We start from the raw sequence: 130,000 nt of genomic DNA on the forward strand, positions 1-130,000 counted from the left end.
AGGCGCTGCAGGAGTCCATCGCGGAGACGCTGTCGGACTACGAGGTGGCCGAGAAGATCTGGTCCAACCGCTCCAACAGGATGTGTGCTGACTGCAAGGCCCTGAACCCCGACTGGGCCTCCATCAACCTGTGTGTGGTCATCTGCAAGAACTGTGCAGGTACGAGGAACCGGACTTTAGTTCTGGTCCCAGTGAGAAACTGGACAAGCAAAAAAATTACATAACTGATTAATGAAGTATCAGACATGTTGATTTTCTGTCAGCTGATTGATCCATTCAGTGGACAATCAAAGTGTAACGAGGCTCAACAACTAATGAATCCAGCTCTGACTTCTACGAAGCTACTAATCAAACAGCTCTAATCAATCAGGGAAGGTTTGATATGGGTCTATATTTGCTTACTGGTGATAGGACCCAGCTGCAGCACAGAACACTAGTGAGCTGTTTTAAATGATGTTTATTACAGTCCTCAAGGTAACTGAACAGGTATAGACAGAATGTGTAGGGCAACAGGCAGAGCTCAGGGTTACTGAAGACAGAGTTGGCAGCAGGTAAGATCATGCCAGTAGCACTCATGGACATGAGGTTGACCAGGCTGGAAGTTCTGGGCTCTCCTGACAGGATCGAAGCCGGAGGACGCCACTCAGCCACGGGTCTAACCCTAACCCTCGGGGTCGGGGACAGAAGGCTGGTGTGTTGACCGGGGAAGACACGAAGAGAGGAGGTCAAAAGCAGGCAGGGTCGAAACCAGAGAATCAGTCCATGAATTAGTGCTGGAAGGTCTGCCATGAAGCAAATGCAAAAGACAATCTGGCAACGAGTGAGTGGACAACAAGAGTGTATATATACAGGCTTGATTACAGATGAGCTGCAGCTGAGAGTCCAGGTGATTACTGATGAAGTCCAGGTGAACAGAGTTAACTGATGAGGTGGGTGTGGCTGATCAGCAGGAGTAGAGCAGGGGTGTGGTGAATGGAAAGTTACCAGCAGAACAGACTGTGACAGGTGAAGTCTTGAGATTGTTCTTGTTTATTAAGAGTGGCTTGATGATGTCAGTGTTCAGCAGCTGTGAGAGAAGAGACGTTTAGACAAACTGAAGAAGATCTGAGGAGCAGTTAGAAACAGACTGTAGGTAGATCATGAAGGCAGCAGCACATGGTTTATATGTCCTCTGGGTTTTTATGGCTGATCGATTAAACTCTGTCATTCTGCTTGAATAGATTAGAGGTGAACAAAGGGAACACATGTCCTGTAGCTGCAGCTGCCTTTCATTTCTCACTTCTAAATGATAAATGTGACCTCAGTGGGTGCAATGGCCTCAATAAGCTCATGGACTGAGACCAAAGGGAGAAAGCTAGAATAAATATTTCACTGGTGTTTTCAGTGATGTGAAGTTTTGTGATTTGTTCTGTTTGAACATTAGAAACATGAAAGATCCACGAGGTGAAACACTGAGTAACTTTTACTGCTGTGTCTCTGTGAACACCTGCAGAGACATGAACCACGGTCACTGTACTGGTTCAGCTGCATTTTGGGAGTGTGTGTGTATGTGTGTGTCATTGTGTGTCATCAGCCAGGTGTGTGTGTGTGTGTGTGTGTGTCACCTGAAGCCTGCAGTCAGTCTGTCTGCATGGTTTTGTGTTGTGTTCAGAATTCGAAGAAAAGCTGCTGAGTGGAGGCGGGGCTAACTGTGTTGCTATGGATGACATCATACAGTTATAGGGTCTGCTGTGATTGGCTGAGAGGAGGCGGGGCTAACTGTGTTGCAATGGATGACATCATACAGTTAAAGGGTCTGCTGTGATTGGCTGAGAGTAGAAATACCACGAACAGTAAAAGTTCAGTTTAAAAGTTAGTCTGAACCTGTGAGGATAAAATAATGCTGTACAGTTAAAGTCCACTTACACACATATTCAGTCTGCTGTCAATAATTATATTGATCTCAGCAATAATCAATCAAAGTGATTCTATCTTCAGCACATATCATTCAGAGCAGTGAAACAAAACAAACTCATGGATCAATATAATACATGTAGATTTAAAGTGTGTGTGGTGTGTGTGTGTGTGTGTGTGTGTGTGTGTGTGTGTGTGTGTGTGTGTGTGTGCGCAGGGCAGCACAGAGGTCTGGGGACGATGGTTTCTAAAGTTCAGAGTCTGAAACTGGACACGAGCGTTTGGAGCAACGAGATCGTCCAGGTGAGACCAGAAACTTTCAATTTGTACAAATAAATCTGAGTGAGTCACTAGAAGTAGTACTTATACTATACTATACTATATTATACTATATATACTATACTATATATACTATATTATACTATTTATACTATACTATATATACTATATTATACTATATATACTATACTATATATACTATATTATACTATTTATACTATACTATATATACTATATTATACTATTTATACTATACTATATATACTATATTATACTATTTATACTATACTATATATACTATATTATACTATTTATACTATACTATATATACTTCTTTGAAACATATGAAGGACTTGTGATGCTAAGTTGTTTCACTTCTGTGTTTGAAACTGTAATCATCTCAGACTTCTTTATGTTTGTCTTTTTGTTTGTATGGGTGGTATGGATGGTTGGTTGGTTGGTTGGTTGGTTGGTTGGTTGGATGATTGGTGGTTTGGATGGTTGTATGGGTGGTTGGATGGTTGGTTGGTTGGATGATTGGTGGTTTGGATGGGTGGTTGGTTGGATGGTTGGTTGGATGATTGGTGGTTTGGATGGGTGGTTGGTTGGATGGTTGGATGATTGGTGGTTTGGATGGGTGGTTGGTTGGATGGTTGTATGGGTGGTTGGTTGGTTGGTTGGATGGTTGGTTGGATGGTTGTTTGGATGGATGGTTGGTTGGTTGTATGGGTGGTTGGTTGGTTGGTTGGTTGTTTGGATGGATGGGTGGTTGGATGGTTGTTTGGATGGTTGTATGTTTTGTTGGTTGGATGGTTGTTTGGATGGTTGGATGGTTGGATGGTTGGTTGGTTGGATGGTTGGTGGTTTGGATGGTTGGATGGTTGGATGGTTGGTTGGTTGGATGGTTGGTGGTTTGGATGGTTGGATGGTTGGTTGGTTGGATGGTTGGTTGGTTGGTTGGATGATTGGTGGTTTGGATGGGTGGTTGGTTGGATGGTTGGATGGTTGGTTGGATGATTGGTGGTTTGGATGGGTGGTTGGTTGGATGGTTGGCTGGATGGTTGGTTGGTTGTTTGGATGGTTGGTTGGTTGGTTGGTTGGTTGTATGGTTGTATGGGTGGTTGGTTGGTTGGTTGGTTGTTTGGATGGTTGGTTGGTTGGATGGTTGGTTGGATGGTTGGTTGGATGGTTGTTTGGATGGTTGGTTGGTTGGTTGGTTGGATGGTTGGTTGGATGGTTGGTTGGTTGGTTGGTTGTTTGGATGGTTGGTTGGTTGGTTGGTTGGTTGGTTGGTTGTTTGGATGGTTGGTTGGTTGGTTGGTTGGATGGTTGGTTGGATGGTTGTTTGGCTGGATGGTTGGTTGGTTGGATGGTTGTTTGGATGGATGGTTGGCTGGATGGTTGGTTGGATGGTTGGTTGTTTGGATGGTTGGTTGGTTGGTTGGTTGGATGGTTGGTTGGATGGTTGTTTGGCTGGATGGTTGGTTGGTTGGATGGTTGTTTGGATGGATGGTTGGCTGGATGGTTGGTTGGATGGTTGTTTGGCTGGATGGTTGGTTGGTTGGATGGTTGTTTGTGTGTGTGTGTGTGTGTGTGTGTGTGTGCTTGTTTGTTTGTTTGTTTGTGTGTCAGCTCTTCATCATGTTGGGGAACGACCGGGCCAACGACTTCTGGGCGGCTCGGATGTCAGTGTCAGAGGAGATGGATTGTGATGCGTCTGCTGAGCAGCGGCGAGAGTTCATCACTCAGAAATACAGAGAGGGGCGATATCGCCTCCCCCACCCTGCATTCAACCACCAGGAGGAGCTGCTCAAGGTGAGTCTACACACAGTACATACTAATATTATAAATAATACATAATATTACACAAGTAGTTGAACATATTTCAAAACAAATTCAAATAGAGACCAGTGGAAAGATCTAAATGCATTCATACATTTGGAATAGTAAAGATGTATTTTTGGCAGGTTCTTTTTATTGAACACTAAATTATGGGAAGTATTCTATGTTTATATTTAATTTTCATTCCTATCTAACAGAAACATTTCAGCTGCTAAAACATCAGAGCTAGTCCTGTTATAACAGAGCGACCCGGCCGTAGAGGAGGCTGTGGGCCCATGTGTTTGATGCTGACCAAACAAAGTGAGTCTGTAAACGCTTCAGTAGCTGCCAGCGTTTCAGGCCTCTCTGACCTCTGACCTCTGACCTCGGGTCAGCTTTCATGTGAACATCAGTCAGAGTGAATCAGATCTTTATTCTGCTGCTCTGCTGTTTATAATTCTCACAATGAGTTTAATAAGCTGCTGACTCAGCGTTTATCTCCTCATATCTCAGTTTCTCATCTCTGTTATTAAACCCAACACCAGATCAGATCTCTGTGTTTTCATTTTTTTGACTTTAGCTGAAAAGCTGCAGAGTTTCCCAGAATGCATCGGGGCATCAGCTGACGGCTCAAAGTGACCTGAATGTAGTTTGAGACAAAAACATCAGAAAGGAAACATAAAAGCAGCTGGAGGCTCAGAGACACTTTAACACTTTAACCCCCCAACCAAAAAACATACTGCATTACCCCCCCCCCCCCCCCCACACACACACACACACACACACATACACACACACACACACACACACACACATACACACATACACACACCACCTCCTTCTTTCTCTTTCTCAGCTTTAGGAAGGAAAAGAGGAAACAAAGTGACAGGAAGTTCAATTATGACAATAAAATAGAAATAAAAACTTTAGTAGAATCATTGTCAAATAAACTTAGTAATAATAATATAATAATAAAATAATAATAGAATAACCTGTGTCTTTGTCTGCAGGTTCTGTGCTCGGCCGTCTCTGAACAGACTCTTCTGAAAACCGTCACTCAGATTTTCTCGGAGGCAGAAACAGCTCGCCTCAACGACTCCAACGGCTGCCTACCGGATCACCCGCTGGATCACTGCACCGCATCAGGTCAGTGATCTACTGTCACCTACTATCACCTACTGTCACCTACTGTCACCTACTGTCATCTACTGTGATCTACTGTCACCTACTGTCACCTACTGTCACCTACTGTCACCTACTGTGATCTACTGTCATCTACTGTCACCTACTGTCATCTACTGTCATCTACTGTCATCTACTGTCATCTACTGTCATCTACCATCACCTACTGTCATCTACTGTCATCTACTGTGATCTACTGTCACCTACTGTCACCTACTGTCACCTACTGTCACCTACTGTCACCTACTGTCATCTACTGTCACCTACTGTCACCTACTGTCACCTACTGTCCTCTACTGTCATCTACTGTCACCTACTGTCACCTACTGTCATCTACTGTCATCTACTGTCACCTACTGTCATCTACTGTCATCTACTGTCATCTACTGTCATCTACTGTCACCTACTGTCACCTACTGTCATCTACTGTCACCTACTGTCACCTACTGTCACCTACTGTCATCTACTGTCATCTACATCTACAGCGACATCTACAGCAGAGTGAATGTTAGAGGGGTGTGTGTGTGTGTGTGTGTGTGTGTGTGTGTGTGTGTGTGTGTTTTATCAGCTGTGTTCCTGCAGGGAGGCTTTTATTTTGTTACAGTTTGCTTCAGTGAGCAGAAACATTCACAAACTGATCACTGTGTGTGTGTGTGTGTGTGTGTGTGTGTGTGTGTGTGTGTCATTCCTCAGATCCAGGTGTGTATGATGAGATCATGCAGTCCGTCCTGCACTCCGGTTATCTCTACAAGTCCAACTGTGTCAACAGAGGAACACTGTCGAGAAAAACACGAGACGGTAAGAGAGGAGGAGGAAAAGAGATTAGGAAAATGACAAAGATGACTCCTTTGAAGGTTTAAAGGTCATTTATAATCTATCATGTATAATCTGTGTGTCAGACTTCCAGAAGTTCTGGTGTTCTGTGGATCAGTCTCTGCTGTTCTACGAGTCGGACCGATCAGCTGATCCCTGCATGCAGATCAGCGTTAAAGACATCGTGTGTTTAGGAATCAGCCGACCGGATTCATCCAATAACAGCAACAACGGCTTCATCGACAGGTCAGCACCTTCCTCCTCCTCCTCCTCCTCCTCTTCTTCTTCTTCTTCTTCTTCTTCTTCTTCTTCTTCTTCTTCCTTTTCTGTCTGAAGATGAAACAGCTGCTGAACTTCTTCTTCTCCTCCTTCTCAGGTTTCGTTACACGTTTGAAATGTATCTGACGTCAGAGAAACTTTATCAGTTTGGTTTGGAGACGGCCGACGCTCTGCACAGCTGGACCAAAGCTATCGGGAAGGTCTGAACTCTGATCTACCAGTGTGATGTGTGATGTGTGTTGTGTGTTGTGTGTGTGTTGTGTGTGTTGTATGTGATGTGTACTGACTGTTGTCTCTGCCAGGCTGCGACGCCGCTCAGCTGTCACTGTCTGCTGACTCGGGAGTTTGAGCGTGTGGGTCTGCTGCGGTACCGAGCCATGCTGGACCCTCAGCAGTGGAAGGAGGCTTACTTCGTCCTGCAGAAGTCCAACCTCTTCATCTGTCCCCGACACGACGGCGCCGCCGAGGACATCATCAATCTGAACCGCCTGCAGGAGCTCAGTACGTGTCCCGGTCTGGTCCTGGTCCTGGTTCTGGTCTACAGAAACCTGCTGATGTCTGACTGATTGTCTGTTTGTGTTGAAGGTATTGTTGCCTCCGAGAGCGAGAACCACGAGAAGAAAGACATCCTGGTTTTAGTGGAGAAGGGACGGTGAGAGGTTTTCTGCTGAGTGTCTCTTGGTTTTGGTTTAGTTTAGAGAGTTGATCTTCCTCACGGTTCCTTGTGGTCTCCTCAGGACTCTGCACCTGCAGGGCGTCGGTCGGACAGACTTCTCTCTGTGGTACTCGGACATCCAGCGAGCGGCCGGCGGGAAAGGAAACACTCTGAGGGAACAGCAGCTGAGCAGGAACGACATCCCCATCATCGTGGACAGCTGCATCGCCTTCATCACACAATACGGTGAGGAAGAGGAGGAGCAGCTTCACATCTATATAAAACCAATCCATGTGCAGCTTTATTTGGATAAAACCCTTGAGATGCATCATGTGGTTTTCGAGGAGGTCCCGACATACAAGTATAGACTAGACAATACAACAACAAAGATAAATAAATAAATAAATAAAAATACAGAAACCAAAAAACAAACAGAAAGAAACGTGACATCATGACGACATCAGAACAAAACAACCATAAAAACACTGAAACTGAAACAACAGATGCAGCTTCAATGAAAACGAGCAGAAGACAGATCACGCTTAAAGATAACACATGAAGGATCTGATATTAATCCAATCTGCTGCTTTAAACATAAAAGATCTTCTGCCCAAAGATTGATTAACTTTGGGAACAGAAGGACAGAGACAGGCAGAATGTCTGATATGATAAAATGATGTTTATGGTAAAATAAACTATAGATAGATAGGTAGATAAGATGGATAATTAAAGTAAATAAGCTGCAACCAGTGCATATGTCTTATCTCATTCAGTGATGGCCGGTTGAGTCTGTTGTACATGGTGATGGTGTGATAAGGGTTCTGGTTCTGGTCCCTGCAGGTCTGGGCCACGAGGGGATCTACAGGAAGAACGGAGCCAAATCCAGAATCAAGCTGCTGATGGAAGAGTTTCGTAAAGACGCTCGAAACGTCAAACTGCGGATTGGAGACCACTTCATCGAAGACGTGACGGACGTCCTGAAGAGGTTCTTCAGAGAGATCGACGACCCGATCTTCATGGAAGACCTGCACCCGCTGTGGCAGGAGGCCGCCAGTGAGTCCACTTTCCTCTAGACCATGAATCATTTAACTTTCTTTCTTTAAGCTTTGAGGTTCTATGCCACTCTGTAGTTTCCCAGTCCTGCTCCGTCTCCTGAAGTACATGTTTTAGTGTTAAAGGTTATTTTCCTGACAGGTTTCTGCTTGATGATGTTGTTTCATATAAACTGATATAAAACCTAAAGTTAGACTCACTGAGCCCTCGCTGCTGTTTCTGCTTTAAAACAATGAAATCAGTGAATATAATGTGAATCAGTCTGAAGATGAAGCTTTAAATAAATAATATTAATCTAAATAACAGGAATGTACAGCGCCCCCCTGTGGTCACATGGTAGGAAGCCACCCGATGTGTAAACCTGTGAATCCAAGGGTTCAGTTTAGATAGTTTAGTTTGGTGTTGGTGACTTCTAGCTGGCAGTGAGCCGCCTCTCGATCCAGAACTCAGTAAATATAAAACCTGACCTGTGTGTCATGAAGAAGCTACAGACAGGTGTGTTTACCCATTTCCTGTTTCCTGTTTCCATCCTCAGAAATCCCTCAGAAGAGTCAGAGGTTCGACCGCTACAAGGAGATCATCCGGAGTCTTCCTCGAGTCAACAGGACGACTCTGGCGGCTCTGATCAGCCACCTGTACAGGTGAGCACAGTTACCTGTGTGGCAGAACAACATCAACCAGGAATCAAACTAAAATAATGAATAATAAAACTATAATGTCTGCTGTATAATAAAGATATAAAAGGTTTGTTTTATATCTTTATAATCAACCCACTGATCCTAATTTAAGTTTTCTTTGTGCAGCATAAATCTATCTGATGAAATCTTAATCTGTCTTTGATCTTCCTTTTAATCATTTTAGTTTTCTCTTATTTCTTTGATGAATGTAACTCTCATTAATCCTCCCTGAAGGTTTTACTCTTCATCACATCTTACGTTACTTATATTTATATAATCTGTATTATTTATGCATAAAATAATACTAACTGATGCTGAGTGCTGTACAGTTGAGCAGGAATCATCATGAAGTAACTTTAAATGAAACTCAGTGAAATATTGTGAGTTTAGTCTCTGAGCTGTGGAACAAAATGGCCACCAGTGAGACCAAAATGACTTGTTGAAAAAATGTATTGACAGTAGTAAAACTTTATAAATGATCGTCTACTGACACCTGGTGGCCGTCAGTGGTATTACACTTTAAGGTTCGGGTCAGAACAGCTGATCTGTGAAGTTAAATCTATTTTCTCTCTCAGTTGAATTAGTTGGTTTGATTCTTTACAGCCTTGGTTCAGTTTGTATGACATAGATTGAATCTGTCTGACTGTCTGGACTTCATGAACGTGCTGTTTGTCTCTCAGAGTGCAGAAGTGTGCCGGTCTGAACCAGATGTGCACCAAGAACCTTTCCCTGCTGTTCGCTCCCAGTCTGTTCCAGACCGACGGGAAAGGAGAGCACGAGGTGAAGATCGTGGAGGATCTGATAGACAACTACCTGTACGTCTTCGATGTGAGTAGAACTCAGACTGCAGACACACAGTTTCTTTGTGTTTGTGAAAGAGAAACCAAACAGCTGGTTTGTTGTTTCAGATCGATGAAGAGCATCAGACTCAGATCGAACTGGAAATCAGTCTCATCACCACCTGGAAGGACACGCAGGTACGAAGTGTGACGACCGACAGTAACTCTGATACTAAACACTCAGAGAGAATTACCAGTAATGATAAATGAATCTAACCCTTTTAAGAGAGGTGCACATTCCCAGACTGCTCCAGAGTCCCTGAACGCAGCATCACTGTAGACTTTATATAAAGTATATTTATATTTATATTTGTCATTTTCTGGAATTACTTCATTTAGTAAATAATATTATCATTTAATAATCATAATTAATGTTAATAATCTGTTAATAAATAATAGTAATCTGTTAATAAGTGTAAATCAGTTTATTTCTTGGTGTATTTGTGTGCAGCTGTCTCAGGCTGGTGATCTGATCATCGAGGTTTATCTGGAGATGAAGATACCAGACTGCTGCATGACTCTCAAAGTAAGTCTGAAACAGTACCTGAGTGTCTGATGTGACCTGTGAACGCTCAGGTGTGACCGTCTGTGACCTTTGACCCCTGCAGGTGTCTCCCACCATGTGTGCTGAGGAGCTGACCAATCAGGTTCTTTACATGAGGAACGTCCCGGCCGGAGAAAAAGACGTCTGGATGACGTTTGAGGCCATCGAGGACGGACAGCTGGGTGAGTACCATTACATCACCTGATCAGCTGTTTACCTGATCACCTGATCACCTGCTCACCTGATCACTTGTTCACTTGTTCACCTGATCATCTGTTCACCTGATCACCTGATCACCTGTTCACCTGATCACCTGTTCACCTGTTCACCTGTTCACCTGTTCACCTGTTCACCTGGTTTGTTGTTCAGAGCGTCCGTTACACCCTAAGGAGAAAGTCTTGGAGCAGGCGCTGCAGTGGTGCAAGATGGCCGACCCGAGCTCAGCTTACCTGGTGGTGAAGAGAGTTCCTAAAGGAGAGGGCATCAACATCCTCACCTGTAGGTCACACACACCTGAGTACACACACACACACACACACACACACACACACACACACACACACGCGTATAATAACTGACTGTGTGTCTCTCAGCCTATAAGAGTGAGATCATGAAGATCGGGCTGCTGAGGTGTCGTGAGGAACCTCCCAAACTGCTTCAGGGGAACAAGTTCCAGGAGAGAACGTTCCAGATCAAAGAGCACAAGCTGCTGCTGCTCAAAGACAAGAAGGTATGAAATGATCTGTCAGGGTTATAAAGCACAGAGACACGTCAGTTCTCTGTCAGTCTGAGCTACGTGAGCCTTTAACACACTAAACTACACATGAATCAGCTGTGAAGCTCGTTCTCATTCTGTTCGTCCTGCAGAGCATCAAACCAGAGAAGGAATGGGCTCTGAAGTCCATGAAGATCTACATCGGCATCCGCAGGAAACTGAAAGCTCCGACCAGGTGAAGCTCAGACTCACACACACAGAGACACACACACATCACAATACACACACACAGTAACACACACATCACAATACAGTCAGAAGGACATCAGATCCAGACAGGAAACAGCTATGTGATAGAGTCCAGTCTTTGTGTCACAGATAGATGACCACTAGATAGATTTGAGCCAATGTTTTAGTTGTCCTTTTTAAAAGAAGAGTATGTGGAGCATTCCCTTAGTGTGGAGGGAAGACTATTCCAGATGTCCCCCCCCAGCCCTCTCCTCCCTTAATTAGCCCTAACCCTAACCCCCCCCCCCCAACACACACACACACACACACACAACAGACAACACATTCCTCCCATACGTGGTGCGTCTGTGGGGGATCTCTCAGTCCCCTCTAACCCTGGAGCTCAAACCTCCCACAGTCCTTTTCCTCATGAATGGAGCAAGACGTGGACCATGGAGACGTTTATACACACAAGCTAATCTAAAAGTTTTTAAAATGATGAAAACTTAAAAAATGATGGATGGAAGGAGAAGGGTTTCAGTGAGCAGCTCGTTAGCAGACTGCAGGACGTTAAAGAGTCGTCCTTTCATTACTACAATAATTCATCATTTCTGGTTATTTTGAACTCAAACGTGAAGTAAAGCTGGAATGATTTCTACTTTCTGCTTCATGAACAGACAACAGGAAGCTTACTGAGAGTCAGACTGATAGGTACAGGAAGGGTTAGAGTTAGGGTCAGACTGATGGTTAGGGTTAGTGATGAAGGATCTGCTCTCAGAGATAATCAATCAAACAGTTTATGAACTTAAAGTTGCTTCATCAGCAGATTTATGACAGGAAACAATAAACCTGCTTCCTGTCAAAGGTCTGAACTATGACATCATTAAAGGAGGAGCTTCAGGTCAAAGGTCAGACAGAAGGAATGTGCTGATCAGCTGATCGATCACTTCCTGCCAGTTTGTTTTCTGTGATTATTACAAGAACTATGTTTATTTTCTGTTTTTGTTTTAACGTTGAAAGAATTTAAATAAAAATAAAAACCAAACGAAAATAATGTGAAGAAAAATCACGTTTTCACCTTTTTAGATGAAAATCAGAACAACTGAAGCTCAGAGCTCATGTTCCACGTTCCCTAACAATACTACTCATCTGGGAACAATTGGGAACATTTGGGAATGTTTGGCAGCACTTCACACTCACATGTCAGCAGGAGAAGATGAAGGAGTTAAATATTGCAGATTTATTGATTTGTGATCGATAGTGAGATGAGTGTTTTATGACCGTTGTGTTTCAGGTGGGGCTTCACTGTGATATCAGACAAACACCAGCTGTAAGTATCTTTAACCCTCCACCTGCTTTATGTTTCATGTTTCCATCGTTTCATGAAGAATCATTCAGACTTTAACTATAAATGTTATTTAAATGTTGTTTAAATGTTGTTTGGCTCTCTGAATCAGTCTCATCAGATCAGATATTCCTTTATTATGCCCACAGTAGGGAAGTTTACAATCCCTACAAGCAGCAATAAGAAAGAATAAAAAACAACTAGAAAATTCCAGGGAAATTTGAGTGCCACGGAGCTGCTGCCGAGTACACGATTTATTTTTTCTTTATGAATGTACTTTATTCTCAACTTAACATCCCTGAAAATATTAAGTTGCTAAGGGCAGCTAAGGCCCTACGGTTGCTAAGGGCAGCTAAGGCCCTGCGGTTGCTAAGGGCAGCTAAGGCCCTACGGTTGCTAAGGGCAGCTAAGGCCTTACGGTTGCTAAGGGCAGCTAAGGCCCTACGGTTGCTAAGGGCAGCTAAGGCCCTGCGGTTGCTAAGGGCAGCTAAGGCCCTGCGGTTGCTAAGGGCAGCTAAGGCCCTGCGGTTGCTACGGCGATTTGAGAATGTGCTTGGAAAAAATTCTCAAAATTCTGAAGAATTTGGCTTCTGACAAGGTCCCGCACAATTGCAAACTGTGAGAAAACCGTAACTCCTGTCCAAAAACCGAAAACACGGTGAGAGACACAGAAGCCGGCAGATTCTGACAGTGTTTATTTTATTCAGATATTCCTTAAAATGAGCGAGTAAGCTCAGTGTGAAGACAGAGTGAGATTCTTTTGAAAAAATAAGACGATTACATTAGAGTCAATGGGGAGTGAGACAGGTGTTGCCGCCGGTCTCGGCCCCCTCGTTTAAATTTTGTGCAGACCCTGCCTGTCAACTTCACATTTTATGAATCCCAACACCTATGTCTACATTTTGACAAAAAATTATTTGTCTCCTTTTTACGGTTTGGCCGTGAGCTCGAGTTAAAAAAAAAATTAAGGTTATTTTTTACTGCTTCTCACACTCTAGCTAACTGCTGCTTCCGCTATGAAGAGAAAGTGATTTCCACTCCTCGTTTGACTGCTCATAGTTTGAAATGTTTACATGTTATGTAAAAACAGTTTGGTGTTTTGGAGAGAGCACATGTTTTCCTCCGTTTTGAAGTTTGAATCATGTTTCTACGTGCACGTATGAGAGAGCTAGGTGACTCCGAAAAAAGGTGAAAAAAGGTTAAATTCGCCCTGAGGCACTCCTCTCCAGCTTTACTGCTGGAGAGGAGTGCCTCAGAGCTGAGCACCCGTGGCACTAATAAGAACAAGAATGATGATGATGATAATAAAATAAGTATGTATGTATATATATATATATATATATATATATATATATATAATATAATATAATATATATATATATATATATATATATATATATATATATATATATATAATATAATATAATATATATGGAGGTGCAGGATGATGTTAAACAGAAGAAGTAGTTCTCTGACGGCGGATGAATCTCTCTCTCAGCTTCCTGTGCTGCTCCTGTGAAGCCGAGCTTTGGGATTGGATCACCAGCTTCCTCAAAGCTCAGGTGAGTCACAGCGGCCGTCTCCATGGCAACAGACGTGTCACCTTTCTGCGATCACGTAGGTCCAGACTGTGCTGAGTCTCTGAGGTGTTTTGGTTTCAGAACGATGACCCCGGTGCTCCGGTGCTGCGGCGACACTCCTCCTCAGACTTCTCCAAGCAGAAGTTCGGCACGATGCCGCTCGTACCAATCAGAGGAGACGAGAGCAACAACAGCATGCTGTCGGCCAATCAGACGCTGGTTCGTTTCTGTTCATTCATTATTAAACAATAATAAAATAAACAATATTATAATAATATAATATTATAATAACAGTTATTTTGTCTCTGCAGAGAAAACTACACGACAGACGAACTCTCTCCATGTACTTTGTGAGTATTTCACTTCCTGTTGGATCACCTGTACTTCCTGTTGAGTTCATTTATTTAAACAAGAGTTTTTATTTATCTAACAAAGAAAACACTGAACATCAGTTTGTTCTGACTCACTGAACCAAAACTCCTTTTACAACATTTAAGAACATTTCAGGAGTTTATTAAAAGTGACACTTTCTCAGATTGTTGTGGTTAAATCTTTATTTCCTGGAGGAAGTGTGTGTTTCTCTAACTGTGTGTGTGTGTGTGTGTGTGTGTTCAGCCCATGAAGGTCCAGCAGGACTCGTTTGAGGAGCGTTCAGAGTCTCTGGACCTCCCTGAGCCGCTCTACGAGGAGGTCGGTGACTTCGGCCTGCAGGTCCTCAAATCTCTGGAGACCAGCTTCCTGTCCAGCAGCGCAGCAGAGACGCAGGAAGTCCCGCACCGCCTGCCGCTCAGACTCGTTCCTGTGGAAACCGCAGGGCCGGACCTCTCCGCGGTGCCCGACCCGGTGCGGAGCGTCGCCGGCTCCACGGACGCTCCGGAGCCGAGCGGAGCAGACGGAGCCGCGGACCCGGACACTGTGCAGCCGCCTGCAGCCACCAGGAGGCAGCAGAGAGTCTGCACTCCGTCACAGGAGCTGCTGCTGCTGGAGCTGTCCTCTGCTTTCAACAAGAAGACTGAGGAGGAAGAGGAGGAGGAGGAGGAAGAGGAGGAGAGGCCGTATGATGTCTGAGACGTTTTATCACAGCAGAGTAAAATCAGTTTGTTCTGGAGTCAGGAGGAAAGTCTGCATCTCATTTATTACACATTAGATTTAGATTCATGATTAAAAAGCTGATCAGCTGATCTCAGCTTATTCTTACATGGAGAATATTTCTAAATGATCAATAACAAATAATTACTATCAGGACCAAAGAGAGTAAAACACAACATTAATAAACAGGATGAGAAACTACTTTTAAATCTCTTTGGTTATTAAACCAGAAAACAAATTCATATCATTAAAATCTGACTTTTTGGGCCTGAACACAGCTGATGAAGAGCAGTAACGTAGACTTCATACCTCACATGTAGAAGATGTTTAATCAGTACAAACTATGAAATATAATCATTAAACTGTCTAAACAGGAGCATCTGTGATATTTATCATGTTATATTGAGTCTGAGAGTTTTATGGGTCCAATTATCAGCCTGAAACTGTGAGGACCAATCAGGAGAGAGACTCCTGACTCCTGCTGGATGAGAAGGACTAAAACCAGGATCCAGGATTCTCTGCTTGTCACAAACATTTGATAAAAACATCTGGAGGGACTCGAACCTCCGAGCCTCCGAGCCTCCGAGCCTGGAGCCTCGCTCAGAGCTGACGGACGTAAAGACGGAGCAGCAGCTCAGTCGGTCTTTGTGCCAACATGTGAAATATCTTTTTATTCTGTTAATGCCAAAAAAAAAAAGCTTCAGTGTTTCAGGAGGAAAATCTTCTGAACATATTGTTTCATAAAATGTTAAAATATGTTTATTTCTAACGTACTAACTGAATATATGACATCGTGTTTCACAATCACACATATCAGCTGCTTCTTTAACTCACATCCTGCCTACATTACCCACAATGCACCTGCACATACTGTCGCCTCGGCAAACGTCACCATAATAATGTGAATTATATCAACAACTGAATATAAATGTTGAGATTTAAAAAGCACTGAAATATTTGACTTTGTGAATCCAACACAACAGCTCTGCTAGAAACTCTACGTTTATAAAGTTTATAAAGTTTATAAAGTTTATACTCTGTTAACAATCAGCACCATAAACTGTAATCACACTGTTGTTATGAATGGGGGGGGGGGGGTAATTATTATTACAGCATTCAAATGTAACTGTAATTACTGTCATAATGGTTCAGCATCATAAAGTCATTTAACCATCAAATATTAGTTTTACAGTCATTTTGTGTTTAACGTGAACACATCATATAATTACAGCATCATTTTGTAATTTCACATTAAAATATCGTATTTTCAGTTATATTGTGCCTGGTTTGCTGTAGAAACACATTAATACATTAATACTGTAGATTTACTGCAATTATTAGCCAGAAATGTCTTTTATTGTGAAATTACATCATTTTGACAGAGTTTAGTTTCAGTTCTTGTTTCTATTACTGAGCTCATAGAGGTGATTATGGTGCTTTATATTGATGGTGTTCCTGATACTAACATGGACATAATATTAGGAACACCATCAGTATGAAGAACATGAACTCATCAGTCAGTAATAAACATAAAGCAGAATTATTCCTGACAAACACTGAAGACGTATAAAAGTAGAGTTTATATCAGAGTTGTTTTTATTGGGTTAAATTAAACAGGTGTTCCTAATGAAGAGGAGAGTGTGTGATACTTTACTCTCAGTGTTTATTTCAGGTTATTAAATTCAGATCAACTCTAAATATTCAAGTTAAAAACAGTCGAGCACGAAAGGAAACGATCCGACCAATCAGGTTACGGCACGCCAGTCATGTGATCAGCCAGGTGTGTTATAGGAACTCTTTTATTAAAAGGTCAGAGGTCAGATTGATGCTTTGCTTTTCCTTCAGATCTGAACCTGTAAAACTTTGAGTGTTTTTGTCAGATTGACTCAAACATGATCAGTTCTGATGATGTTTATTGATCAGATGTGTTTAATGAAAGTTAAAGATAGATTGGATTGATGTTGAACAGACACACTGAGATACATAATCACATCTAAACAAACATCATGTGATATTTGTAAAGGAGCTTTAGTAACACCTGAAAATATATTGGATTTTAAAGTCCATGTTAATATCATTTATTCACATGTTGTTCAGTGTTGTCAGTAATATTCAGTTATTTGGGTTAAATATGTGTAATTGAAGCGACCAGCAGGGGGCAGAGTGAAACGCTGTCTGACTGCCGGCTAAGTAACACAAGCTGCTTCTTTATGTTTCCTCAGCAATAAAAAGTGAACTTATTCCACCAAACTGTTGATGGAGTGATGTAATACTTTACAACATATCTGATATACTGTGTAATCTGTAAATGTTCATCACAGATAGATGATGTCATGCAGTCAAACTGCTGGTGTGAGAGTGGAAGCAGACGCTCATGTTTCTGTTTATCTGTTCATGTCTCTAATATCACATTTCATCATCTCCTCTCTCCTCCAGAGATTTCCATACATCTTTGGGAGGAACTATGAGTCAAATCTTGGAAATGTGGATGGAATTTGACCCTCGGGTGTTTCCTGAATTTTGTGTGCTTGTTGTGTCGCAGCTTCTTTTCTCCTTCTGAAGGTATTTATTATAACTTTATTCAGTTTGTATTGTGAAGGTATTTATTATAACTTTATTCAGTTTGTATTGTGAAGGTATTTATTATAACTTTATTCAGTTTGTATTGTGCCAGTTTTCACAGTTTGACTCTTGAATGACTCTTTGTTCATCTTGTTAGTTTAGTTCCAGTAGAAACAGCAGAAATCTGTAGTTCTGAACTCTACTAACAGTCAACAGATCAACAGGAAGTGTTCCTCCATTTTAAAGTGTCTGATAACAGCTGACAGTACTGAGTCAGTGTTCATCAATAACTTCACACATTTGTCTTGTAATCTGTTACACTGAGAAAATGTGTCATTAAATTACAGTTACTGATGTAAATGTTGATGATTACAAAGGAGGTAACATGAATATAGAGTAAACAGCTATCCATCAGCAAAGCTTCTTTGTCTTCAAAGCGTCTGAATCCTTCTCAGGTGTCTCGTACTCTGACCGTCACCTGGAAAACTCAAAGTATTAATCAGCACAAAGCCAAATACTTTGAATCAGTATTTTTACATGAATGATTAGATCACACTGTTGGTTGTATGAAGGTTGGACGATATTAGATACAGCTGTGTGTGTTTGTCATGTGACTGAGAGGAATGAAGAGAAATGATGTGTTGTTGTGTTTGTGTGAAGGTGTTTCTCTGCTATGGATCAGAGTGAGGACAGAGAGGAGGGAGTCCCTCCCTCTAAAAGCTCTCTGTGTGGGGAACATGACAGCCAGACCAAAGCTCAGAGGTGAGATGAGGATCTCTAACTGTCCATCACTGTTCTCCACTCACATCACTCCACCATCATTATTCACACTCAAACATCTGTGTGTGTTGTGTTGAAGAACAAAGAAGCAGCACAGACCTAGACCTAGACCTAGACCTGGACCTGGACCTGGACCCAGCTGTGTGTCCATGGAGAGCGATCGGTCCATGTTTGAACCAATATATTTTAAACATGGACAACCAGCTGATGGAAGGTAAGAATGTAAAGCTGCAAAGACTGAACAGACTTTTCATTTCTATCCAACATGCACATTTATCAGAGCTGTTGTTGTTTCAGGATCCATCAGAGACCAGAATCTCCTGGACCTGAACCCAGCTGTGTGTCCATGAAGAGCGACCGGTCATATGACTTTATCATTAATTTTAAAGGAGGACGTCCATCAGCTGATCAGATGTAAGCTGTAACTGACAGTAAACGTTATGCTAGACATGAACTGGTTTATATGACGTGTTGTCCGACCTCGTCAGTGAAAAGTCGGCCGTCATAGAGAGGGAGGAGACGTGATCATCATTTAAATATGGAGATAACACATCACATGCTCACACAGTCTCTCCTGGAACACATTCATGCTGTTTCACTCAGTTGTTCATATGAAAAGTTGTTGTACTTGTTCTACTCTGAGCTGTACTGGCAGCAGTCCTACACGTCTTCATTATAAAAGATTTTTAATGTATTTGTTCTTGACGTCTTTGTTCCAAACAGGATTGACTGGCTTTAACCCAAATGTATTGAAAGCTTGTTATCTATGAGTCACTCTCTGACACTTTCTGATTCTTTACTAAGAGTTGTGAATTTCACTGACATCATTCCCAGAGAGCAGAAATGCAGAATCATCACAGCAGCTGTCAGATCATTTATATACAAAAGAAATAAAATAGAAGCGTGCAGCACCTCACATGTAATATCCTGAGGTTCTGATAAAACCACTTCAACATCACACACTTTACTTCTTCCTGTAAGAAATAAACCATTTTACATCAGTGTGTCCAAACAGACATAATGTGAGCTCATTCTTCATGATTCCTCCACAGAGTGGACCAGGAGAGCTCAGAGGTTCCCAGTGGTCAGTCTGCCCAGCAGCATCAAACACACCTGGACTCCATATTTATGGTCTGTACATGTACAACAACTACTTTTACATCTATTGTGTTCACAATCATCTCCATGCTGCACTTTGTAGACCAGTGGATTGTCAGTGTGTCCAACATGGATCTGATGTTTGCTTCATGATGTTAGTTTGATTGTGTCATTCATATATTATTCTGTTCCAGCTGCTGGAGGAGAACATCGTCACTTTTGTGAAGAACGAGTTGAAGAAGATGCAGAAGCTTCTGAGTCCAGATTACCCAGAATGCTTAGAGAGTCAGAGGGAGGATGAGGAGGTGTTGGACGGTGAGGAGGAAGAGCAGAGGAGGAGCAGCAGAGAGGCATTTCTGAAGATCACACTGCACTTCCTGAGGAGAATGAAGCAGGAGGAGCTGGCTGACTGTCTGCAGAGCAGTAAGAGGATTTCTATAAAGATTTAACATGATGGAGAGGAAATGGAGGCAACATGGGAGAGGTTTATATTTCAAACTCTGCTGTTAATATGCTGCACACATCTGCATCAGATCAGAGGCTGTTTGTCCTCCACTGATGAGCTGAATAAAACTGATGGAGGAGGAAAAACTACACAGACACATTTACATGTTCAGATTTCTAGACTTTCTGTAGGATCCACTCACTGATTTCATTTGTTGTTTGTTCATTCTAGAAGCTTTATCACAAAGGAACGTTTGAAGCCTACTTTTAAACGTAGAGAGGGTTCTGCCCCCCGGAACCAATCTGGGAGATGGTTCTAGAGGAGAGGAACCTGAGAACTGAAGGTTCTGCCTCCTGTTCTACTTTTAGAGATACTAGGAACCACAAGTAGGCCTGCATGCTGGGAGCGCAGTGTTCTAGTAGGTTCATAAGGTTCTATGAGCTGGGAGCGCAGTGTTCTAGTAGGTTAATAAGGTTCTATGAGCTGGGAGCGCAGTGTTCTAGTAGGTTCATAAGGTTCTATGAGCTGGGAGCACAGTGTTCTAGTAGGTTCATAAGGTTCTATGAGCTGGGAGCGCAGTGTTCTAGTAGGTACATAAGGTTCTATGAGCTGGGAGCGCAGTGTTCTAGTAGGTTCATAAGGTTCTATGAGCTGGGAGCACAGTGTTCTAGTAGGTTCATAAGGTTCTATGAGCTGGGAGCGCAGCGTTCTAGTAGGTTCATAAGGTTCTATGAGCTGGCAGCACAGTGTTCTAGTAGGTTCATAAGGTTCTATGAGCTGGGAGCACAGTGTTCTAGTAGGTTCATAAGGTTCTATGAGCTGGGAGCACAGTGTTCTAGTAGGTTCATAAGGTTCTATGAGCTGGGAGCACAGTGTTCTAGTAGGTTCATAAGGTTCTATGAGCTGGGAGCGCAGCGTTCTAGTAGGTTCATAAGGTTCTATGAGCTGGGAGTGCAGTGTTCTAGTAGGTTCATAAGGTTCTATGAGCTGGGAGCGCAGTGTTCTCGTAGGTTCATAAGGTTCTATGAGCTGGGAGCACAGTGTTCTAGTACGTTCATAAGGTTCTATGAGCTGGGAGCGCAGTGTTCTAGTAGGTTCATATGGTTCTATGAGCTGGGAGCACAGTGTTCTAGTAGGTTCATAAGGTTCTATGAGCTGGGAGCACAGTGTTCTAGTAGGTTCTATAAGCTCTTTAAGATGGAGCCTGACCATTGAGAGCTTTGAAGGTGACTGTCTGCAGAGCAGTAAGAGGATTTCTATAAAGATTGAACATGATGGATAAATGAGACATTTACTGAGATATTTTACATAAATATCTTTATATTCTTTTTTGTGTTTGTTCATTCAGGAACTGGTGCTGAAAAGTGTCGACGTAAACTCAAGTCTAACCTGGAGAAGAAGTTCCAGTGTCTGTTTGAGGGGATCGCTAAAGCAGGAAACCCAACCCTTCTGAATCAGATCTACACACCGCTCTACATCACAGAGGGAGGGACTGCAGAGGTCAATGATGAACATGAGGTCAGACAGATTGAAACAGCATCCAGGAAACCAGACAGACCAGAAACAACAATCAGACAAGAAGACATCTTTAAAGCCTCACCTGGAAGAGATGAACCAATCAGAACAGTGATGACAAAGGGAGTGGCTGGCATTGGGAAAACAGTCTTAACACAGAAGTTCACTCTGGACTGGGCTGAAGACAAAGCCAACCAGGACATACACTTCACATTTCCATTCACTTTCAGAGAGTTGAATGTGGTGAAAGAGAAAAAGTACAGCTTGGTGGAACTTGTTCATCACTTCTTTACTGAAACCAAAGAAGCAGGAATCTGCAGGTTTGAAGAGTTCCAGGTTGTGTTCATCTTTGATGGTCTGGATGAGTGTCGACTTCCTCTGGACTTCCACAACACTGAGATCCTGACTGATGTTACAGAGTCCACCTCAGTGGATGTGCTGCTGACAAACCTCATCAGGGGGAAACTGCTTCCCTCTGCTCGCCTCTGGATAACCACACGACCTGCAGCAGCCAATCAGATCCCTCCTGAGTGTGTCGGCATGGTGACAGAGGTCAGAGGGTTCACTGACCCACAGAAGGAGGAGTACTTCAGGAAGAGATTCAGAGATGAGGAGCAGGCCAGCACCATCATCTCCCACATCAAGACATCACGAAGCCTCCACATCATGTGCCACATCCCAGTCTTCTGCTGGATCACTGCTACAGTTCTGGAGGATGTGTTGAAAAGCAGAGAGAGAGGAGAGCTGCCCAAAACCCTGACTGAGATGTACATCCACTTCCTGTTGGTTCAGTCCAAACTGAAGAACATCAAGTATGATGGAGGAGCTGAGACAGATCCACACTGGAGTCCAGAGAACAGGGAGATGATTGAGTCTCTGGGAAAACTGGCTTTTGAGCAGCTGCAGAAAGGCAACCTGATCTTCTATGAATCAGACCTGACAGAGTGTGGCATCGATATCAGAGCAGCCTCAGTGTGCTCAGGAGTGTTCACACAGGTCTTTAAAGAGGAGAGAGGGCTGTACCAGGACAAGGTGTTCTGCTTCGTCCATCTGAGTGTTCAGGAGTTTCTGGCTGCTCTTCATGTCCATCTGACATTCATCAAGTCTGGAGTCAATCTGCTGGCAGAACAAACAACATCCAGGTGGTCTAAAGTCTTTAAAGACAAACCTGAACCAACATGTTTCTACCAGAGTGCTGTGGACGAGGCCTTAAAGAGTCCAAATGGACACCTGGACTTGTTCCTCCGCTTCCTCCTGGGTCTTTCACTGCAGACCAATCAGATTCTCCTGCGAGGTCTGCTGACACGGACAGGAAGTAGCTCACAGACCAATCAGAAGATAGTTCAGTACATCAAGAAGAAGCTCAGTGAGAATGTGTCTGCAGAGAGAAGCATCAATCTGTTCCACTGTCTGAATGAACTGAATGATCGTTCTCTAGTGGAGGAGATCCAACAGTTCCTGAGATCAGGAAGTCTCTCCACACATTATCTGTCTCCTGCTCAGTGGTCAGCTCTGGTCTTCATCTTACTGTCATCAGAAAACGATCTGGATGTGTTTGACCTGAAGAAATACTCTGCTTCAGAGGAGGCTCTTCTGAGGCTGCTGCCAGTGGTCAAAGCCTCCAACAAAGCTCTGTAAGTACACAGATTGTTATTGATTTATTTATTTTAAAGATATTCAAAGACCCCACTCTGGAGTTGCCACTGGTGAGAGGCGCCGGGCAGGGGTGGCAATACTTATTGCCCCCCGGCTTGGTGCCTGTATGTTGGAGTTTACCCCGGTAGACGAGAGGGTGGCCTCCCTCCGCCTTCGGGTGGGGGGACGGATCCTGACTGTTGTTTGTGCCTATGGTCCAAACAGCACTTCAGAGTATCCAGCCTTTTTGGACTCCTTGGAGGGGGTGCTGGAAAACACTCCCCCTGGGGATTCCCTCGTTCTGCTGGGGGACTTCAACGCCCATGTTGGTAGCGACAGTGAGACCTGGAAGGGTGTGATTGGGAGGAACGGCCCTGATCTGAACCCGAGTGATGTTCTGTTATTGGACTTCTGTGCTCGTCACGGATTGTCCATAACGAACACCATGTTCAAGCATAAGGGTGTCCATATGTGCACTTGGCACCAGGACACCCTAGGCCGCAGTTCCATGATTGACTTTGTAGTCGTGTCGTCGGACTTGCGGCCGCATGTCTTGGACACTCGGGTGAAGAGAGGGGCGGAGCTGTCAACTGATCACCGCCTGGTGGTGAGTTGGCTCCGATGGTGGGGGAGGATGCCGGGCAGACCTGGCAGGCCCAAACGCATTGTGAGGGTCTGCTGGGAATGTCTGGCAGAGTCTCCTGTCAGAGAGAGTTTCAACTCCCACCTCCGGGAGAGCTTCGACCACGTACCGGGGGAGGCGGGGGACATTGAGTCCGAGTGGGCCATGTTCCGTGCCTCCATTGTCAAGGCGGCTGACCGGAGCTGTGGCCGCAAGGTGGTCGGTGCCTGTCGGAGCGGCAATCCCCGAACCCGCTGGTGGACACCGGCGGTGAGGGATGCCGTCAAGCTGAAGAAGGAGTCCTATAGGGCCTTTTTGGCCTGTAGGACTCCGGAGGCAGCAGACAGGTACCGGCAGACCAAGCGGAATGCAGCTAGGGCGGTCGCTGAGGCAAAAACCCGGACATGGGAGGAGTTCGGTGAGGCCATGGAAAAAGACTTCCAGACGGCTTCGAAGAGATTCTGGACCACCATCCAGCGTCTCAGGAGGGGGAAGCAGTGCACCATAAACACTGTGTACGGTGGGGACGGTGTGCTGCTGACCTCGACTCGGGACGTTGTGGATCGGTGGAAGGAATACTTCGAAGACCTCCTCAATCCCACCGACACGCCTTCTGGTAAGGAAGCAGGGCCTGGGGGCTTGGGTGTGGGCTCTCCTATCTCTGGGGTGGAGGTCGCCGAGGTGGTTAAAAAGCTCCTCGGTGGCAGGGCCCCGGGGGTGGATGAGATCCGCCCCGAGTTCCTCAAGGCCCTGGATGCTGTGGGGCTGTCATGGTTGACACGACTCTGCAGCATCGCGTGGACATCGGGGGCAGTGCCTCTGGATTGGCAGACTGGGGTGGTGGTCCCTCTTTTTAAGAAGGGGGACCGGAGGGTGTGTTCCAATTACAGGGGAATGACACTCCTCAGCCTCCCTGGTAAGATCTATTCGGGGGTGCTGGAGAGGAGGGTCCATCGGATAGTCGAACCTCGGATTCAGGAGGAGCGGTGTGGTTTTCGTCCGGGCCGTGGAACAGTGGACCAGCTCTACACCCTCTGCAGGATCTTTGAGGGTGCATGGGAGTTTGCCCAACCAGTCCACATGTGTTTTGTGGACTTGGAGAAGGCATTCGACCGTGTCCCTCGGGGGATCCTGTGGGGGGTTCTCCGGGAGTATGGGGTATCGGACTCCCTGATAAGGGCCGTCCGTTCCCTGTATGACCGGTGTCAGAGCTTGGTCCGCATTTCCGGCAATAAGTGGGACTTGTTTCCAGTGAGGGTTGGACTCCGCCAGGGCTGCCCTTTGTCACCGATCCTGTTCATAATTTTTATGGACAGGATTTCTAGGCGCAGCCAGGGTGTAGAGGGGGTCCGGTTTGGTGACCTCAGGATTGGGTCACTGCTTTTTGCAGATGATGTGGTCCTGTTGGCTTCATCAGACCGTGACCTCCAACTCTCACTGGATCGGTTCGCAGCCGAGTGTGAAGCGGCCGGGATGAGAATCAGCACCTCCAAATCCGAGGCCATGGTCCTCAACCGGAAAAGGGTGGAGTGCACTCTTCGGGTCGGGGATGAGATTCTGCCTCAAGTGGAGGAGTTCAAGTACCTCGGGGTCTTGTTCACGAGTGAGGGAAGGATGGAGCGTGAGATCGACAGGCGGATCGGTGCGGCGTCTGCAGTAATGCGGACTCTGCACAGATCCGTTGTGGTGAAGAGAGAGCTGAGCCGAAAGGTGAAGCTCTCGATTTACCAGTCGATCTTGATTCCTACCCTCACCTCTGGTCATGAGCTTTGGGTAGTGACCGAAAGAACAAGATCGCGGGTACAAGCGGCCGAAATGAGCTTCCTCCGTAGGCTGGCTGGGCTCTCCCTTAGAGATAGGGTGAGAAGCTCAGTTATCCGGAGGGAGCTCGGAGTAGACCCGCTGCTCCTCCACGTCGAGAGGAGCCAGATGAGGTGGTTCGGGCATCTAATCAGGATGCCTCCCGGACGCCTCCCTGGTGAGGTGTTCAGGGCACGTCCCACCGGTAGGAGACCCCGGGGAAGACCCAGGACACGCTGGAGAGACTATGTCTCTCGGCTGGCCTGGGAACGCCTCGGGGTCCCCCTGGAGGAGCTGGACGAAGTGGCTGGGGAGAGGGAAGTCTGGGCTTCCTGCTTAGGCTGCTGCCCCCGCGACCCGACCCCGGATAAGCGGCAAGAAGATGGATGGATGGATATTCAAAGAATGGAGAAAAATAAATAATTCATTTAATGTTTTTTCCAAATATATTCTCCAGGCTGACTGACTGTAACCTCTCAGAGAGAAGCTGTGCAGCTCTGTCCTCAGTTCTCAGCTCCCAGTCCTCTAGTCTGAGAGATCTGGACCTGAGTAACAACAACCTGCAGGATTCAGGAGTGAAGCAGCTTTCTGCTGGACTGGAGAGTCCACAATGTGGACTGGAAACTCTCAGGTCAGGATTCATCAACCTGTTCAACTGATCATCATTTAAACTGTGATTTGACACTTCACCTAAGCTGTTACCTTAAAACTAGATGATCACTGAAACTGAATGAAGGAGTCAGAAATGTTTGCTTTCTGTTATTTTTTACTGTTATTTCCACAGTGTTCAGTCCTTATTTGCAGATTAGTTGTGATTCCTGTTATGTATTCAACTGTGAGCATCTGAGACGGAGTCATTTAGCTCTGTGACGTGTTGGAGGTTTGATGTTCATACAAACTGTAGTCAGAGTCTGTCACCTGCAGCTCTTCATCTAATCAGCTGTGGCTGCTTTTTATTTAATTCACACCTATTTTTAGCAGTGAAGAGTTAGCAGTCGCTAACATCATGTTGACTAAGGTTACAGGAAGCTGGAAGTACTTCACAATAAAAGCTTTACAGTGGTTGGCCATTTGAAGTAGTGGCTGAAAGTATGAAGTTTAACTGTAAAGATGACAGAAACACATTGGTGATGACAGTAATAAACACAGGAGCTTCCAGTCCTGCAGTGATCTCAGATCATGTGACATGTGTGTTGTTTTGTGTGTGTTCAGTGTGTCAGGATGTCTGATCACAGAGGAAGGCTGTGCTTCTCTGGCCTCAGCTCTGAGCGCCAACCCCTCCCATCTGAGAGAGCTGGACCTGAGATACAATCATCCAGGAGACTCAGGAGAGAAGTTACTGTCTGCTGGACTGGAGGATCCACACTGGAGACTGGACACTCTCAGGTATGGACAGACAGGTGGACACTCTCAGGTATGGACAGACCGGTGGACACTCTCAGGTATGGACAGACAGGTGGACACTCTCAGATATGGACAGGTGGACACTCTCAGGTATGGACAGACAGGTGGACACTCTCAGGTACGGACAGACAGGTGGACACTCTCAGGTATGGACAGACAGATGGACACTCTCAGGTATGGACAAACAGGTAGACACTCTCATTGTCCATGTGATTTGTTGTGTCCCCTGTTTTTAATTGGCTGAATGGGTCCCTGTGCAGACGCTCATGGACCCCCCACACCATCTTGCCACACAAAAATCCACCTTAATTATTTTGAGCTGGTCAAAAGCTGAATAAGTAGTTGAGCTGAGCTGGGAGCAGGTCTGCCTACAGTTCAATAAATCAAGTGCTGAAATAGTGCTGCACTCACAAATCACAAGACAAGGATACAATGGATTAAATCATCACACTGCACAGCTGAATGCTGGTTTCAAAATAAGAGTCACTAAGTGAGTGAGAGAACTTCACACACTGCAAAAGCCAACTTATAATACACATAAAGAGGCCCATGACATCATCACACCAAATGCAAACAGCATATTAAATCAAATATATAATATTTTTTTCTGGTTGACCAATCACAACATATAATGACACTAAATATAAAGACAGAATAGTAGTTCTTACTATTGCAGGTTCTTCTTCTAACCACAGTGCATTGTGACCTGCTGACCAATCATCACTTGCCCAACATCATATTACATATGAAGAAACTAGGTTTTGCATGAAAGTGACAGTAATCAGTAGCTCCACACTCACGAGAGTGTGGAGCCCGACCAATAAAGATCAAAAACAAACAGAAAGATTATTTTTCCTCCCATCACGGAGGGCCCATATGCTAGATACGGGCCAGGGAGTGTAGCTCACCGGCACTCGGCTGATTGGAAAAGCTCCTCAGTGTGATCAGGATCAGAGCTGCAGGGGAAACATATGGCTGACTTTTTCTAGAGTGATGTCATGTCCATGTTAGCATGCTGAAAGAGAACGAGCTGCTCTGACCCCCCTCCTCCTTTCAGCCTGCAGCCTGCTGGAGTCCGATGGTTGACACCAGGTCTGAGGAAGTGTAAGTGTGTTTATCATTTCATTCATCAAACTGTGACATCACTCATTCACATCCTACTGAGGATGAGGATGATGTCATCATCAATAACTGCAGCTGTATTGTGTCTCGTTCTCTCCATCAGATTTCTGTGAACTGGAACTGGATCCAAACACAATGAACGGAAACCTCAAACTGTCTGATAACAACAGGAAGGTGACATGTGTGGAGGAGGATCAGTCATATCCTGATCATCCAGACAGATTTGACTCCTGGCCTCAGCTGCTGAGTAGAAATGATCTGACTGGTCGCCGTTACTGGGAGGTCGAGTGGAGAGGAGACGTTGATATATCAGTGAGTTACAGAAGAATCAGCAGGAGAGGAAACAGTGTTGACTGTTTGTTTGGATGGAATGATCAGTCCTGGAGTCTGAGGTGCTCTGCTGATGGTTACTCTATCTGGCACAATGAGAGAGTAACATTCATCTCCCCCCCACCCATCTCCTCCTCCTCCTCCTCCTCTGCCTCTAAGAGAGTAGCAGTGTATGTGGACTGTCCTGCTGGCACTCTGTCCTTCTACAGAGTCTCCTCTGACACACTGATCCACCTCCACACCTTCAACACCACATTCACTGGACCTCTGTGTGCTGGGTTTGGGTTCTGGTGTCACTGGTCTGGTTCCTCAGTGTCTCTGTGTCCTCTGTAGGAGAGAGTGTCTGGTTCCTCTGTAGGAGGGAGAGTCTCTCGGTGTCCTCTGTAGGAGGGAGAGTCTCTCTGGTTCCTCTTAGTGGAACAGATAACAGAGAAATTGTGCAAATTATGATGCAAGCATGAAATTTGGTTTGATTGTTCTCTAGGCCCTATTGAGGAAATCTTGAAAATCCAAGATAGCAGCCATTTTTCAAGATGGTTAAAATCCCCGTCCACACCAGAAACTGCAGGCTAGCCGCGGGCGGAAAAATATATATTTCTGTGAGTCGGAAGAAGAGAGACGGTGGAGCAATGGAGACCAGGTAGTCAGAGCAACAAAGATCTGTGCGCGAATCTGAGTGAGTTTGGTCAGCAGGGGGAGCCGTAAGCTGTTAGCTGTTAACGACGTGTTGCTCTGCAGACACTGAGACACACTTCCTGTTTCACAAGTCAGAACTTTGATTTGTGAAAGTCACCAGATTTACTCTCTTAATGCTTTATAGTGTATTTATATATTTATATATTTACACATTTTGTCACCAAGCTTTTATAAAACATGTTTAATAATGTTCTTACTGCTTACTTTACTAATGATGATTGTTTCTTTATATTAAACAGAAAGAGCTGCTGGAGTTAATGTAAAGAGTTTACTGCTCAGTGTGAAACAGGAAGTAACTTTACCTGCTCAGTGTTAAACAGGAAGTAACTTTACCTGCTCAGTGTTAAACAGGAAGTAACTTTACCTGCTCAGTGTTAAACAGGAAGTAACTTTACCATAAAAAACATCAACATGTGAGAATACTTCAGATGGCACTCTGTCCTTCTACAGAGTCTCCTCTGACACACTGATCCTAACCCACATTCACTGGGTTTGGGTCTGTGTGCTGGGTTTGGGTTCTGGTTCTGGTTCTGGTTCCTCAGTGTCTCTGTGGGAGGAGACAGGAGAACCACATCACTTCTTTTATTGCTCTTAAACAAATTTAATTTCTCCCAAACTGTATAAAGTTCATAAATCTTGAAAATGTATGAATAGCAGTCCAAAAATGAAAAACTAAAACAAACGTAGACGTCTGAATGTGATTGTCTTTAATGGAGGGTTGATGTCAGATGGATGAATTCAAAGTTTAAATAGATCATTAAACTCATCGTCACCATCATCTTTCATTCATGCTGCTATATTAATAATAATCTGTTGAGTTCATGTTGTAATGAAAGTTCAGCTTCACATTTATTAATAATAAAATCCTTCAAGGTTCTTAATTGTTGTCTTTTCTTTGAAGTGATGAATAAACCACAGATTCAGAAATGTGACTGATTAATAAAATGTATTGGTGTATTGATGTATTGAGATGAATGAGGTCATGTTTCCTGCTGAGTGAGGAGGAGGTTCCCTGATGAACCAGAGCTTCATTATTAAACCAGCAGCTTTGTAATCATGCAGCCGTCTTGATTTATTCTGTTAGATGAACGCTCACAAGCTGTCATGTGTGGTTACAGCCAGCAGGTGTCACTGTTTATTCCTTTGGTTAATACTGACAGAGATACCATGATAAATGCTGAGCGATATTAGCGCCCTCTGGTGGCCACAGTGACAAACTACAACAGCAGCCTGCACTGTTCAGGAGTTTGTGAAATGATGTTCAGAAATCATTGAAAGCCTGTGAGTCTTTGTACATCATGAAGATGTTTGTCAGTGTGTTTTTGTAAATGATGATGATGTCTGAATAAAATGTGTAAATGTCAGTAGATTCAAAGCTACAAACTATGACTAAGTCAGGGCTCAAGTTTCATGAAAAGTTTGGAGTGAGATTACATGTGTTAGAGCCGCAGCGTCCCTCAGCCGTCCTGTTCATAACTGATCAGCACAACAAGTTTATTATATATTAATGTGTGTGTGATGATGTCATGCAGTCAGACAGCTGATGTGAGAGTGGAAGAACAAACTGGTTTTAATGGTTTTAATGGTGACACAGTGTAAAGAGACAGTTTGGTTTGTGATGGTGAATTAAAACTCTTTGTTGTCATTGTGTTGTGAATATAAATGTGTTTAATAAGTGATCGACTCTTCACAGCAACACTGTCTCTGTATTTATTGATTGAAGCAAACAGCTGATCCACAGAGAGCTGCTGAGGCTCAGTGACTCCACTGGATCTGATTATTTATAACATCTTCATTTCTTTTTAAAGCCTAAATGTTCCTGTGTTCATGTTTGGAGAGTGTGAGTGAAGCAAACAGCTCCTCCTCTGACAGGATGTGATGCTGTGAGTGAAGCAAACAGCTCCTCCTCTGACAGGAAGTGATGCTGTGAGTGAAGCAAACAGCTCCTCCTCTGACAGGATGTGATGCTGTGAGTGAAGCAAACAGCTCCTCCTCTGACAGGAAGTGATGCTGTGAGTGAAGCAAACAGCTCCTCCTCTGACAGGAAGTGATGCTGTGAGTGAAGCAAACAGCTCCTCCTCTGACAGGAAGTGATGCTGTGAGTGAACAGCAGGTGGCAGCAGACGCTCATGTTTCTGTTTATCTGTTCATGTCTCTAAAACCATATTTCAACATCTCTCTCCTCCAGAGATTTCCATACATCTCTCCCACATCAACTGTGGGAGGAACAATGAGTCAAATCTGGGAAATGTGGATGGAATTTGACACTTGGGTGTTTCCTGAATTCCTCTTTGTGTGCTTGTTGTGTCGCAGCTTCTTTTCTCTTTCTGAAGGTATTTATTCTAACTTTATTCAGTTTGTATTGTGAAGGTATTTATTCTAACTTTATTCAGTTTGTATTGTGAAGGTATTTATTATAACTTTATTCAGTTTGTATTGTGACAGTTTTCACAGTTTGACTCTTGAATGACTCTTTGTAATCTGTCCATCAGCAAAGCTTCTTTGTCTTCAAAGCGTCTGAATCCTTCTCAGGTCTCTCGTACTCTGACCGTCACCTGGAAAACTCAAAGTATTAATCAGCACAAAGCCAAATACTTTGAATCAGTATTTTTACATGAATGATTAGATCACACTGGTGGTTGTATGAAGGTTGGACGATATTAGATACAGCTGTGTGTGTGTGTCATGGGACTGAGAGGAATGAAGAGAAATAATGTGTTGTTGTGTTTGTGTGAAGGTGTTTCTCTGCTATGGATCAGAGTGAGGACAGAGAGGAGGGAGTCCCTCCCTCTAAAAGCTCTCTGTGTGGGGAACATGACAGCCAGACCAAAGCTCAGAGGTGAGATGAGGATCTCTAATTGTCCATCACTGTTCTCCACTCACATCACTCCACCATCATTATTCACACTCAAACATCTGTGTGTGTTGTGTTGAAGAACAAAGAAGCAGCTCAGACCTAAACCTGAACCTGAACCTGTACCTGGACCTAGAACCAGCTGTGTGTCCATGGAGAGCGATCGGTCCATGTATGAACCAATATATTTTAAACATGGACAAGCAGCTGATGGAAGGTAAGAATGTAAAGCTGCAAAGACTGAACAGACTTTTCATTTCTATCCAACATGCACATTTATCAGAGCTGTTGTTGTTTCAGGATCCATCAGAGACCAGAATCTCCTGAACCCAGCTGTGTGTCCATGAAGAGCGACCGGTCATATGACTTTATGATTGAATTTAAAGGAGGACGTCCATCAGCTGATCAGATGTAAGCTGTAACTGACAGTAAACGTTATGCTAGACATGAACTGGTTTATATGACGTGTTGTCCGACCTCGTCAGTGAAAAGCCGGTCGTCATAGAGAGGAAGGAGACGTGATCATCATTTAAATATGGAGATAACACATCACATGTTCACACAGTCTCTGCTGGAACACATTCATGCTGTTTCACTCAGTTGTTCATATGAAAAGTGACATGATTTATTTATTTATACATTACAGACATAAAAACATGTTGAAGTGAAAACACTTATTTCCAACATGTTAAAAGACAAACAACATGAAACTGAATCAGCACAAATTAAATCAAATAATAAACACAAAGTAAAACTGTCATTATAAAGCTGTTCCATAAATAAGTCCTGACCTGACTTCTATAAGCTCCTCTCATGTTTAACAGCTGGATGTGTAACAGGAAGCTGTTCCACAACACAGCACCAGCTTAAAAAAGGAACTTGTGCCTCCATTATTCACTGGAGGGACTTTATATGAACACACTGGCCCTGGTGTTACAGCCATGCTGAGGATGTTTCATTATCTGTCAAGTATTGAGGATCAAAGCCGTTGATAATGTTGAACATATGATGCAGCTTCTGTTGTTCTACTCTGAGCTGTACTGGCAGCAGTCCTACACTTCTGAATCCATCACAACCAACATGAGTTAAAGAGGAAACATTTCATTAATACTGAATCATATTATTTTATATCAGCTGCAGTTTGATCCTGAATTTAGATGTTAAACCACTGAACCAATCAGAACATCAGAATCAAACTGATGCTGTACCAATGAGGACATGAGAAGTTTCTACAGAAAAGTCAAAAACCTTCGTCTGTGAAACAGGAACTGAAGTTTGATGGCAAACAACAGATTCACAGGACAGTGACTGGTCCAATATTATTCCTAAATATGAGACAAAATATCATCAAACTTCATTATAAAAGATTTTTAATGTATTAGTTCTTGACATCTTTGTTCCAAACAGGATTGACTGGCTTTAACCCAAATGTATTGAAAGCTTGTTATCTATGAGCCACTCTCTGACACTTTCTGATTCTTTACTAAGAGTTGTGAGTTTCACTGACATCATTCCCAGAGAGCAGAAATGCAGAATCATCACAGCAGCTGTCAGATCATTTATATACATAAGAAATAAAATAGAATCGTGCAGCACCTCACATGTAATATCCTGAGGTTCTGATAAAACCACTTCAACATCACACACTTTACTTCTTCCTGTAAGAAATAAACCATTTTACATCAGTGTGTCCAAACAGACATAATGTGAGCTCATTCTTTATGATTCCTCCACAGAGTGGACCAGGAGAGCTCAGAGCTTCCCAGTGGTCAGTCTGCCCAGCAGCATCAAACACACCTGGACTCCATATTTATGGTCTGTACATGTACAACAACTACTTTTACATCTATTGTGTTCACAATCATCTCCATGCTGCACTTTGTAGACCAGTGGATTGTCAGTGTGTCCAACATGGATCTGATGTTTGCTTCATGATGTTAGTTTGATTGTGTCATTCATATATTATTCTGTTCCAGCTGCTGGAGGACAACATCGTCACTTTTGTGAAGAACGAGCTGAAGAAGATGAGGAAGGTTCTGAGTCCAGATTACCCAGAATGCTTAGAGAGTCAGAGGGAGGATGAGGAGGTGTTGGACGGTGAGGAGGAAGAGCAGAGGAGGAGCAGCAGAGACGCATTTCTGAAGATCACAGTGCACTTCCTGAGGAGAATGAAGCAGGAGGAGCTGGCTGACTGTCTGCAGAGCAGTAAGAGGATTTCTATAAAGATTTAACATGATGGATAAATGAGACAAAAATATGTTTATATTGTTTTTTGTGTTTGTTCATTCAGGAGCTCGTGCTGGCAAGTGTCGACGTAAACTCAAGTCTAACCTGGAGAAGAAGTTCCAGTGTGTGTTTGAGGGGATCGCTAAAGCAGGAAACCCAACCCTTCTGAATCAGATCTACACACCGCTCTACATCACAGAGGGAGGGACTGCAGAGGTCAATGATGAACATGAGGTCAGACAGATTGAAACAGCATCCAGGAAACCAGACAGACCAGAAACAACAATCAGACATGAAGACATCTTTAAAGCCTCACCTGGAAGAGATGAACCAATCAGAACAGTGATGACAAAGGGAGTGGCTGGCATTGGGAAAACTGTCTTAACACAGAAGTTCACTCTGGACTGGGCTGAAGACAAAGCCAACCAGGACATACACTTCACATTTCCATTCACTTTCAGAGAGCTCAATGTGCTGAAAGGAAAAAAGTACAGCTTGGTGGAACTTGTTCATCACTTCTTTACTGAAACCAAAGAAGCAGGAATCTGCAGGTTTGAAGAGTTCCAGGTTGTGTTCATCTTTGACGGTCTGGATGAGTGTCGACTTCCTCTGGACTTCCACAACACTGAGATCCTGACTGATGTTACACAGTCCACCTCAGTGGATGTGCTGCTGACAAACCTCATCAGGGGGAAACTGCTTCCCTCTGCTCGCCTCTGGATAACCACACAACCTGCAGCAGCCAATCAGATCCCTCCTGAGTGTGTCGGCATGGTGACAGAGGTCAGAGGGTTCACTGACCCACAGAAGGAGGAGTACTTCAGGAAGAGATTCAGAGATGAGGAGCAGGCCAGCACCATCATCTCCCACATCAAGACATCACGAAGCCTCCACATCATGTGCCACATCCCAGTCTTCTGCTGGATCACTGCTACAGTTCTGGAGGATGTGTTGAAAAGCAGAAAGAGAAGAAAGCTGCCCAATACCCTGACTGAGACGTACATCCACTTCCTGGTGCTTCAGTCCAAACTGAAGAAGGTCAAGTATGAAGGAGGAGCTGAGACAGATCCACACTGGAGTCCAGAGAGCAGGAAGATGATTGAGTCTCTGGGAAAACTGGCTTTTGAGCAGCTGCAGAAAGGCAACCTGATCTTCTATGAATCAGACCTGACAGAGTGTGGCATCGATATCAGAGCAGCCTCAGTGTGCTCAGGAGTGTTCACACAGGTCTTTAAAGAGGAGAGAGGGCTGTACCAGGACAAGGTGTTCTGCTTCGTCCATCTGAGTGTTCAGGAGTTTCTGGCTGCTCTTCATGTCCATCTGACATTCATCAAGTCTGGAGTCAATCTGCTGGCAGGAAAACAAACATCCCAGACACGTCTCTACCAGAGAGCTGTGGACGAGGCCTTAAAGAGTCCAAATGGACATCTGGACTTGTTCCTCCGCTTCCTCCTGGGTCTTTCACTGCAGACCAATCAGACTCTCCTACGAGGTCTGCTGACACAGACAGGAAGTATCTCACAGACCAATCAGAAAACAGTCAAGTACATCAAGAAGAAGATCAGTGAGAATGTGTCTGCAGAGAGAAGCATCAATCTGTTCCACTGTCTGAATGAACTGAATGATCATTCTCTAGTGGAGGAGATCCAACAGTACCTGAGATCAGGAAGTCTCTCCACACATTATCTGTCTCCTGCTCAGTGGTCAGCTCTGGTCTTCATCTTACTGTCATCAGAAAACGATCTGGACGTGTTTGACCTGAAGAAATACTCTGCTTCAGAGGAGGCTCTTCTGAGGCTGCTCCCAGTGGTCAAAGCCTCCAACAAGGCTCTGTAAGTACACAGATAGAGTTATTGATTGATTTATTTTAAAGATATTCAAAGAATGGAGAAAAATAAATAATTCATTTAATGTTTTTTCCAAATATATTCTTCAGACTGACTGACTGTAACCTCTCAGAGAGAAGCTGTGCAGCTCTGTCCTCAGTTCTCAGCTCCCAGTCTTCTAGTCTGAGAGATCTGGACCTGAGTAACAACAACCTGCAGGATTCAGGAGTGAAGCAGCTTTCTGCTGGACTGGAGAGTCCACACTGCGGACTGGAAACTCTCAGGTCAGGATTCATCAACCTGTTCAACTGATCATCATTTAAACTGTGATTTATATGAGGAGACAAACACCTGGACATTTTCTCTACTCAGATTATGTTCAGCATGTGTTTAGACCCTGTGAATAACTTTCTATTAATATATATTTATTAGTTTTGTTGTGTCTCTGCTGTTGGAACCTGAAATACCAGAGAGGAGTTTAACTGTGTAACTGGCTCAAAGTAAAACACACAGACAGTTATTCAGTGAACAGTTTTTGGTAACAGTTGTAGTTTCTTTTAATCTCAGAGCAGTATCTGTGCTGGGATGATAGTGATTGTTACTCACCATGGTGATATGACACTTCACCTCAGCTGTTATCTGGTTAACCACCATTTAATTCTTCTTTAGTTTCAAACAACCTTAAAACTGGATGATCACTGAAACTGAATGAAGGAGTCAGAAATGTTTGCTTTCTGTTATCTTTTACTGTTATTTCCACAGTGTTCAGTCCTTATTAGCACATTAGTGGTGATTCCTGTTCTGTATTCAACTGTGAGCATCTGAGACGGAGTCATTTAGCTCTGTGACGTGTTGGAGGTTTGATGTTCATACAAACTGTAGTCAGACTCTTCATCTAATCAGCTCACTGTGGCTGCTTTTTATTTTATTTACATCTATTTTTAGCAGTGAAGAGTTAGCAGTCGCTAACATCATGTTGACTAAGGTTACAGGAAGCTGGATGTACTTCACAATAAAAGCTTTACAGTGGTTGGTCATTTGAAGTAGTGGCTGAAAGTATGAAGTTGAACTGTAAAGATGACAGAAACACATTGGTGATGACAGTAATAAACACAGGAGCTTCCAGTCCTGCAGTGATCTCAGATCATGTGACGTGTGTTGTTTTGTGTGTTCAGTGTGTCAGGATGTCTGATCACAGAGGAAGGCTGTGCTTCTCTGGCCTCAGCTCTGAGGTCCAACCCCTCCCATCTGAGAGAGCTGGACCTGAGATACAATCATCCAGGAGACTCAGGAGAGAAGATCCTGTCTGCTGGACTGGAGGATCCACACTGGAGACTGGACACTCTCAGGTATGGACAGACAGGTGGACACTCTCAGGTATGGGCAGGTGGACACTCTCATTGTTCACATGATTTGACGTTGAGACGCCTGTTTTTGATTGGCTGATTGTAGCTGCTGTTGATAGTTGTAATGTGTGATTGACAGTCGTGTTGCCTAGCAACAGCAAAACTCCTCAGTGTGATCAGGATCAGAGCTGCAGGGGAAACATATGGCTGACTTTTTCTAGAGTGATGTCATGTCCATGTTAGCATGCTGAAAGAGAACGTGCTGCTCTGACCCCCCTCCTCCTTTCAGCCTGCAGCCTGCTGGAGTCCGATGGTTGACACCAGGTCTGAGGAAGTGTAAGTGTGTTTATCATTTCATTCATCAAACTGTGACATCACTCATTCACATCCTACTGAGGATGAAGATGATGTCATCATCAATAACTGCAGCTGTATTGTGTCTCGTTCTCTCCATCAGATTTCTGTGAACTGGAACTGGATCCAAACACAGCAAACAGAAAACTCAAACTGTCTGATAACAACAGGAAGGTGACACATGTGGAGGAGGATCAGTCATATCCTGATCATCCAGACAGATTTGACTCCTGGCCTCAGCTGCTGTGTAGAAATGATCTGACTGGTCGCTGTTACTGGGAGGTCGAGTACAGAGGAAATGTTTCTATATCAGTGAGTTACAGAAGAATCAGCAGGAAAGGATACAGTTATGACTGTAGGTTTGGAGGGAACGATCAGTCCTGGTGTCTGCAGTGCTCTGATGGTGATTACTCTGTCTGTCACAATAAGAGAAAAACATCCATCTCCTCCTCCTCCTCGTCCTCGTCCTCGTCCTCCTCCTCCTCCTCCTCCTCCTCCTCCTCCTCCTCTGTCTCTAACAGAGTAGCAGTGTATGTGGACTGTCCTGCTGGCACTCTGTCCTTCTACAGAGTCTCCTCTGACACACTGATCCACCTCCACACCTTCAACACCACATTCACTGAACCTCTGTGTGCTGGGTTTGGAGTCTGGTCTGGGTCTGGTTCCTCAGTGTCTCTGGTTCCTCTGTAGGAGGGAGAGTCTCTGGTTCCTCTGTAGGAGGGAGAGTCTCTCTGGTTCCTCTTAGTGGAGAAGATAACAGAGAAATAGTGCAAATTATGATGCAAGCATGAAATTTGGTTTGATTGTTCTCTCTGCCCTATTGAGAAAATCTGTCCGATTGGACATTTGAAAATCCAAGATAGCGGCTTTTTTCAAGATAGTTAAAACCCCCGTCCACACCAGAAACTGCAGGCTAGCCGTGGGGGAAAAAATATATATTTCTGTGAGTCGGAAGGAGAGAGACGGTGGAGCAATGGAGACCAGGTAGTCAGAGCAACAAAGATCTGTGTGCGAATCTGAGTGAGTTTGGTCAGCAGGGGGAGCTGTTAGCTGTTAGCTGTTAGCTGTTAACCACGTGTTGCTCTGCAGACACTGAGACACACTTCCTGTTTCACAAGTCAGAACTTTGATTTGTGAAAGTCACCAGATTTACTCTCTTGATGCTTCATGGTGTATTTACATATTTACATTTTGTCACCAAGCTTTTATAAAACATGTTTAATAATGTTCTTACTGCTTGCTTTACTAATGATGATTGTTTCTTTATATTAAACAGAAAGAGCTGCTGGAGTTAATGTTAGTAAAGAGTTTACTGCTCAATGTGTAGCATCCCCGGCTGAATGATGGTCATACTCTTTAACTGATGGTTCATTGTGTTTATTTTCACGAACCTTGTACACTTTGAACACACCGTAAGAGCTATGAAAGAAGACAAAAATAAAATAATTATCTTTCTTTATAACGATTAATTTATCATATCATAGCCTTACAAGATTCACTCAAATGAAATTATGTATTTTTAATTGTTACAATTACCTTTTAACCCATTTTAACCTAAAGACAACCTCTAATAGAGCGCTGTATGTACAATCATATTTTAACTATTTAACTCATTTTGTGTCAAATATGCAGTTTTAACTATATATATTTTAAAGCTAATATAAAAACACAAAATACATATTTGCATCAATAAACAAATCAATGAAATAACTGGTTTTATCTCCTTTAATCTAAACCAATAAGATGCTAATTGGCATAAAACTGCATCAAACTATGACAGACACAGTTTGAGCTAGACAAGAAGGAAGGGTGGAAGGAAAGGAGGGAGGGAGTGAGGAAGGGAGGAGGATAGAGGAAGTACAGATGGAAGGGTTAGGGTTAGAACGACACAAAGGTTAAACAAACTTAATTTCTCTCAAACTGTATAAAGTTCATAAATCTTGAAAATGTTTGAATAGCTCCAAAAATGAAAAACTAAAACAAACGTAGACGTCTGAATGTGATTGTCTTTAATGGAGGGTTGATGTCAGATGGATGAATGAAAAGTTTAAATAGATCATTAAACTCATCATCACCATCATCTTTCATTCATGCTGCTATATTAATAATAATCTGTTGAGTTCATGTTGTAATGAAAGTTCAGCTTCACATTTATTAATAATAAAATCCTTCAAGGTTCTTAATTGTTGTCTTTTCTTTGAAGTGATGAATAAACCACAGATTCAGAAATGTGACTGATTAATAAAATGTATTGGTGTATTGATGTATTGAGATGAATGAGGTCATGTTTCCTGCTGAGTGAGGAGGAGGTTCCCTGATGAACCAGAGCTTCATTATTAAACCAGCAGCTTTGTAATCATGCAGCCGTCTTGATTTATTCTGTTAGATGAACGCTCACAAGCTGTCATGTGTGGTTACAGCCAGCAGGTGTCACTGTTTATTCCTTTGGTTAATACTGACAGAGATACCATGATAAATGCTGAGCGATATTAGCGCCCTCTGGTGGCCACAGTGACAAACTACAACAGCAGCCTGCACTGTTCAGGAGTTTGTGAAATGATGTTCAGAAATCATTGAAAGCCTGTGAGTCTTTGTACATCATGAAGATGTTTGTCAGTGTGTTTTTGTAAATGATGATGATGTCTGAATAAAATGTGTAAATGTCAGTAGATTCAAAGCTACAAACTATGACTAAGTCAGGGCTCAAGTTTCATGAAAAGTTTGGAGTGAGATTACATGTGTTAGAGCCGCAGCGTCCCTCAGCCGTCCTGTTCATAACTGATCAGCACAACAAGTTTATTATATATTAATGTGTGTGTGATGATGTCATGCAGTCAAACAGCTGATGTGAGAGTGGAAGAACAAACTGGTTTTAATGGTTTTAATGGTGACACAGTGTAAAGAGACAGTTTGGTTTGTGATGGTGAATTAAAACTCTTTGTTGTCATTGTGTTGTGAATATAAATGTGTTTAATAAGTGATCGACTCTTCACAGCAACACTGTCTCTGTATTTATTGATTGAAGCAAACAGCTGATCCACAGAGAGCTGCTGAGGCTCAGTGACTCCACTGGATCTGATTATTTATAACATCTTCATTTCTTTTTAAAGCCTAAATGTTCCTGTGTTCATGTTTGGAGAGTGTGAGTGAAGCAAACAGCTCCTCCTCTGACAGGAAGTGATGCTGTGAGTGAAGCAAACAGCTCCTCCTCTGACAGGATGTGATGCTGTGAGTGAACAGCAGGTGGCAGCAGACGCTCATGTTTCTGTTTATCTGTTCAGAGGAAATTACCCTTCACAATAAAAGTCTGTTGGAGGAGGCAGGGGTGGATTGGCCATAGGGAGTACCGGGACTTTTCCCGGTGGGCCGGTCAATAATGGGCCGGTGGCTGCTGTTTTTTTAATTTTTTTAATTTGTTTATTTAGTTTTTGCTGCGCCTTGCCATGGTAACTCTCCCGGCCCAGGGGCAGAGACATGCACCGGCCCACAGAGCTCCGCTGCAGCCTGCAGACACAGCAGAGGCCCATTGGCTTGTCTGTCTAAAGAATACCTGGCCCAGTGGCCCTGTGATAGGCTACAGGAGGTTGAGGAAGACTCTCCACCATGTGGAAGTGATGATAGAGTTTTAAGCAGGTGTGATCCTGCCAGCATGGTGTGGATAAACACTCATTAAATGTTCAGAACGGTTACTAACTGTCTATGAACTTTACTTAACATAATAAATAACTCTGCATAGTGTGGTGTGTTACAACTAGGCCTAAATCTAGTTATCTAAAGTATTGGAAAACAATAACCATATTCATATACTATCCTGATTCATTGATAGTTGCTTTTATTAACCACTATTTTCATCAAAGGATGCCACACTATTACAAATCTACAAGTTTACAACTCACATGTTGTAATGTGATGTGGTTTGAGCATATTGCTATTTTCACAATTTTTGATAATTTCTACCTATAATGACATCCGCCAAATCAGGTCACCAGAGTTAAAGTGTTGTAAGTGTCAACATGTACCTTTCTTTGTGCCCACAGTCCAATGTGTTCATGAAGGACATTGATCTAACAACATAACTCATGTATAGTCTGTGATGCTTTACATATTTTTGTCAGCCAGTGTTTATGGTTTATTGTCCGTTCAACAGTTTCACTTTATACAGTTAAAACTAATTCAAGCCTGTTCAAGTCTCCAGCATATAAGGGATATTGTTCAGTATACTACTGTTATTAAGGGCTTGTGTGTTTAAATGTACATCAACGCCAGTTGGCACAATATCTGCGAGCGGATTGTAGTGGGCCGGTCTGGACCAAAAAGTCCAGGACTGAATTTTTGTCCCAGTCCAGGCCTGCTTCACTGTGAAGGTCTGGGCAGGAAGCTGAGTGTGATACCTTTACTGTGAAGGTCCGGACTTGAAGCTGAATGTGATACCTTTACTGTGAAGGTCCGGACAAGAAGCAGCGTGTGATATCTTTACTGTGAAGGTCCGGACTTGAAGCTGAATGTGATACCTTTACTGTGAAGGTCCGGACAGGAACTAGTGTGTGATTGTTACCTTTATTGTGAATGTCTTGACAGGAAGCAGCGTGTGATTGTTACCTGTATTGTGAAGGTCCAGACAGGAAGCAGTGTGTGATTGTTACCTTTATTGTGAAGGTCCAGACAGGAAGCAGTGTGTGATTGTTACCTTTATTGTGAAGGTCCGGACAGGAAGCAGTGTGTGATTGTTACCTTTATTGTGAAGGTCCAGACAGGAAGCAGTGTGTGATTGTTACCTTTATTGTGAAGGTCCGGACAGGAAGCAGCGTGTGATTGTTACCTGTTGACTCCGGTGTGTTTTAGGCTCGCGGACGCGTCTCGCGGCTGCAGATGCTGAAGAGAAGCGGATCAGAACGGAAACTCACCGACTCACCGAACCCGGTAAGTAAGCTCCGGTCTCTGCCCGCCCGGTTAACGGGAGGTTAACGGGAGGTTAACGTGTTTAACGTGTTTAACGTGTTTTTTGTCCCGGTCTGCGGAGTTTAACCGGTGAGTTTGTTCTAACTGGTTTAAAGTGATTCCCAGTTAAACCAGCAGCGGTGAGTGTGGAGTTTAGTCTGGAGTCTGTTTATCACTTCTTCTTCTTTTCTTCTGACGTTTCCTTAAAATCTCAAAGTGACGCAAAAGTTTCCTAAAAAGCTTCAAAGAGACAAAGAAAAGAAGAGAAGAAGAAAAGAAGAAAAAAAAGAAAAGAAGAAAAAAAAGGAAAAAGCTTGTAAAGTTGGCAGGAGTGGGTCAGGGGGGGTTGGGAGGGGGGGGGGGTTTGGGGGGTTTTAGGGTAAATGTGAGCAGAGCTGAACTCATTATTATTATATTTTAACTTTATTGAGTTTCTGTTATAATATTTAATGAGCTGCAGTTCATGAATCCGCCGCTGGAGGCGCTGCAGCTGCTCCCTGATCAGGCTGATTGATTAGATCAGATTAAATATGATTACATCTTGGGGGGGGGGGGTGGTGGTGGTATGGGGGGGTTGTGGGGGGGGGGGGTTATGGGTGGGGGGGGGGGGCAGGGTTAGATAACTGACTTATTTCAGATGTTTTAACACGTTCTGATTTATTTCTTCTTTTATTGTTTTAAATGTTTTTATAGTGAAGTTCATCAGATTCTGACAGAAGTGTGTGTGTGTGTGTGTGTGTGTGTGTGTGTGTGTGTGTGTTGGTATAAATCAGTGTGTGTGTGTGTGTGTGTTAGTATAAATCAGTGTGTGTGTGTGTGTGTTAGTATAAATCAGTGTGTGTGTGTGTGTGTGTGTTAGTATAAATCAGTGTGTGTGTGTGTGTGTGTGTGTGTTAGTATAAATCAGTGTGTGTGTGTGTGTGTGTGTGTGTGTGTGTTAGTATAAATCAGTGTGTGTGTGTTAGTATAAATCAGTGTGTGTGTGTGTTAGTATAAATCAGTGTGTGTGTGTGTGTGTGTGTGTTAGTATAAATCAGTGTGTGTGTGTTAGTATAAATCAGTGTGTGTGTGTGTGTGTGTGTGTGTGTTTGTATAAATCAGTGTGTGTGTGTGTGTGTGTGTGTGTGTGTGTTAGTATAAATCAGTGTGTGTGTGTGTGTTAGTATAAATCAGTGTGTGTGTGTGTGTGTGTGTGTGTGTGTGTGTGTGTGTGTGTGTGTGTAGCTGTGACCTGATCAATCAACAGATGATTGATCAGTGACAGTTGGACTCTTACTGATCAGCTGATCTCATCTTCATCATCAGCTTCATCGTCTGTCTGTGTCTGTGTTTGTGTGTATATGTGTGTGTGTGTTACTCTCTCTGTGTGTGTGTGTGTGTGTGTGTGTCTGTGTGTGTCTGTGTGTGTGTGTGTGTGTGTGTGTGTGTGTGTGTCTTACTCTCTGTGTGTGTGTGTGTGTGTGTGTGTGTGTGTGTGTGTCTGTGTCTTACTCTCTGTGTGTGTGTGTGTGTGCGTGTTACTCTGTGTGTGTGTGTGTGTGTGTTACTCTGTGTGTTACTCTGTGTGTGTGTGTAGTGAGTGTGTGTGTGTGTGTGTGTAGTGTGTTTGTGTGTGTGTGTGTTAATGTCTCTCCTGCATTATTCAGTGCTTCCTGTACTGTGAGGATTTGCAGCTCTGTGATCAAAGTCTGAGTGATTGGGGGGACATGGGGGGGGGGGGGACGAGGACGAGGGGGGGGGGGGGTGAGGAGGGGGAGACGAGGACGAGGGGGGGGGTTGAGTGCATTAGCAAGTGTGCACAACCCCCCCACCCCCCACTAGCCCCAAACACACTGGACTGCTGATGAACTTCTGAAGATTTTGAGGATTTACACACATACACACTGATTTATACTAACACACACACAGACACACAGGGAGACACACACAGACACACACACACACACACAGGGAAACACACACACACACACACACTGATTTATACTAACACACACACACACACACACACAGGGAAACACACAAACACACAGAAGGTGATGATGTAAAGGTGTGAATGAGCCGTCAGTGCTCTGGGGGGAGGAGCTTCATCATCTTCATCAAAACATTCACACACACAGTCTGTAGGTGTGTGTGTGTGTGTGTGTGTGTGTGTGTGTGTGTGTGTGTGTGTGTGTGTGTGTGTGTGTGTGTGTGTGTGTGTGTGTGTCTTACTCTGTGTGTGTGTGTTTCCCTGTGTGTGTATATGTGTGTGTGTGTGTGTGTGATCAGCAGCTGCAGTGTGTGTATATGTGTGTGTATCCGTGTATGTGTCTGTGTGTGTGTGTGTGTGTGTGTGTGTGTGTGTGTGTGTGTGTGTGTGTGTGTGTATATGTATATGTGTGTGTGTGTGTGTATGTGTGTGTGAGAGCTGACCTTTGACCCTCTCCTCTCTGTGTGTAGGAGCTGTGCTGACGCAGAGCGGCCGGAGAAATGTCAGTTACTACTCAGCTGGGACTGTTACTGTGGAAGAACTACACATACCGCCGCAGACAGACGGTAACACACAGACACACACACACAGACACACACACACACACACACACACACATACACACAGAGTAACACACACACACACTCACACACACATATACATATACACACACACACACACACACACACACACACACACACACACACACAGACATATTATAAAGTGTGTTTTATCAGGAAGCAAAAACTGATCCATAATTATTAATTACTGTTTGTGTGTGTGTGTGATTAGGATACTCTCCCCTCCCATCACCCTCTCCACATCCCCTCCCATCACCCTCTCCACATCACCTCCCATCACCTCCCATCACCCTCTCCACATCACCTCCCATCACCCTCTCCACATCACCTCCCATCACCCTCTCCACATCACCTCCCATCACCCTCTCCACATCACCTCCCATCACCCTCTCCACATCCCCTCCCATCACCCTCTCCACATCCCCTCCCATCACCCTCTCCACATCACCTCCCATCACCCTCTCCACATCACCTCCCATCACCCTCTCCACATCACCTCCCATCACCCTCTCCACATCACCTCCCATCACCCTCTCCACATCACCTCCCATCACCCTCTCCACATCACCTCCCATCACCCTCTCCACATCACCTCCCATCACCCTCTCCACATCACCTCCCATCACCCTGTCCACATCACCTCCCATCACCCTCTCCACATCACCTCCCATCACCCTCTCCACATCACCTCCCATCACCCTCTCCACATCACCTCCCATCACCTCCCATCACCTCCCATCACCCTCTCCACATCACCTCCCATCACCTCCCATCACCTCCCATCACCTCCCATCACCCTCTCCACATCACCTCCCATCACCCTCTCCACATCACCTCCCATCACCCTCTCCACATCACCTCCCATCACCCTCTCCACATCCCCTCCCATCACCCTCTCCACATCCCCTCCCATCACCCTCTCCACATCACCTCCCATCACCCTCTCCACATCACCTCCCATCACCCTCTCCACATCACCTCCCATCACCCTCTCCACATCACCTCCCATCACCCTCTCCACATCACCTCCCATCACCCTCTCCACATCCCCTCCCATCACCCTCTCCACATCACCTCCCATCACCCTCTCCACATCACCTCCCATCACCCTCTCCACATCACCTCCCATCACCCTGTCCACATCACCTCCCATCACCCTCTCCACATCACCTCCCATCACCCTCTCCACATCACCTCCCATCACCCTGTCCACATCACCTCCCATCACCCTCTCCACATCACCTCCCATCACCCTGTCCACATCACCTCCCATCACCCTCTCCACATCACCTCCTATCACCTCCCATCACCTCCCATCACCCTCTCCACATCACCTCCCATCACCTCCCATTACCCTCTCCACATCACCTCCCATCACCTCCCATCACCCACTCCACATCACCTCCCATCACCCTCTCCACATCCCCTCCCATCACCTTCTCCACATCCCCTCCCATCACCCTCTCCACATCACCTCCCATCACCCTCTCCACATCACCTCCCATCACCCTCTCCACATCCCCTCCCATCACCCTCTCCACATCCCCTCCCATCACCCTCTCCACATCACCTCCCATCACCCTCTCCACATCACCTCCCATCACCCTCTCCACATCACCTCCCATCGCCCTCTCCACATCACCTCCCATCACCCTCTCCACATCACCATGGCAACCTACCAAAACATTCATTCCATCATGAATATAGGTTCAGTCACACATCCCAGCGCTCCATCACAGACACTCATAGATCCATTCACTCACATACACACCCGAGTGTGTGTGTGTGTGTGTGTGTGTGTGTGTATTACTGTGTGTGTATTAATGACTTCCTGTCTCCGTCTCTCAGCTCCAGCTCTTCGTGGAGATCATCTGGCCGCTCCTCATCTTCTTCATCCTCATCGCTGTGCGGCTCAACTATCCTCCATACGAGCAGCATGAGTGTGAGTCTAACTTCATTTAAACTATCCTCCGTATGAGCAGCATGAGTGTGAGTCTAACTTCATTTAAACTATCCTCCATATGAGCAGCATGAGTGTGAGTCTAACTTCATTTAAACTATCCTCCCTACGAGCAGCATGAGTGTGAGTCTAACTTCATTTAAACTATCCTCCGTACGAGCAGCATGAGTGTGAGTCTAACTTCATTTAAACTATCCTCCATACGAGCAGCATGAGTGTGAGTCTAACTTCATTTAAACTATCCTCCATACGAGCAGCATGAGTGTGAGTCTAACTTCATTTAAACTACTTTTTATCCCACTTTAGTTTTAGTGAGTTTAACGAGTGATGTCGTAGTCTTAGTTTAGTCTTAGTTTTCTTGTTTCAGGTTTTAGGAGGAAAGTCTTGATTAGTAGAAGCTGTGAACACTGAACACTATACAGTTACCATGGAGACGATGAACACCATGGAGACGATGAACACTATACAGTCTCCATGGAGACGATGAACACTATACAGTCACCATGGAGACGATGGTGTGAGTGATGGTGTTTGGCCTGATGGTGTGAGTGTTGGTGTTTGGGCTGATGGTGTGAGTGTTGGTGGTGTTTGGGCTGATGGTGTGAGTGATGGTGTTTGGGCTGATGGTGTGAGTGTTGGTGTTTGGGCTGATGCTGTTTGGACTGATGGTGTGAGTGTTGGTGTTTGGGCTGATGGTGTGAGTGTTGGTGTTTGGGCTGATGGTGTGAGTGATGGTGTTTGGGCTGATGGTGTGAGTGTTGGTGTTTGGGCTGATGGTGTGAGTGTTGGTGGTGTTTGGGCTGATGGTGTGAGTGTTGGTGGTGTTTGGGCTGATGGTGTGAGTGGTGGTGTTTGGGCTGATGGTGTTTGGGCTGATGGTGTTTGGCCTGATGGTGTGAGTGATGGTGTTTGGGCTGATGGTGTTTGGCCTGATGGTGTGAGTGTTGGTGTTTGGGCTGATGGTGTGAGTGTTGGTGTTTGGGCTGATGGTGTTTGGGCTGATGATGTGAGTGATGGTGTTTGGGCTGATGGTGTTTGGGCTGATGGTGTGAGTGATGGTGTTGGGACTGATGGTGTGAGTGTTGGTGTTTGGGTTGATGGTGTGAGTGGTGGTGTTTGGGGTGATGGTGTTTGGGCTGATGGTGTGAGTGTTGGTGTTTGGGCTGATGGTGTTTGGGCTGATGATGTGAGTGATGGTGTTTGGGCTGATGGTGTGAGTGATGGTGTTGGGACTGATGGTGTGAGTGTTGGTGTTTGGGTTGATGGTGTGAGTGGTGGTGTTTGGGGTGATGGTGTTTGGGCTGATGGTGTGAGTGTTGGTGGTGTTTGGGCTGATGGTGTTTGGGCTGATGGTGTGAGTGATGGTGTTTGGGCTGATGGTGTGAGTGATGGTGTTTGGGCTGATGGTGTGAGTGGTGGTGTTTGGGCTGATGGTGTTTGGGCTGATGGTGTGAGTGTTGATGGTGTTTGGGGTGATGGTGTGAGTGATGGTGGTGTTTGGGCTGATGGTGTGAGTGTTGGTGTTTGGGTTGATGGTGTTTGGGCTGATGGTGTGAGTGATGGTGGGAGTGTTGATGGTGTGAGTGTTGATGGTGTTTGGGCTGATGGTGTTTGGACTGATGGTGTTTGGGCTGATGGTGTTTGGGCTGATGGTGTTTGGGCTGATGGTGTGAGTGGTGATGTTTGGGCTGATGGTGTTTGGGCTGATGGTGTGAGTGGTGGTGTTTGGGCTGATGGTGTTTGGGAGGATGGTGTGAGTGATGGTGTTTGGGTTGATGGTGTGAGTGATGGTGTTTGGGCTGATGGTGTGAGTGGTGGTGTTTGGGCTGATGGTGTGAGTGATGGTGTTTGGGCTGATGCTGTTTGGACTGATGGTGTGAGTGTTGATGGTGTTTGGGCTGATGGTGTGAGTGATGGTGTTTGGGCTGATGGTGTGAGTGTTGGTGTTTGGGCTGATGCTGTTTGGACTGATGGTGTGAGTGTTGATGGTGTTTGGGCTGATGGTGTGAGTGATGGTGTTTGGGCTGATGGTGTGAGTGTTGGTGTTTGGACTGATGGTGTGAGTGTTGATGATGTTTGGGCTGATGGTGTGAGTGATGGTGTTTGGGCTGATGGTGTGAGTGGTGGTGTTTGGGCTGATGGTGTTTGGACTGATGGTGTTTGGGCTGATGGTGTGAGTGATGGTGTTTGGGCTGATGGTGTGAGTGGTGGTGTTTGGGCTGATGGTGTGAGTGGTGGTGTTTGGGCTGATGGTGTGAGTGGTGGTGTTTGGGCTGATGGTGTGAGTGATGGTGTTTGGGCTGATGGTGTGAGTGATGGTGTTTGGGCTGATGGTGTGAGTGATGGTGTTTGGGCTGATGGTGTGAGTGTTGGTGTTTGGGCTGATGGTGTTTGGGCTGATGGTGTGAGTGATGGTGTTTGGGCTGATGGTGTGAGTGATGGTGTTTGGGCTGATGGTGTGAGTGATGGTGTTTGGGCTGATGGTGTGAGTGTTGGTGTTTGGGCTGATGGTGTTTGGGCTGATGGTGTGAGTGATGGTGTTTGGGCTGATGGTGTGAGTGATGGTGTTTGGGCTGATGGTGTGAGTGTTGGTGTTGGTGTGAGTGATGGTGTTGGTGATGGTGTTGGTGGTGTTGTTGTGGTGCTCCAGCTGCTCTCTGCTCTGTGTGCTGATGGTGGTGGTGGTGGTGTTGATGGTGTTGATGGTTGGTGTTGGTGTTGATGGTGTTGATGGTGTTGTTGTGAGTGATGGTGTTGGTGATGTTGGTGGTGTTGATGGTGGTGATGGTGATGGTGTTGATGGTGTTGTTGTGGTGCTCCAGCTGCTCTCTGCTGACTGCTGACTCAGCACGTGGACAGCAGTCTGAGTATCTGAGCTGTTATCAGGTTTTAGACTCTGGCACCTTCAGGTCTCCTCCACCTATCAGCAGCAGGTTGGCAGCATCCATCCTCATTATCTGAGTTATTGATTGATAGTCTGTGTTTACTCTGCTGCTCACCGCTAACACCGCTAACACCGCTAACCCTGCTAACCCTGCTAACCCTCATATCATATCATTACTCTATCAGAGCTTTATGATGCTATCAGCTGCTGAAGGTCACTGATAGCTGTATGAGCACATGTTAAAGCAGCAGCCATATGAACCTCACTGGAATCATTTATTTAATACATGAACCTATATTTATACATTTATACATTTATATATTTATATATTTATATATTTATATTTCACAGCTGGATCCTGCAGCTGTTTAACTTCATGTTAAAGTTCACAGTTCTTCTGATGTGTGTTAAACAGACTCCTCCTGTTCATCCTGAATATTAAAATAAACATGATCAGCAGTTACATCAAGTCATATCTGACACACTTACTGAAACTACATGTAGTAGTAGTAGTACTTTATGTAGTAGTACTTATGTAGTAGTAGTAGTAGTAGTACTTTATGTAGTAGTACTTATGTAGTAGTAGTAGTAGTAGTAGTAGTAGTACTTTATGTAGTAGTAACAGTAGTAGTAGTAGTACTTATGTAGTAGTAGTACTTTATGTAGTAGTAACAGTAGTAGTAGTAGTACTTATGTAGTAGTAGTACTTTATGTTGTAGTAGTACTAGTAGTAGTATTTTAGCAGAGTTGGGTTAGACCTGGTCTCTGAGAGTAAAGAGCCTTCAGATGACTTGTTGTGATTTGGTGCTTAATAAATAAAGATTAATTGATTGATAGTAATAAAAGTAGTACAAGTAGTACTTTCTGTAGTAGGTTGGCATGTTTATGATCATATAACAACATAAAGATCAATCAGCTGATTCCTGCAGAGTCTCACTGATTCCATCATTAAATATTACAAACAACCAACCAAACAAACTAAGTTTAGAAACTATTTAATATTTAAAGTTTGACTGTAATGAACCACATGTAATACCAGTAGTGATGATTATACATGTGAAGGTTAGATGATATGAATCCATGTTTCTGATCTAATCAAAGTTTAGACGTGAGGACGACAGGAAGTAAAGAGAAGAGTGAGTGTTAGAAGAGATCATCAGTCATCACGTATTTAAACCTAAAGGTCAATAAAGAGTATAAAGAGCTGCACCCTCGTGTTCACTCTCATTAGTGACTCAGCTTCTTTCTAACAACATGAATGAAGACATGAAGCTCAGAGTTAAATGTCAAGCATGAAGCTGCAGAGCAGAGACAGGCTGAGATTCTCTGAGGTCTGATTAAAGCATTAAACACAGCTGGAGGCCATGATGGTCCTGCTCATGATGGTCCTGCTCATGATGGTCCTGCTCATGATGGTCCTGCTCATGATGGTCCTGCTCATGATGGTCCCGCTCATGATGGTCCCGCTCATGGTCCCGCTCATGATGGTCCTACTCATGATGGTCCTACTCATGATGGTCCCGCTCATGATGGTCCTGCTCATGATGGTCCTACTCATGATGGTCCCGCTCATGATGGTCCTACTCATGATGGTCCTACTCATGATGGTCCCGCTCATGATGGTCCTGCTCATGATGGTCCTACTCATGATGGTCCTGCTCATGATGGTCCCGCTCATGATGGTCCCGCTCACGATGGTCCTATTAGTTCCCAGAGTGAGGAACCCAGTGAGGATATGAAGTGTAGTGTGAAAGCAGAAGCGGGGGGGGCGGGGGGAGCGGGGGGGGGGTAAGTGGGGTTAGTGGTGGAGCTTTCGGTTCTGCTGCAGGATGTTTCTGCAGTGATTCACGCTGCATGTGAGCAGACGTGTCGAAACTCGTCCACAGAGGAGCCGCTCATCCTTTTCTCTTTTTTTAAACTTCTGCTTTTCTTTCTTTCTTTTTTTTTTCTTTTTTTTAACCCGGTGTCATCGTTTGTTTTCTCTCAGCGTGCAAAGACAAAAAAGTTTCAAACAGTTCCTGACAAGTGGAGCCGAGTGAGGAGGAGGAGATTTAATCCTCGTCTGTACTGATGGAGAGATTATTACACCAGCAGCTGCTTCACTCTTAACCCTAACCCTACCATCACCATCACCCCCACCCTCACAACTACACAACTACACAACTACACAACTACACAACTACACAACAACACAACAACACAACTACACAACTACACAACAACAACACAACAACACAACAACACAACTACACAACTACACACCAACACACCAACACAACAACACAACTACACAACTACACACCAACACACCACCACACCAACACACCAACACAACAACACACCAACACACCAACACACCAACACAACTACACACCAACACAACAACACAACAACACAACTACACAACTACACACCAACACACCAACACAACAACACAACAACACAACTACACAACTACACACCAACACACCAACACAACAACACAACTACACAACTACACACCAACACACCAACACACCACCACACCAACACACCAACACAACTACACACCAACACACCAACACACCAACACAACTACACACCAACACACCAACACAACAACACAACTACACACCAACACACCAACACACCAACACAACAACACAACAACACAACTACACACCAACACACCAACACACCAACACAACAACACAACTACACAACTACACAACTACACAACTACACAACAACACAACTACACAACTACACACCAACACACCAACACACCAACACAACACCACAGCAGTAAACAAGCCCAGTTTATTATCATTCATGGAGGAGCGTTGATACTTGGGTCCAGCAGTGTAGGAAATAAAAAACTAAAACACATGAAGAAATCGACCCTAATATAAAATATCCTAAAAACTAGAGCAGGTCAATACTCTGATATTATATCGACATGTCTCATATGGTGATCATTGATTTAGTCCACATCGTCCAGCTCCACTAAAAACCTGATCAGGTTAGGTAGGTTAGGGTTAGGGTTGGGGTTGGGGGGGACCTCTCCTCTTAAAGTCAGCAACCATGTCCTCAGTCCTCCTCACAGTGATGCAGAGATTCACAGACTGGTGGTTGTTGTTCAGTCCAAACACAGCCAGTACTTCCTGATTGTGCCACCTAGTGGTAGAAAAAGCTCATTACAGTGTATTTATAACGTTTGTAGTTTGATACTTTAACTCATTTTAGCAACAAGTTCGGACATTTCTAATCACCAAGTTCTCGTTTGAGCACGTTGGAGAATTTATTATCGTTAAACAGTTTTATACACTAGTGAATTAATGAGTAAATACAGTAAAATAAACCATCGTCCCCATTAAACTACTTCCTGTTGAAAGACGATGCTTTGCTTTTGCAGCTCAGGAGGTTAAATACATTTATTTATGTTCATAGAGTCAGTTTACTGAGCCAGTGATAATAAAACATTAATATAAAATATATAGTTTTAAAATATTATTATGATACACTAAAGTAAAATAGAATGACTCAAAATGCATTTCTTTATTTATTAAGTCGTGAAATCTTAATGTTGAAACCGCTTCAGTCATCATTTCATTTATAAATATCTGAAAGAGCTCGCTTCTCTTTTTTTAAGCCTGTTACTCATCTCCTGTCTGGCTTTCATTTAACAGCTCTACAAACACCAAATGACTTTTATTCTGAAATCTGATGACTTGTCCTTAAATGTTATATTTAGTATAGAAGTATGAGAGGAGAGGATATGAACAGTATGAGAGAATATGAACAGTATGAAAGGATATGAACAGTATGAGAGAATATGAACAGTATGAACAGTATGAGAGGATATGAACAGTATGAGAGGATATGAACAGTATGAGAGGATATGAACAGTATGAGGGAATATGAACAGTATGAGAGGATATGAACAGTATGAGAGAATATGAACAGTATGAGAGGATATGAAGTATTTGAAGGTTATTGATGAGTTGATTGATGGTCTGTTGGACTCTGTGTTGAACTCATTATTTGTCAGAGCGTCCTCACTCTCTCTGTCTTATCTAATCTGTGTTGATTAGAAAAGAGGCCAGTTGGCAGTCTTAAGGTTCTCTGATAGGAGAGGTATGTGTGTGTGTGGGTGGGTGGGGGGTGGAGGTGGGGGTAGCCGGGTGCTGGTGGGGGTCAAAGGTCGAGCTCGCTGCCTCCCTCCTCGCTCAGCTCGCTCCTGCAGCAGCTGATGATGATGATGATGCTCCTCTCATAAACCAATCACAGGTTATCTAGCTGCAGCTTGTTCCAACGTAGCAGATAAAGAGACGATGTAATCAGTGATGTAATCAGTGATGCAGGCGCTCGGCTCGGCACACGTGGCGCTCGCTCTCACAGCCACACGTGCTGCTCACCTCCATCACTCAGACCTGCAGGAGGCTCAGCACCACACCGAGCCATTCATTGGTTGGTTGGTTGGTTTGTGCTCATCTGACCAAACGTATTCAGACCTTGGATCATGTGACACAGATAAACGGCAGTTATTAAACAGGTGATGAATGAATGAGTCCATCTGTAGTCAGCAGTCTGCAGACTACACCTCCCATGAGCCTCAGCTGCAATCAGCAGTCTGCAGACTACATCTCCCATGAGCCTCAGCTGCAGTCAGCAGTCTGCAGACTACACCTCCCATGAGCCTCAGCTGCAGAGTCAGCAGTCTGCAGACTACACCTCCCATGAGCCTCAGCTGCAATCAGCAGTCTGCAGACTACATCTCCCATGAGCCTCAGCTGCAGTCAGCAGTCTGCAGACTACATCTCCCATGAGCCTCAGCTGCAGGGTCTGAATCAGCAGAAAAACTGGAATAACTTTTCTGTAGTTTTCACTCTCTGCATCTCATCCATCGGGCCGGATCGCAGCCCTTAGTGGGCCGCTTCTGGGCCGCGGACCGCATGTTTGACCCCCTGCTCTAGAATAAAGTGGGTGAGACCAGAAATGTGAGGAGTAAACAGGTTGATGAACTCTCTCTCTCTCTCTCTCTCTCTCTCTCTCTCTCTCTCTCTCTCTCTCTCTCTCTCTCTCTCTCTGTCTCTGTCTCTGTCTCTGTCTGCAGGTCACTTCCCCAACAAGGCGATGCCGTCGGCTGGCACGTTGCCATGGTTACAGGGAATCCTCTGCAACGCCAACAACCCGTGTTTCCGCAGTCACACGCCGGGCGAGTCGCCGGGTGTCGTCGGAAACTTCAACGACTCCATGTGAGTCCGATCAATAACCGATAATCAATGATCAGAGTTTTAATAGATGATTCATTTAAACTGCTTTCTTCTTCTTCTTCTTCTTCTTCTCTTTAAATGACTCCTGGTTTTATGATTGTTTGATGTTTCCTGTTCAGCACTGTGAGGGTTAATATTTAATATATATTATTATATGTGATGTGAGTTTATTAGGACAGTAAATCCATATAACATAGATCTGGTCTTAGATGCTGAACATGTGATATAGAATAAATGTCTTTATATCCACATTACTGATGGTTACTGATGGTTACTGATGATGGAGGTGAATGTTGTGATTGGTTGTTTCTGCAGAATCTCTCGTCTGTTTTCGGACGCTAAGAAGATTCTTCTCTACAGTCAGAACGATAAAAACCTGGAAGGCTTCAAAGAGCTGGCCCAGGCCCTGCAGGCGCTCCAGAGCAGCCAATCAGGTAACAGCAATGCCTCTGCGGGACAGTTAGTGGGACAGTTAATGGGACAGTTAATGGGACAGTTAGTGGGACAGTTAATGGGACAGTGGGACAGTTAATGGGACAGTCAGTGGGACAGTTAATGGGACAGTTAATGGGACAGTTAATGGGACAGTGGGACAGTCAGTGGGACAGTTAATGGGACAGTTAGTGGGACAGTTAGTGGGACAGTTAGTGGGACAGTTAATGGGACAGTTAATGGGACAGCGGGACAGTTAATGGGACAGTGGGACTAGGCATGGGCCGGTATGAGATTCTGACGGTATGATAACCTTAGGTAAAAACATCACGGTTTCACGGTTTTATGATTACAGCTATAAAATGTGATATTTTGAAATGTCTGTATTTAAAAATTAAAAAAAGATTTTTCCCCATTGAACAGTTTTTTTAATTTTTAGTAAATATGTATTTAAAATAAATAATAATAAAAAATAACTGAAATAAGTGCAGTCCTTTTAACTGAGGCTAAACCTGCAACTCAAGTCACGACATAAATGAATTATTTTTTGTGAAAAAAAACAAGAAATGCAAATAAATGCAATCACTGAACCTGTGGCTCAAGATCAGAACATAAATAATTGAAAAAAGTAAAACCACTTCTAAGATAAATATAAATAAATAAATAAATAAATGCAGCAGGAGCTTAAAACTGAATCAACAGTTTTTGGAGACTTGCTCATCATCATATTGGATGTGTTTCCTCCTCGCGCTGCTACTGTCCGTTACCTTCTTCCTCCAAGCCGCGGCCGTCTCTTTTTACAGTAGCCCAAGTATAAATACAGCCGACTTGGCGCTTTTTAGACGGGGGGGAAAGTTCGGGGGGCTCGCCTCCTTCAGCCATCATACAGCCTGCAGAGCTACCTGCTTGTAACAGCAACCGAGTACGGGAGGGGTTGTACTTCACGCTGCAGCTGCACACGACCAGGGACCTCCACTTCCTCTCTGAAGAGATGTCACATTAAAAAAAAAACCTGCTCATACCCACAGACTGTATCATACCACAGACTGTATCATACCCACAGACTGTATCATACCACAGACTGTATCATACCCACAGACTGTATCATACCCACAGACTGTATCATACCCACAGACTGTATCATACCCACAGACTGTATCATACCCACAGACTGTATCATACCACAGACTGTATCATACCCACAGACTGTATCATACCCACAGACTGTATCATACCACAGACTGTATCATACCACAGGTCTTTCAGGTCTTCAGGTCTTCAGGTCTTCAGGGTTTCAGGTCTTCAGGTCTTCAGGGTTTCAGGTCTTCAGGGTTTCAGGGTTTCAGGTCGTCAGGTTTTCGTGGGTCAGTGTGAAGCTCAGCGACACTCTGCTCCTTCGTCCCTCTGCAGGATTTTCAACCTCATTGAACAAAAAGAATTTGGTTCTTTGTGTGTTAATTATCACTTAGTGTTTTCTGCTACCTGCTCCGACCTGCCGGCCCCCTCCCACACACACACACACACACACACACACACACCACACACACACCCCCCACCACTCCTTTGATGGAGCTGCAGCACATTTTTGCCCTTTATTCGCTCTAATCACATCTGATGGGACAAACAGAGGCGTATTATTCCATGAGAACGAGCCGCGGGGGGGAGGAGGGGGGGGGCGGAGGGGGGGGGGGCGGGTGAGCGGGGGCGGGAGGCGAGCTGCAGCAGGTTTACCTGTTCAGCTGCTCAGGTGATATTTACCTGATGGAGGAGAGAGAGGAGGAGCAGGAGGAGGTGCAGGAGGAGGTGCAGACTGACGGGGGTCCCAGAGGTCGGGGTCGGGGGCTGATGTTGTGATGTCAGCGTGTGATGTCAGCGTGTGATGTCAGCGGGGGCTTGGTCATGCTGAGCGTCAGAGAGTTCACGGCGCTTCGTGTCGCTGCTCAGCTGAACAAACAGTGCAGAGTCACACATGAGGGTCTGACCTTTGACCTCTCTGCTCCTCTCAGCCAATCACTGCAGGGCGCCACATAACATCCACTCTGTTAGATATGAAACGTTAAAAGCTCCTCATCACACCTGACTGACTGTTTATTACACTGACTGTTTATTAGACTGACTGACTGTTTATTACAGAGACTGACTGTTTCGACCGTGTCCCTCGAGGAGTACCGGACCCCCTGATACGGGCCGTCCGTTCCCTGTATGACCGGTGTCAGAGCTTGGTCCACATTGCCGGCAATAAGTCAGACTTGTTTCCAGTGAGGGTTGGACTCCGCCAGGGCTGCCCTTTGTCACCGATCCTGTTCATAATCTTTATGGACAGGATTTCTGGGTGCAGCCAGGGTGGTGTGGGGGTCCGGTTTGGTGGTTAGGGTTAGGGTTAGGGTTAGTGGCTTTTTGCAGATGATGTGGTCCTGTTGGCTTCATCAGACCGTGACCTCCAACTCTCACTGGATCGGTTCGCAGCCGAGTGTGAAGCGGCCGGGATGAGAATCAGCACCTCCAAATCCGAGTCCATGGTCCTCAACCGGAAAAGGGTGGAGTGCACTCTCCGGGTCGGGGATGAGATCCTGCCCCAAGTGGAGGAGTTCATGTACCTCGGGGTCTTGTTCACGAGTGAGGGAAGGATGGAGCGGATAAGCGGAAGAGGATGGATGACTGTTTATTATAGGGTTTTTATTGCTGCTGTTCTTGTATCTGAGCAGGAAGTAGCTCTCTGCTGTTCTTATATCTGAGCAGGAAGTAGCTCTCTGCTGTTCTTATATCTGAACAGGAAGTAGCTCTCTGCTGTTCTTATATCTGAACAGGAAGTAGCTCTCTGCTGTTCTTATATCTGAACAGGAAGTAGCTCTCTGTTGAAGCTGAGACTCTGTAAGCTCTGATTGGAGCCGACGTGTTGCTCTGCAGGAAGCCGCTCCTCATTTGACCAATCATATCAGTCACAGCCGCTGATGTCAGACAGCTCAACATGTGAGCTGACCCGTCGCTAACGCGCTTAGCTCACCTCGGCCTTTCTGTCTGCAGGAGGCCTCCGTAGCTCCGCCGCAGGAGTCGACTTACATCCAACAATTAATCTGAGAATCGATTTGAAGGTTTCAGCTTCAGTTTGTTTTTAAATCTGAAAGTTAATTAAATATATCGAGTTTAACCCTTTAAATCCTGTTCAGGTTCAATTTAACAGCTTTAAAACCCCAAATGACTTTTATTCTTAAATGTTATATTTAGTATGAGAGGAGAAAATATAAACAGTATGAGAGGATATGAACAGTATGAGAGGATATGAACAGTATGAGAGGATATGAACAGTATGATATGAACAGTATGAGAGGATATGAACAGTATGAGAGAATATGAACAGTATGAGAGGATATGAACAGTATGAGAGGATATGAACAGTATGAGAGGATATGAACAGTATGAGAGAATATGAACAGTATGAGAGGATATGAACAGTATGAGAGGATATGAACAGTATGAGAGAATAGGAAAGTATTTCAGAGATGAAAGAGTTAAAGACGCTGTTTTTGTCCTCAGATGAAGTTTCTGATCTCAGCTGCTTGTTAAAACCTGCAGAAGAAGAAAGGGTGTGTTGGGGGGGGCGAGGGGGAGGGGGAGGGGGGGGGTCTTTTGTCCAAGCACAATGTAAACAAGCCTTGTGATGCAGGTTGAAACTCTTCACGTGACGACATGTGACAACAAGCTCACCTGTCCTCACACACCACAGCTCCAAATATGGGCGACGCTTCCTCTGAGCTTCCTCTCAGCTTCCTCTCAGCTTCCTCTCAGCTTCCTCTCAGCTTCCTGCAGCACTAATGTTTATTCATGACCTGAAATCAAGGTTGGAAGGGAGGAAGAAAGGAAGTATGGAAGGGAGGAAGAAAGGAAGGAAGAAGGAAAGGATGAAGGGAGGATGGAGGGAGGAAGAAAGAAGAAAGGAGGAAGGAAAGGGGGAAGGAAGAATGGAAGGGAGGAAGGAAGGCAGGAAAGGAGGGAGGAAGAATGGAAGGGAGGAAGAAAGAAGGAAAGGAAGGATGGAAGGGAGGAAGAAAGGAAGGAAGAAGGAAAGGATGAAGGGAGGATGGAGGGAGGAAGAAAGAAGAAAGGAGGAAGGAAAGGAGGGAGGAAGAATGGAAGGGAGGAAGAAAGAAGGAAAGGAAGGATGGAAGGGAGGAAGAAATGAAGGAAGAAGGAAAGGATGAAGGGAGGATGGAGGGAGGAAGAAAGAAGAAAGGAGGAAGGAAAGGGGGAAGGAAGAATGGAAGGGAGGAAGGAAGGCAGGAAAGGAGGGAGGAAGAATGGAAGGGAGGAAGAAAGAAGGAAAGGAAGGATGGAAGGGAGGAAGATGGAAGGAAAGGAGGGATGAAAGAAAAGAAGGAAGAGAGGATGGTAGAAAAGGAGGAAGAAAGGAAGGTAGGAGGGAGGAAGTCAATTTGACCCGGGAGGACGACACAAGAAAAAAAATCTAAACTAAACCCGTTGAGATCAGATCAGATGTTTTAATGTCAGTGTTAATAAATGTTCCTGCAGTCATTGATTCTAAATTCCTCCGATAATCAATAACTGTGTGTTTGTGTGTTTTGTGTCTTCAGGCTTCAAGCTGAAACACTTCCTGCGTGATAACGAGACTCTGAGCAGCTTCCTGTTGAAGAACGCTACGCTGCGTGAACACAGCGTGCAGCAGATCATCAACGCCGACGTTCATCTGGAGAAGGTGAGTCTGCACGCGCTCAGTACGCCGTCTGACCCAGGCAGGGAGCTCTAGTCCAACCAGGAAGTAACTTAGAGCTGCATTCTATCAAAAGGCCACCAGGGGGCGACCGTCTCTATACAAGTCAATGGAGAATTCACCAACTTCTCACTTGATTTCTAACCTCAGTAAACGTTTTCAAAATGTGTTTATGGTCTCAATCGCTAGTTTAAAGCCTTCTTCAATGCAGTATGATGTTCATTTGGGACATTTTGGCCTCCCTGATTTTATATGTGACGATAAAGCAGGGTATGCATTAGGGCGTGGCTACGTCCTGATTGACAGGTTGATTGACCAATGTCCTCCAGATCCAGCCCTCGTAACCATAGCAACCTCCCCGCTCCGCCCATGCCTATATAAGTAGAATCCGTGTTTTTATTTTTCCCAGCATGCACCTGAAATTTTCAAGATGGCGCTGCCTAGATTAGAAACTATTGGCTTCCGAGCAGCAGTCCACAAACCAATGGGTGACGTCACGGTCTGCACGCGCTCAGTTCTCTGCTTTGGGATAAAAACTGTTCATAAAGCGTCTGATGGAGCTGCAGCGTTTCCAGCTCACTAAACCAAGCTAATAATGCCCCCCCCCCCCCCACAGGTCTTGCTCAAAGGGTATGGGGCCCACCTGAGGGACATGTGTCCCAGGAAGGGGGGCCAGCGCAGCGTGGACGACTTCGTGACGATCTCGGACCCTCAGGTGTTGATGCTGGTACAGGAAGTCCTTTGTCGGGCGCCGCCCATCTGGCTCGACCACGCGGAGGAGCACTTCCTGTCCAACCTGGACTTCCTCAAACCGATCCGGGTAAGAACCGCATCCTGAACCAGCAGAGACCAGTGGGGGGGGGGGGGGGCTTTAATGTTATTAGTACTGTTTTGTTTTTAATGAAACTCTGGAAACTTTATCGTGACGTCAGAAACAGAAACGTGAGAATCATAAAGTATAAATATGGAGGAACGATGATTCAGAGTCAGATGAACTTTATCTGGAGAATAAAAGAGAAACCAGAGCAGGGAGTGTTCACCTGGCTCACTGCCGCCCAGGTGTGTGTGTGTGTGTGTGTGTGTGTGTGTATATGTGTCTGCGTGTCTCTGTGTGTGTATGTGTGTGTATGTGTGTTAGTGTGTGTGTATGCGTTGCGTGTCTCTGTGTGTTAGTGTGTGTGTAAGCGTTGCGTGTCTCTGTGTGTGTGTGTTTAGTGTGTGTTTAGTGTGTGTGTGTGTGTGTTAGTGTGTGTGTGTGTCTCTGTGTGTGTGTGCGTGTCCCAGCCTGCCTCTCTACAGTCTGTTTCTGTAGCCTGGAGACGTGTTTGGAAGCGAGCTGTGCGTCAGCTGCTTTGTGAGCAGGAATCTACGAGCTGCTGACGGACTGTGAGAACCTGAAACTAACTGCTGCCGCCGGCTCCGACTCTCGGCTCCGGCTCCAAACGTTTCCACGGCAGCAGAGCCAGGAAGACTCAAATCCTCCAGAAACACTGAAACAGTGAAGCTGAAGCTGTGAAATGTTCTCCAGTATCAAATGTTCTCTTTTGTCTCTTCTCAGAGATTCATTACTGATCTGAGCTTAAAGGAACATTCCCCCTGTTAGAGGCTCACTGAACACAAGCTTCACCAGGACACACAAGTACTAGGAGTCATCTAGTGAAAGTACTGCAGTATTACAGTAAAAGTACTGCAGTATTACAGTAAAAGTACTGCAGTATTACAGTAAAAGTACTGCAGTATTACATGCAGTAATGATCAGATAACTTAGGGAAAGCTTCCTTATTTGTGATCTTCAGGTGAATTGAGGACAAATGAAAGCTGCCAGCAGACATGAAGCTACAGAGCAAAGTATTCCCACATGTTCATTAATGAGCTTTGATTCAGAGTCAGGAGACGAACTGAGAGACATGAAACCAGATTCATGATTTAATGAAGTTTATAAATGAAGTCAGTTCAGTGTTTGGAGCTCAAAGGTGTTAATGTGAGGAAATAAAGAAATGAAAAGAAAAACTAACTGAATCTGTCTGTCTGTCTCTACCTGTCTGTCTGTCTCTACCTGTCTGACTGTCTCTACCTGTCTGACTGTCTGTCTCTACCTGTCTGACTGTCTGTCTCTACCTGTCTGACTGTCTCTACCTGTCTGACTGTCTCTACCTGTCTGACTGTCTGTCTCTACCTGTCTGACTGTCTGTCTCTACCTGTCTGACTGTCTCTACCTGTCTGACTGTCTCTACCTGTCTGACTGTCTGTCTCTACCTGTCTGACTGTCTGTCTCTACCTGTCTGACTGTCTGTCTCTACCTGTCTGACTGTCTCTACCTGTCTGACTGTCTGTCTCTACCTGTCTGACTGTCTGTCTCTACCTGTCTGTCTCTCAGAGGGACGTGAAGGCTGACCCTGAGGCCGTCAAACAGGTCGCCCTGGCAACCAACAGCCTCCTGGACAGTCTGGGCTCGCTGGCCGTCGAGGTAAGAAACAAGAGGCAGGACAGACACATGTCCTCTACACACACACACACACACACACACACACACACACACACACACACACACACACACACACACACACACACACACGTCCTCTACACACACACACACACACACACGCATGTCCTCTACACACATGAAAGCAGCAGACAGACAGACGAGCTCCCAGCTGAACAAAGTCTGAGAGTTTTAACTTCAGGCGTCTCAGGAGGAGACGAGTCTGAAGAAACAACAAACACTCAGCGTCTGTCTGCGTCCTGCTGCGTCGTCCTGCTGCGTCGTCCCGCTGCGTCGTCCCGCTGCGTCGTCCCGCTGCGTCGTCCCGCTGCGTCGTCCTGCTGCGTCGTCCTGCGTCGTCCTGCTGCATCGTCCTGCATCGTCCTGCTGCGTCGTCCCGCTGCGTCGTCCTGCTGCGTCGTCCTGCTGCGTCGTCCTGCTGCGTCGTCCTGCTGCGTCGTCCTGCTGCGTCCTGCGTCGTCCTGCTGCATCGTTCTGCATCGTCCTGCTGCGTCGTCCTGCTGCATCGTCCTGCATCGTCCTGCAGCGTCGTCCTGCTGCATCGTCCTGAATCGTCCTGCTGCGTCGTCCTGCTGCATCGTCCTGCTGCATCGTCCTGCATCGTCCTGCAGCGTCGTCCTGCTGCATCGTCCTGCTGCATCGTCCTGAATCGTCCTGCAGCGTCGTCCTGCTACATCGTCCCGCTGCGTCGTCCCGCTGCATCGTCCCGCTGCGTCGTCCCGCTGCGTCGTCCCGCTGCGTCGTCCCGCTGCGTCGTCCCGCTGCGTCGTCCCGCATCGTCCTGCTGCGTCGTCCTGCTGCATCATCCCGCATCGTCCTGCTGCGTCGTCCTGCTGCATCATCCTGCGTCGTCCTGCTACGTCGTCCCGCTGCGTCGTCCCGCTGCATCGTCCTGCTGCGTCGTCCCGCTGCATCGTCCTGCTGCGTCGTCCTGCTGCATCATCCTGCGTCGTCCTGCTGCGTCGTCCTGAATCGTCCTGCTGCATCGTCCTGCGTCGTCCTGCTGCATCGTCCTGCTGCGTCCTGCTGCGTCGTCCTGCATCGTCCTGAATCGTCCTGCTGCGTCCTGCATCATCCTGCGTCGTCCCGCTGCGTCGTCCTGCTGCGTCCTGCGTGCTGCAAGCTGCCTTTTACATAAGTTGGACTGTTACAGTCATTACAGCAGCTCAATGAAATCTGAATGAGAGCCTTTAGTCTACCGTAATTACTGTAGTAGCAGCACAGATTTGGTGGTAGACTGGGAGTAAAGTGGGAGCAGACTGGGAGTAAAGTGGGAGCAGACTGGGAGTAAAGTGGGAGCAGACTGGGAGTAAAGTGGGAGCAGACTGGGAGTAATCTGGGAGCAGACTGGGAGTAAAGTGGGAGCAGACTGGGAGTAAAGTGGGAGCAGACTGGGAGTAAAGTGGGAGCAGACTGGGAGTAAAGTGGGAGCAGACTGGGAGTAAAGTGGGAGTAGACTGGGAGCAGACTGGGAGTAAAGTGGGAGCAGACTGGGAGTAAAGTGGGAGCAGACTGGGAGTAAAGTGGGAGCAGACTGGGAGTAAACTGGGAGCAGACTGGGAGTAAACTGGGAGCAGACTGGGAGTAAAGTGGGAGCTGTTATGTGAAAGTTTACTGTTGAAGCTGTTTGAAGTGAACAGAATGAATCAGAGGAAAGTTCAGTCACACTAACCCAGTTTGTTGTTTTTCACCCCGAGGTTAAAACACACACACACACACACACACACATACACACAGAGACACACACACACAGACACACACATACACACACACACACATACACACAAACACACATTTGGGGCTAAATTGAAAACATGTGACTGCTGGGGATGTTTGGTTTATGTGGGCGCTGAGTCAGGATGTGTGTGTATCTGTGTGTGTGTGTGTGTGTATGTGTGTGTGTGTGTGTATCTCTGTGTGTGTGTGTATGTGTGTGTGTGTGTGTATCTCTGTGTGTGTGTGTGTGTGTGTGTGTGTTATATAAAGTGAATATTTCCCTAATTTAAACATGTTGTTATTCTCTTTACGAGCTCTCTCTCTCTCTCTGTCTCTCTCTCTGTCTCTCTCTCTCCCTCTCTCTCTCTCTGTCTCTCTCTCTGTCTCTCTCTCTCCCTCTCTCTCTCTCTCTGTCTCTCTCTCTCTCTCTCTCTCTCTCTCTCTCTCTCTCCCTCTCTCTCCCTCTCTGTCTCTCTCTCTCTCTCTCTCTCTCTCTCTCTCTCTCTCTCTCTCTCTCTCTCTCTCTCTCTCTCTCTCTCTCTCTCTCTCTCTCTCTCTCTCTCTCTCTCTCTCTCTCTCTCCTGTTGTGTCTCTATAGTCGTCCTATAGTAACCTCTGACCTACTTTAACTGTCAGAGGTCAGAGGTCGGCTCAGACAGTGAATAAATGCTCATTAATGTCTCCTATGAAGAGTTATGTTATATTATTCCAGCTGTCTGACTCTCTGTGTCTCTCAGTGTTTGTCCAGCTGTGAAACATTAATAAACATCTGCTCAACCATTATTATAACTATTTATTCATGATAAACTCATTTACTACATTATTGAGTATGATAGTAAATACATGTCTGTGATGTCTGCTGTCCAAACTTCAAACGATGACATCATCATAGCTTCATTCAGCTTCAGGATGAATGAGATATTAAAACTAGACATCAGTTTTTAATGTTACGGACTCATCTGATGCTCTCAGAAAATAACACCTAAAACATTCAGACCTCCTGCGCCTCCTCCTCCTGCGCCTCCTGCTGCTGCTCTTCCTCTTCCTCCTCTTCCTCCTTCTGCTCCTCCTCTTCCTCCTCTTCCTTCTTTTCCTCTTCCTCCTGCTCCTCTTCCTCCTCCTCCTCCTCCTCCTCCTCCTCCTCCTCCTCCTGCTCCGCCTCTTCCTTCTCCTCCTACTGCTCCCCCTGTTCCTCCTCTTCCTCCTCCTGCTGCTCCCCCTGCTCCTCCTCTTCCTCTTTCTCCTCCTCCTCCTCCTCCTGCTCCGCCTCTTTCTCCTCCTGCTGCTCCCCCTGCTCCTCCTCTTCCTGAACTCTGATTTTCGTTTTACTGCATCTGTGTAACAGCTGGAGCTGCTGGTTGCCGTGGAGACGCAGGTTTTACACCCACCCCCCCCCCCCCCCCAAACATGTGACCACAGATTTTTAACGTGTGACCAAGTTTATCAGTCAAACTTTAAATCAATAATGAATAAAAGAGATTTATTTAATAAGAAAACCGTAAATTAGTAAAATATGACCTGAAGCTTCGTAGAGCGGAGCTGCAGTCGTTTCCATTATTACAACACTTAACTGTAAACTGAGTCTGAGGAAGTGATGACAGACGCTCTACTTCCTGTCTGCTGTTATTCATTCAGAGCAGAAGTCACTTGACCTCTGACCTGTTTTACACTGTGAACAGGTGAGAGGTCATGTGACTGAGAGGAAGAGCAGGTGGAGTTTAGAGCAGACGACAGAGTCCTGAAATCACCTCACATACCTTTGTCTCCATGTGGTTTAGTTTAAATTCATACCAGTAGAGCAACAGTGAGTATTCAAGCTGTTGTCTTTCCTTCTCATGTCTTAATCATCTACAGTCAGTGAGAGAAATGGCTTCTACTTTGTATTGAGAGGAATGAAAGTAGCTTACTTTCACAACCTTGTCAAATTGCCCCAAGTATTGCATGACTGTTTACAAGATGTCATAGGTATCATGAAAACGGAGTAGAAACCACAGCAGGTTTCGATGGTGAGTGCATGCAGCAGAGAGAGGCAGAGTTTGACTGAGTGTGTCCTCGGTCCTTGGTCACCTTTTGGTTTTACTCAACAATATCTCTCCCACTGAAACCCCACAATGCCTGCACTTTATTTCCTGTGCTTTTTCTTGTAATTGGGTTCATTTAGCCATTTGTCACACCATTTGACATTTTGTGGTTACACCATTTGACATTTTGTGGTTACACCATTTGACATGTTCAGGAGCATTCAGTCTGACTTTTGGTAAAACTGGTTTAAATGTGATTTAAATGATATAAAACCAACAGAAATACTAAATGTAATCTTGTATTAATATATTAATGATGTTGAGCTGTAACCTCCATGATGTCTTGCTGCATTGAGCTGTAACCTCCATGATGTCTTGCTGCGGAGGTCTGAATTTATCCTGATGCTGCTTTTAGAACCAGTTTAACTCATTTATGGATTCATCATCTTACCAACTCTTATTATCTGATACTTCATCAGATATTTATGACTTTACAGCTGCTGCTTGTTAATTAGAGTAACACATTAGAATCTTCTTCCTGCTTACAGTATTTCATCATTTAAATCTATGAAGAGTAAAGTTATATAGAAAGTGAAACAATAAGAGCAGATAGTTGTTAGTGATAATAGAGAATACTGACAGTAGAGCTGCTGAATGTCTCTGATCCTCATGTTATCAAATCTCTCTTATTGATCTAGTATTAATATATTAATGATATTGAGGTGTAACCTCCATGCTGTCTTGCTGCTGCTGAGTTCGGGGTTCGGGTTAGCAGTAACGGGTCTGATCCGTGTTCTCTGTCTGTTCCAGCTGGCCGGTATGAAGAGCTGGATCGACCTGAGGAACGAGATCCTGTTCCTGACGCAGAACGCCACGTCGTCCCCCAGCACCATGTACCAGGCCGTGTCTCGCATCGTGTGCGGTCACCCTGAAGGCGGCGGCCTGCAGATCAAATCCCTCAACTGGTACGAAGACAGCAACTACAAGGCTCTGTTCGGGAACCACAACAGCAGCGAGGACGAACCCATGTCCCTCTACGACAACTCGTCCAGTGAGTCCCACGGAACACACGGAACATTAGGGGAACATTAGGGGAACACATCTAACACACGGAACATTAGGGGAACATTAGGGGAACATTAGGGGAACACATCTAACATTAGGGGAACATTAGGAGAACATTAGGGGAACATTAGGGGAACACACGGAACACACAGAACACATCTAACACACGGAACATTAGGAGAACATTAGGGGAACATTAGGGGAACACACGGAACACACAGAACACATCTAACACATGGAACATTAGGGGAACATTCAGAGAAACATTTAGACCTGATGATGAGGAACATTTAGACCTGATGCTGAGGAACATTTAGGGGAACATTCAGAGGAACATTTAGACCTGATGTTGAGGAACATTTAGACCTGATGTTGAGGAACATTTAGACCTGATGCTGAGGAACATTTAGACCTGATGCTGAGGATCATTTAGACCTGATGTTGAGGAACATTTAGACCTGATGCTGAGGAACATTTAGGGGAACATTCAGAGGAACATTTAGACCTGATGTTGAGGAACGTGTAGACCTGATGTCGAGGAACATTTAGACCTGATGCTGAAGAACATTTAGACCCGATGCTGAGGAACATTTAGAGGAACATTTAGACCTGATGCTGAGGAACATTTAGACCTGATGCTGAGGAACATTTAGACCTGATGATGAGGAACATTTAGACCTGATGTTGAGGAACATTTAGACCTGATGCTGAGGAACATTCAGAGGAACATTTAGACCTGATGCTGAGGAACATTTAGACCTGATGCTGAGGAACATTTAGACCCGATGCTGAGGAACATTTAGACCTGATGCTGAGGAACATTTAGAGGAACATTTAGACCTGATGCTGAGGAACATTTAGACCTGATGCTGATGTTGAGGAACCTTCAGAGGAACCTCTAGGGGAACATTCAGAGGAACATTTAGACCTGATGCTGAGGAACATTTAGACCTGATGCTGAGGAACATTTAGACCTGATGCTGAGGAACATTTAGAGGAACATCTAGGGGAATATTTAGAGGAACATTTAGACCTGATGTTGAGGAACATTTAGACCCGATGCTGAGGAACATTTAGACCTGATGCTGAGGAACATTTAGGGGAACATTCAGAGGAACATTTAGACCTGATGTTGAGGAACGTGTAGACCTGATGTCGAGGAACATTTAGACCTGATGCTGAAGAACATTTAGACCCGATGCTGAGGAACATTTAGACCTGATGCTGAGGAACATTTAGACCCGATGCTGAGGAACATTTAGACCTGATGCTGAGGAACATTTAGACCTGATGCTGAGGAACATTTAGACCTGATGTTGAGGAACATTTAGACCTGATGTTGAGGAACCTTCAGAGGAACCTCTAGGGGAACATTTAGAGGAACATTTAGACCTGATGTTGAGGATCATTTAGACCTGATGTTGAGGAACATTTAGACCTGATGATGAGGAACATTTAGGGGAACATTCAGAGGAACATTTAGACCTGATGCTGAGGAACCTTCAGAGGAACATCTAGGGGAACATTCAGAGGAACATTTAGACCTGATGCTGAGGAACCTTCAGAGGAACATTCAGAGGAACATTTAGACCTGATGATGAGGAACATTTAGACCTGATGTTGAGGAACCTTCAGAGGAACATCTAGGGGAACATTCAGAGGAACCTCCAGGAACATTGATGTGTTCTTGTCCCTGCAGCTCCGTACTGTAACAGTCTGGTGAAGAACATGGACTCGAACCCGATGTCCCGGATGATCTGGCAAGCTCTGAAACCGCTGCTGATGGGAAAGATCCTGTACACTCCTCACACCCCCGCTACTCAGAGGGTCATCCACGAGGTACTGCACCTGTCTCACCTGCACCTGTCTCACCTGTCTCACCTGTACCTGTCTCACCTGCACCTGTCTCACCTGTCTCTGTCTCACCTGTGTCTGTCTCTGTGGTGCGTTCAGGTGAACCGGACGTTCCAGGAGCTCGGTGTGTTCAGGGACCTGGGAGGAATGTGGGAAGAAATGAGACCCAAAGTGTGGAACTTCATGGAGAACAGCGAGCAGATGGACCTGATCAGGGTAACCTTCTTCCTCCTCCTCCTCCTCCTCTTCCTCCTCCTCCACCTCCTCCTCCTCCCTCGCCCCCCGCCCCCCCTCCAACACACACACACACCTCAGGATCAGTGGGTTGATTGCAAAGATAATCCTTGAGGATAGAAACTTTTACAGCTTTCTGTGGATGAGACCAAACTGTGACTGAGATGTTGGACAGATCGGAGGCCTGAGGTTAAAGTAGGAATTCAGTTCATGATAGAAAGAAGGAAGAGTCTCATTCACACAGCTGAATAAAGCAATCTGTAGCGAGGACGAACAAAGGCTGAGATGAGTTAGATGGACACAGTAGATGAAGTTTAGTGTGAGCTGCAGTAATCAGCAGGTTAAAGAGAGATGATGTCATACATCAGCTGGTCCTGACTTCCTGTGTGTCCTGCAGACGCTGCTGAGGAACAACGTCACCGCCAAAGTCTTCCACGCTCAGCTGTCTGAAACCGACTGGACCGTAACCGACGTCTCCAAGTTCCTGTCCAAGCAGGCGGAGGACCATCGGCCGGCAGGAAGCGCTCTCACCTGGAGGGACGTGTTCAACGAGACGGACCAGGCCATCATGAGCATCTCCCGCTTCATGGAGGTCAGTGGCACCCGGAGTCTGAACTCACTGTTTCACTCAAATCTGTCTTTTCAGAAGCAGCTTAAGTTCACCGACACAATCAAATGTAACCTCAGCAGCCGAGCTCTGAGCAGCTGAGTCTCTTTACCCTTCTTAACCTTAACCTTAACCCAGACATTAAAACACTAACCCACCACAAAGCATCATTCATTACATCATTTCAAACGTTTTAGTGATGCTTGCCTCGTCCTTAAGGCTCTCTCCAGCAGCAGAGAGCGCTGGGATAGTTACTGCTCTGATTAAAGGAGACTAACAACTATCCAACTTCTAAATCTAAACTCTAAACACGACTTAAAGCAAACCAAACATTGTGTGTGTTCACCTCCTGATTCCTTCTCAAGCTGTTCATGTGTTTACTTTTCACTGTGAATGAAATCAACCCTAACCCCCCAAACCCCAACCCTAACCCTAACCCTTACTCATTTAATTCATCATTTAGTTTTTTGGTGAATGGTTGTTGTTCTGTGTGTAACGTGTGTAACGTGTGTAATGTGTGTGTAATGTGTAACCACAGCTGTATGCATGGAGCCGGTCTGATCAGTGGACATGAACCCAGTCATGTGTGTTTTTACTCATTTTATTATTATTATTACATATTATTATTATTATTATTATAATAAAGTTATAATAGTATTATAATATATTCCAGGTTTCCTTCTTTAACAGCTGGTTAGAGACACACAGCTAACTGACTCATTTACAGTCAGTTAGCTGTGTGTCTAGTCTGTTAACTAACGAGCATCGTATCAAATAAACTAATAAAATAAAACTACACCTTCGGCCCCATAAACAATAAACACTGTAAATGATCAGCTGATCAGAGTCACATGATCACAACCAGCTGTGTTTGTTTTTATTTTTATTTTATTAGTTTATTAGTCAGAGACAGATTAATACACATACCTGTAACTATGACAGGAAGCCAGCTGTGAGTCGGCCGCATGAAGAAAACAGATTTAAAACATACAAGACGAGAGAGTTCAAATAACCCTAAAACACAGAGAGACAAACAGCCGAGAGATAAAGCAAACTACGACTGAACAGCTACTGAGCAATTAGACAGGAGACCCGAACCCCCCTAACCCAGGAGCAGAACTAAACAAGGACAGAAGAAACACACGTGTGAGAAACATGATAGAAATGAAACGGGTCAACAAGACATTTTAACAGGAAACACAGAGACGGACGAACAGGAAGTAGAGACAGACGAACAGGAAGTAGAGACAGACGAACAGGAAGTAGAAACAGGCAGAAGTTTAGCTACAGCTCAGTTTAATAATGTGATGAGTTTAATCCAGATTAGTGCTGACAGGTTCTTCATTATCTAGAGACAGACCTGTAAGTGTTAAAGTCCCTGATGTGGATTCACTGAGTCACATGACCTCTCCCTCTCTGTGGCTCAGTGTGTGAACCTGGACAAGCTGGAGCCGGTCTCCACCGAGGAGAAGCTGGTCAACGAGTCCATGCTGCTGCTGGAGGACAGGAAGTTCTGGGCCGGGATCGTGTTCCCCGACGTCGCCGCCAACGCCACCGAGCTGCCGCCCAAACTCAACTACAAGATCCGCATGGACATCGACAACGTGGAGCGGACCAACAAGATCAAAGACGCGTAAGGACACACACACACACACACACGGTCATGTTTACAGTCATTGTGGGGACCTTAATGCTGATGGTGTTTGTATAGGAGCGCTTCTTTTGATTGAATTGAATTGAATTGAATTGAATTGAATGCCTTTGTTATCATTGTATACTACAATGAGAGGTTAAGAGTGCTGCTCCTCTGTGGTACACACATAGAATAAATAAATGAATTAGGGCTGTGAAATGATAAATTTTTTTAATTGAGATTAATCGCATTTTGAATTGCATGTTTAAAATCCTGTTATTTTCCATTTGAAGGCAGTTTTAAGCCCATAATGTAAAGCATTTCTTACCAGAGTGTCTTAACTGGGAATCAATCACGGCTCTGCTGCGACTCCCACACTCCAAAATGGTCCTTTGGTGGAGCTGAGGCTGGCTTGGCTGCACCTGGGTGTTTAGCGTGGAGGTGCTAACTCAAACTCCACGTACTCCGGTGGTAGTTAAACACCCGTTTGACACAGGTTGCATTTTACTTTTGACTTGTCAACTGAAGCGTCTGGAAGTGTTTTAAAGTTAAACAAGCCGTTCAAAAGTCCAGTAGCTCTCTTACTTTCCATCAGCGCGGTAGGTTTACTGCAGGAGGCCACTTCAAAGCATAGCGCTACAGCTAGAGGAGCCGTCTACGGGGGAGTAGAAGGGACAAAAAGGCTTGCAACATTAAAATGCCATTAGAATAAATTAACGCGTTGCATTAATCTAATCGCGATTAACACGTTAACACTGACAGCCCTAAAATAAATACAGTAATATCATGTGTAAGAGGGCGGCAGGTGTGGAGGGTTTATTATCTGGTTTTAGCGTATATGGATAGAAACTGTTTATGAATCTGGTGTTACTGTCAGACTAACAGGACTATACTTGTCCGTGTTCAGGTACTGGGACCCGGGTCCTCGTGCTGACCCGTTTGAGGACATGCGGTACATCTGGGGCGGGTTCTCCTACCTGCAGGACGTTATTGAGCAAGGCATCATCAGGGCGATGACGGGCACCAAGGAGAAGACGGGCGTCTACATCCAGCAGATGCCGTATCCGTGTTACGTGGATGACATGTGAGCTCAGAGTCTGTTTCTAACCAGGACCATTTTAACCAGGACCATTTTAACCTGGACCATTTTAACCTGGACCATGTTTATTAGGTCTTTGTTTTTATAGCAGAACTTTAGGATCTTTATTTATTTATAGACGTTACATCTGGTTTTTATCCTGGTGTTGGTTTAATTTACTCTGACACGTTTTTATTGTCTGCTGTTTGTAACTTTTATGTTTACTTTGAGCTGCTGGAATCCATCTATCCATCTATCCATCCATCCATCGTAATCTAACCTACCTACCTCTGTGTGTGCCTGTGTGCCTGCGTGTGTGTGTGTGTGTGTGTGTGTGTGTGTGTGTGTGTGTGTGTGTACCAGCTTCCTGCGGGTGATGAGCCGCTCCATGCCTCTCTTCATGACTCTGGCCTGGATGTACTCGGTGGCGATCATCCTGAAGAGCGTCGTGTACGAGAAGGAGGCTCGGCTGAAGGAGACGATGAGGATCATGGGTTTGGATAACGGCATCCTGTGGTTCAGCTGGTTCATCAGCAGCCTGATTCCTCTGCTGATCAGCGCCGGGCTGCTGGTGCTGCTGCTCAAGGTGAACACATGTCAGAGCTGGCAGAATAAAAGCCTGGTCGTCTCCTGTTAATCATTCATCTGGATTTCTTTTCTTCTTTAACTGTTTAAAAGTTGTTTCTGTTGAATCTGATGTGACCGACCTCCATCTGAACTCGTTGTGCCTCCTTCAGAAAGGGAACCTGCTTCCATACAGCGACCCGGGTGTGGTCTTCCTGTTCCTGGGATCCTTCGCCGTGGTAACCATCATGCAGTGTTTCCTCCTCAGCACGGCGTTTGCTCGTGCTAACCTGGCGGCCGCCTGCGGAGGGATCATCTACTTCACGCTGTACCTGCCCTACGTGCTCTGCGTCGCCTGGCAGGACTACATCGGCTACGGAGCCAAAGTCTTCGCTGTAAGTCGCCGTTTCGTACGTTGTGATGCTGTGCTCTTATTGGACAGAGTGAGTCACATGTCCCCCTCCTCCCGCAGAGCCTCCTGTCTCCCGTGGCGTTCGGGTTCGGCTGCGAGTACTTCGCTCTGTTCGAGGAGCAAGGAGTCGGCATCCAGTGGAAGAACCTGGTGTCGAGTCCGCTGGAGGAGGACGACTTCAGCCTCCGCTCCGCCATCGTCATGATGTACGTCGACTCCTTCCTGTACGGCGTCCTCACCTGGTACATCGAGGCCGTGTTCCCAGGTGAGTTAATGTCTTTACACATTTAAAGGATTGTTTTAATTAAAGCTGATCAGCTGATTTATTATCTTACCAGCCGTATTTTTACTATTTCGAGCTGAATTTTACCAAACCTTTAAAGTCTTTTCTTAAACAAACATTATTTCTGTTCTGACCCCTCGTGTTAATATTTTCTGCTTCTTTATGACGGTGAATGAAATGTCTTTATGGACTTGTGGTGGGATGAAATAAGACTTTTACTCTTTTTAGTTATTTAGAAGTCACTGAATGTTTAAACTCTTATAAATGTAAATGTGTGCTGTGTGTCTCAGGGCAGTACGGGATTCCTCGGCCGTGGTATTTCCCCTTCACCAAGTCCTACTGGCTCGGACAGAAAGACGCAAAGTCCACCAAAGTCCCTCAGAGCCGGAAAGGAAACCGGGAAGGTGAGTGCCGTTACACAAAGTGACCACAGGGGGGCGCCACAGAAACACAGTCTGTAACATAAAGGTCAGAGTGAGAGGAAGATCAGCTGATGGGTTTCATGTGTTTGCAGCTGTGTGTATCGAGGAGGAACCGGCTCACATAGAACCCGGCGTTTACATCGAGAACCTGGTGAAGGTTTACCGCCACGGGAAGAAGCTGGCGGTGGACGGACTGACGCTCGGCTTCTACGAGGGACAGATCACCTCCTTCCTGGGACACAACGGAGCCGGAAAGACCACGACCATGTGAGTGAAGAAGAACCTGGTTTTCTTTAGTCCTCTGTGACACAAAACTGAATATGTTTGTGTTGTGGAGAAACGCTGCTCCACATCTGATCAATTAATGTAGAAAATGATAACAGATTAATTGATAATGAAAGTAAAGGTACAGGGACCAGAAGGACTGTCCAATCCAAGTAAGCTTAAAGTGATACTGATACCAGTTGAGTCTTTCATTAGATACCCATCACACATGTAGGTCTCTGTCTTTTATCTGGAGTAACAGGTGTGTAGTGTAGACTCACTTCAGAGCGTTTAGGAGGCATCTTGGCTGCTGAACTGTTAAGCACACTAACTTAACTCTGGGTCGTAGCTGCTGTGGCAGTGGACCAATCACATGTGGCATTAAATCAATGAACACTTGCATTTATAGCTTGCAGGTATCGTTTGATGGGAGATGTTTCTATACTACTTGGTATCGATTTATTTTGGTTGATACCTTAAAGTAATCAAGTACTGATACTCGGCCCAATCTACCAGAGAGTGATTCATGCACACGTACAGAGACAAGAACAGATAGACGGACACAAGTAGAGATCCAGGTACAGGTACATGGTTAGGTACAGGGTCAGGTACAGGGTTAGGTACAGGTACAGGGTCAGGTACAGGGTCAGGTACAGGGTTAGGTACAGGTACAGGTACAGGGTCAGGTACAGGTACAGGGTCAGGTACAGGGTTAGGTACAGGTACAGGGTTAGGTACAGGGTCAGGTACAGGGTCAGGTACAGGGTCAGGTACAGGGTCAGGTACAGGGTCAGGTACAGGGTCAGGTACAGGGTCAGGTACAGGTACAGGGTTAGGTACAGGTACAGGTACAGCGTTAAACATAGATTGACTGATTGATTCCCTGCAGGTCCATCCTGACCGGCCTGTTCCCGCCCACTTCGGGCACCGCCTACATCCTGGGCAGAGACATCCGGACCGAGCTGAGCGCCATCCGCCAGAGTCTGGGAGTCTGTCCTCAGCACAACGTCCTCTTCAGCATGTGAGTCTGCTGGACCACGTCAGTCCACGTTTGTCCTTTTTAAGAGTCTTCCTTCAGCTCACAGTGTGACCTTGTTGCTGTGTTGTGGCGTCCCCTGCAGGCTGACCGTGGAGGAGCACATCTGGTTCTACGCCCGGCTCAAAGGTCTGTCGGAGGAGCAGGTGAAAGGTGAGATCGAGCAGATCCTGCAGGACACCGGCCTGCCGCACAAACGCAACGCCAGGACCAGCACGCTGTCCGGCGGCATGCAGAGGAAGCTGTCTGTGGCGCTGGCCTTCGTCGGAGGGTCAAAGGTCGTGATCCTGGACGAGCCCACGGCCGGAGTCGACCCATACGCCCGCAGAGGAATCTGGGATCTGCTGCTGAACTACAGACAGGGTAGGTGTCTCTCGTCCTTTTCATCAGTCCTATCAGCCGCTGCTGGTGTTTAACGTCCCGGCCCTCCTCAGATCGGACCATCATCCTGTCCACGCACCACATGGACGAGGCGGACATCCTCGGCGACCGCATCGCCATCATCTCCCACGGGAAGCTGTGCTGCGTGGGCTCGTCTCTGTACCTGAAGAACCAGCTGGGGACCGGCTACTACCTGACGCTGGTGAAGAAGGAGCCGGAGCCGTCACTCAGCTCCCGCAGGAACTCCTCCAGCACTGCGTCCTTCACCAAGAAGGTACCGCTGACATCACTGACACGTTACAGCACTGTGCATGGAGTCTGTAAGGGTCTGCAAGATGAGGGGAAAAAAGGGAATATAGGAAGAGTAAAGAAGTTTTCCTACATTTATATTTGACTCTGAACCAGAGTTATTATAGTTAACAGCTTCTACTAATCAAGGCTTTCCTCCTAATACCTGACAAACTAAAACTACTTCATCTAAACTAAACTGAAACAAAAAAGCAAACTGAAAAACTAAATAAAACATAAAAGCTAATGAACATTTCTAACCCTGCTTTGAACTGAGCTTCAGAGCTGAATCCTGCAGCTGTTTGACTTCATGTTAAAGATTCACTTCAAGGAAAAGTTCACAATTCTTCACATCTGTGTTAAAACCAGCATCAGGTGTTCATATGAACTGTGAAGGCATCTTTTAACAGTCAGTATGAACAGGAGGAAGTTTAAACATCTCTATCCTGTGTTGGTGTCTCAGGAGGAGGAATCCGCCTCGGTCAGCAGCAGCGACGCCGGACTCGGCAGCGAACATGAAAGTGAGGCTGCCACCATCGGTGAGCTCTCTGTTTCTGCACAGCTTTCCTTTCCGTCTCCTTCAGGTGAATCTAACCTGCTTCTCCTGTCTCTGTCCTCAGAGAACGGCCCTGCCGCGTCCATCTGCGACGTCCCCTTCGTCCCAGCGGACGTGTCCCTGGTCTCCGGTCTGATCCGGCGTCACGTCCCCGCCGCCCGCCTGGTGGAGGATCAGGGACACGAGCTCACCTACGTCCTGCCGTACAGCGCCGCCAAGGACGGAGCCTTCGTCAAGCTGTTCCAAGACCTGGACGGCAAGCTGGCCGACCTCGGCATCTCCAGCTACGGAGTGTCTGACACCACGCTGGAGGAGGTGAGGGGGAGGAGGAGGAGGGGGATGAGGAAGAGGAGTCGGAGGAGGGCGGGGGGTCAAAGTGTTTCACAGAGCAAACAGGAAGTAAAGAAGAGACGATGACTCAAACCTGATCATGTGACTTGTTTTTGTAGATTTTCCTGAAAGTGGCCGAAGATAACGGAGTGGACACTGAAGTACCGTCAGGTGAGCCGTGACCTTTGACCTCTGACTGTTCATCCACAGACAGAAATGACATGAAGACTAACAGACTGTTAGTACTATACATGATAATAATAGTAACGTGTGTGTGTGTGTGTGCGTGTTTGTGTGTGCGTGTTTGTGTGTGTGTAGATGGTACACTTCCTGTCCGGCGGCGGAGGAGGACTCACGCCTTCGGAGGAGGAGACCATCAGAGCTGCTTGAAACCTTTAACTGAGGACGACAACAACGACTGCAACGAATCAGAAGGAGACCCAGGTACACACACACACACACACACACACACACACACACACACACACACACACACACACAGAGAGACACACAGAGACACACACACACACACACACAGACACTAACACACAGACACACACACACAGACACACAGACACACACACACACACACACACACACACACAGTAACCTCCGTGTGTCATGTGACCGTCAGAGTGCCGGGAGACGGACTGGCTCACCTGCTCCGATGGGAAAGGCTCCGCCCAGGTGTCGGGCTGGAGCCTGAAGAAGCAGCAGTTCATCGCTCTCATGTGGAAGCGTTTCCTGTTCGCTCGGCGCTCCAGGAAGGGCTTCTTCGCTCAGATCGTTCTTCCCGCCGTGTTCGTCTGCATCGCTCTCGTCTTCAGTCTCATCGTCCCTCCGTTCGGAAAGTACCCGAGTCTGGAGCTGCAGCCCTGGATGTACGAGGACCAGGTCACCTTCATCAGGTACAGGCTGCTCTCACATGATGATGCAGGCAGAGTGTTTGTGTCTTTAGTATATGAATTAACTGTGTGTGTGTCTGTGTGTGTGTGTGTGTGTGTGCGTGTGTGTTATCAGTGACGACGCTCCCGGAGACGCTAACATGCAGAAGTTACTGAACGCTCTCCAGGACGCTCCGGGCTTCGGGACTCGCTGCATGGACGGATATTCAATACCGTAAGAACAGCTGATCTTTACAAACACAGCAGCTCACAGTGTTAACGGCTCATAGAGTAGAAATGAGGACGTAAACGTGTAAAATGAGTTTTGTTGCTTGTTAGTTTGAAGTCACTCTGCAGTATTTTAGACTTTAAAGATTCGCTCAGTGATCTCGTGAGTTGATGATTCGTCTCGTGTCTCTCTGTCCTCGTCCTCAGAGAGGCTCCGTGTACGATGGGCGACGAGGACTGGCTCATTCCTGAAGTCCCAGAGAGCGTCCAGCAGATCTTCAGCTCAGGGAACTGGACCATGCGGGATCCGTCTCCTGCCTGCTCCTGCACCTGCGACGGGAAGAAGAGGATGCTGCCGGAGTGTCCTCCAGGAGCCGGAGGACTGCCGCCGCCCGAGGTGAGACGCTCCATCGCTCCCATCTGATGTTCCTTCATCTGATTTTATGTTTCAGTTCAATTTAGTTCAATTAGTCCGGTTTCCACTTGGAACCAACACTGATGTTATGTTGCTTCCATTAAACTCACGAATCAGAGTTCAACGTGTCGGTTCAGTCTGGACGTTAAATATTAAATCTAATAAATGTTTTGTTCAGATGAAGCTGAGCGCCACCGACACGCTACAGAACCTGACAGGAAGAAACATCTCCGACTACCTGGTGAAGACCTACGCTCAGATCATCGGCAAGAGGTGAGACACACCTGAGAGACAGAACAGCCGAGAGACAGAACAGAACAGCCGAGAGACAGAGCGGCCGAGAGACAGAACAGAACAGCTGAGAGACAGAACAGAGCAGCTGAGAGACAGAACAGCCGAGAGACAGAACAGAACAGCTGAGGGACAGAACAGCTGAGAGACAGAACAGCCGAGAGACAGAACAGAACAGCTGAGAGACAGAACAGCTGAGAGACAGAACAGCCGAGAGACAGAACAGCCGAGAGACAGAACAGAGCAGCTGAGAGACAGAACAGCTGAGAGACAGAACAGCTGAGAGACAGAGCAGCCGAGAGACAGAACAGCTGAGAGACAGAACAGCTGAGAGACAGAACAGCTGAGAGACAGAACAGCTGAGAGACAGAACAGCTGAGAGACAGAACGGAGCAGCTGAGAGACAGAATAAAGATGTTTGTCACTAAACTTTCTAAATGTTTGTTTCCACAGTTTGAAGAACAAAGTTTGGGTGAATGAGTTCAGGTACGTCTCTTTTCCTTCGTCTTCACTCATTAATGAAAACCGTCTGTCTGGAGTTTTTCTGATCGACTTGTTCTGTCTGCAGGTACGGCGGCTTTTCATTGGGCGCCAGGAGCACTCAGGTCCTCCCACCGGCCAATGAGATCGACGACGCCATCAAACGAGTCCGAAAGATCTTTGAGCTAAAGAAGGTGAGTTTCTGCTCCAGCTTCTCTATTTTCACAACTGACATTTTTTCCATTATTTTCTGTTAATCAGGCATTTTATTGATTCATTAAGTCATGTTCTGGCAATTTTTATTTACTATCAAGAAGCACAAAGCCATACAGTCATCAATAACGTTTCTCTGCAGGCCGAATGTTAAAGTGAGTGTTGTTTGTTGCAGGGAGCCGCTGCAGATCGATTCCTCGACAGTCTGTCGGGTTTCATCAACGGTTTGGACACGAAGAACAACGTGAAGGTGAGAAAACTCCTCCAGGCGCACTTTATTGTGAAGAACATAAGATTTAAGAAAATAAAAGTAAATATAGAAATATGAAGCGACTCTGCAGGAAAAGAAAAATGTAGAGATGCAACAATTAGTCGATTATTTGCCAAAGTTTCAATTATTAATTAATATCAGATAAGTCTTCTATGACATTAACCTGAGTGGTTACATACCTGAGACTTACCCGAGCTTTGAGGACAGCTTTAGGAAACAGTGACCAACATTTTTCACCATATTTGCACATTTTATAGACTGAAAACAACCAACAGATTAATCAATAATGGAAATTATCGTTCAGTAAGACACTGACGTCCTTTAAGTCTTAGAGAACTGCAGAGTTCGCTTAGATTCAGTTTGAATAATGAATAATATAAATATATTTTTTAAAGAAGATAAGATGTTCTGATTTCTGGTGAATAAATGATTAAAAGACGATGTGATGTGTTCAGATCTGGTTCAACAACAAAGGCTGGCACAGCATCGGCTCGTTCATCAACGTGATGAATAACGGCATCCTGAGAGCAAACCTGCCCGAAGGAGCCGATCCCAGCAAGTACGGCATCAGCGCCTTCAACCATCCGCTGAACCTCACCAAGGAGCAGCTGTCCCAGGTGGCACTGTGAGTCCACACACCTGAGACACACCTGAGACACACCTGAGACAGACCTGAGACACACCTGAGATAGACCTGAGATAGACCTGAGATAGACCTGAGACACACCTGAGATAGACCTGAGACACACCTGATACACATAAGACACCTGAGACACACGAGACACACCTGAGATAGACCTGAGACACACCTGAGATAGACCTGAGACAGACCTGAGACACCTGAGATAGACCTGAGAGACACCTGAGATAGACCTGAGACACACCTGAGATAGACCTGAGAGACACCTGAGACACACCTGAGACACACCTGAGACACATGAGACACATAAGACACCTGAGACACACGAGACACACCTGAGATAGACCTGAGACACACCTGAGATAGACCTGAGACACCTGAGACACACCTGAGATAGACCTGAGACAGACCTGAGACACCTGAGATAGACCTGAGAGACACCTGAGACACACCTGAGATAGACCTGAGAGACACCTGAGACACACCTGAGACACACCTGAGATAGACCTGAGACACCTGAGATACACCTGAGACACCTGAGATAGACATGAGACACCTGAGACAGACCTGAGATAGACCTGAGAGACACCTGAGACACACCTGAGACACACCTGAGACACACCTGAGATAGACCTGAGATAGACCTGAGATAGACCTGAGACACCTGAGACACACCTGAGACACCTGAGATAGACCTGAGACACACCTGAGACACCTGAGATAGACCTGAGACACACCTGAGACACACCTGAGATAGACCTGAGACACCTGAGACACCTGAGATACACCTGAGATATACCTGAGATATACCTGAGATAGACCTGAGACACACCTGAGACACCTGAGATAGACCTGAGAGACACCTGAGATAGACCTGAGACACACGAGACACACCTGAGACACACGAGACACCTGAGATAGACTTGAGACACCTGAGACACACCTGAGATAGACCTGAGACACCTGAGATACACCTGAGACACCTGAGATAGACATGAGACACCTGAGACAGACCTGAGATAGACCTGAGAGACACCTGAGACACACCTGAGACACACCTGAGACACACCTGAGATAGACCTGAGATAGACCTGAGATAGACCTGAGACACCTGAGACACACCTGAGACACCTGAGATAGACCTGAGACACACCTGAGACACCTGAGATAGACCTGAGACACACCTGAGACACACCTGAGATAGACCTGAGACACCTGAGACACCTGAGATACACCTGAGATATACCTGAGATATACCTGAGATAGACCTGAGACACACCTGAGACACCTGAGATAGACCTGAGAGACACCTGAGATAGACCTGAGACACCTGAGACACACCTGAGATAGACCTGAGACAGACCTGAGACACCTGAGATAGACCTGAGAGACACCTGAGACACACCTGAGATAGACCTGAGAGACACCTGAGACACACCTGAGACACACCTGAGATAGACCTGAGACACCTGAGATACACCTGAGACACCTGAGATAGACATGAGACACCTGAGACAGACCTGAGATAGACCTGAGAGACACCTGAGACACACCTGAGACACACCTGAGACACACCTGAGATAGACCTGAGATAGACCTGAGATAGACCTGAGACACCTGAGACACACCTGAGACACCTGAGATAGACCTGAGACACACCTGAGACACCTGAGATAGACCTGAGACACACCTGAGACACACCTGAGATAGACCTGAGACACCTGAGACACCTGAGATACACCTGAGATATACCTGAGATATACCTGAGATAGACCTGAGACACACCTGAGACACCTGAGATAGACCTGAGAGACACCTGAGATAGACCTGAGACACACGAGACACACCTGAGACACACGAGACACCTGAGATAGACTTGAGACACCTGAGACACACCTGAGATAGACCTGAGACACCTGAGAGACACACGAGACACACGAGACACACGAGACACACCTGAGACACACGAGACACCTGAGATAGACTTGAGACACCTGAGACACACCTGAGATAGACCTGAGACACCTGAGATAGACCTGAGACACACCTGAGACACACCTGAGTGTCGTGTTAAATGTTCCCGCCCTCTTTACTCGTTTCCAGGGTAACGACCTCTGTGGACGTGCTGGTGTCCATCTGCGTGATCTTCGCCATGTCCTTCGTCCCGGCCAGCTTCGTGGTCTTCCTCATCCAGGAGCGCGTCAACAAGGCCAAACACATGCAGTTCATCAGCGGAGTGCAGCCGCTGCTCTACTGGGTGGCCAACTTCATCTGGGACATGGTGAGTGTGTGTGTGTGTGTGTGTGTGTGTGTGTGTGTGTGTGTGTGTGTGTGTGTGTGTGTGTGTGTGTGTGTGTGTGTGTGTGTGTGTGTGTGTGTGTGTGTGTGTGTGTGTGTGTGTCTGTATGTGTGTGTGTGTGTGTGTGTGTTGCTAAGTGTGTTTCTGTCTCTCTGCAGTGTAACTACATCGTCCCGGCAACGCTGGTCGTCATCATCTTCATCTGTTTTCAACAAAAAGCCTACGTCTCCTCCACCAACCTGCCGGTGCTCGCCCTGCTGCTGCTGCTCTACGGGTACGAACTACACCTACCTACACCCAAATACCCCAAACTATACCTACACTACACCCAAATACCCCGAACTACACCCAAATTACACCCAAATACCCCACACTACACCCAAATACCCCACACTACACCCAAATACCCCACACTACACCCAAATTACACCCAAATACCCCACACTACACCCAAACTACACCTAAATACCCCAAACTACACCCAAATTACACCCAAATACCCCACACTACACCCAAATTACACCCAAATACCCCACACTACACCCAAACTACACCTAAATACCCCAAACTACACCCAAATTACACCCAAATACCCCAAACTACACCCAAATACCCCACACTACACCCAAACTACACCCAAATACCCCACACTACACCCAAATTACACCCAAATACCCCACACTACACCCAAATACCCCACACTACACCCAAACTACACCTAAATACCCCACACTACACCCAAATTACACCCAAATACCCCACACTACACCCAAATACCCCACACTACACCCAAACTACACCTAAATACCCCAAACTACACCCAAACACCAACTACTGATTACTGTCAGTGCTAATAGAACAGTTTACTGCGACTTGTTGACTCTGAAACTTTATTTAACAGTAATGATGATATAAATATATATTTATAAACTTCAGATTTTGAGTTTTGTTCTTTGGTGAAAGCCTGTTTTTCTGTTTCTGATGAACGATCCTGAGCTCTGATGTGTTTCCTCTCTCCGTGTGTTCCCAGCTGGTCCATCACGCCGCTCATGTACCCGGCCTCCTTCTTCTTTAAGATCCCCAGCACGGCGTACGTCGTCCTCACCAGCGTCAACATCCTGATCGGCATCAACGGCAGCATCTCCACCTTCGTCATGGAGCTGTTCGGAAACAACGTGAGTTCACCTCAAACCCACTTCCTGTTCACAGGGAGGTTCTCCTTCTGCTGTCACCAAGTTCCACCAACTGACTGTGTGTGTGCGTGTGCGTGTGCGTGTGCGTGTGTCTGTGTCTGTGTCTGTGTCTGTGTCTGTGTCTGTGTCTGTGTCTGTGTCTGTGTGTGTGTGTGTGTGTGTGTGTGTGTGTGTGTGTGTGTGTGTGTGTGTGTGTGTGTGTGTGTGTGTGTGTCCTCGCAGGAGATCGGAGGAATCAATGACATCCTGAAGAACGTCCTCCTCATCTTCCCTCACTTTTGTCTCGGTCGAGGTCTCATCGACATGGTGAAGAACCAGGCGATGGCCGATGCCCTCGAGAGATTCGGTAAAACACACACACACACACACACTGCAGTGATGTAGCTCGTTAATATTCATTCAGTGTTTGACGGGAGGTTGCTATGGTTACGAGGGCTGGATTTCGAGGACATTGGTCAATCAACCTGTCAATCAGGACGTAGCCACGCCCTAATGCATACCCTGCTTTATCGTCACATATAAAATCAGGGAGGCCAAAATGTCCCAAATGAACATCATACTGCATTGAAGAAGGCTTTAAACTAGCGATTGAGACCATAAACACATTTTGAAAACGTTTACTGAGGTTAGAAATCAAGTGAGAAGTTGGTGAATTCTCCATTGACTTGTATAGAGACGGTCGCCCCCTGGTGGCCTTTTGATAGAATGCAGCTCTAAGTTACTTCTCCATTGACTTGTATAGAGACGGTCGCCCCCTGGTGGCCTTTTGATAGAATGCAGCTCTAAGTTACTTCTCCATTGACTTGTATAGAGACGGTCGCCCCCTGGTGGCCTTTTGATAGAATGCAGCTCTAAGTTACTTCTCCATTGACTTGTATAGAGACGGTCGCCCCCTGGTGGCCTTTTGATAGAATGCAGCTCTAAGTTACTTCTCTATTGACTTGTATAGAGACGGTCGCCCCCTGGTGGCCTTTTGATAGAATGCAGGTTTAAGTCAGACCAGGAGCTTCCTGTCTGGTCCTAGCAGCTGATTGGTCAGGTGTGTGAGCGTTGTCGTTGTGTTGCAGGTGAGAACCGGTTCCGCTCTCCGCTGGAGTGGGACATGGTGGGAAAGAACCTGTTCGCTATGGCTGTGGAGGGAGCCGTGTTCTTCATCATCACCGTCCTCATCCAGTACAGATTCTGCATCAAGCCCAGGTATTATACACACACACACACACACACATGCACACACACACACACACACACACACACACACTAATACACACACATATAGACATTTGTCTTTGTTTATTTAAAGCTGCAGTTCATGTTTTTGTCCACTTGGTGGCAGCAGAGCAACAACCAGCATGTTTTCAGGCGGAAGCTTATAGATGAGTCACTGTGTGTGTGTGTGTGTGTGTGTGTGTGTGTGTGTGTGTGTGTGTGTGTGTGTGTGTGTGTGTGTGTGTGTGTGTAGGCCGGTCAGCACTCTCACCAAGCTGGGTCCTCTGGGCGAGGAGGACGAGGACGTGGCCCGAGAGAGACAGAGGATCGTCCACGGCCTCGGACACGGAGACATCCTGGAGCTCCGCCAGCTCACCAAGGTGAGTTCACCTGCCTGGTCCATCGCACTCTGACCCTAACCCATCACACTCTGACCATCACCCTCTGACCCTAACCCATCACCCTCTGACCCTAACCCATCACACTCTGACCCTAACTCATCACACTCTGACCCTAACCCATCGCACTCTGACCCTAACCCATCACCCTCTGACCCTAACCCATCACCCTCTGACCCTAACCCATCACCCTCTGACCCTAACCCATCACACTCTGACCCTAACCCATCACACTCTGACCCTAACCCATCACACTCTGACCCTAACCCATCACACTCTGACCCTAACCCATCACCCTCTGACCCTAACTCATCGCACTCTGACCCTAACCCATCACCCTCTGACCCTAACCCATCACACTCTGACCCTAACCCATGACATTACCCTCTGACCCTAACCCATCACCCTCTGACCCTAACCCATCACACTCTGACCCTAACCCATCTCACTCTGACCCTAACCCATCACACTCTGACCCTAACCCATCACACTCTGACCCTAACCCATCACACTCTGACCCTAACCCATCGCACTCTGACCCTAACCCATGACATCGCACTCTGACCCTAACCCATCACCCTCTGACCCTAACCCATCGCACTCTGACCCTAACCCATCACCCTCTGACCCTAACCCATCACACTCTGACCCTAACCCATGACATCGCACTCTGACCCTAACCCATCACCCTCTGATCCTAACCCATCACACTCTGACCCTAACCCGTCACACTCTGACCCTAACCCATCACACTCTGACCCTAACCCATCACACTCTGACCCTAACCCATCACACTCTGACCCTAACCCATCACCCTCTGACCCTAACCCATCACACTCTGACCCTAACCCATCACACTCTGACCCTAACCCATGACATCGCACTCTGACCCTAACCCATCACACTCTGACCCTAACCCATGACATCGCACTCTGACCCTAACCCATCACCCTCTGATCCTAACCCATCGCACTCTGACCCTAACCCATGACATCACACTCTGACCCTAACCCATCACCCTCTGACCCTAACCCATCGCACTCTGACCCTAACCCATCACACTCTGACCCTAACCCATCACCCTCTGACCCTAACCCATCACACTCTGACCCTAACCCATCACATTAAATATAAGCTTCTCTTTCATGTATGAACAGCTGACTCTTTCATATTTACAGAATCAGTTTCTATTTAAGTACATTTGATCCTCGTCAGCAGAATATAACCATTGAGATTAAAATGCAGATTACACTCAAACTAAATGTAAAAGTTCTTACTGTAATGAAACTGATGTGATGTGGATGTTTCTCCTGATGTGTTTTACTGTTTAAAGATCAGCTGTGACTCAGACTGAGTTCATCTTATCAGTTTTATTGGTCTTTTATGGTTTTATTGTTTTTGCAGCTTATTCAAACTATTTGACCTCATTTAAACCTGCTGGTTATATTTAATCAGAGTGATATAAATATAAATATAAATATAACTAAAGTGACTGTTGATCTGCTGCAGGTGTTTAAGAGGAAGCAGAAGCCGGCGGTGGATCGACTGTGTGTCGGGATTCCTCCTGGAGAGGTGAGACACACTGGTCCTGATCATACACATAAACATGTATGAGTGTGTGTGTGTGTTTACTGATGGACTCTGTGTGTGTTACTGCGTGTGTGTGTGTGTCTGTGTGTGTGTGCATGTGTGTGTCTCAGTGCTTCGGGCTGCTCGGGGTGAACGGAGCAGGAAAGACGACGACGTTTAAGATGTTGACAGGAGACACGTTGGTGACGAGCGGAGAAGCTTTCCTGGCGGGGAAGAGGTGAGGTCAAAGGTCACCGCTGGTTATAATCTGAGCCGATTACTGCAGATTTAATCTGAACATTAACTCTTTAAACTCTGAACTGATCTGATTCATGTGTTTAATTATTAATTATTATTCCTCACACTGAAACTACATATATGTATTTATATATATATGTGTCATCATAGTTTCTATATGATAGAAACTATGATGACACGTCTAAACGTTGCTGCAGAGTTAAAGTGAACCTGCGTTTTCACATTAAGCTCATTATTTGTTTCATTCAGCTCCAAACAGATGAAATGTTTCTTCATCGTCCAATTATCCAGAATTAAAGCTGCATGTGGTTCAACCTGCGGCTCGAGGCCCCTGCAGGTCCTTCATACGTAGACAGCTGGAGGTTATAAAATGAGATGATTCAGTGATTTAAGGGTCAGATTTACTGTAAACTGACTGTGACATGATTATTTTTTATATATATTTATATTATATATAACATAAGATGATGAATCCATAAATGAGTTAAACTGGTTATAAAAGCAGCATCAGGATAAATTCAGACCTCCGCAGCAAGACATCATGGAGGTTACAGCTCAATGCAGCAAGACATCATGGAGGTTACAGCTCAATGCAGCAAGACATCATGGAGGTTACAGCTCAATGCAGCAAGACATCATGGAGGTTACAGCTCAATGCAGCAAGACATCATGGAGGTTACAGCTCAATATCATTAATATATTAATACAAGATTACATTTAGTATTTCTGTTGCTTTTATATCATTTAAATCACATTTAAAACATTTTTACCAAAAGTCAGACTGAACGCTCCTGAACATGTCAAATGGTGTAACCACAAAATGTCAAATGGTGTAACCACAAAAGAATGATAGATATTAAATATGTGATCAGCTCCAGTGTGTTTAAGTGGACACTAAGTTACACCACCTGGACACTGAGTTACACCACCTGGACACTGAGTTACACCACATCACTGACCCAGATATTTACTGCTGTTGTGTCAGCTGATCACGAGTGAAGAGACACAACTCCACTAAAAACAGTTTAATATTGGGTTGAGCATAGCTCAGCGGGTAGAGCACCCGCTCCATGTGTTGAGGCTACAGTCCTCGCTGCAGGCGACCCCGGTTCGAATCCCACACTGAGTGGTCCTATCCTGCATGTCATTCCCCCCTCTCTGCCTCCTGTTTCCTGTCTCTCTACTAACCTGTACAAAAAAATATATACTTAAAAAACCCCCAAAAAAACAGTTTAATATTAATACTGATAACAGAAATGATGATGATGATGATGATGATGATGATGATGATGATGATGATGATGATGATGATAACATGCTCTCCTCTGCCAGCATCCTGCGTGAGATCGACGCCGTCCATCAGCAGATGGGTTACTGTCCTCAGTTCGACGCCATCAACGAGCTGCTGACAGGAAGAGAACATCTGGAGCTGTACGCCATCCTCAGAGGCGTCCCTGAGAAGGAAGTGTGCGACGTGAGTCCCAAAACACACACTGGAACTACACACTGGAACTACACACTGATAAACACACACTGATAAATACACACTGGAACTACACACTGATGATGATGATGATGATGATGGTGATGACGGTGATGATGATGATGATGATGATGATGATGATGATGATGATGATGGTGCTGTGTGATTGGCAGGTGGCCGAGTGGGGGATCAGGAAGTTGGGTCTGGTGAAGTACGCGGATAAAGCAGCAGGAAGTTACAGCGGAGGAAACATGAGGAAGCTGTCGACCGCCATGGCTCTGATCGGAGCGCCGCCCGTCGTCTTCCTGGTGAGACTCCATCACAGGAAATAACTCTACACCCTTCAGAGTAAAAGCATGGTTAATGAGTCTGCTGATTGGTCAGATTTAAATGTGCAGTTTGTGTTTAAAGTTACACAACAGCATCAGAGCCCTGCCAGCCAATCAAGAGAGCAGCTGGGGGGGGGGGTTGCATCAGAGCCCTGCCAGCCAATCAAGAGAGCAGGTGGGGCGAGGGGGGGGGGGGTTGCATCAGAGCCCTGCCAGCCAATCAGAGAGCAGCTGGGGGGGGGGGGGGGTTAGGTAACAGCAGATTAAAATCAGCTGCTGCTCAGTTTAACAACAGCAGCAGCAGCAGCAGAAGAAGAAGACGACAGGGTTGAAACACCACAGAAGAAGAGAGGATGGTGCTCCTCCTCCTCCTCACCTTCTCTGTGTGCTTCCTGTTTCACCTGTGGGCTCACCTGTCCCTCGCTGTCCTCCTCGTTACAGGACGAACCCACGACCGGCATGGACCCCAAAGCTCGCAGAGCTCTGTGGAACTGCATCCACAGCGTCATCAAGGAGGGACGCTCGGTGGTCCTCACCTCACACAGGTAGGAGGGACACACACACACACCTGGACACACACACACCTGGACACACACACACACACCTGGGACACACACACATACCTGGGGACAAACACACACACCTGGACACACACACACCTGGGGAAACACACACACATACCTGGGACACACACAAACACACACACCTGGGACACACACACCTGGGACACACACACACATACCTGGGACACACACACACACCTGGGGACAAACACACACACCTGGACACACACATACCTGGGGGACACACATATACCTGGGACACACACAAACACACACACCTGGACACACACACCTGGACACACACACACATACCTGGGACACACACATACCTGGGACACACACACACACACCTGGGGAAACACACACTAAGGACAGACACCGTGTGAGTGTGTATTAAATGTGTGTCTCTGTGTGTCCTCAGCATGGAGGAGTGTGAGGCTCTGTGTACCAGGATGGCCATCATGGTGAACGGCAGGTTCAGATGTTTGGGCAGCGTCCAACACCTGAAGAACAGGTAACACACACACACACACACACACACACATAAACACACATACACACACACACACAGTAAGTGTAGTATGTGTAGTAGTAGTAGTATGTGTGTAGTAAAGTGTGTGTACTGTAGTAAAGCCTGTGTTGTGTGTGTAGTAAAGTGTGTATATTGTAGTAAAGTGTGTGTGCTGTGTGCAGGTTTGGGGACGGGTACACCATCATCCTGAGGGTAGCGGGTCCCGACCCGGACCTACTTCCTGTGATGAAGTTCATAGAGAGCGAGCTGAGCGGCAGCACGCTGAAGGAGAAACATCGCAACATGCTGCAGTACCAGCTGCCTTCATCTCTCACCTCACTCGCTCACATCTTCTCCATCCTCGCCAAGAACAAGACCACACTCAGGATAGAAGATTACTCTGTGACCCAGACCACACTGGACCAGGTACACACACACACACACACACACACACACACACACACACACACATACACACACACACACACACACACTGGACCAGGTACACACACACACACACACACACACACACACACACACACACACACACACACACACACACACACTGGACCAGGTACACACACACACACACAGGACCAGGTACACACACACACGCACACACACACACACGCAAACTGGACCAGGTACACACACACACACACACACACACATACACACACACACACACACACTGGACCAGGTACACACACACACACACACACACACACACACACACACACACACACACACACACTGGACCAGGTACACACACACACACACAGGACCAGGTACACACACACACGCACACACACACACACGCAAACTGGACCAGGTACACACACACACAAACACACACACACACACACACACAATGAAATGGACGTAACATCGTGACGTCACCCATTGGTTTGTGGACTGCTGCTCGGAAGCCAATAGTTTCTAATCTAGGCAGCGCCATCTTGAAAATTTCAGGTGCATGCTGGGAAAAATAAAAACAGGGATTCTACTTATATGGGCATGAGGCGGGGCCATGGGCGGAGCGGGAGGTTGCTATGGTTACGAGGGCTGGATCTGGAGGACATTGGTCAATCAACCTGTCAATCAGGACGTAGCCACGCCCCCTAATGCATACCCTGCTTTATCATCACATATAAAATCAGGGAGGCCAAAATGTCCCAAATGAACATCATACTGCATTGAAGAAGGCTTTAAACTAGCGATTGAGACCATAAACACATTTTGAAAACGTTTACTGAGGTTAGAAATCAAGTGAGAAGTTGGTGAATTCTCCATTGACTTGTATAGAGACGGTCGCCCCCTGGTGGCCTTTTGATAGAATGCAGCTCTAAGTTACTTCTCCATTGACTTGTATAGAGACGGTCGCCCCCTGGTGGCCTTTTGATAGAATGCAGCTCTAAGTTACTTCCTGGTTGGCCTCATTTCAGAGGACCAGAGCTCCCCGCCTGGATCCAGCCTTTCTAAAGGGTTGACAGTTGACATCACTGTTAGCCACAGTACAATTCATATTCAGTCTTTGGACAAATGTTGGATTGAAACCCTAACCTAGGGGGCTAATCACTAAGCTAATATGAAGCTAACATGCTAATATACACACACTTTGTCAGGAAAAGGTCCCCACACTGCAGTACCGTGTGTGACCTCTGGGGTTCACACACAGTCAGGAAAACCAACCTTGTGGGGACCAGGCCTATCAGGAGGCTGTTTGCTATTGATTCCAATGCTCGTTACCATGGAAACCAGGAGTCAGTCCCCACAGGGTTGGTAATATGTCAGGTTGTGGTCCCCACCAGGATAGAAAAACACGCACACTCATTCTCACACACACCTGGACAGGTACACACTTTATACTTGGAAGAACACGTGGAAGAACAAATGAAACTGTATCTGATGGGGTGTGTGTGTGTGTGTGTGCGTGTGTGTGTGTGCGTGTGTGTGTGTGTGTGTGTGTGTGTGTGTGTGTGTGTGTGTTTTGTTTCAGGTGTTTGTGAACTTTGCTAAGGACCAGAGTGACGACTATCACTCCAAAGATGCGTCAGTGAGGAGGAAAGACGTTTCCATCAACGTTCCCGCTCTGAGCTCGGGTCAGGCTGCGTGCAGAGAGAGCGTCATGTGATCATGTGACTCACCGTGGCGAGCGGTGTCCGCTGACGCCTGATGCCAGTCAATGCAAACGATTTCCTGTGGAGGCGCCGCACTGCTCGCCAGCTGCCCCCCCCACACTGACTGTTCAAGACTTGAATAACAGCCGTCGTGTTTCCTGCAGCGGCGCCTCGCTTAGTTTGATGATGTCATCCGAGCGGCGCCTCGCTTAGTTTGATGATGTCATCCGAGCAGCGCCTCACTTAGTTTGATGATGTCATCCAAGCGGCGCCTCACTTAGTTTGATGATGTCATCCGAGCGGCACCTCACTTAGTGTGATGATGTCATCAGCGGCGCCGAGCGGAAACATTCAGGTCTGTTTGTTTTGTGAAGAATCATTTCAACGGCCGAGGGCTCGACTGCAAAAATCCCTTTTTTTTTAAAAACGTTTGATTCCGTTTTTATTTTGTCCATTTTATTTATAAGTGTAGCTGAAACAGGAAGTGACATCACCATTTCCTGTAGTGTTAAACAGCCAATCAAAGTGCTCGACTGACTGATTTTATAGTTTTTTTAAGAAAAGATAAAAAGCAGATTTGTTGTTTTGGTGTCTGAGCGATAAAATACCTCAGCAGCTTCTCTAAGCACAACAGTGTTAGACTGATCGATCAATGATTCCTTCCGATCAATGATTCCTCCCGATCGATCAGTGATTCCTCCCGATCGATCAGTGATTCCTCCTGATCGATCAATGATTCCTCCTGATCGATCAATGATTCCTCCTGATCGATAAGTGATTCCTCCCGATCGATCAGTGATTCCTCCTGATCAATGATTCCTCCTGATCAGTGATTCCTCCTGATCAATGATTCCTCCTGATCAATGATTCCTCCTGATCAGTGATTCCTCCCGATCGATCAGTGATTCCTCCCAATCGATCAATGATTCCTCCTGATCGATCAATGGTTCCTCCCGATCGATCAGTGATTCCTCCTGATCGATCAGTGATTCCTCCTGATCAATGATTCCTCCTGATCGATCAGTGATTCCTCCCGATCAATGATTCCTCCTGATCAATGATTCCTCCCGATCGATCGGTGATTCCTCCTGATCAATGATTCCTCCCGATCGATCAATGATTCCTCCCGATCAATGATTCCTCCTGATCGATCAGTGATTCCTCCTGATCAATGATTCCTCCCGATCGATCAGTGATTCCTCCTGATCAATGATTCCTCCCGATCGATCAGTGATTCTTCCCGATCGATCAGCGGTTCGTCCCGATCGATCGGCTGCTGGTGGAGCTGCAGGTGATGCTCAGACGTCTTCAGCACTTTACGTGTTCATCAGATCAGTTTGTTTGCACTGAAATCCTCTGATGATGTATTGATGATGTTATTGATTGTTTTTACTGATCAACTGGAAAATGTTTATTGATTATCAGTTTTAAATGTGACAGAAAAGGCTGATGGGAAGAGAAACTGTTACTGGTCCTGAACATTAAAATGAACCAAATCGCTGCCGTCTCATCTCGTCTGTTATTCTGCAAACTCACCACCAGATGGCGGCAAAGCTTCACACCTTAAAGCACATTTCAGTAAATGTTCAAATGATCCAATATTTCAGCAGAAATCAAAGATTAGAGAAAAAGTCCAAACACTGAAAACACATTTGTGTATCAGAACTTTGTTTTTTCTTCTTTCCCATTAATCATCTCAGCAGCCCTCACATTTATCTGCTGACCCTTTGGAGGGGCCCCACCCCTAGGTTGGGAACCACTGGACTAAACTAGCTAACTGTCGCTTCTACAGATCACAGACGACGACCAGGTGGACTATGGAGCGTTTATTACACAGTTCCCTCCTGCAACACAGCACAGCAGTGGCGGGTGAAAATTATCGTTGGCCTCAAGATAATCACAGTGAAGTCCTCTTTTCTCTGTGCTGCTCAATAAACAATAAAATAAAATACACAAATCTCTTCATATACAACAGAAACAAACATTACATCCTAGTGTGATTGTATAGCGTAATGTAAAAACCCCACATAATCCATTATGTGACATGAAATTGATTTTAAGAACACTTTTAGCATTTACCATGAGGTAAGTATAAAGATACACTAAATTCAGAGTTAGCTGAATGAATGTGAACCTTTTAGCAGCTCACACTGACAAAATATACAATAAAACGTCATGAAAAGTAACAAAATGCACAACATATTACCTGCAACACAGCATCCAGCAGCGATGGCGGGTGAAAACTATCGTCGGCCTCAAGATAATCTGAACAACACATGAAATGGAGGTAAGCATTTAAGCGAGTTTAGCATCATTACAAGTCTCCAAAAAGTATCTTCATGGCTTAACAAATCACAGTAAGTGCTCAAAACAGTTAGCACAAATCTCAATGAATACATTACACAGTAAAATATGAACATCTGAAACCTTTAACAAAATCATTAATTATCCCGGACCGTGCAAGAGGACATCTGACCACAGTGAAGTCCTTTTTTCTCTGTGCAGTTCCCACGGCAACCACTGCGCTAATAGATGGCAGTGTTGCACCTTTTTTGCCGTAAACTAGCTAGCCTACTCCTTCCAGTTAAAACAGGAACACAAGGCCTTTATTGCATCCAAACCGTCAACATGCCGTGAGAACTGGATGAATACAAAATACTAAATTATACATTTACAGACATAAATTCTCACAGAGAATAATAATTTACTATTAAATAGAAATGTCACAATCAAAATAAATCTTACATCATTCTTTTAACTAAAAGACAAAGCTACTGAACTAATGAATAATTAGCATTGGTTAGCTTAAGGTAACAAGCAGTTATCACCTGAACTCATTAAATCATTACTGATATAAACGTGTGTAACCCACTTGTAGGAAACACATTCAATGACTAGGTTCGAAAAGAGCTCATTTGTCATAGACCTAAATAACCAGAATGAACAACACCAAACACCCAGAATTTGCAAAAGTAAACTCTTTAGTGAGTATTATGAGGTAAAGGTTTACAACATTTGAATAAACAGTAATATGAAAAATAATAAAGAAAATAAAATGGCGCCTTTTAAATATTAAAGTCTTATTCCCCTTATAGTTAAGTACCGGTACTGTTTTGTGTTTCAAGATGTTTCTCTGATCAATCCATGTGTGTTGTCCCTTTATGTATCACTGTTGTGTGACAGTCACCAACTGTAGTTAATAGAACTTCTCAAGGATCTGTGGGAGGCTCGCCATCTATGGATCATCGAATCACTCCATCCAAGCTCTGGATCCTCTTCATATGCAGGGACTTCTATGAAGACCAGGGGTCTCCAAAAAACCTGACCTGTTTATTTAAGTAAACAGGACCTTTAAGTTAAATCTAATTGTTGTACAACATAACTAAAGCATAATGACAGTTTCCTTTAACTTTTAATCTACATTACACTAAAGTTCAAATATTTTCAAGTTATAAATCAAGTGCTTATAAATTAATCATTGAATAATAATTCAAACATTTAAACAATAATTTTAAATCATGAGAAAATGTATTCATCATGAGTTTCACTTTTAGAGATCATGAGATTAACTTTTTTACTCACAACTGAGGTTTTAAGTGCAATTCTTAACACTATAATTCTTATAACAAAATCAATTCCCTTTTCTTAAAGTTAGAAAAATAAATCCTTCAAACATTTCCTTTAAACACATATTGACACAAGTGCTAATCACATAAACACGTACTTTGTGCTGCCTGCAGTCACATGTACTAAAAATTATACTGTTGACTAATTAGCAATGTTCATTTTAGTGCATTAAATACAGACTAAAGAATGAAATAATTACACCATGAAACATAATGCAACAATTCACTAAAGCATCTCCACATAGCTAACCCGTTCAGACATAAACAGCAGCAGCAGCGGCTAACATATCACTCTCACCGATGCGTTTTCTTCCAATGCCGAGTGTCGTCGGCTCTCAACTCTCAAGAAGGGAAAAGCGGTTCGCTGAATCACAGTGCTAAACTGTAAACAAAGAGACTAATTGAAGCTAACAATAACTTTAATAATTTGCGGTAGCTTTACTACAATCAATATCTTACCGCTTTTGCTCAGTAGATAGCTGTCTGTTCGCTGCTGCGGCTGGAGTCAAAAGGAAGTGGAAACATGCTGCTTACTGACTTATTTCCTAAACAATAGGTTGAACGTGCTCGCTAATTGGCTGCTAAATGGCTATCTGCATTTTGTTTGGTTAGTTGGTGAACTTGAGTGCCGCCTTCAAGTGCGGTTGAAAACCAGTGTTGCATTCAAGTGCGACTAGGAAAAACATGTTACATTCAAGTGCAACTCGGAAAAAACATTAAAGATGTTTTAACACATAACAGTAAATTAAACATTAATTTCCTTTTCAGGATAACTCTATGGTTTAGTTAACCGGGTTTTACACCTGGGTTACACCTTCCCCTCCTTACATGACATGAGTCCCTTCATGTTCTCCTTTCAAGGAGCAATTACTTTCAAAGGATTCAACCAAAGCTTTGTTAAAACTGTCCACCATGGTTTGGACAAAAGCGATGAAGGGATTCCCAAGCTGTGGGTATGTGAACTTCCCTGGTGCTTTTCTGACACGCTCAGACCTCCGTGGAGGTTCAACTGTTTCCTCACTGTTACCATTTCCTGTTTCAACAGCTGGATTTATACCACTAAGGGTGGATGGTTGAAGCGTATCTTCTTGGGATTCACTCTCAGACACAGGTAGGTTAGCTGGAGTGCATTCATTGGTTCGTTCTCTTGTTCCCAATTGCTCTGTTAGTTCTCCTGTCTCTCCTTCAGTATCAGTTGCAGTGTTCCCTTTTTCCATTTTATTTGCATCCTTTTCATTCGCCATGTCATTTTCAGGTTCATGAGCAACAGGTAAGTTTCCTTCCATTTCCAGTTCAACTGATCTTTTTCCCACAGGTTCTTGTTCCACAGATTCCAGTTCAGGTAAGTTTTCAGTTCCGATTGGTGCGTCAATTCCAGTAAATGTGTCAATTCCGGTAAGTCTGTCAACTCCAGTAGTTATGTCAATTCCAGTAAGGGTGTCAACTCCAGTAGTTATGTCAATTCCAGTAAGGGTGTCAACTCCAGGGAGTCTTGTCTCAATTTTGACTGAATGAAAGCATTGATCATTTTCCTCCTCATCCTCAGAGGATGAAGGCTGTTCATCAGCTTGATTTGATGTCTGTCTCGTTCTGGGCCTACGAGTAGGTTTAGGCTTTGCCATTTCTTCTTGTGGTTCAGAGAGAAACCCACATGGTAATAGAAGATCACGATGCAATGTACGTGAGGGACCGTCTTGGCCTTCTGGGCACACTGTATAGACAGGTAGGTCTCCAGCCCTTTTCTGCACTACATAAACTGTCGGTTCCCACCGATCAGCTAATTTGTGTTTACTGCGAAGGCGGAGATTTCGCACAAGGACTCTGTCTCCTGTTTCAAGTGTGGACTCTCTCACTCTGGCATCAAATCTTTTTTTGTTTTTGTCAGCTACTTTCTTTGAATTTTGAATTGCAAGCTGGTAGCTTTCCTTCAAGTGAGTCTTTAGGCTTTTCACATACTGCGAATGGGAAGTGGACGAACTGTCTTTGACTGGTAACCCGAATGCAATGTCAATGGGCAACCTAGGTTGGCGTCCGAACATGAGTTCGTAGGGTGAAAACCCCGTAACATCATTTTTTGTACAGTTGTATGCATGCGTAAGTGGTTTTACATGTTCACGCCACCTTGTCTTTTCCTTAACCTGCAGAGTTCCCAGCATACTAAGCAGTGTACGATTAAAGCGTTCTACGGGATTCCCCCTAGGGTGATATGGACTTGTTCTAACTTTACGAATGCCAGCTAAAGCACAGAGTTCTTTAATGGTCTGCGACTCAAAATCGCGGCCTTGGTCGCTGTGGAGACGTTCTGGGAACCCGTAATGACTGAGGAACTGCTCCCACAAACATTTGGCGACTGTGCTAGCTTTCTGATCTTTTGTTGGTATAGCAACAGCATACTTCGTAAAGTGATCCGTTATGACTAGGATGTCTTTGGTGTTATGACTATCCGGTTCTAACGACAAAAAGTCCATACAAACTAGTTCCAAGGGTCTGCTGGTTTGGATGTTGACAAGGGGTGCTGCCTTTTCCGGCTGCCTTTTTCTCCTTACACATCTCTCACATTGTTTGATTTTTGTCTCGACATCATATGCCATCTTTGGCCAATAGAACCTGGACCTGACCAGCTCTAGGGTACGTTCAACTCCCATGTGCCCCATCTCGTCGTGAAGACTATTGAGCACTGATGACTTTAGTACGTTAGGCAGGACAAGCTGACACACCAGTTTACTGTCGCACTGCCTTCTCCTGTACAACAGGCCATCCTTTAGTTCAAGACGGTTCAGCTCTCTGAAAATCAGCCGACTTTCAGGTGATTCAGATTTTAGACTGGCAGGTGCAAGTTCTCCAGACTCAATCAGCTCGATGACTTGGCTGATAACAGGGTCTGATCTTTGCAGTTTGGCTAGCTCTTCTTTACTGTGCTTAGGGACTGTGAGCAGACCGTCTTGGACTCCCTCCTCCTCAAACTCTGCAGGAATGGCCTCGGGGTGGATAGCGAGGGACTCTACGAAGCAAGGAGAAGGTAAGTCTTTCAGATATGCAATAGTGTGACTCTGACAGACTGCTTTAATAGCTTCTGTGGGACAGAGGTTATCATCTTTTGAGCTGAGATGATGGGAAGTGAAGGTGTGAATCCTTTTGCTTTCCTCTTTAGACTGATCGTCGTTGACCAACTCACCGTGAGGCCTCCTGGACAAGGCGTCGGCGTCTTGGTTCTGCTTTCCGGCTCTGTAGGTGATGTCAAAGGTAAAGGTGGATAACTCAGCTAACCAGCGATAGCTAGCAGCATCCAGCTTAGCAGTAGTGAGTATATACCTCAGCGGGTTGTTATCTGTGACTACTGTAAAGGTGTTGCCATAGAGGTAGTCGTGGAATTTATCAGTGATAGCCCACTTGAGAGCTAAAAATTCCAACTTGTGTGCTGGGTACTTAGCCTCACTGTGTGATAAGCCTCTACTCGCGTAGGCAATGACACGAGTTTGTCCATCCTGAACCTGATATAACGCCGCGCCAAGCCCAGTTGTGCTGGCATCTGTGTGGAGGACATACGGTAGCTTGGTGTTGGCATATCCTAACACAGGAGCAGATGTGAGCTTATCAATTATTTCCTCAAAAGCTTGTTGGCAAACAGGAGTCCATCTCTCAGCGAATGGCTCTTTGGGGTGGAAATATTTGCAGTCACTTTTAGTTTGCTTACGCCCCTTTTGAGTTGGTGGGTAGCCAGCAGTTAAACTGTTTAAGGGCTTCACGATCTTGGCATAATCTTGGACGAATCTCCGGTAATACCCAGAGAACCCAAGAAAAGATTTGAGCTCCTTCAGCGTTTTCGGCATCGGCCAGGTTTTAAGGGCCTTAACTTTCTCTGGATCGGTTTTAATGCCGTCTCTAGATACGATGTGGCCCAAGTAGCGCACTGATGTTTGAAAAAACTGGCACTTTTCTGGCGATAGCTTGAGACCATGTTCTCTCAGACGATTTAAAACATTCAGCAAGCGAGCTTCATGCTCCTCCAAGGAGCTAGAAAAGACAATTATGTCATCAAGGAAAACTAGTGCTTCGCGAAGATGGATGTCGCCCATACACTTCTCCATCAAGCGCTGAAAAGTGGACGGTGCGTTAGTTATTCCTTGTGGCATCCGGTTCCATTCATAAAATCCCAAAGGACAGACAAAGGCAGTTTTTTGTTTGTCACTCTCCTCCATTTCAATTTGGTAGTAGCCGGATTTTAAGTCCATCACTGTAAACCACTGAGCCCCAGCGAGTGCAGAGAATGATTCCTCCAGGTTAGGTAACGCATACGCGTCTCTGATGGTCTGGAGGTTCAACTTTCTGTAATCGACGCACAATCTGACGTCACCATTTTTTTTTCTAACCACGACAATGGGTGACGAGAAAGGGGACTCAGATTCTCTTATGACTCCGGCTTTGAGGAGGGTTTGAAGATGGCGACGCACTGCTTCATAGTCTTGTGGATGGATAGGGCGTGATCTCTGCTTAAAAGGTGTTTCATCTTTTAGTTTGATGTGATGCTTTACCTTTGTTGCATGCCCGAAATCAAGCTCATGCTGAGCAAAGACATCAGCATAATCACTTAGCCTCTGTGTTATCTTTGTTTTCCAATCTTCAGGAACTGGAGAGTCACCGAAGTTAAACTTCAGCTCTGGACTTTCATCCGGTGCTTGCTGACTGGAGATGCAGGCTGTGTACTGCGGCTTGTCAGGTTGAGAGGATTCTTTATTCAGGTGAGTCGGTTCTTGGTTAGGGTCTGCATCATGCACAATCTCATGAGCAACTGTCAGTTCAGCAATGACACAGTTAGTTGGCAGTATTATGTCATGGTCTGATTCATTTCTCAGTATTACAGGTACTTTATAAGGAGCCTGTGTTGGTATCGTGATGAGACATCGATCTATGAAGATTCCACCAGGTAGGTTTGAGTTAGATGGTTCTTCCAGCAATGCCCATTGTTCACTGCCCACCGCTCTGGCACCAATAAAACCTTGCAGGAGGACTTTTTGGCCAGCGGGAATGACTTCAGGTGTGCTGCCTCTGAGTTTGACAATGCCAAGGGTGCCGCTGGAGTACTGCTGGTGTCTGCGTTGTAGAGCTTTTAGTACTTGGACATAACCACAGAGGGTAGCAGCTTTCAAAGTATCATCATCACAGAACTCCTCATAGAGAGGGTCAAGGGTGTTTGTACCAATGAGTACTTGTATACTGCTATTTGAGCGGTTGTCATGCACTACCAAGGCTAAGGTCTGCACCTCAGGTTCTGAAGCTATGAACTCCTTGGGAAACTTCATGTTTAGCTCTACATAGCCAAGGTAAGGGATAGGCAGGCCGTTAGCTCCATCTACCTCGAGTATATTGTCGACAGGCTCAATTGGGCATTCTGACAGGTATTCATCATAGAATGACTGGGATACAGTTGTAACCTGAGAGCCTGTATCAATCAAACAATTACTCTCCACTCCACTAACGGTCACATTGGCAGTGCATTTTCGTCCAACAAGTCTTTTCAGGATCCTTTTAGGTCCAACTAGCTGCTCTTTTAGCGTTGCTTTGAGTTTGGAGTTTTTCTTTTGATTGGAACTTTTCTTTTCATCAGTAGTGTCTTGTTTGTTGTTAGAATTTTCTCCTTTATCAATAGTGTTTTGCTTTGGTTCGGGACTTTTCTCTTTGTCGGTTCCTATCTGTCCCTCCATAGGAGCCGTTACAAGTTTAAAGTGCCATTAGGGGTGTTCTCCCTATCCCAAGCTTTTTGTTTTTCTTTTAGTTCTTCTCTTTTGGCTTCAACCAGTGTTGGGTTTGGGGGGTTGTTACAGCTTGTGGCAATATGGCCATCTTCCCCGCATTTAAAACAATACCAGGGTCTGGGTCTCTGAGCCGTTTGCTGTGTTAGTGACTGTTTAAAGCCAGTAGGCTTAGCTTGACTTGGATAAGCTTTCTTTGTCTTTGTCATTTTTGGTTTGACTGATGTATCTCCCTTGACTACAGAGAGAGCTGCAATCTGTGCTTGCATGCTACTGATCTGTTTCTGTAACTGCTCAATGAGTGAAGGCATTCTGTTATCTTGGATTGGCATACCAAACTCACTCACTTCACTTGTACATACAGCCTGTGTGTTAGCTTGAGCTTTAGCCTTGGAAAGTCCTAGGTGGTGTTTCATTCGACTAACCTTTGCTGCTTGCTTGTCCTCCTCGGTGCGCAACATCAACAGGAACTCTGAGAAGGTGGGTGGATTACGCTGCCTTTGCTCTAGCTGGAGTGTTGCAATGAGTGAGTTGTTCCAGCACCCTCTACAGAATTGTTTGAGCAACTGTTTGTCTGCGTCACAGGTACTTACAACTTTCTTTTTCACTACCTCGTTCAGACATGACTGCAGCCTATGAAGATAGTCGGATGGCTTTTCTCCTGAATTTTGGTGAGTATTGAGAAATTTAGCAAACAACTCATCACCATCCTCTACCGTTGCATACGCGGAGTCAAGCACGTCTAGGTAAGTACGAGGAGTGGCTCTGGGACCTAAAGATTTCACAACATGAGCAGCAGGGGGTAGAAGGCTGTCGACCATTTTTCTCACTAACTGCGATTGAGAGACAGTGGAATCAGTCAGGTAAAATTCAACACTAGATCTCCATGTATCATAGTCGACCTCATGGTTGGGAAAAGGAACCCGTCCTGAGAAGGTCCTCAATTTAACATGTGAGTGAAGCTGAGTTGCGATCTCTGTGCTCTTCACAACATGTTCCACTACTACCCGCTGTACTTCAGGGGTGCTAAGTTGATCCAGGGGTAAACTGAAGCTGCGCACGGTTTCTGCTACACCAGGTGAAACTAGTGGAGCTGTGCTCTGATTGAGGGGCTGGGTTTCAGGAGTTGTCAGATTCAAGTCGGTAATGCAAGGGGACTGCTCAATTTGAGTCTGTGTGAAGTTGGATTCAGCTCTAGCAGTGTGAGAGACATTTTCAGTCTGTAGTTGCATAGTAGGCTCCGGAGCTGCCTCAACCTCTGCCACTGGGGTCTCTTCTGCAAGAGATTTAGTTATTCTAGTCAGCTCCTCTTGCAAAATGTCCTCAAACGGCTTCCCGCTCATTTTGGCTATGCTCTTAAGCTCAGACAGAAAGGTATGAGTGGTTTCAGTTCCTGCCTTACTGCTGTAAACACTAGCCAGTGTTTTTACATGGTGAGTGACTGAAGGGTTTGAAGAACTGGTCCTATGCAATGGTAAGATGGGCTCAAGTGCTTGTACTGCTGTACCTGATTCAAACTCAACAATGGCCTGACCGTTAAACTCTGACAGTTCATCGTCAATCTTTACTATGCGACTTACTTTCCCATATTGCTTGAGATAGTCAGCAATTTCTTCATCTACGGAAGTCTCAGACAAGCCACTGATGATAAGCGAGTTAGGCACTTTGATACTCTCCCTCTCTACAATCTCCATTTCAAAAAATTTTACCAAAACAGGGTTAAAGACTTAATAGTTAAAAAGGTTCAAGTAGTTTTTCTTGTTGTTGCAATGTGATGTTCATGTAGGGCTATAATGGTCTATTCACAGAGCTCCTGGCTAGCTCGCCAAGTTTTTCTGTAACCCACTTGTAGGAAACACATTCAATGACTAGGTTCGAAAAGAGCTCATTTGTCATAGACCTAAATAACCAGAATGAACAACACCAAACACCCAGAATTTGCAAAAGTAAACTCTTTAGTGAGTATTATGAGGTAAAGGTTTACAACATTTGAATAAACAGTAATATGAAAAATAATAAAGAAAATAAAATGGCGCCTTTTAAATATTAAAGTCTTATTCCCCTTATAGTTAAGTACCGGTACTGTTTTGTGTTTCAAGATGTTTCTCTGATCAATCCATGTGTGTTGTCCCTTTATGTATCACTGTTGTGTGACAGTCACCAACTGTAGTTAATAGAACTTCTCAAGGATCTGTGGGAGGCTCGCCATCTATGGATCATCGAATCACTCCATCCAAGCTCTGGATCCTCTTCATATGCAGGGACTTCTATGAAGACCAGGGGTCTCCAAAAAACCTGACCTGTTTATTTAAGTAAACAGGACCTTTAAGTTAAATCTAATTGTTGTACAACATAACTAAAGCATAATGACAGTTTCCTTTAACTTTTAATCTACATTACACTAAAGTTCAAATATTTTCAAGTTATAAATCAAGTGCTTATAAATTAATCATTGAATAATAATTCAAACATTTAAACAATAATTTTAAATCATGAGAAAATGTATTCATCATGAGTTTCACTTTTAGAGATCATGAGATTAACTTTTTTACTCACAACTGAGGTTTTAAGTGCAATTCTTAACACTATAATTCTTATAACAAAATCAATTCCCTTTTCTTAAAGTTAGAAAAATAAATCCTTCAAACATTTCCTTTAAACACATATTGACACAAGTGCTAATCACATAAACACGTACTTTGTGCTGCCTGCAGTCACATGTACTAAAAATTATACTGTTGACTAATTAGCAATGTTCATTTTAGTGCATTAAATACAGACTAAAGAATGAAATAATTACACCATGAAACATAATGCAACAATTCACTAAAGCATCTCCACATAGCTAACCCGTTCAGACATAAACAGCAGCAGCAGCGGCTAACATATCACTCTCACCGATGCGTTTTCTTCCAATGCCGAGTGTCGTCGGCTCTCAACTCTCAAGAAGGGAAAAGCGGTTCGCTGAATCACAGTGCTAAACTGTAAACAAAGAGACTAATTGAAGCTAACAATAACTTTAATAATTTGCGGTAGCTTTACTACAATCAATATCTTACCGCTTTTGCTCAGTAGATAGCTGTCTGTTCGCTGCTGCGGCTGGAGTCAAAAGGAAGTGGAAACATGCTGCTTACTGACTTATTTCCTAAACAATAGGTTGAACGTGCTCGCTAATTGGCTGCTAAATGGCTATCTGCATTTTGTTTGGTTAGTTGGTGAACTTGAGTGCCGCCTTCAAGTGCGGTTGAAAACCAGTGTTGCATTCAAGTGCGACTAGGAAAAACATGTTACATTCAAGTGCAACTCGGAAAAAACATTAAAGATGTTTTAACACATAACAGTAAATTAAACATTAATTTCCTTTTCAGGATAACTCTATGGTTTAGTTAACCGGGTTTTACACCTGGGTTACACGTGCGTACCTCACTGGCCCCTTCAGCACAGCAGCAACCCTTCAGCGACCGTCCTCTCTGCCAAACCAACTCTTTCCACCTGCGGTCCTGCTCAGTGTGCAACCAACCAAACAGTCCCACCCACAACAACACTAACAACTTGTGTTCCGCTATTAAAATATTACACAGCTTTACACTGTTTTCATTAGTTTGTCAGTGAACAAATCAACTCAGTTAATGATTACTGATGTTAATGTCATGCCACGCCACGAATGAGTAAGATTTGCTGTGACGCATCTTCCAGGTCTTGAGACGAGACAGAGTCAATATAAAATTGGTTGGATTAAATCTGTAGGAGGAAGTACGCGGTGTGGAAATGGTATCAAACAGCAGCAAAATGGCAAATTTAATTAAAAATGGCCGACTTCCTGTTGGAGTGAGGGTGTGGGTCCAAGAGACTTTTTTGTGTGTCTTTAGATGATACATAAGTGTACGAAATTTTGTTCATCTGCATCAATCTGGAGGGAGGGGCTCAATTTCCTTAATCTTCTACAGGATGCAGTACCCCGATTTGGCCAGCTGTTCCTGTTTAATGGCGAAACATCAAAAGTCCTCACGTCGCCACGAAGCAACCAAATCCCTAATCAGAAAGTTTTTGATAACTGTTCATCTCCAATGTCTCAAGATGTTTCTGAGTGAATTTGAAGTCGGTGGGATTAAATCCCTAGGAGGAGTTTCTTAAAGTACGAGGCGTGGAAATCGCCAAAAACGCCCATATTTTTCAAAATGGCCAACTTCCTGTTGGAGTGACGTCATGGGTCCCACAGACTTTTTTGTGCGTCTTGACATGATACATATATATACCAAATTTCGTTAATGTACGTCAATCTCTCACATTTTTATATTCGTTAGGGGGCGCTATTCAGCCATTTTGGTGAACCACACATTTTTCGCCGGGTCTGATGTACGTGCAAATTTTGGTGAGTTTTGGGGCACGTCAGTCAAAAAGGCGTTTGTTTTGTATAATAATAATAATAGGGCCCTAATAATAAAGTCATTAGTATTATTACTGTCAGCCTGTGTGGAGCAAACTCTCTATAATTAATAATCATGCCGACAAAAAAGAAACGTTCCCAAATTTACTTTGAATCAGTGACAAACATTATATATATATATATATATATATAATTAGATTATATAGATTATATAATAGATTAATATGAAGTCTCACCTGCAGCAACGACTCTGGGATCAGTGTGAGATGAACTCATTACCAATATGAGAGGTAATATTCATATTTTAATTGGAGTGACTTTGAGAATAAATGTAAATCTGATTTTGTTCGTTGTAAATGTAAAAAGTATTTTTGGTATTTTGACTGTCTGCCAGATGTTTGACAGGTTGGAGGTTGTTAGTAAAGCATCTGTTTGTGTTTGAGGAGATTTTAATATTTTAATATCTGAAAACGAAGCAGACACACAGTTTGTCCTGAAGGTGGCGCCAGAGCAAAACTCTGCTCGTTTATTCCAATGAAAAAGAAGTTATTAAATATTATTTATATATATATTATATAAATAATATTATTGTTAGTTTGTTATGTTTGGATTTCTGTGTTTGTGTGTAATTCATAAATAAATGAGAATAAATGTTTAAATTATATGTGAACGCATCACAAACTGCATAGAATCTATTATTCATGAGTAAAGATGCTTTTATTTTGAAGTTATTTGTGTTCATGTCTACACTTATTATTCATGTGACTGTACGGTGGCTGTTTGAGGACATTTCACACATTAGATCAACTTTCACTGAAGTTTATTTTCCTTATTGAACTCTGAGTTCTGCAGTTAGTGTTTGTACCAGCAGATGGCGCCAAATCTCCATCCAACCTCCTCTCTGTCTCTCTCTCTGCTCATTTCCTGCTTAGTTTACTTTCTCTCTGTGTGCTCCTCGTGTTGCAGCTTCTTTTCTCCTTCTGAAGGTATTTATTATAACTTTATTCAGTTTGTATTGTGAAGGTATTTATTATAACTTTATTCAGTTTGTATTGTGACAGTTTTCACAGTTTGACTCTTGAATGACTCTTTGTTCATCTTGTTAGTTTAGTTCCAGTAGAAACAGCAGAAATCTGTAGTTCTGAACTCTACTAACAGTCAACAGATCAACAGGAAGTTTTCCTCTATTTTAAAGTGTCTGATAACAGCTGACAGTACTGAGTCAGTGTTCATCAATAACTTCACACATTTGTCTTGTAATCTGTTACACTGAGAAAATGTGTCATTAAATTACAGTTACTGATGTAAATGTTGATGATTACAGAGGAGGTAACATGAATATAGAGTAAACAGCTTCTCTTAGGACAGAAACATGATTTCATCTCTTACCCTAACACACAGTCATTTCCTTATTAAACACAGTTAAAGGAAATCTTTGGGTTCCTACTAAAAGAGACACTTTTTAAGAAGTAGTTAAACTGAGTGTTTCAGTTTTACTCGTCCATGAACTGGAAGGAACTCTTTATTTAAGGACAATATAAAACAAGTCTAGCTTGAACTTTCATTATTTCTTTTCAATGATTTGAAGATATTAATTCTGTAACCAAACCAGGTTCAGTGTGTTTAGCATCTATATCTTTCTCTTTCATTCTGATGAAAGTGGAAGTATAATAAGTTCTGTTCCAGTCACACATAACTGGATCTTGTAGAAACTGGAACGGCTGAAGCTGAGGGATCGTGGTGCTTAATGGGAACACTTCCCATAACAGCTGAAAACATTGGTTTGAAGATTAGAAAACTCATCAAATGTAATAAGTTACATGACTTTGATGAAGTAATTGAAAAAGTTACATTACTCATTACATTTTAAATAGAGTAACTAATAACCTGTAACCTATTACATTTCCACAGTGTCATTCAAAGAAGAAGAAACACAGAACACATGTGGGTCACATGCTGAGAGAAAACAGAGTTACAGATGACATAAAGATACTCATGTAGAACAACTCCATGTGAGTGTTACATTACTGTACATTATATTAATGGATTCATATTACTGATACACTGCTGTCAGATAAATGTAGTGCAGTGAAAAGTAAAATATGTCCCTCTGACATGTAGTGAAGTATAAAAGTATAAAATGGGAATGCTCAATATAATATAAGATCCAGTGCTTGATGCTGAACAGCTTCACTGACTGAATACAACTGTGCTGACAAGTTTATATATTTACAGTCAGACTAATATATGTTTTATTATTCATTGTTGTTCTACTTTACAGCTTGACTGATATAAGTATAAATGCAGTATATATATAATGTCTATAGATGTGGTCAATGAAGAAGAATCACAGCAACATGAACATCAGAGATCAGATCAGACTTTATTGTTCTCAGATAGATGTGATCATCTTCCAGCTGTTCTCTGTGTTTCCTCTACAGATGAAGGTACAAAGTCTCTGTGAGCTGATGTGGATGTGAGTCCAGCAGCATCTGTCCAGGTAACATGATTGATTTTGGATTATTGGACAAGCTGCCGCTGCTTGCTCTGACTGGATATAGTAGACTTGGAAGAAGACAAATATTTAAAATGTTGAAGAGCTTTTAAAAGTCTGTCAAAGTGAAGTGAAAAGTGATCTGATCCCCAAAGAAAGCCAAAGAAACAGCAACAGGAAGTGTTTCCCTCTAGTCTTCAAACCATCCAAAAGCTTCCTGTGAAAACATTTTCATTGTGTTCTCCTAAACCTCTGTAATATATAAAGCTTTATATTTGATTTGGTTTGTGTATCATATTTAAACTGTGAGAAAGTCAGACTGTCTGTTCAGGACTCGTATGAACTCGTCACTTTCATTCATACCTCAGAGAGAAGTCTCTGAAAATTGGTGGAAGCCACAAATTGTCTGAAATGACTCGTACGTGTCACTAAGAACAAATGTGTTGGTTGGAGTGCTTCTTGCATGAGGCCCATTGTGAGCTTTGTGAAAGTGATTTGTTGGACACTGCAGCTCAAAGTGACGACATGAAAGTGTCAGATGAGTGTATTTAGTATTGAAGTGAATGAGCTGCTCTCCTCCAGTCAGAGCTGTGTGTGTTTGTCATGTGACTGAGAGGAATGAAGAGAAATGATGTGTTGTTGTGTTTGTGTGAAGGTGTTTCTCTGCTATGGATCAGTGTGAGGACAGAGAGGAGGGAGTCCCTCCCTCTAAAAGCTCTCTGTGTGGGGAACATGACAGCCAGACCAAAGCTCAGAGGTGAGATGAGGATCTCTAACTGTCCATCACTGTTCTCCACTCACATCACTCCACTATCATTATTCACACTCAAACATCTGTGTGTGTTGTGTTGAAGAACAAAGAAGCAGCACAGACCTGGACCTGAACCTGGACCTGGACCCAGCTGTGTGTCCATGAAGAGCGATCGGTCCATGGAGGAACGTAGAGATTTTAAACATGGACAACCAGCTGATGGAAGGTAAGAATGTAAAGCTGCAAAGACTGAACAGACTTTTCATTTCTATCCAACATGCACATTTATCAGAGCTGTTGTTGTTTCAGGATCCATCAGAGACCAGAATCTCCTGGACCTGGACCCAGCTGTGTGTCCATGAAGAGTGATCGGTCTATGGGTCGCTATGTTGACTTTAAGGGACAACAACGTTCTCCTGTAAAGAAGTAAGCTGTAACTCATTAAAATGTTTGTTTTAAAGTGATCCTCCACCTAAACCTGTGCAGCTGTCTAAAAAGCAGCCAGTTAATGAGATTATTGTAGAGGGAGATTTGATCAGATCACAAATAGACGAACCAGAAACAAGTTTCATTAGTGTTGGCAAAGGGACGCCGATAACAACCAACATAGTTCCTGTGTACACTAGTCTCCACTAAAACTATTTTACTTAACCAAGTTTCAGAAATAACAATCACATCAGCATCAGATGTCAAAGCCCAGAAGCAAACAAAGTTTTAATTTAATTATCAAACTTTATCTATTCATGTGTATTGAGCCCAAGCTTAACAGACATTTAAAATCTTCAGGAGTATTATAACTGGCTGTACTTCTGTCATGGCCTGGATGGGGTTGTATATTACCTAAGCAACAAAAACAATGCAATGAAATATGAACATTTGATGTATAACGGTTTGTTCAGAACACTCCTAGAAATAAAATAATAATATCTTTGAGACACTGAAGCAGCCAGGTGAGATTTCAGGGCTCTAAACAGCAGAGTGGAATATCTGGAGATAAACATGTTGACACAGCATGACCCAATGTGCTCAAGGATCAGGCCTCTTATTGTAATAAACAAGTGTCCAAAGCAATGAATATTATCATTTTGTTAAGTCAACCGGAGGATATCATTTAATAAGATTATAAATGTGGTTATTATAAATGATATACATCTGTTCGTGCTTTATAGGTGTATGTGTCAGTTACTCCACCGAACTCCGCTGGTTCAAATTAAAGGTGACAAATTAACCATCATACAGATGGCCGCCTATCTACAGTCCAGCTCTGCTTTCTTCCCATTAAAGTAGAGTTTTTCCTTGCTGCTGTCACCAAGTGGTGCTCATGGAGGAATGTTTGGTCTGGTTAATTTAAGAGTACAGATTAGAACTAGTCTATGTGAAAAGTGTCCTGTGATAACTTCTGTTGGGATTTGGTGCTATATGGACAAAGCTGAATTACCTTTAATTCAATTTCCACCTTTAATGAAGATTCTCTGTGTTTCTATCAGGAGGAAGCTAGAAAATCCAGATTTACCTGAACTTGAACATAGCTGTGTGTCCATGAAGAGTGTAAGGTCTATGAATCCTCCTTTTGTCTTCAGAGATGGACTCTACTCTGCTGATCACAGGTAAGAATTTCAAACTGCTTTTTAAACCTTTACTAACACTGATAAAGTTCTCTGAGCAACAACATGTAATTATTTTAATGTCCACGACTTAATGAGGAGGTGTCTGTTTTAAAAAATGTTGATTTAAATCATGTACATAATGTTTTCCATCGATAAAATTAAACTCATGAATAAGACAGGAGCCAGTAGACTGGAGCTCATACATCAAACTGTGTCTGACTGAATACTCAACCTGCTCAAACACAAGACGTTCAAACACCTCAGACATGACACCTGCCTACTTTCTCACTTACATACACCTCAATGTCATGTTCATACTGGGAGCTGCCCAGTTCAACCAGTCTGATACAAGCAGACACTGAGCAGCTCCACTGCAGCAGCTGCAGGTTGTAGCTGCCTTGCTCCAGGGCACTTCAGCAGTGTACAGTGAGGGAGGGAGAGCTGTATGGAGGTTTGTTCAGAGCTGCTGGGACTAAACCAAACTGACTGATGAAGCCAAACACTGAGCTGAAAGCTACAAACAGACTGAGCTGTTGATTCTCAGTGGGATCAGCAGGACTAGTAAAGCTTTACCACTACAGGGAGTCATCTGATTCTCTGTTGACATCCAAATATCACTTGATGGACCTTTAGCTTGTGTTTGTCTCTGTGTGGACAGACATAATGTGAGCTCATTCTTCATGATTCCTCCACAGAGTGGACCAGGAGAGCTCAGAGGTTCCCAGTGGTCAGTCTGCCCAGCAGCATCAAACACACCTGGAGTCCATATTTATGGTCTGTACATGTACAACAACTACTTTTACATCTATTGTGTTCACAATCATCTGCACTTTGTAGACCAGTGGATTGTCAGTGTGTCCAACATGGATCTGATGTTTGCTTCATGATGTTAGTTTGATTGTGTCATTCATATATTATTCTGTTCCAGCTGCTGGAGAAGAACATCGTCACTTTTGTGAAGAACGAGCTGAAGAAGACGCAGAAGGTTCTGAGTCCAGATTACCCAGAATGCTTAGAGAGTCAGAGGGAGGATGAGGAGGTGTTGGATGGTGAGGAGGAAGAGCAGAGGAGGAGAAGCAGAGAGGCATTTCTGAAGATCACAGTGCACTTCCTGAGGAGAATGAAGCAAGAGGATCTGGCTGAGTGTCTGCAGAACAGTAAGAGGATTTCTATAAAGATTTAACTTGATGGATAAATGAGACATTTACTGAGATATTTTACATGAAATATGCTTATATTCTTTTTTGTGTTTGTTCATTCAGGAACTCGTGCTGCAAAGTGTCGACGTAAACTCAAGTCTAACCTGGAGAAGAAGTTCCGGTGTCTGTTTGAGGGGATCGCTAAAGCAGGAAACCCAACCCTTCTGAATCAGATCTACACACCGCTCTACATCACAGAGGGAGGGACTGCAGAGGTCAATGATGAACATGAGGTCAGACAGATTGAAACAGCATCCAGGAAACCAGACAGACCAGAAACAACAATCAAACATGAAGACATCTTTAAAGCCTCACCTGGAAGAGATGAACCAATCAGAACAGTGATGACAAAGGGAGTGGCTGGCATTGGGAAAACAGTCTTAACACAGAAGTTCACTCTGGACTGGGCTGAAGACAAAGCCAACCAGGACATACACTTCACATTTCCATTCACTTTCAGAGAGCTGAATGGGCTGAAAGAGAAAAAGTACAGCTTGGTGGAACTTGTTCATCACTTCTTTACTGAAACCAAAGAAGCAGGAATCTGCAGGTTTGAAGAGTTCCAGGTTGTGTTCATCTTTGACGGTCTGGATGAGTGTCGACTTCCTCTGGACTTCCACAACACTGAGATCCTGACTGATGTTACAGAGTCCACCTCTGTGGATGTGCTGCTGACAAACCTCATCAGGGGGAAACTGCTTCCCTCTGCTCGCCTCTGGATAACCACACGGCCTGCAGCAGCCAATCAGATCCCTCCTGAGTGTGTCGGCATGGTGACAGAGGTCAGAGGGTTCACTGACCCACAGAAGGAGGAGTACTTCAGTAAGAGATTCAGAGATGAGGAGCAGGCCAGCACCATCATCTCCCACATCAAGACATCACGAAGCCTCCACATCATGTGCCACATCCCAGTCTTCTGCTGGATCACTGCTACAGTTCTGGAGGATGTGTTGAAAAGCAGAAAGAGAGGAGAGCTGCCCAAGACCCTGACTGAGATGTACATCCACTTCCTGTTGGTTCAGTCCAAACTGAAGAACATCAAGTATGATGGAGGAGCTGAGACAGATCCACACTGGAGTCCAGAGAGCAGGAAGATGATTGAGTCTCTAGGAAAACTGGCTTTTGAGCAGCTGCAGAAAGGCAACCTGATCTTCTATGAATCAGACCTGACAGAGTGTGGCATCGATATCAGAGCAGCCTCAGTGTACTCAGGAGTGTTCACACAGGTCTTTAAAGAGGAGAGAGGGCTGTACCAGGACAAGGTGTTCTGCTTCGTCCATCTGAGTGTTCAGGAGTTTCTGGCCGCTCTTCATGTCCATCTGACATTCATCAAGTCTGGAGTCAATCTGCTGGAAGAACAACAAACAACATCCCAGACACGTTTCTACCAGAGTGCTGTGGACAAGGCCTTAAAGAGTCCAAATGGACACCTGGACTTGTTCCTCCGCTTCCTCCTGGGTCTTTCACTGCAGACCAATCAGACTCTCCTACAAGGTCTGCTGACACAAACAGGAAGTAGCTCACAGATCAATCACAAAACAGTCCAGTACATCAAGATGAAGATCAGTGAGAATGTGTCTGCAGAGAGAAGCATCAACCTGTTCCACTGTCTGAATGAACTGAATGATCGTTTTCTAGTGGAGGAGATCCAACAGTCCCTGAGATCAGGAAGTCTCTCCACACAGTATCTGTCTCCTGCTCAGTGGTCAGCTCTGGTCTTCATCTTACTGTCATCAGAAAAAGATCTGGATGTGTTTGACCTGAAGAAATACTCTGCTTCAGAGGAGGCTCTTCTGAGGCTGCTGCCAGTGGTGAAAGCCTCCAACAAAGCTCTGTAAGTATGTAGATAGTTATTGATTAATTTATTCAAAAGACATTCAAAGAATGGAGAAAAAAAAATAACTTGTTAAATCTTTTTTCTAAATATATTCTTCAGACTGACTGACTGCAACCTCTCAGAGAGAAGCTGTGCAGCTCTGTCCTCAGTTCTCAGCTCCCAGTCCTCTAGTCTGAGAGATCTGGACCTGAGTAACAACAACCTGCAGGATTCAGGAGTGAAGCAGCTTTCTGCTGGACTGGAGAGTCCACACTGTGGACTGGAAACTCTCAGGTCAGATCATGTTTGTCTCAACTGATTCAAGATACTTTCTAAACTATAAACACTGTACAGTTTAAACTGCCTCTCTCATGTCAGTATTTCTTCATCAGGATTTAAAATTTCACAGTTTAGAAAACCTGACATGTTTCTCTACTTTAACTTCATGAACAGCTCAGCACACAGATATCATCTTTGACTGACATAAAGAAGCTCTTCATGTTTTGATACCATGTGATTTATATTACTGTATTACTATTTATTCTGATTACTTTATTATTAACTGTCACATCTCCAGCTGGTTTAGAACAGAACACCAAAGATTGCAGCTGGTGCTTGGCAGAGATTATATATCATCAACGTTTAGACTCACAAATATTATTTGTCTTCTTGTTCATTATTGTCTCTCCAGACTGACTGACTGTAACCTCTCAGAGAGAAGCTGTGCAGCTCTGTCCTCAGTTCTCAGCTCCCAGTCCTCTAGTCTGAGAGATCTGGACCTGAGTAACAACAACCTGCAGGATTCAGGAGTGAAGCAGCTTTCTGCTGGACTGGAGAGTCCACACTGTGGACTGGAAACTCTCAGGTCAGGATTCATCAACCTGTTCAACTGATCATCATTTAAACTGTGATTTATATGAGGAGATAAACACCTGGACATTTTCTCTACTCAGATTATCTTCAGCATGTGTTTAGACCCTGTGAATAACTTTCTATTAATATATATTTATTAGTTTTGTTGTGTCTCTGCTGTTGGAACCTGAAATACCAGAGAGGAGTTTAACTGTGTAACTGACTCAAAATAAAACACACAGACAGTTATTCAGTGAACAGGTTTTGGTAACAGTTGTAGTTTCTTTTAATCTCAGAGCAGTATCTGTGCTGGGATGATAGTGATTGTTACTCACTGTGGTGATATGACACTTCACCTCAGCTGTTATCTGGTTAACCACCATTTAATTCTTCTTTAGTTTCAAACAACCTTAAAACTGGATGGTCACTGAAACTGAATGTTGTCAGAAATGTTTGCTTTCTGTTATCTTTTACTGTTATTTCTACAGTGTTCAGTCCTTATTTATAACATTAGTTGTGATTCCTGTTCTGTATTCAACTGTGAGCATCTGAGACGGAGTCATTTAGCTCTGTGACGTGTTGGAGGTTTGATGTTCATACAAACTGTAGTCAGAGTCTGTCACCTGCAGCTCTTCATCTAATCAACTCACTGTGGCTGCTTTTTATTTAATTCACATCTATTTTTAGCAGTGAAGAGTTAGCAGTCGCTAACATCATGTTGACTAAGGTAACAGGAAGCTGGAAGTACTTCACAATAAAAGCTTTACAGTGGAAAGTATGAAGTTGAACTGTAAAGATGACAGAAACACATTGGTGATGACAGTAATAAACACAGGAGCTTCCAGTCCTGCAGTGATCTCAGATCATGTGACATGTGTGTTGTTTTGTGTGTGTTCAGTGTGTCAGGATGTCTGATCACAGAGGAAGGCTGTGCTTCTCTGGCCTCAGCTCTGCGGTCCAACCCCTCCCATCTGAGAGAGCTGGACCTGAGCTACAATCATCCAGGAGACTCAGGAGAGAAGATCCTGCCTGCTGGACTGAAGGATCCACACTGGAGACTGGACACTCTCAGGTATGGACAGACAGGTGGACACTCTCAGGTATGGACCGACAGATGGACACACTTAGGTATGGACAGACAGGTGGACACTCTCAGGTATGGACAGACAGGTGGACACTCTCAGGTATGGACCGACAGATGGACACACTTAGGTATGGACAGACAGGTGGACACTCTCAGGTATAGACAGAGAGGTGGACACTCTCAGGTATGGACAGGTGGACACTCTCAGGTATGGACAGACAGGTGGACATTCTCAGGTATGGACAGACAGGTGGACACTCTCAGGTATGGACAGGTGGACACTCTCAGGTATGGACAGACAGGTGGACATTCTCAGGTATGGACAGACAGGTGGACACTCTCAGGTATGGACAGGTGGAAACTCTCAGTTATGGACAGACAGGTGGACACTCTCAGGTATGGACAGGTGGACACTCTCAGGTATAGACAGACAGGTGGACACTCAGGTATGGACAGGTGGACACTCTCAGGTCAGACAGGTGGACATTCTCAGGTATGGACAGACAGGTGGACACTCTCAGGTATGGACAGACAGGTGGACACTCTCAGGTATGGACAGATGGACACTCTCAGGTATGGACAGACAGGTGGACACTCTCAGGTATGGACAGGTGGACACTCTCAGGTATGGAAAGACAGGTGGACACTCTCAGGTATTGACAGGTGGACACTCTCAGGTATGGACAGACAGGTGGACACTCTCAGGTATGGCCAGACAGATGGACAGACAGATGGACACTCTCAGGTATGGACAGACAGGTGGACACGCTCAGGTATGGACAGGTGGACACTCTCAGGTATGGACAGATAGATGGACACTCTCAGGTATAGACAGACAGGTGGACACGCTCAGGTATGGACAGGTGGACACTCTCAGGTATGGACAGACAGGTGGACACTCTCATGTATGGACAGACTGGTGGACACTCTCAAATATGGACAGACAGGTGGACACTCTCAGGTATGGACAGGTGGACACTCTCAGGTATGGACAGACAGATGGACACTCTCAGGTATGGACAGACAGGTGAACACTCTCAGGTACAGACAGACAGGTGGAAACTCTCAGGTATGGACAGACAGGTGGACACTCTCAGGTATGGACAGACAGATGGACACTCTCAGGTATTGACACGTGGACACTCTCAGGTATGGACAGACAGATGGACACACTCAGGTATGGACAGACAGGTGGACACTCTCAGGTATGGACAGGTGGACACTCTCAGGTATGGACAGACAGGTGGACACTCTCAGGTATGGACAGACAGATGGACACACTTAGGTATGGACAGACAGGTGGACACTCTCAGGTATGGACAGATAGCTGGACACTCTCAGGTATTGACAGACAGGTGGACACGCTCAGGTATGGACAGATGGACACTCTCAGGTATGGACAGACAGATGGACACTCTCAGGTATGGACAGACAGGTGGACACGCTCAGGTATGGACAGGTGGACCCTCTCAGGTATGGGCAGACAGGTGGAAACTCTCAGGTATGGACAGACAGGTGGACACTCAGGTATGGACAGATGGACACTCTCATTGTCCACATGATTTGATGTTGAGACGCCTGTTTTTGATTGGCTGAATGTAGCTGCTGTTGATAGTTGTAATGTGTGATTGACAGTTGTGTTGCCTAGCAACAGCAAAGTTCCTCTGTGTGATCAGGATCAGAGCTGCAGGGGAAACATATGGCTGACTTTTTCTAGAGTGATGTCATGTCCATGTTAGCATGCTGAAAGAGAACGTGCTGCTCTGACCCCCCTCCTCCTTTCAGCCTGCAGCCTGCTGGAGTCCGATGGTTGACACCAGGTCTGAGGAAGTGTAAGTGTGTTTATCATTTCATTCATCAAACTGTGACATCACTCATTCACATCCTACTGAGGATGAAGATGATGTCATCATCAATAACTGCAGCTGTATTGTGTCTCGTTCTCTCCATCAGATTTCTGTGAACTGGAACTGGATCCAAACACAGCACAGAAATACCTCAAACTGTCTGATAACAACAGGAAGATGACACATGTGGAGGAGGATCAGTCATATCCTGATCATCCAGACAGATTTGACTTCTGGCCTCAGCTGCTGTGTAGAAATGATCTGACTGGTCGCTGTTACTGGGAGGTCGAGTGGAGAGGAAGAGTTTATATATCAGTGAGTTACAGAAGAATCAGCAGGAAAGGAGACAGTGCTGACTGTGTGTTTGGAAGGAACGATCAGTCCTGGTGTCTGGAGTGCTCTGGTGGTCGTTACTCTGTCTGTCACAATGAGAGAGAAACACCCATCTCCTCCTCCCCCTATTTACCCCCCTCCTCCTTCTCCTCCTCTTTCTTCTCCCCCTATTTACCCCCCTTCTCCTCCCCCTTCTCCTCCTCCCCCTATTTACCCCACTCCTTCTTCCCCTCAAGACCTCCCCCTCCTCCTCCTCCTCCTCCCCCTATTTACCCCTCCCCCTCCTCCTCCTTCTCTCCCTATTTACCCCCCCCCTCCTCCTCCTCCTCCTCCTCCTCCTCCTCCTCCTCCTCTGACTCTAACAGAGTAGCAGTGTATGTGGACTGTCCTGCTGGCACTCTGTCCTTCTACAGAGTCTCCTCTGACACACTGATCCACCTCCACACCTTCAACACCACATTCACTCAACCTCTGTGTGCTGGGTTTGGGTTCTGGCCTGATTCCTCAGTGTCTCTGGTTCCTAGGAGGAAGAGTCTCTCTGGTTCCTCTGTAGGAGGGAGAGTCTCTGGTTCCTCTGTAGGAGGGAGAGTCTCTCCTTGTCTCTGTAGGAGGGAGAGTCTCTCTGGTTCCTCTGTAGGAGGGAGAGTCTCTCTGTCCTCTGTAGGAGGGAGAGTCTCTGGTTCCTCTGTAGGAGGGAGAGTCTCTGGTTCCTCTGTAGGAGGGAGAGTCTCTCTGGTTCCTCTGTAGGAGGGAGAGTCTCTCCTTGTCTCTGTAGGAGGGAGAGTCTCTCTGGTTCCTCTGTAGGAGGGAGAGTCTCTCCTGTTAGAGAAACTTTCACCAGATAGTTCAGTCTGTACACGATCACACACAGCTGATGGTGTTTAGTACCAACATGATCTCTCACTGGTTGTAAATGTAACCATGGTTACCACATGATTGACAGTTTGTTTGTAAAATGAATCAAATTATAAACTGAGTCCAGTTGTTGTTGTTTTCTGTTGTTAGTGTATTAGAGGCTTGGACTGTAATGGGTTAATGGGAATGAGATCTTCACAATGTTTTCTTGTAGTTCTGATAGTAGTTATCATATAAAAACCCTTTGTTTACTTGTTTAGATTGATTTGAGGATTTATTTCTTTTGTGCTTTGCCGGCTTCACTAGGGGTCGGAGCAGAGGTAATTTAAGAAGTGATTAATATCACCTGGCAGCTGACGGGTGAGAGTCCTGGAAGCGACACCGTTTTTGACTGCAAAGGGCAGATCTCCTATTCTTTTGTTTTCTAATCATATTAATAAATAGTTGAAGTGACTTTTGGTTCACGGCTGTCTTTTGTTTTGGATCTCAATCACAAACTCACCCACTCAGCAGAGGAAGTTAGATGCCACAACATTCATAGTAACTGTGTCACCTGATTCCTTCACTTCTTTAGATGTCACATGACAAATGACTGTCAGAACAACATGCACCTATTGGCTGCTTAAATGAATCCCTCTAACGGTGAAGGCTGAGGCTCAGCAGCTGGAGTGTGGCTGCTTTTATGCTGCGTTCATATCATATTGGAATGATGCTAATTATGAGATTGTGACTTGTAAACAGAGTTCAGGTCAACATTCAAATGGTAATTATGAATTATAAAAGCTGAAAGCTCTGATATCTGCAGCCACATTTACTGGATATGGTGTATTTTTGAGCCTCGTAGCAGATATACGGACGTTCAAAGGACTACACTCCCCCTTTCTACCATCACAAACACACTCATGTAAACAGACTCTCTACAGACCGCCGGCCCACATTCCTCTAGTGTCTCTCTCTGTGTGACATCACAGAGTATGAATGAGAACGTGAAGACGCTGGCTGCTTCCTGAACCCCCAATAATATATATAGACTAAGTGGGTCAAATATGTAAAACCTCTATGACCAGATGTGGAGGTGTCAAGAGAATAATTATGATGATGATTTCCTGCCTCTTTGGTTTGATTTCATATAAAGTTACAATCAAAATTATTCAACATGCAAATTAGGTTTATTGGCAAAATGTAAACTAGCAGCTGTTTGGAATAAACAAATCAAACAAGAACAATTAAAATAACTCGACACAACTAATATTACAAGTGGTTTCTCCAAAGTCAACACAACATGCCACTTTTAATGACTACTGCAGTCTCAAAATGATTCAACCCCTTCATGACAAGCATCTTTAGTATTTAGTAGAGCAAACATGATGCCTAGCCACACACCAGCCTCTGGTGGCCTTCCTGAGGGATCTTGCCCCCCCCCCCCCCCCCTTCCTCATGCGCTAAGGCCTTCAGTTCAATAATATTCTTGGTGGACTTTGAGGTCCAAGCTTCAGCTTCCTCACAGATGGAAAGACTTTTCCTGACAGGATTTCCTGATACTTGAATGAATCCATCTTGGCCTCCACACGCTGCAGGTTCTCAGTGCCAGAGGAAGGGTTCGGGTTCGGGTTCGGGTTCGGTTTTGGTCCTTTCAGCGTGTGCTTCATTCTTCCTCCTCCAAACAGCTGATCCATAGGCCCCAAAAGCTCCAGTTCTGTTTCATCGCTCCACAGAACAGAATCCCAAAACCTCTTGGACTTATTTTTATAGTTTTGAGCTAATTGGAGCCGACTGTCTTTGCTGTTGGGTCAGAGGTGGTGTACAGGCATGGATTGGGTCAGAGGTGGTGTACAGGCATGGATTGGGTCAGTGGTGGTGTACAGGCATGGATTGGGTCAGAGGTGGTGTACAGGCATGGAGTGGGTCAGAGGTGGTGTACAGGCATGGAGTGGGTCAGAGGTGGTGTACAGGCATGGATTGGGTCAGAGGTGGTGTACAGGCATGGAGCCCTTCAGCGTTTAGTATGAGCCTTACTGTGGAAGCTGAACCCTCAGTCTGCTGCCACCAAGTCTTACTGCAGTCTGCAGGGTTGGGGTTGGGGTTAGGGTTAGGGTTGGGGTTGGGGTTGTCTTAGACCAGCTGCCTCCTCAGGAATCTGGTGGCAGGTCAGGGTTCGGTCCAGGTGTGTGAACTTTGCTTCCAGCTGGATCTCTAGGAACATTCAGTGCCTTTCCTTTCTTTTCGCATCTTTTCCTTGTTTGTGATCTTTTCTCTGAATGTTTGGGCTCATATTTCTAACATGCAATCAAACGTCACCGTCATCAGTCCAGGTGTTTGAGGGTTTCTGTCTCAACCTGAGGACACTAATGAAGCCCAGGTGATTTAGACCTCACCTGGTTTGCAAATGTGTGAATTCTATTACTATATGAATATTTGTTAGACTGCAGTAGTCACTGACAGTAGGAAGTTGTGATATTAGTTTGATTTAACTATTGAAACTGTTCTTGTGTAATTTGTTTATTGTAATTTTAAATTTTGCCAATAAACCTAAAATGCAATGTGGGTGTACGCTTCCTGTTTTTGTTCAGAAACAAACAAACTTGAACATTTTAATTCTTCAGGTTTTATTAAACAGCAGAAATGAATCCAGCAGACAGGAACAGACAGTTCATGTAAACAGAAGCTGATGAAACTAACGAGGACTTCTACATGTTCAAGGCTCGAGGTTTGTCTCTGTTGCCATGGAGACAGCAGGACAGGAAGTTACTTCAGTGGAGAGAAGGCGCACGGAAACATGAGTTTACTCTCCTGATGGTCCAGATGGACGACGCTGTTTCTGACTGAGAGACAGAGAGCAGAGTTATTATCATTGATTACTGATCAATCATTGATTACTGATCGGTTTCAGATGTTTTTATGGTGTTTTATTCTCTTCAGTCTGTTCAGCGTCGCTTTCTTCAATCTTTCTTTGAAGTATCTCAAACATGTGATCAGTTCATGTTTGGAGCTGAAAGTCTCACCTGCAGCAACGACTCTGGCATCAGTGTGAGATTTATGCCGAAGTTCAGCGCGACGGTCGGCGCTCTCGAACCACCAGAGAGAGTGAACTGATACACACACACACACACACGCACACACACACACACACACACACAGACACACACACACACACACACACACACACCTGTTAGCAGTCAGTGCAGACAGGTGAACTCCAGCCTGCAGGTATTTTTTGTACCTCTGTTCAGCGGGCCGAACTCGTTGTGGAACGCTCCCACCAGCTTTCCGTAACCCGGAGCATCACGAGCGCTGACGGCAGCGTGGAACGCTTCGCCCCAAACCGACGGACCGCCAGGACGCATCTGGAGGGTGATCAGCTCGTACACACCTGGAACACACAGCAGCTGTCACACCTGGACCACCTGAAACACCTGAAACACTGAGCATGTCCCCCAGTGATTGGCTGCAGAGCTGCAGGGGGCGGGGCTTACCTCCGTCCTGTGGAGGCTTCTTCAGGTGGCTCCAGGGAACCAGGTAGGTGACCTCGTTGTACTGGCTGGTCAGCATGGGCATGGCCTTGGAGATGTAGTTTGAGAGCCAGGAGGGGTCCTGAGCCAGAGCTGCCCGGACCGCTGCCCGCTTGGAGTAACTGTCTGAGGAGCAGAGGACCGGCTCAGGCTCACTTCACACCACAGAAGAAGAACAAGTGTGTGACTCTGAGACAGAAGAAGAAGAATGTCCTCACCGTACTTCCATATATGGAACACCTGGTTCAGGCCGCCGTACTCCACGCTCCAGTAGCCAATCAGCTCAGAGTGAGCGGTGCGCAGGTGGATCTGCTCATTGGTCAGTTTGAGGAAGGCGGCGTTCTGGTCCGGACGGATGCAGTAGGTGCGGAACTCGTAGAAGGTTGAGTGTTGCTGCTGGGAGCCGGTAGAGAGGCGCGCACGAGGCTGCAGAGAGGAGGAGGCAGAGAGGAGGTCTCACTCTGACTGCTAACAGACGGACCAGCTGATCCAGTCACATGATGAGAAAAGGTTTAACATTCATACAGCTTTTAATTTCATTTGTTCTTTAAAGTTTTATAAACTTCATTCATTACTTTGATTTGTTTTGGATTTAAAATCACATTTTAACTGAAAGTTCTTCATCCAGAATAAACTCTTTCTGCTCGTTCACAAGTTTATACAAGAATTCAGCTGCTTTAATAATAATATAAATAATATTAATATTAATAATAATAATAATAATAATAAATATAAGAAGAAGAAGAAGGAGAAGAAGAAGAAGAGGAAGAAGAATGAGGAGGAAAGGAAAGAGGAGTATTGACTTCATGCTCTGAGGTTCAGGTGCTTGCTGCCACCTGCTGGACAGAATCAGTCATTGCAGCTGATCAATAAAAGAACCAACACTTCTGTCTGTGTGTGTCTATGTGTGTCTATGTGTGTGTGTGCATGTGTGTGTGCACGTGTTTGTGTGCGTGCGTCTGTGTGTGTGTGTGTGTGTATGTATGCATGTGTGCGTGTGTCTATATGTGTGTGTGTGCATGTGTGTATGTGTATGTGTGTGTGTATATGTGTATGCGTGTGTGTCTATGTAAGTGTGTATGTATGCATGTGTGCGTGTGCGTGTGTGTGTCTATATGTGTGTGTGTGTGTGTGTGTGTGTGTGTGTGTGGCGTTCAGGTAAACTGGTCTCTGCAGGTTTTTCTCTGCTGGTTAATTTTAAACTTCAGGTTTTGACCTTTTCACTGAGTCCAAAGATCAAAAAGAAACTTTTCAAACTTGATCAAATGAATCAGAGTTTGTAGTTTCTGTAGTTTTTAATGTTTTTGTAGTTTTTGTAGTTTTGTAGTTTTGTAGTTTTTGTAGTTTTCTAGCTCTGAACTGTGATGAGGTTTGTTTGCTGCAGTAACTGAACTTACATGTTAGTTGCATCAGTGAGATTCAGGCTGAGCAGCATGTTAGTGAGTTAGTGTTTGGATGTTTGTCAGAGTGTGACGTCACAGACTCACCTGAGCAGCAGCAGCAGGTGAGAGCAGAGCAGCAGCTGATCTCACGCACGAGCTCCTCAACTTCAACATGTTTCAAAGTAAAATGACAGAAAAGAGAAGAAGTAGGGAGGAGGTCATCAACCAGTCAGAGATCCTCTGTGACGACGAGCTCTCACTCCGACAGAGAAATACAACTCGCAATGTCCGCGCTGTTACCATGGCAACCGATCTGATACGGCCATAAAGACTCAGCTTTAATGACGATCTACACACACACACACACACACACACACAGACACACAGACACACACACACACACACACACACACACACACACACACACACGCGCGCGCAGATATTAGTGTTTTAGTTTAATGCTCAGGATGACATCAACGTTTCTGTTTCTGGTTCAGGAATAATCAGCAGAGTGAGACTTCCTGTCTCCTCTCAAACTGCAGAACGTCGTGACGTCATGACGTTTAAATTGTTCCGTTTTCCTGAATTAAACTTTTTTTTATTATTTTTAAACTTTTGATTTATTGATCCTGAGAAACGTCCTCGCGCGATTTCAATCAATCAATCAATCAATCAATCAATCAATCAATCAATAAGATGATCAAATAGTTTCTGTTGTTTTAGGGACATAAACAACCGACGCGTTTTACGTCACTTCCTCAGGTGATTTGAGATTACAGGTAAGATTAAAACGTTTAAATCTCTTCATTGATGCTTCTTCACTCCTCGGTCTTTGTCTGATCCACAACACATTATTAAGGAAGTCCCGAGCCTCTTATTTCTGCTCCGAGCAGAGCATCTTCCCCTCGAGTCATTCCAGTCTTTGATTGATTGGCTGCAGCTGATCGATCACAGCAGGCTGACCGGAAGTGGAGACAGGTTACAGAATAATGTTTATTTATATTTATGTGACCTGTATCCAGAAACCATGCTTCACTTTGATTAGTTATTATTATTATTATTATTATTATATTATTATTATATTTTAAACAATATTGACTCAGATTAATATTTTTAGAAGTTGAGATATTTCCATGTTCGTATATTCAACACGTTTCTGTCTCAAAGAAGTTTTAAATTTAAGATTTTTTTTTCTCTCAAAAGTAAAAATGAGTTAAATTAGAACCTGAACATGTTTTAATAGTTAATGACTTTAAATGTTTGATCAGCTGATCGAGCTCAGCGTTACTTCCTGTTTCATTAAACGGCAGGAAGTAGAACTTCTTGATTACTTAACTTCAGTAACCTTAAAGTATGAGACGGAGAACAGAAGTCGTCCAACAGCCAACTGAGATCTTTATTATCTTTACTCATCAGTGAGACATAACCCAGCAATCAGCCCTAACCCTCTGAACTCAACACGGTGAGGCCTGTTGCGACATCTTCAAACTGACCTTTTGCCTCTTCTGGTGTTTTCCTCATTTCACTCATGGAGGTCGCCGAGGTGGTTAAAAAGCTCCTCGATGGCAGGGCCCCGGGGGTGGATGAGATCCGCCCCGAGTTCCTGAAGGCCCTGGATGTTGTGGGGCTGTCATGGTTGACACGACTCTGCAGCATCGCGTGGACATCGGGGGCAGTGCCTCTGGATTGGCAGACTGGGGTGGTGGTTCCTCTTTTTAAGAAGGGGGACCGGAGGGTGTGTTCCAATTACAGGGGGATCACACTTCTCAGCCTCCCTGGTAAGGTCTATTCGGGGGTGCTGGAGAGGAGTGTCCGTCGGATAGTCGAACCTCAAATTCAGGAGGAGCAGTGTGGTTTTCGTCCAGGCCGGGGAACTGTGGACCAGCTCTACACCCTCTGCAGGATCCTTGAGGGTGCATGGGGCCCAACCAGTCCACATGTGTTTTGTGGACTTGGAGAAGGCATTCGACCGTGTCCCTCGGGGAGTCCTGTGGGGGGTTCTCCGGGAGTACGGGGTACCGGACCCCCTGATAAGGGCCGTCCGTTCCCTGTATGACCGGTGTCAGAGCTTGGTCCACATTGCCGGTAATAAGTGGGACTTGTTTCCAGTGAGAGTTGGACTCCGCCAGGGCTGCCCTTTGTCACCGATCCTGTTCATAATCTTTATGGACAGGATTTCTAGGAGCAGCCAGGGTGTGGAGGGGGTCCGGTTTGGTGACCTCAGGATTGGGTCACTGCTTTTTGCAGATGATGTGGTCCTGTTGGCTTCATCAGACCGTGACCTCCAACTCTCACTGGATCGGTTCGCAGCCGAGTGTGAAGCGGCCGGGATGAGAATCAGCACCTCCAAATCCGAGTCCATGGTCCTCAACCGGAAAAGGGTGGAGTGCACTCCAGCGGCTGAAATGAGCTTCCTCCGTAGGCTGGCTGGGCTCTCCCTTAGAGATAGGGTGAGAAGCTCAGTTATCCGGGAGGAGCTCGGAGTAGACCCGCTGCTCCTCCGCGTTGAGAGGAGCCAGATGAGGAGGCTCGGGCATCTAGTCAGGATGCCTCCCGGACGCCTCCCTGGTGAGGTGTTCAGGGCCCGTCCCACCGGTAGGAGACCCAGGACACGCTGGAGAGACTATGTCTCTCGGCTGGCCTGGAAACGCCTCGGGATCCCCCGGGAAGAGCTGCACGAAGTGGCTGGGGAGAGGGAAGTCTGGGCTTCCTGCTTAGGCTGCTGCCCCCCCGACCCGACCAGGATAAGAGGGAGAGGACGGTAGATCAGTAGGGTTAATGTGAAGTTTCCCTTCTCTCATCACAGAGCTTATAAGGTGTGCTCTTATAGCACTGGGAACACTGGGAGCACCAGGCCCAGGAGTTCCCAGCTGTTCCCTCCTGCTGAACATCTGCCACAAAGACCAGCAGCCTGTAACACTGAGTCTCATGTTTAATATTATAAAAACAGCTGATGATAACTTTTAATCTTTTTATTCAGAAACAAACAAACTTGATCCAACATGTGTCACGTTTATTCTTCAGGTTTTATTAAACAGTTTCATCTTTAAGCAGCAGCAACGTTTGGACTGAATGATCCTCGATGTGTTCGGCTTCCTGCTCAGGTTTGTCTCTGTTGCCATGGAGACAGCAGGACAGGAAGTTACTTCAGCGGAGAGAAGGAGCACGGAAACATGAGTTTATTCTCCTGATGATCCAGATAGTTCACGCTGTTTCTGACTGAGAGACAGAGAGCAGAGTTATTATCATTAATGATTGATTTCAGATGTTTTATTAATATTTTAGTATTTTATCTTCACAGCTGTTTGTGTCCAATCAGGAAGTCTCACCTGCAGCAACGACTCTGGGATCAGTGTGAGATTTACGCCGAAGTTCAGCGCGACGGTCGGCGCTCTCGAACCACCAGAGAGAGTGAACTGATACACACACACACACACACACACACACACACACACACACACACACACACACACACACACACACACACACACACACACCTGTTAGCAGTCAGTGCAGACAGGTGAACTCCAGCCTGCAGGTATTTTTTGTACCTCTGTTCAGCGGGCCGAACTCGTTGTGGAACGCTCCCACCAGCTTTCCGTAACCCGGAGCATCACGAGCGCTGACGGCAGCGTGGAACGCTTCGCCCCAAACCGCCGGACCGCCAGGACGCATCTGGAGGGTGATCAGCTCGTACACACCTGGAACACACAGCAGCTGTCACACCTGGGACACCTGAAACACCTGGGACACTGACGTTTAAGAGTAGGCTTAAAACTTTCCTTTTTGATAAAGTTCATCGTTAGGGCTCTTAGTTTATGCTGCTATAGGCTTAGACTGCCGGGGGACTCCCATGCAAGAATTAGACATATCCTGTCTCAAAATGATGCTGAAAAACTAGCCCATGCATTTGTTACTTCTAGGCTGGACTACTGTAATTCATTATTATCAGGCTGTCCTAACAAGTCTCTAAAGACTCTCCAGCTGGTCCAGAATGCAGCTGCTCGTGTTCTGACAAAAACTAGAACGAGAGATCATATTACTCCTCTCTTGGCTTCCCGTAAAATTCAGAATAGAATTCAAAATCCTTCTCCTCACCTTCAAAGCTCTTAATGGTCAGGCTCCATCATATCTTAAAGAGCTCATAGAAACTTATGAACCTACTAGAACACTGTGCTCTCAGCTCATAGAACCTTATGAACCTGCTAGAACACTGCACTCCCAGCTCATAGAAACTTATGAACCTACTAGAACACTGTGCTCCCAGCTCATAGAACCTTATGAACCTACTAGAACACTGTGCTCCCAGCTCATAGAACCTTATGAACCTACTAGAACACTGCGCTCCCAGCTCATAGAACCTTATGAACCTACTAGAACACTGTGCTCCCAGCTCATAGAACCTTATGAACCTACTAGAACACTGTGCTCACAGCTCATAGAACCTTATGAACCTACTAGAACACTGCGCTCCCAGCTCATAGAACCTTATGTACCTACTAGAACACTGTGCTCCCAGCTCATAGAACCTTATGAACCTACTAGAACACTGTGCTCCCAGCTCATAGAACCTTATGTACCTACTAGAACACTGCGCTCCCAGCTCATAGAACCTTATGAACCTACTAGAATACTGTGCTCCGAGCATGCAGGCCTACTTGTGGTTCCTAGTATCTCTAAAAGTAGAACAGGAGGCAGAGCCTTCAGTTCTCAGGTTCCTCTCCTGTGGAACCATCTCCCAGATTGGTTCCGGGGGGCAGAACCCTCTCTATGTTTAAGAGTAGGCCTCAAACGTTTCTTTGTGATAAAGCTTCTAGTTGGGGTTCCAGCTCCTAGTTTATGCTGCTATAGGCTTAGACTGCCGGGGGACTCCCATGATGCACTGGGCTCCTCTCTCCTCCTCCCTCTCTCTCTCTATCCATCCATCTATCCTCTCTCCTCCTCCCTCTCTCTCTCTATCCATCCATCTATCCTCTCTCCTCCTCCCTCTCTCTCTCTATCCATCCATCTATCCTCTCTCCTCCTCCCTCTCTCTCTCTATCCATCCATCTATCCTCTCTCCTCCTCCCTCTCTCTCTCCATCCATCTATCCTCTCTCCTCCTCCCTCTCTCTCTCTATCCATCCATCTAAACTTCTTCCCCGGAGTTGTCTGTGCTTTCTGGTCTCACAGGTAATCTGGGCCTGGAGACGTCCGGATGACGGATTCCAGTCCCGGACCTTCAATGTGCTTCTCTCTCCTCTCCTTCCTCTCTCTCCTCTCCTTCCTCTCTCTCCTTCCTCTCTCTCCTCTCCTTCCTCTCTCTCTCTCTCCTCTCCTTCCTCTCTCTCTCCTCTCCTTCCTCTCTCTCCTCTCCTTCCTCTCTCTCCTCTCCTTCCTCTCTCTCTCCTCTCTCTCCTATCCTTCCTCTCTGTCCTCTCTCTCCTCTCCTTCCTCTCTTCCTCTCTCTCCTCTCCTTCCTCTCTCCTTCCTCTCCTTCCTCTCTCTCCTCTCTACCCCAACCGGTCCAGGCAGATGTTCTCCCACTCTGAGTCTGGTTCTGAGGGTTCTTCCTGTTAA

General features: G+C 45.1%; 5 protein-coding genes across 6 annotated transcripts in view; 3 read left to right on the forward strand and 2 right to left on the reverse strand.

Annotated features, from left to right (window-relative positions):
- The window catches only part of arap3 (ArfGAP with RhoGAP domain, ankyrin repeat and PH domain 3), a 24,887-nt gene extending 9,699 nt beyond the window's left edge, over nucleotides 1-15,188 (forward strand). The window contains exons 11-34 of the mRNA XM_053323481.1: nucleotides 1-159; nucleotides 2,111-2,196; nucleotides 3,805-3,987; nucleotides 5,004-5,139; nucleotides 5,869-5,973; nucleotides 6,075-6,234; nucleotides 6,365-6,467; nucleotides 6,570-6,768; nucleotides 6,853-6,919; nucleotides 7,005-7,168; nucleotides 7,763-7,975; nucleotides 8,511-8,616; nucleotides 9,333-9,480; nucleotides 9,561-9,629; nucleotides 9,943-10,017; nucleotides 10,100-10,217; nucleotides 10,405-10,533; nucleotides 10,629-10,765; nucleotides 10,903-10,985; nucleotides 12,273-12,308; nucleotides 13,822-13,885; nucleotides 13,985-14,122; nucleotides 14,215-14,253; nucleotides 14,519-15,188. The exon at nucleotides 1-159 is cut by the window's left edge and continues 41 nt beyond it. Coding sequence (XP_053179456.1) covers nucleotides 1-159; nucleotides 2,111-2,196; nucleotides 3,805-3,987; nucleotides 5,004-5,139; nucleotides 5,869-5,973; nucleotides 6,075-6,234; nucleotides 6,365-6,467; nucleotides 6,570-6,768; nucleotides 6,853-6,919; nucleotides 7,005-7,168; nucleotides 7,763-7,975; nucleotides 8,511-8,616; nucleotides 9,333-9,480; nucleotides 9,561-9,629; nucleotides 9,943-10,017; nucleotides 10,100-10,217; nucleotides 10,405-10,533; nucleotides 10,629-10,765; nucleotides 10,903-10,985; nucleotides 12,273-12,308; nucleotides 13,822-13,885; nucleotides 13,985-14,122; nucleotides 14,215-14,253; nucleotides 14,519-14,971 — 3,170 coding nt within the window. The 3' untranslated portion in view covers nucleotides 14,972-15,188. The remainder of the gene's footprint in view (nucleotides 160-2,110; nucleotides 2,197-3,804; nucleotides 3,988-5,003; nucleotides 5,140-5,868; nucleotides 5,974-6,074; nucleotides 6,235-6,364; nucleotides 6,468-6,569; nucleotides 6,769-6,852; nucleotides 6,920-7,004; nucleotides 7,169-7,762; nucleotides 7,976-8,510; nucleotides 8,617-9,332; nucleotides 9,481-9,560; nucleotides 9,630-9,942; nucleotides 10,018-10,099; nucleotides 10,218-10,404; nucleotides 10,534-10,628; nucleotides 10,766-10,902; nucleotides 10,986-12,272; nucleotides 12,309-13,821; nucleotides 13,886-13,984; nucleotides 14,123-14,214; nucleotides 14,254-14,518) is intronic.
- Nucleotides 15,189-17,939: 2,751 nt separating this feature from the next.
- Nucleotides 17,940-42,572, forward strand: LOC128362868 (NLR family CARD domain-containing protein 3-like). Its single transcript, XM_053323721.1, has 12 exons — nucleotides 17,940-17,950; nucleotides 18,414-18,548; nucleotides 18,632-18,748; nucleotides 19,387-19,465; nucleotides 19,627-19,855; nucleotides 21,226-23,026; nucleotides 25,907-26,080; nucleotides 36,018-36,191; nucleotides 37,083-37,256; nucleotides 37,543-37,589; nucleotides 37,711-38,285; nucleotides 42,450-42,572. Exons 1-12 carry the CDS (start codon nucleotides 17,940-17,942, stop codon nucleotides 42,570-42,572), a joined length of 3,639 nt encoding a protein of 1,212 aa, XP_053179696.1.
- A 2,442-nt stretch (nucleotides 42,573-45,014) lies between these two features.
- abca1b (ATP-binding cassette, sub-family A (ABC1), member 1B) lies at nucleotides 45,015-93,112 on the forward strand. Of its 2 annotated transcripts, none has more exons than XM_053324237.1 (47): nucleotides 45,015-45,080; nucleotides 46,944-47,037; nucleotides 55,035-55,176; nucleotides 55,510-55,628; nucleotides 60,216-60,337; nucleotides 60,969-61,172; nucleotides 62,730-62,819; nucleotides 67,403-67,643; nucleotides 69,357-69,496; nucleotides 69,611-69,727; nucleotides 70,143-70,337; nucleotides 71,780-71,985; nucleotides 72,893-73,069; nucleotides 73,427-73,649; nucleotides 73,801-74,022; nucleotides 74,100-74,304; nucleotides 74,613-74,726; nucleotides 74,837-75,011; nucleotides 75,898-76,029; nucleotides 76,130-76,407; nucleotides 76,479-76,699; nucleotides 77,180-77,252; nucleotides 77,379-77,584; nucleotides 77,719-77,770; nucleotides 77,918-78,043; nucleotides 78,234-78,507; nucleotides 78,620-78,718; nucleotides 78,919-79,108; nucleotides 79,305-79,399; nucleotides 79,871-79,903; nucleotides 79,986-80,101; nucleotides 80,290-80,360; nucleotides 80,837-81,006; nucleotides 83,125-83,302; nucleotides 83,479-83,594; nucleotides 84,351-84,495; nucleotides 84,736-84,859; nucleotides 85,581-85,704; nucleotides 85,973-86,099; nucleotides 87,627-87,689; nucleotides 87,818-87,924; nucleotides 89,277-89,418; nucleotides 89,601-89,735; nucleotides 90,198-90,301; nucleotides 90,741-90,833; nucleotides 91,013-91,256; nucleotides 92,830-93,112. In XM_053324237.1, the coding sequence occupies exons 1-47, from the start codon at nucleotides 45,015-45,017 to the stop codon at nucleotides 92,962-92,964; spliced, it is 6,825 nt and encodes a 2,274-aa protein (XP_053180212.1). In that variant the 3' UTR covers nucleotides 92,965-93,112. The 2 variants fall into 2 exon arrangements, with proteins under 2 accessions (XP_053180212.1, XP_053180211.1); XM_053324236.1 differs by having other exon boundaries at nucleotides 79,986-80,091; nucleotides 80,286-80,360; nucleotides 85,581-85,710.
- A 29,028-nt stretch (nucleotides 93,113-122,140) lies between these two features.
- LOC128363284 (protein NipSnap homolog 3A-like) lies at nucleotides 122,141-124,631 on the reverse strand. Its single transcript, XM_053324243.1, has 6 exons — nucleotides 124,548-124,631; nucleotides 123,279-123,486; nucleotides 123,025-123,186; nucleotides 122,772-122,921; nucleotides 122,554-122,640; nucleotides 122,141-122,373 (listed from the first exon to the last, which is right to left on the reverse strand). The coding sequence occupies exons 1-6, from the start codon at nucleotides 124,614-124,616 to the stop codon at nucleotides 122,297-122,299; spliced, it is 753 nt and encodes a 250-aa protein (XP_053180218.1). The 5' UTR covers nucleotides 124,617-124,631; the 3' UTR covers nucleotides 122,141-122,296.
- A 2,772-nt stretch (nucleotides 124,632-127,403) lies between these two features.
- Nucleotides 127,404-130,000, reverse strand: part of LOC128363283 (protein NipSnap homolog 3A-like) — a 5,825-nt gene continuing 3,228 nt past the window's right edge. The window contains exons 4-6 of the mRNA XM_053324242.1: nucleotides 127,994-128,143; nucleotides 127,772-127,858; nucleotides 127,404-127,661 (exon numbers count right to left, since the gene is read on the reverse strand). Coding sequence (XP_053180217.1) covers nucleotides 127,585-127,661; nucleotides 127,772-127,858; nucleotides 127,994-128,143 — 314 coding nt within the window. The 3' untranslated portion in view covers nucleotides 127,404-127,584. The remainder of the gene's footprint in view (nucleotides 127,662-127,771; nucleotides 127,859-127,993; nucleotides 128,144-130,000) is intronic.

Source organism: Scomber japonicus, chromosome 8 (assembly GCF_027409825.1).
Source record: "Scomber japonicus isolate fScoJap1 chromosome 8, fScoJap1.pri, whole genome shotgun sequence".
Classification (NCBI taxonomy): Eukaryota; Metazoa; Chordata; class Actinopteri; order Scombriformes; family Scombridae; genus Scomber; species Scomber japonicus.

Coding starts and splice junctions, on each gene's coding strand:
- LOC128362868 (XM_053323721.1), top strand. Junction 19,466..19,626: donor ACCTGGACTCCATATTTATG/GTCTGTACATGT, acceptor ATTCTGTTCCAG/CTGCTGGAGGAGAACATCGT. Junction 26,081..36,017: donor TGTGGACTGGAAACTCTCAG/GTCAGGATTCAT, acceptor TATATTCTTCAG/ACTGACTGACTGTAACCTCT.
- abca1b (XM_053324237.1), top strand. CDS start 45,015: ATGTCAGTTACTACTCAGCTGGGACTGTTACTGTGGAAGAACTACACA. Junction 70,338..71,779: donor GCATCTCCCGCTTCATGGAG/GTCAGTGGCACC, acceptor TCTGTGGCTCAG/TGTGTGAACCTGGACAAGCT. Junction 77,771..77,917: donor GGACACTGAAGTACCGTCAG/GTGAGCCGTGAC, acceptor GTGTGTGTGTAG/ATGGTACACTTCCTGTCCGG.
- LOC128363284 (XM_053324243.1), bottom strand. CDS start 124,616: ATGTTGAAGTTGAGGAGCTCGTGCGTGAGATCAGCTGCTGCTCTGCTC. Junction 123,487..124,547: donor CACCTGCTGCTGCTGCTCAG/GTGAGTCTGTGA, acceptor TCCTCTCTGCAG/CCTCGTGCGCGCCTCTCTAC. Junction 122,922..123,024: donor GAAGCCTCCACAGGACGGAG/GTAAGCCCCGCC, acceptor TGTGTGTTCCAG/GTGTGTACGAGCTGATCACC.